General features: G+C 34.8%; 2 protein-coding genes and 2 pseudogenes across 6 annotated transcripts; 3 read left to right on the top strand and 1 right to left on the bottom strand.

Annotated features, from left to right (window-relative positions):
• Positions 1-22,048: 22,048 nt before the first annotated feature.
• LOC120589278 (actin, cytoplasmic 2-like) lies at positions 22,049-23,133 on the top strand (annotated as a pseudogene).
• A 24,916-nt stretch (positions 23,134-48,049) lies between these two features.
• On the bottom strand, positions 48,050-83,207 carry NDC80 (NDC80 kinetochore complex component). 2 transcript variants are annotated; one of them, XM_039845088.1, is made up of 17 exons: positions 83,098-83,207; positions 82,204-82,313; positions 79,289-79,366; positions 76,439-76,562; positions 76,178-76,350; positions 75,424-75,526; positions 72,939-73,028; positions 70,625-70,718; positions 69,450-69,556; positions 68,556-68,700; positions 65,773-65,978; positions 61,491-61,643; positions 59,155-59,244; positions 55,405-55,497; positions 54,045-54,175; positions 52,037-52,139; positions 48,050-48,453 (listed from the first exon to the last, which is right to left on the bottom strand). In XM_039845088.1, exons 1-17 carry the CDS (start codon positions 83,179-83,181, stop codon positions 48,316-48,318), a joined length of 2,022 nt encoding a protein of 673 aa, XP_039701022.1. In that variant the 5' UTR covers positions 83,182-83,207; the 3' UTR covers positions 48,050-48,315. The 2 variants fall into 2 exon arrangements, with proteins under 2 accessions (XP_039701022.1, XP_039701033.1); XM_039845099.1 differs by having other exon boundaries at positions 83,040-83,192.
• Positions 83,208-83,226: 19 nt separating this feature from the next.
• Positions 83,227-120,304, top strand: METTL4 (methyltransferase 4, N6-adenosine). Of its 4 annotated transcripts, none has more exons than XM_039845111.1 (9): positions 83,228-83,406; positions 85,217-85,619; positions 87,536-87,598; positions 103,294-103,663; positions 105,628-105,697; positions 111,386-111,560; positions 113,334-113,440; positions 113,851-113,942; positions 119,801-120,304. In XM_039845111.1, exons 2-9 carry the CDS (start codon positions 85,224-85,226, stop codon positions 119,944-119,946), a joined length of 1,419 nt encoding a protein of 472 aa, XP_039701045.1. In that variant the 5' UTR covers positions 83,228-83,406; positions 85,217-85,223; the 3' UTR covers positions 119,947-120,304. The 4 variants fall into 4 exon arrangements, with proteins under 4 accessions (XP_039701067.1, XP_039701045.1, XP_039701052.1 ...); XM_039845118.1 differs by having other exon boundaries at positions 83,231-83,316; XM_039845125.1 differs by lacking the exon at positions 83,228-83,406 and adding an exon at positions 83,428-83,595.
• On the top strand, positions 100,721-102,699 carry LOC120588034 (target of rapamycin complex 2 subunit MAPKAP1-like; annotated as a pseudogene).
• Positions 120,305-144,179: the final 23,875 nt, after the last annotated feature.

The following is a 144,179-nucleotide window of genomic DNA, read 5'->3' as shown; positions in this document are numbered from 1 at the left end:
ATGCCTTATGTATCACATGACTGGCAAGTCGGTGCTGGTTGTTGCATGAGAGCTCTGCTGGGGCCTTCAGATCTCTTTCCCATACTTCTCCTCGTGGTTAGGTTGGGTTTCTCACTGAGAGGTGTCAGGGTAGTCAGACTTCTTATATGGTACCTGGCTTCCTTACCCTAGAGCACAAAAGTGGAAGCTTGAAGACTATCTTAAGGCTGAGGACTTGCATTGACACAGCACTGCTTCTGCCACACTCCACTGATTAAAGGTGGTCACAGGGCCAACCTAGATTGAAAAAGAGGGACTACAGAACAGGCAAGAATATGAGAAGCATGGTTCTTTGGGGGCTACCTAAGTTATAGACTGTGACAAAGAGACAAGAAAGCACACCTTACAATTTTCTTGAACTGGGTAGGGAATTGGTGGGGTTAGTTAAGAGAAAACCAAAGAAGGGGGAAAAAATGGTAAAATATGTTAATATCACAAAATATATCTCTAGCCATGTAGGATTTTGCCAACTTTCTTCTGATGCATTAGCTTTAATTTCTATGTCACTTGAGGAACTAATTTTGAATAAAACATCTTAAAATGTTTTAATTACCTGTTTAATTTTGTTTTCCCTTTAACAATATATGTAGTTGAATGTTTTCTTTATATATGAAAAATGAAACTTAGCATTTGAGTTCTTGAATTGCCACTACTTCTACAAAGTCTTTGCATTTTCTTGTTCAATCTAACATTCTTATATTTATATCATGAAATATTTAATACATTTAAAAGAGTGTATGCTATCTAAATGTCTGTTAAAAGACAAACACATGCGTAGCCACCACCCAACTTAAGAAAAAGAGCTTTCCTCACACTTTGGAGGCTTTAGTACGCCCCTCCCAAAATTCCATCTTTCTGTTACTGAGGCAATCTCTATTCTGAAATGTGTAGGTATTTTTGCCTTCTGTTTACAATAGATTATTTGGTTTTTGAAAGTTTTTGAATGTATATACTGTAAAGGAAAAACAATGCGCTCCTATTTTGTGTCTCATCTACTCAATATTCTACTGCAACGCTACTTCATTTCTGGCAGCAGGTGTATGGATTTTCACATATCAAGCAATTCTGTGACATCAACTAGGCATCCTACAGCTTAATTCAATTCTGACACTATCTACTTAGAGAGAGTGTCATGTCTCTTTTCTTCACTTTTGCCCAATTGCAAATCCAGGTTGTTACCTGTGCTTCTGACCTAATGACTATAAATTGGAGGTCGCACAACATATTCCACAGGTTCAACTAATGTGTTAGATTGCTCACAGAACTCAGGAAAACAGTTTACTTACTAGATTACAGGTTTATTACGAAAGTGTTAAAATATAACAAATTTCAACCAAGTAAATTTGAAGATCTAATAGTATTTATTAAGTGATTCATGAATCAGGCATCATCCTATCTAGTAACTAGAAGTGTGCTCCAAGGGGTTGAAAAAAATGGAAGATTTTTATAGAAAGAAGGGCAAGGTAAAGGAGCTATTAAAGAAAGAAAGAAAGAAAGAAAGAAAGGATTTGGGGGAGAACTGATTTCTTTCTTTCAGGGGGTTGGGGAAGTGGGAATGGAAAGAGCCCACATGGCAAATAACCTCATTGGTGTTGACCAGAAAATTCCAGACTGGTTGATTAAGATTATGTTTCCGGGAGAGGTTGAAACTGCAGTTAGATCAGGTATTAGGTTTGGTAACATGGGCTTTTAGCATGAGCAATGCCATTTGGAGTCCGTGGGTTTCTCTTTAACAAAAGGATATAACTCAGGAACAGTTAGATAGAACAGATGAGTAGGACAAGGTATAGGGGAAGGGGCATGGAGCTTCCATGCTCCCTCTGGCCTCTTCCTTTTTGCAGAACCTCCATGTGTTGACCAATGCAGAAGTTCTTTCAGCCCTGTCCTTTCAGGTGTTCATGGAAGCTTCATTATGTAGGCATTGGCCATTGGCGACTGATTCAACCTCCAGTTCTTCTCCCTTTCAAGGATGTGGGGGTGTGGGGAAATGAAAAGTTCCAACCCTCTAATCCTAGTTGGTTCTCCTGACGACTAGCCTCCAGCCTTAGGGGCTTTCCAAAAATCCCCTCATTGACATAAACTCAGTATATACAATATACTATATTGTTTATTGCCCAAGTTTAACAGATAATGCTAAATTATTGTCCAGCAGTATAATGAAGAGTTACTGTTGCTTCATTTCCTTGTCAACACTTAAGAGTATTTTCCTTTAAATTTTTTTTTTTTTGTCCATCTGGCGAATGTGAAATAGTAGCTTATTGTAGTTGTAATTTGCATTTCCCTTCTTATAAATGTGATTGAGCATTTTCCCATATGTTTATTTCCTAGCTGTGTTTCCTCTTATGTGAAATTCCTGTTTATGCTCTGTGCTCATTTTTGAATGTGTTTATTGGCTTTTTCTATTGATTCAAAGGAGTTCTCTATATATTATGGCCACTAAATGTTGGTTGATTATATATTTTAGCATTTTCCTCCAGTTTTTGGCTTGCATTTTTCCTTTCTTTCTGAGATTTTTAAATAAACAGTAGTACTTGATCTTGATATGATCGAATTTACCAATTATTTCCATTATGATTTGTCTCTTTTGTAAAATTCCTCTACTACCAAGGTTTTTTCAAATTTTATTTTTATTTTTATTATTTATTTCCTCAAACACATGCCACCAGTTTATTGAACAAGCTTAACCTGATAGGATTCAATTTAGCTTTTTCTTCTACCACAGTCTTCAAAGGAGTTCTGCCTGACTCCTTTCTTGCTCTTCGGTGATTTCTTCAGACAGATCTCAAGACCTTAATCATTTCTAGGTACCAGAACAGTACCATTTGGTCATAATAAAAGTTCAAATCTAAACCCAGGCTTGAATCTCACAGCCACTTTAAAATTTCTTCCTCCTATCCAGCTCAAGTCCGGTGTGGGGGTTGAGACGGTGGGGACAGGGGCATGGTTTGTTCTTTCATTCTTCTTGTTTTGCCTTCTCCACTTTCCCACCTCTCCAGCCTTCTTAAGGATACTTTTTGTTGTAAATATTGCCTCTCCTTCATATTAGCATTGTGCTGTCAGTTTTGTGTCTGCATTCACTGAGACAAAGGCATAGTTGGCCACTAGCCTTTATGACCTGTGTGTTGGGAAGGTGATTTTCCTTTTTAGTTGGCATTACTTCTTGGCTAAACTGTTGCACTCGCCTCCTCACTGGCTTCCCTGGCCCCCACTCATCCCAGGCCCTCTGCCAGGTTGATGTTCACTCTGGAGGCTCCCTGGGTCCTAGTTGTAAAAACAGGACTTCCAACAAACTATCCTCTGCCCTTAAAGGCACAGGACAAAGAGAAGGAAGCCCAGGACTGGAGGTTGCAGACAAATTTTATTTTTAAAGTTTATTTTTTTCAATTTTTTAAGTTTAAGTCTTTAATTTGTATGGTGTTGATTTTTATGTATGATACTGAAAAGGAATCCAATTTCATTTTTTTAAATGAATTAATTGTCTGAGCATTATTTATTGAATAATCAGTCTATTTTTTCCCTGCTAGGTCCTGTGTAACTTTTTTTCACATACCAAATTTCCATAAATGCATGCTTCTGTTCTTGGGTTTTCTAGTCTGTTCTTCTGGTTAATTTTTCCTCCTCTCTGCTAATATTGCACTACCTTAATTGTCTAAATTTATTATGTTTTGTTAACCTATAGAGCAAACCATCTCAACATGATCTTCAGGAGTGTCATGTAGTGGTTTTTAAGTGTCGCTGCAAGAATGATGACTTCCTCCTCTTTTTGCTCAGTGTTTTCTCACTTAAGAGACACTTGAGATTGTGGTTAACTGCATTTCCATGATAGCAAAACTAATAGTTTAATTGGCAACTTAGTATATTACAAGATTTTTAAACTGATTTGTATTGATTAGTATTGTGCTTGAAAAACTGCTATTGCCTCCACATCAAGCTCATTATGAAATCCCACAAACCCTTTTCCATATTGCCCAAACTTACCCTGTGCATTCCAGCTCAATTATAGCACTAATAAATTAGGTTCCCCAATAGCATTTAAGGACCAAATTTTCTAATCACTTGCTGCTTGTTCAAAAAATTTCTCCTTCCCATACAGATTTAATGCAATTCCATTCAAAATCTCATCTGCATTTTTTAAAAGAAATAGAACAAAAAATCATCAGATTTGTATGGAAGCACAAAAGGCCCTAAATTGCCAAAGACATCCTGAGACAAAAGAACAAAGCTGGAGGCATCGCTCTGCCTGACTTCAAATTATACTACAAAGTGACAATCATCAAAACAGCATGGTTTTGGCAGAAAAACAGACACACAGATGAGTGGAACAGAATTGAGAGTCCAGAAATAAACCCATGTTTACATGGACAAATAATTTTTGACAAAAAAGCCAAAAACATACAGTGGAGAAAGGAAAGCCTCTTCAGTAAATGGTGCTGCAAAAACTGGAAAGCCACCTGCAAAGGAATGAAACTAGACTGTTGTCTATCACTACACACTAAAATTAACTCAAAATGAATTAGGGACCTGAATAGAAGACCTGAAACAAGAAATTGCATAGAAGAGAACGTAGGAAGTAAACTCAAGGACCTTGAACTTAAAGAGGATTTTCTGAATTTGACCTCAAAGGCAAGGGAAGTAAAAGCTAAAATAAATGAATGGGACTACATCAAACTAAAAAGCTTCTGCTCAGCAAAAGAAATCATCGACAAGGTAATGAGACAAGCATCGAATGGGAGAAGATATTTGCAAGCAATACCTCCGATAAGGGCCTAATATCCAAAATATACAAAGAACTCACACAACTCAATAACAACAACAGCAACAACAAACGATCCAATTAAAGAATGGGTGGAGGAACTTAACAAGACAGTTCTCCAAAGAAGACATATAAATGGCTAACAAACATATGAAAAGATGTTCAACATCGCTAACTCTTAAGGAAATGCAAATCAAAACCACAATGAGATACCATCTCACACCTATTAGAATAGCTGTAATCAACAGGACAAGTAATAACAAATGTTGGAGAGGATGTGGAGAAAAAGGAACCCTCATACACTGCTGGTGAGAATGCAAATTGGTACAACCACTATGGAAAACAGTACAGAGTTTCCTCAAAAAACTAAGAATTGATCTACCATATGATCCAGCAATCCTTCTACTGAGTATTTACCTCAGAGACTTGAAAACCCATATCCAAAAAGATATTTGCACACCGATGTTCATCGCAGTATTATTCACTGTGGCCAGGATGTGGAAGCAACCAAAGTGTCCTATGATAGATGATTAGTTAAGGAAGCTGTGGTACATATATACAATGGAATATTATTCAGCCATAAGAAGAGATGAAATACTGCCATTTGTGTCAACATGGGTGGACCTCGAGATAATCATGCTAAGTGAAATAAGCCAGACACAAAAAGTTGAAAATCACATGATATCACTTATATGGGTGATATAAACATAAAAGCAACAAATAAATAGGACAAACAGAGACTCATGGACATGGACAATGGACTAGTGGTTACCAGAGGGGAGAGGAGTAGGGGAAGAGAGAGATAAATGGGGTAAAAGGGGTCAAATATGTGGTGACGGAAAGAAATCTAACTATGGGAGGTGAACACGCAATGCAATATATATATGCCTTACTGTTGAATTGTACACCTGAAACTTACTGGAATTCGTTAAGCAATGTCACCATGAAAATAATAATAATAATAATAAATTAAAGAAGAAAAAAAAAGGAGCTTGGAAAGAGATGCTCTTTGAAGAATACCACAAGAAAACACCTAAAGATGAGACTGGAGCTGACATTTAACAAACCAGCACCTCCCCGCACCCATCAAACACAAATTATTAAAAGAGAAATTTGAACTTGGTGATGGATTATGTGTAAACATAAGGGCAACCCACTCCAAACTAGCTCAACTCCTAACTAGATTTACTTAGACTAGTGGTTACCAGAGGGTAGGGAAGAGGGGGGAGGGGAGAAGTAGATGGGGTAAAAGGGGTTAAATACGTGGTGACATAAATCTAACTATGAGTGGTGAACACACAATGCAATATATATATGCCTTACTGTTAATTTGTACACCTGAAACTTACTGGAATTCGTTAACCAATGTCATCATAATAAAAATAAATAAATAAATAAATAATAAAATAAAAATTTTAAATCTCATTTTTAAATTTTTAGAGGAAAAATTTTAAAAAGAGTATATTTCAAACTTTGTGAAAGTTACATGAATTTTAAAGTTTACTATCTTAAATAAAAAATTTTTAGAGAAAAAAAAACAAAAAAATTTCTCCTTCCTAAGTTTTCATGATTTTCACCCTGAACAAATTGAAAACATGATTCTGCTGATTTTGCATACACACATTTACACACACATTCATGCATATGGCAAAACTTTTTAAGAGGAATAAAATTGGAAACTTCCCCCTCTGAACTAGAAGTATGTGCTACTTTATCTTGTGATTTCTCTATCCCCTCTTAGCCAATTTGAGAAGCATGGCTATTAGCAGTCAGAAGCAACAGAAAAATTTTATATGTGTAAATGGCATAATTAATGTGTCCTAAAAATATTACTGTGGAAACAGTGTTTAAAAAGGACACATTTTGTGCAGACACCATTATGTACAGATTATACCTTATTTAGATGATAAATAAAGTGACAATTATTAAAAATCTATTATTATTCATTTATTCATCAAATATTTATTGTATGCCAACTAGATGGTGAGGATGCAAATCGGTCTCTATCTTCTTGGTGCTCATATTCTATAAAGGGAGAAAGAAACAATTTAGCAATTAAATATACAAAATGTCAGATGGTGATTGCTGTGCAATGGAGAAAATTTTTAAAATAAGGGAGTCCGAGGGCCAGAGGGTCACAATTTTGTAGAGTGGCCAGAGAACGTTTTCTGATAGCATGACATTCAAGCAGAAAGCTGAAGAAGGTATAGGAGCAAGTCGTAAAGGTCTATGAAACACATGTTCCTGGCTGGAGGTAAAAAAAATGCAAATATCTTGAATTTTGAATATGGTTGGCATTGTGTTAGAGAGAAATAGAGGATGAGACTAGAGATATAAATGGGGGAGAGAAGGAATAGTGGAAAGGATCTCATAGGTCACTGTGATAACTTTGGCATTCACCCTGAATGAAATGGGAAATATTAGAGGACTTTGAGCAGAGGTGTGATATGGTCTGGCTTTTTTTTTTTTTAGAGAGAAGTACTCTGACTTCTATGTTCAAGATAGACTGTAAGGAGCCAAATGTAGAAATCATCAGACCAGTCAGGAGGCTGATTGAATAATCCAGGCAAGAGATATAATAAGAGCTTGATATAGGCTTGTAGTGGTGGAGTTGAGTTGAAGTGGTCAGATTCTGGATATGTTTTGAAGGTGAAGCTGGCACATTTGCTAATGGATTGGATGTGGGGTGTGTGAAAAAGAGAGGAGTCAAGTTGATCTCCAAACTTATTGCTCCCTGGGAAGTGTAAGTGCATATTGGCATACACTTGACTACCCAGCTTCTCGATCTCTTCCTAAGTTTGGAAGATTCCCCATCATACAAATCTAGGTGCCAGACAGAGCACATCTCTGACTGAAAGTGTGGTTGCAAATGCCAGAAACTCCTCCCTCCAGTCTCCCAGGCTGCTGAGATGCACACATATGACCAATCAGATATTAATGGAGCAGCATTTGTAGCATCCAGCTGGTGGAGGCAGCAAAGGCACCCTTATCCCAGGGTTGAGTTGTGTCCACTGTGCAAGCGGCAACTGGCAATGGTGTTCTCATGAACCATTTCATGATTTTAAGTAGGCTGCTGGCTACATAGCTTTCAAGTGGGATTTGCCAATCACCCAGCAAATCCAAAAGTTACACAGTTTCCTAGTCAAATGTACTGTTTATACTTTTTAAAAAGTTCGAGATGGTTTCTTTTCCTTGTAACAAAAACCTGGAATGATACATTTAAAAATTGATATCCTTACTGTGAATGTTGTCATAATAACAATTGCCATTCATTGAGTGATTGAGGCACTTATTTCAATTACTTCTGCTAGGTAGATATTATTCCTATATTAAAAGTAAGGAAACTGAAGCATAAAGGATAAATCACTTGTCCAAAGTCATGTGGCTAGTAACTGACAGAGCTAGGACTAAAATCCAAATACATTTGGCTTCAAAGCCTGGACACTTACACACTATAGATAAGTACATTTGGGGTTCATATAGTATAGTGTATTGAGCCACTTTTCCATTAATTTAGTTCTTTATGTAACATCTGTATAGAAAGTATCATAAGTATCAAATTTCCTCGAAATCCCCTAAAACTGTAGAATTTAGTGCTGAAATATTAAGGTGTATCATTGTTTCGAAAACTTATAGTCTGGTAGGAACCATAAATATAATTCAAAAAAAATTCTAGTATTTCTTAGTATTGTTTGAAATTTGGGCAAGACTGGTTGTTTTTTGTTTGTTTTGAGCTCAATGTTTTATTTATTTTTTAAAATTTTTAATTATTATCATTATTTTGTTTTTTTAGCCCAATGTTTTATTTATTTATTTTTCAAAAAAATTTATTATTATTTTTTAACATTTTACTTTTTTATTTTTCTCCCTCAACACTCCCTTGTTTTTCTGAAAGTTTCAGTTTTAATAGATCTCTTTGATCAATTGGAAGTTGGAAGCAAAGTGCTGTATTAGCAAATACGCCAGGCTCTTCATCAGATGGAATCTCTGATCATTGAGACATTAGGTATCATGGCAGATTAGAAAGTCCACACTTTGGGTGCTCTTTTAAATAAATTAGACAAAGCATCTATAGTTACCTAAAATAAAAGGGTGATGGGTTTAAGTATGTGACACTTGCTACTTGAAAAAAATGTTACTTATCAATAAGAGGTATGGCTGAAAAGAAATAAAAGTGACTATCAGAAAAGAAACTGCAGTTTGTGAACCACTGTTATGCACTTAGAGCACTGCTTTAAAAAAATGTTGCTTACCAGTAAGAGGTGTGGCTAAAATGAAACTCATTATCAGAAAAGAAACTTATGGTTTGTGAGCTTCTGAGAAACACTCAGAGCCCTCAGGAGCATATTACTTACGCAGCACTAAAGAGGCAACATGATGTTAGGAACAAGAAAACTGAGCTAGGAGTAAGAACAGGTGCTTCCAAGTGCCAAACCTAACCCTTATCTAGCTATGCAACTAAGAGCAATTCAACAAGACTGAGCACAAGATTAATGAAGTAGAGATAAAAAAAAAAAAACGAAAAACAGACATAGAAACATAAATAACTGTGATGACTTATTGGAAGTATTAATTTGTCTATTCATTAATCCATTCTGCATTTGTTGCCAGTCATATGTCTGTCATGTCCCAGGTGCTGGGGCTTCAAAGATGAGCAAGAAAAAGCACCAACACCCTCCCATCTTCCCAAGGAGGAAGTGGCCCAGGGAATAAAGACCAGATTTCTGTGGCATTGACATTTCACTCTTCCTTCCAATGACTTCTCTCTCTCCTTTCCATGACCCTTCCTAGCTCTTTCCTTCTCTACCAACCACCTCCCTACACCATTGGTTTAACTAACTGAGCTCAATTTAGACCTTATTCCCCCAACTAAGACTTTTCTGCCCTGGGCTGCCTCTCCCTACACCACAGTCCCTGGACCAGAATGATCTTTAGAAACCTCAAACTCTGAAAATATGATTGTGTTTCCCAATCCATAGATAAAATGAAAATACAAACTATGTAAAACTATAAAATGGGTAAAATTGTAAAATGGGTAAAACTATATATAATTAAACTGCTTTTCCAAATAGTTGGCCTTGGAAAATTGAATGCAATTTAGCATCTTCTCTTCATGTGGGGACATGTGAAACTACATTTCAACTATTGCCTACACATTCATGGGGTTCATCAGTTTTCTGAAGTCTGTCCATCATCATCCCCAAATGATTCTAAAATATTGTTTATTCATGAGTTAAGAAAAGTGGTAAGATCCCTACAGGCTGTTGAGATTTTGTACTCTATCTGGACAACAATTGGAGTAAGAAGCGACTGAAGGTTTTTAACCTAGGATGGGGCACACTTAGATTTGCACTTTAGAAAGTTCTTGCTGACTGTAACATGGAGAATGGATCGCAAGGGCTTAAACTAATAATGAATTGGAAGCTGTTAAAGAAACTCAGGGAAGAGATTGTGATTCACTGCTAATGGGTGCTGTCTTTGTGGAGTGACAGAAATATCTAAAATTAGATCGTGGTGATTGTTGCACAACTCTGTGAATATACACAAAACCATTATATTGTACACATTAAATGGGTGAAATTTATGGTATGTGAATTATATGTCAATAAAGATGTTTTCAAAAAAGCAACAGGTCGAAACAAAAAACTCTCACACTTGAATGAATGAATGAATGAAGTCATAGTTGTGTTATAGACTGATATGAAAAACTTTTAGGAGATAAAAAAAGAGAGTGAGGAGAAGCAGGAGTCTAGGGTGACTCCCAGATTTAGGTGACCACTGGGTAGATGATAATGCTTTTTTTTTTTATTAAGAAGTGATCTTACTGCAATGAAGGGGTTCTGGAAGGCACAATAAAAAGGGCTGAAAGCACCCCCAAAATGTTCAAGAGACTGTGGCATTTAGGAAAGGGTGGACAAACTTTATGTGTCATCAATGCAACGGTGTCAGACTTCTTTCTGAAGAAGCCAGAAAGACTGGCTCACCATATTCAAAACATAAGTATTTAAAGGAAAAGAAAGGCAAAATTATCATGTACCAAGTTTATATTAGTCCGTTCATGGTGAAAAAAAAATCTTACACAACTATCATATTTACAAAAATCATTCATGTGTTCAGATATTGGCATAGCAAAAATCAGGAATAACACTGTTTAGAGAGTCCAGGTTTATAGGAAATTTCCCAGAGTTTATTATTCTAGAAGCAAAACTAGTTGGGATGAGCCTACTATTTTCAGTTTATCTAAAAGTAAAAAATAGATTTTTGTTCCAAACTACAGTATGTGACCTGCTTAATCATACTGGAAGAAGAACAAAATATCAGTTTTGCTTTAATAGGAGATTAGTAACAGAATAAAGCATGCACAAGATGTAAAGGTGGCAGAAAAGATGAGATTGACAGTATGTAAGTATTTAGTGGGTTGGGCATGGCAGGCATGTAAGGTAAGGAGGAAGTATTCACTGTTTTGGGTGCTCTTGTGAGCCCTGTATGATTACCAAGTGCATTGGAGGTCCTGTGATGCCACATAGCAGGCAGGTCAGTAGTTCCCAACCTTTGACTCAGGCTCCAAATAAAACATCGGTAAGGAGTCATTGCAATATTTGGAGAAAATGGAACTGAGCACCCAAAGGGGATCCTACTCAGATGGTTGCAGAAAGATATTGCCTGGCTCAAAGATCACCATCTTAAGGATTTAACAGCAGCCCAGCTTGGAAGCCTCAGTTGGTGGCAAATAATAAATAAGGTATTTTGAAGTTTCTCTATAGAGAGTCAGAGTTTACAGGAAATCACAATTTCCTGCAATAACAGTCTAAAGGCTCCACAGTTGGCAGTAGAAGGAAAATTTATACATAGGCTCTATAGAATAGCTAGATTTTGAAGCTCCAATATTCCACTTGGGATTCCTGTTGTTGCCACCGCCACCTACATCTTTAAGACTCTGTCACTTTCATGAACACAGACCCCCTCCTTAATTCCTGGCAGCTTAGGTGAGATCCTGCTGGGGCCTTCAGACTGGAGTATGCATAAGAATAACCTGTGAGGGATGTTCCAAGACCAGATATTTTGAATCAGTTGAGTTCAGGACTAAGAATTTTTAACAACTTCCAGGTGATTCTAATGAAGGCAGTTCAAATACCACATTTTAAGAAACACTGAACCGAGTGGGACAAAAAGTGTGATGAATGCAGAAAAGAATATATAGGCTGATTTACAAAAATACAGCTGAGTCATTTGCAGCTTATAGTCCTTGCCTTCAAATGGGCAGAGATCATCTTCCACTAATAATCAGTGGTCCCTCAAACATGTCTGCCTTATATCAAAGATAGTCTCCAAAACCCAGAGAGAGACACAAGTTCCCTCATAGATTAAGTTTCTATTTGCTATCTAGGTTTCACTTTCTTAATGGAGAACTAAGCTCTTCCCTGAGAACTAGATACTGCTCATTCTCCCCTTCAAGGGAAATTGGCCTGTTACAAAATTTAGAGTGCAGCATCTCCACAGGAGATACACAGATATTATAGCAAGTAGCTCATTTGCTTTTACATAATCATTTAAATTATGAAAAACAAGGACAGTATGCATTTTTCACATTCCTCAAAGTTCATATTTTTTAGTTCTAAGTACTCCTATAAATAGTTTGATTTAAGTTGAACCTAGTCAAGCCCAGGCCAGTCCCTCTTCATACACCTTCCTCCAACTTGAGGTGAATATCATTCTTGTAATTGCTCCCCTTTGCTGTACTGTGGGACTTAGCTCCTAATACTTGTGGAATGTGATCTAGAAAAGAAATATTCTCCAAAGGAAATAATAAGTTTGCAGAGATAGAACTGCCTAAATCATGCTGGATATATTGCACAAAGAGAGCCAAGCATCTCCATTCCCAATCGTACATATATCAAATGTGGATTTTTTCATGGAAGATAGTTGGAACAAAATATGCACAAATACTCTCAATTTGCATGTTTTTGTTCTTCAGTTTTCGAGTAGATATTTCCTGCTTCTACAGCTGTTGGGTGTGTCCCTCCTACTGTTCCTCTGACCTAAACCTAAAAACAGGCTTCTCAAAAAAGAAGAAAGAAGTTGAGCAGAGTCACAAAGTGACGTGCGTGCACGCGTGCGCTCACACACACACACATACACACTTTACGGAGTCCCATGAACATTTTAGATTTTTTAGATTCACAGTATCTCAACCCTTTCTATTTTAGAGAATGTTTTTGCTTTACATTGTAAAACTAAATTTATCCAAACCCGCTACTTTTTCAAAACAAAGAGAAGTTTATACTAAATAATATAGTCTCCTACTTTGCTAGCCTAAGAGAAAAACTGCTTGCATCTCAAAGCCAAATTCCTCAAGGTGTTCTAGCTCAAAGCCAACCGCAGCAGGAAGAGGAAGTACACAGTATCTTATATTCATTATAACTTTGTTTTTCTCTCCCCATGTGCCTCAGTCTTCTCAGTGTAGGAAATAACTTCTAGTTATGTGAGATAAGTTTCACTTTAGATATTTCACCAGCTGCTGAGCAGCCTCCTACCTCCACTTAAGCCATATTCCCCGTTTTCCTCTGCTTTAGCTGAATTTTTCCTGGAGTACTCCACTAGAGTCACAAACCCACTGAGGCTTTTCTATGACCTTCTAGTCAGCCAAATTATTTTCCCCAACCAGGATCTTCAATTAAACTCTAATTACGGCCTAAGGAAGTGTAAAGCAACTCTGCTAGCAGCCAGACTGTGATAAACAATGTTTTCAACAGGATGCAGACAAGCCGACAGAACAATGTTTCTAACCAAACAACACTAGACTGCAGTTGCAAAAATGACTAACAAGTCATCTGTTTTTAGAACCAAATGAGCCCAAACCCTGCTCTGTTTTCCTGAGACATCCCACTACCAGTTCTTTCTCACTAGAAGTTCATAAACTTTTTTTTCTAGAGGTATGGCCTGGAGGCCTTTTTTGGTTGGGGTTTTCACTGGCTTTTTTTTAGTTCTGGGTGACTTCTTCAAGTCTTAGAGTGACTGTCCCATAGAATTAGAGTCTCCTTAATTTTTCTTCCCCTAAAAGCCACATTTCTCACTTAGGAAACTCCTCAAGTTTCCTTTCTTTTCCCCAGGATAGAGGTTTCTTTAAGGCAAGACACCAAGATATGCCATTCTTAGTTCTCAATCACCCAATCACTCACCTTCTCCTTACGGATTGAACACATACACCACAGGGGATTTGGAGTTTGCAGTCTTCAGTATCGCTCCTTGCTTGCCAACTTTCATCAGAGGTTTCCTGCTCGATGTGTCAGAGCCACTTCAACCTTGTGCCTTCTCTGTGACCAACTTTATTCCTGGCCTGATTCAATTCCACACCTTTCTTTGCTCACCTGAGAGTGGACAGCTTCAAATAACCAGTTGTTTCACTTCTCCATATCCTAGAATGTGAGGCATTAAGGTGTAGTTATAAAAGCAGATCTGGAATTTCTTTCCGAGGGTCCAAATAACTTGGATCTTAACCCTTCTGGTACCTAGAAAACAAAGTCTCTTAAATAGACATAATCTCATCTTCCTTATTCCAAAGCTATCAGATACCTAGGGAACTGGTTTAACAACCATTCCATTTATCTCCCAGCATATTGGTAAAGTTTTGCATTCTTTATCCTTGTGAGCGAAGTACCTAAGGGTCTTCTCCTGAGGGCCTAGGCAACTAACTTATTCTCTAATTTGTGGAGAACAGACACTCTTTCTTACATCTGAAGCCAAACGATATGCAGGGAGTAATTTTTGCATGCAGGACAATGCTCGGTTTGTATCCTCTTTTAGACATAATATCCAAAGACCTCCTTAAGGTGGACTCATTTCTGCTAATGACCAGAACTAGCTGCTTCAGCACAATCACCTTTCTCCTTTCTTAGGGATTGAAGGACTTGCCAGTAAGAGCTACTCATTGTCCCACCTTCCACCACAACAGAGCTGTCACCTCCCATCATGGGCAAAACAACTCAGGGGCATTACCCATTGTAGCTTAACTCTGCAGTTGTCTAACTGGTGGATTCTCCTGCTCCAGAAATGATATTTTCCTCCCCAGTCACAGGTTGGAAGGTCTGCAAGGGATAAACCGTTACATTATCATAACCCTCTTACAGATTGGTGGTGGAGCTTGTCCCTTGCTTACTTAGTTGCTTGATATTACCCATTTATCATCCCAAATATAACTATACCCTCCCTGCCCCAACACACCACACCCTTGCTAAGTAGACCACACTCTTGGCAACCTCATTGACCAATATTCCATGCAGTTTGCATTTCCTTTTTCTCTAGTTTTGTTACATTTTACAACATTACTTAGCTCTTGAGAGAATTACCTAATTTCCTGTATATCTTTCGAAATTGCTTCATAAACTCCTAAGTCCTCATGATACTTTTTTTCTTTTTTATGTATGTACGTATGTATGTATGTATGTATGTATGTATGTATGTATGTATGTATATATGTATGTATGTATGCATTTATTTATTTTTAATTGAAGAAATGATTTAAAAAATTTTCCCCCTTTATCTCTTCCCTTCTCCCTACTCTCTGGTAACCACTAGTCCATTGTCCATGTCCATGAGTCTCTGTTTGTCCTATTTATTTGTTGCTTTTATGTTTATATCACCCATATAAGTGATATCATGTGATTTTCAACTTTTTGTGTCTGGCTTATTTCACTTAGCATGATTATCTCGAGGTCCACCCATGTTGACACAAATGGCAGTATTTCATCTCTTCTTATGGCTGAATAATATTCCATTGTATATATGTACCACAGCTTCCTTAACTAATCATCTATCATAGGACACTTTGGTTGCTTCCACATCCTGGCCACAGTGAATAATACTGCGATGAACATCGGTGTGCAAATATCTTTTTGGATATGGGTTTTCAAGTCTCTGAGGTAAATACCCAGTAGAAGGATTGCTGGTTCATATGGTAGATCAATTCTTAGTTTTTTGAGGAAACTCTGTACTGTTTTCCATAGTGGTTGTACCAATTTGCACTCTCACCAGCAGTGTATGAGGGTTCCTTTTTCTCCACATCCTCTCCAACATTTGTTATTACTTGTCCTGTTGATTATAGCTATTCTAATAGGTGTGAGATGGTATCTCATTGTGGTTTTGATTTGCATTTCCTTAAGAGTTAGCGATGTTGAACATCTTTTCATATGTTTGTTAGCCATTTATATATCTTCTTTGGAGAACTGTCTTGTTAAGTTCCTCCACCCATTCTTTAATTGGATCGTTTGTTGTTGCTGTTGTTGTTATTGAGTTGTATGAGTTCTTTGTATATTTTGGATATTAGGCCCTTATCGGAGGTATTGCTTGCAAATATCTTCTCCCATTCGATGCTTGTCTCATTACCTTGTCGATGATTTCTTTTGCTGAGCAGAAGCTTTTTAGTTTGATGTAGTCCCATTCATTTATTTTAGCTTTTACTTCCCTTGCCTTTGAGGTCAAATTCAGAAAATCCTCTTTAAGTTCAAGGTCCTTGAGTTTACTTTCTACATTCTCTTCTATGCAATTTGTTGTTTCAGGTCTTCTATTCAGGTCCCTAACTCATTTTGAGTTAATTTTAGTGTGTAGTGATAGACAACAGTCTAGTTTCATTCCTTTGCAGGTGGCTTTCCAGTTTTTGCAGCACCATTTATTGAAGAGGCTTTCCTTTCTCCACTGTATGTTTTTGGCTTTTTTGTCAAAAATTATTTGTCCATGTAAATATGGGTTTATTTCTGGACTCTCAATTCCGTTCCACTCATCTGTGTGTCTGTTTTTCTGCCAATACCATGCCGTTTTGATTATTGTCACTTTGTAGTATAATTTGAAGTCAGGCAGAGTGATGCCTCCAGCTTTGTTCTTTTGTCTCAGGATGTCTTTGGCAATTCAGAGCCTTTTGTGCTTCCATACAAAACTGATGTTTTTATTGTTCTAATTCTTTAATAATACAATGGGATTTTGATGGGGATTGTATTAAATCTGCATAATGCTTTAGGTTATATGGCCATTTGAGCTATGTTGATTCTTCCAATCCAAAAACACGGAATATCTTTCCATTTCTTTGCATTTTTTTAATAGGGTCTTATAGTTTTCATTATATAGGTCATTCACATGTTTCGTTAGATTTATTCCTAGGTATTTTATTCTTTTTGTTGCAATTGCAAAAGGAATTAGTTTTTCCACTTCTTTTTCTGACACTTCATTTTTAGAGTAAAGGAACTCTATGGACTTTTGAACACTGATTATGTATCCAGAAACTTTACTGTATTTGCTTGTTGTTTCTAGTAGTGTTCTTATGGAGTCTTCAGGGTTTTCTATATAGAGAATCATGTCATCTGCAAATAGTGATAGTTTGATTTCTTCATTTCCTATTTGGATGCCTTTTATATATTTCCCTTGCCTAATTGCACTTGCTAGGCCCTCCAACGTTATATTGAATAACATTGGTGATAGTGGACAGCTGTGCCTTTTTCCTGTTCTTAGAGAGAAGGTTTTTAGTTTTTCACCATCAAGTATAATGTAGGCTTTGTCATAGATGGCTTTTATTATGTTAAAGTACTTTGCTTCTATACTGATTTTGAGTGTTTTGCTCATAAATGGATGCTGTATCTTGTCAAAGGCTTTTTCTGCATCTATTGATATGATCATATGGTTCTTATTTAAAAATTTGTTTATGTGGTGTATCACATTAATTGATTTGCATATGCTGAACCATCCCTGTGCCCCTGGGATGAAGCACACTTGATCATGATGTACAACCTTTTTAATACGTTGCTGCATTCGGTTCACTAGTATCTTATTTAGGATTTTTGCGTCTGTGTTCACGAGAGATATTGATCTGTAGTTTTCATTTTTTGTGTGTGTTATTTTTACCAGGTTTTGGTATCAGAGTAATATTGGCCTCATAAAATGAGTTGGGAAGTTTTGTGTCTTCTTCGACTTTCTGGAAGAGTTTGAGTATAGGTATTAAGTCTTCTTTGAATGTTTGATAGAATTCACTGGTGAAGCCATCTGGTCCTGGACTTTTACTTCTTGGTAGGTTTTTGATGATTGTTTCAATTTCCATACTGCCAATAGGTCTATTTAGATTTTCCAGTTCTTTTTGAGTCAGTCTAAGAAGGTTGTGTTTTTCTAAGTACTGGTCCATTTCTTCTAGGTTATTAAATTTGATGTTACATACTTTTTCATAATATTCTTGTATGATCCTTTGTATTTCTGTGATGTCAGTCGTAATTTCCCCTCCTTTGTCTCTGATTTTGTTTCTCTCTTTTCTTTAGTGAGTCTAGCCAGGGGTTTGTCTATTTTACTAACCTTCTCAAAGAACCAGCTCTTTGTTGCATTTACTTTTTCTATTGTTTTTTTTTTTTGTTATCAATTTCATTTATTTCTGCTCTAATTTTGATGATTTCTTTCCTTCTGCTGACTTTAGGCTTCATTTGTTCTTCCTTTTCTAGTTTTTAAAGATGAAGCGTTAGGTGGTTTATTTGGGCTCGTTCTTGTTTTTGGAAATAGGCCTGTAATGATATGAACTTTCCTCTTATGACTGCTTTTGCCGTGTCCCCACATTTTGATATGTTGTACTATCATTATCACTTTTTTCTATGTATCTCTTCATCTCTCTTTTTATTTCTTTTCTGACCCAGTTATTCTTTAGTAGTATGTTGTTTAATCTCCATGTATTTGTGGTTCTTTCTACTTTCTTTATACAGTTGATCTCTAGTTTCAAAGCATTATGATCAGAGAATATGGTTGCTATGATTTGAACCCTCTTCTATTTGTTGTGGCTATCTCTGTGTCCCAGTATGTGGTCGATTCTTGAGAATGTTCCATGTGCATGGGAGAAGAATGTATAAGCAGCTGTTCTGGGATGGAAGGCTCTGTAAATGTCAATTATGACCAGTTGTTCTAAGGTGTCATTTAAGGACGTTATTTCCTTATTGATTTTCTGTTTGGATGATCTGCCCATATCCGACATTGGGGTATTTAGGTCTCCTACTACAATAGTGTTTTGGTCCGTTTCTCCCTTTAGTTCTGTTAGTAATTGCTTTACATATTTTGGGCTCCCTGATTGGGAGCATAGATGTTAATAAGTGTTATGTCTTCTTGGTGCATACTTCTCTTTATCATTATGAAGTGTCCCTCAGTGTCTTTACCTTTTTTATTTTGAAGTCTATTTTGTCTGATATTAGTACTGTTACTCCCGCTTTTCTCTGAATGCCATTTGCTTGAAATATCATTTTCTACCCTTTCCCTTAGAGTCTGTATTTGTCTTTGGAGCTGAGACGTGTCTCCTGGAGGCAGCATATGGTTGGGTTTTGTTTTTTGATCCATTCTGCAACTCTGTGCCTTTTTATTGGTGAGTTCAGTGCATTTACATTTAGGGTAATTATTGAAATATGAGGTTTTCTTATAGCCATTTTATCTTTTGCTTTCTGGTAGCTCAGTGCTTCCATTGCTTCCTTGTCCTTTTGTTTCTGTTTTCTTTATTTTGGTTGTTTTTTGTGGATTTCCCCTCTGGTCCTTCTTGTTTTATGTTATATACTTCGATTCTGAATCTTTGGCATGTGGTTACCTTTACAAATATGTAAAGAATACGCACATATATATAAACACACACACACACACAGTCGTCCCTTTTCTTCTGCATGTGCTTTATCTCCATTCCCCTTTTGAATTTGGACCTTTGAATCCTCCCTTTTTCAGTCATTGTTATCTTAATTTGTTTCTATGTATGCTGAACGTTTATTACTATCTTACTATAGCAAATCTCTTCCAATTTTTAAGTTTAATGCCCTGTTCCTAATTAGGGTTGGACTCCTCTGCTTTTATCAGCCTATTAGTTACCTTACTCCTAATTATGTTTCTTTTTTGTTTATTTCTTTTAGGTGAGCTGACTCCTTACAGTATTTCCTGTAGTGCAGGCCTCGTAGTAGAGAATTCTTTCCATTTTTGTATGTCTGGAAAGGTCTTTATTTCTCCTTCACATCTAAAGGAGATATTAGCTGGATACATTATTCTTGGCTGGTAGTTCCTTTCATTTACTAGTTTGAATATGTGATTCCACTTCTTTCTGGCTTGTAAGGTTTGTGCTGAGAAGTCCGACCATAATCTAATGGCTTTTCCTTTATAGGTTACTGTTTTCTTCTTCCTGGCTGCCCTGAGAATTCTGTCTTTGTCATTGATTTTTGATAATTCTAATACAATATGTCTTGGTAAAGGCCTTTTTTGGGTTCAGGTAATTGGGCGTTCTGTTGACTTCTTGAGTTCCAAGCTCCAGCTCATTCCTTAGATTTGGGGAATTCTCCTCAACTATTTTTCTGAAATGCTTTCCAATCCCTGTTCCTTTTCCTCCCCTTCAAGAATGACCATTATTCTTATGTTTCTCTCATGATGGTATCAGCTAGTTCTTGTATTTCTCTTACATTAATTTTCATTTTTCGATTTCTCTTTTTCCTACTGATTTATTTTTAGATTTCTATCTTTGATATCACTGATCTTTCCCTCCATATGGTCGACTCTATTTCCCTAGCTCGTTATTTCATTTTTCAACTCTTTCAGTGTGCTCTTTATCTCCAGAAGCTCTATTTGTTTCTATTTGAGGGTTTCAATCTCAAACTCATTCTGCTCATCTAGTTGTTTTTTCAATTCCTGAAATTGTTGGTATGATTCATTTTGGAATTCATTGAGTTTTTTCAGAAGTACCATCCTGATTTCTCTGTCATTTAAGTCGCGTATTTCTATGTCTTTAAGCTTATTTTCTGGAGATTTTTCTCTTTCTTTCTGAGATGTCTTGTCCCCTTGGTTGTTCATGGTGTTTAATGTACTATTTCTCTGCCTGGGCATTAATGTAAGGGTATTTTGATTTTTTTCCCAAAAGATTTATTATATAATGGTCCCTAGCTTATTGCAAAAAAGGTATTTTTCTTTTGGTGTCCAGTATGTGGCATCTAAACTACTTGGATCTCTGCTTTATATAAAGTTTTAATAATATCTTTTTCTTTCTTATGGATGTTCAGTCATACTTGCTAACCTCAGTCTCAGTTCCTGTCAGTGTTAGTGACAGTTTTGGTAGTGTTTGCTCTGATTCCCCTGGTGTTCTGTGGTGTTTGGTCTCGGAGGGTATATCAGGAGTGGCCCTCTGCATTGGGGATGCGTGATGCTGCTCAGCCTCAGTTTTGTTACCAGGGCCGGTAAAAATCAACTGTTGTTTCTCTGCTATCCCCACCTTTCTGTCATCTTCGTTTCTCTCCCTCTGCCCTGATGATGGGCACTGCCACTGGCCATGGGGAACTCACAGCTCTTCCAGGCAGGGCTGTTCAGGGAACTTCCCACTCCTTCTCCCCTTTCCCTCCTTCTACAGGGAGCTCTGGCTGCAAAAGGCAGCTTTTTTGTTTCTCCCAGTCCACCATCTGACACCCAGGGTTCTGACTAATAGTAGCTCTTATGTGCAGATCCCATGCTCAGATGTTCTGGTGTGTAGTTTGGGTGTTTTTTGTTGAGTTTTAGATCTTCAGCTTATTGTTGTTTCAAGGGGAGAGATCTGGGGATGTCTGTCACTCTGCCATGCTTCTAATGTCACTCCATAGTCCTTTTATTGATTCAAGTTGTTTTCCTGGGATATCTCTTTTTCTCCTACTGAATGTTTTGACACCCAAGTGATACCACATGGAGAAAAGTCTTATAAACACCCATGAAAGTCAGCAAATTATAATAGTTAAGAGTGAAGTTCTGAAGTCAAACTGCCCGATTCTAGCTCTGCCATTTTCTAAAGAACTTTACCATTTATTATTGAGAACTTAGTAAAATTACTTAACTTTTCTGGTTCTCAGTCTATCAGAGATAAAGTAAATAAAAAATAAGTAAATTATGGAAACCTTAGTAATATAATTTGTATGGTAGATCTGATTAATATATCAAATTATATGTCCTAAAAAGAGAATCACTTTTCTTTCAGTTGTCTGTGAACATTCACAGAAACTATTAAACCACAAAGAAAAACCTCAGCAATGTCTAAATAGTAAAGAGTTAAGATAGCATTCTTTGGTCACAATGCAATATAATAGAAATTAATAAAAAATTAGAGGGACAAAATTCTATCTATATAGAAATTTAAAACTATTTGAAACAGTGTTACAACAAAGAGGAACCACCAACTGAAATTGTAGACAATGAAAACACATTGCATATAAACTTGTGGAGTCTCTTGCAAGCATTCTCCTGTGCTTCTGTGCCTCTGCCCCCATGCTCCTCTGCTCCCAGTCTCTTCGGATCACAATGCAAGAAGAAATCACCGTGCTCATCATTGACAATGGCTTTGACATACGTAAAGCTGGCTTTCCTGGGGATGATGACAGCAAGTCATGTTCTCGTCTATTGTTGGGGTGCCCAGGGTGTCATGGTGGGCATGGGGCAGAAGGTCCAGAGCAAGCATGGCATCCTTACCCTGAACTACCTTATAGAACATGGCATAATCATCAACTGGGACACCCATGGTGAAGATGTGATACCATACCTTCTACAACCAGTTGTGTATACCTCTTGAGGAGCATCCGATGCTGTTGACTGAGGACCCACTGAACCCCAAAGCCAGTGGAGATCATATTCGAGACCTTCAACACCCAGGCCATGTTTGTGGCCATCCAGGCCTTTGCTGTCTCTGTATGCCTCTAGCCACACCACTGGTTTTATCTTGAATCCTAGGAGATGGGGTTATCCACACAGACTATCGCTGCCCCATACCATCTGTGTCTGCACCTGGCTGGCTGGCCAGGACCTTATAGACTACCTAATGAAGATCCTCATGGAGTGTGGCTACTGCTTCACCACCACAATTGAGTGGAAAATCATGCATGACATCAAAGAGAAGCTCTGCTATGCTGCCTTGGACTTGGAGCAGGAGACAGCTACCACTGAGTCCCAATGGTTCTGTTCCCTGGTGTCCAGAGGTTCTCCTCCAGCCCTCCTTTCTGGTATGGAGTCCTGTGACATTCAAGAGACCACTTTTAACTCCATTATGAAATGTGATGTTGACATCTGGAAGGAGCTGTACACCAACACAGTGCTGTCTGGTGTGAACAGCGTATACTCTGGCATCTTTGATAAAAGGCAGAAGGCGATCACAGCCCTGGCCCTCAGCACAATGTAGGTCAAGATCATCACTGCTCCTAGATGCAAGTGTGAATCAGGGACTTTACTCTGGCCTCGCTGTCCACCTTCCAGCAGATTGGATCAGTATGCAGGAATATAAGTCAGGCCCCTCCACTGTCCATTGCAAATGCTTCCAAATGGACTGTAAGCAGATGTGTAGCATTTGCTGCATGAGATAATTCAGAAGTATACATTTGCCTCACCTCATGCTAGCCTCATGAAAATGGAATAAATCTTTAAAAAGAAATTTGTCCTCGAAGCTTGTATCTGATACAAGCTGGATTATAGAGCTTGTTGTGGGTTTTGCTGTTGTATTCAAGTTAACTGTTCCCTTGGTATATGTTTAGCACCTTGCGTATACCTTTGATTTAAACCCTCAATACATGCAGCTGGGTCAATTCCTGACTGAAGTGAGAGAACCTGTAAATGGAAGAGAAATCCATTGTCTTGGTGAGTGAGAATAAGTGAAACTATTAAATTCTTGATCTGTGCAAGGTATTAATATGTAAGAGCTGGCTATTCCAGGATATCTCTAGAGTCTGGCAAGAGATCTTGAATCAGCTGTCATTTCTGTCTTGCAAGTCTAACAGTGTTGGGAAAGTCCAAGGCTTTGAATCCAGTTTCCTTTTTTACCTGGTGGTTTCCACCAGAACTGTGGGGTATTACTTGCCATGGATTGGAGAATTGTTTACATTTACACCTGTAAATTTACCCATCCTTTTAACTTATGTAAAGTTTTATATGTAGATCTTAACCCATTTCTCGTTTATCCCAAGACTACTCACAGGTGGCACTTGCAGCTGCTGTGTTTACCCCGAGGTAACTTGCGGATTACAGTCCTAACTTTTATTCCCAAAGTTTGCACTGAAATATCTCACTTTTACGATTATTTTCCCATTGCTCTAGTATGTCAATAGTTTTGGAAACAAATTACATCATTCTATTTATAGCATTTTGTTTTTAGTAGTGGTATTTCCACTTACAAAATGCAGTAATTCTTGATTGCTGAAAATGTCAAATCCTAGATGTTCTACTTTGTGCTGTTTTGTGCTTTGAAATTTACCACACGAAAAAAATTATTAAATACTGATCATCATATACATTTCTATTACATTAGGATTAGAGACAAGTTCTGTTTAGAAATAACTCCAAGAACCATTGTTATATTTTTTTTCCACACCGAAAAATAGTCAGATTTGCTTCAGCCTCAAAGAACGTGTTTATGTAAAATTAAATTAATGCTGGCAATGAGCTGCATTTTTTTCTAAAGGAGAAATGGTTTACTTCTTTAAGTGATAACAACAAATTTTTATTTTCTATTATCAGGTTAGAACATTAGGCTCCATTAGAACATGTCATTGTGTGACGAAAATCAAAAGCTTAAACAAACAGAAAAAAACACTTGTGGAATATTACTAAGGTAGAACCCATAGGAAAATTCATAGTCTTACATACTTACAATAAAAAAAGAATTAAGACAAATTAATTAAGAATCTAATTCAAGAGGGAGTTCCAGTCAAGATGATAGAGTAGGTAAACGCTGTGCACGCCTCCTCCCATGACAGCATTAAAACGGCAACTAAATTATGAAACAGTCAATGTAGACAAAGAGCTGAAGACTAGCTGAACAGAACTCCTATAACTGGGGATATAAAGAGGAGAATGTAGCGAGACTGGTAGGAGGGGCAGAGGTGCGAAGTGTGCTGGTCCCACACCCATGTATAGTGGTTAAGCATCGGGAGAGATATCTTGGCTGTGGAGGCACCCCTGGAAGAGTGAAGATCTCCAGCCCCACATCGGGTCTCCCCAGCCCAGGGTTCCAGTGCCAGGAAGAGGAGTCCCTACAAAATCTGGCTGTAAAAATCAGTGGGGATTCCAACTGTCCAGATAGAAGGCAGCTGAAAAGACAAGCATCCCTTAAAGGGCCTGCACATAGACTCACTCTCTCGCAGGCACTCACCCTGGGCTCCGGTGGAGGGACAGCAGCTTGGAAAGGTGCCAGAGACATGTAGGGAAAGACTGAGTTGTGTGGCATCAGGGTGAGGGCTGGAGGATGGCTGCCATCGTCCCTTTGTTGAGCCTCCTCCTGTGCAACCTGTATGCAGGTGCCATCTTGTCTCTGTTGAGCCCTCCACCCACACAGCCAAATCTAAATCTGTATTGGCTTGGTGAAGTCTGCTCACTTCACCCTGGTGACACCCTGGGACCTTGCCCCATCCAACTCATAAATTACGGGAAGCATATTTGTGGCTATGCAACACACTCCACACTGCCCTCTTGGCAAGAGGCTCTTTCAGCGGCAATCAACTGTCCTCGGCTCCTGCACCTCTAGAGACAACTCTGGTGGCAGGCAACCAACCCTGACCTGAGCTGCAATATTTCTTAAACAAATCTCAGGGGGTTTATAGGCCTGATGTAGGCAGTGGCTTGTCCCAGTGTGATCTGAGACTTTTGCAAGTGGCCACAGGCTCATCACTGGCATCAAATCTGAATCTACACTAACTGGTGAACAGCATTCACCCCACCCTAGTGACTTCCTAGGACCGTGTGTCACCTAAGTTGTATACCACTTGAGGCTCTTTTAGCTGCTGAGCTTTACAGGCAGCTGGAAGGCAGCCTCAGGCCTTGGGATGCCCTGGACCATTTGCTAAGCTGCTCCAGGCCTGGTACTAGTGGTAGCCAGATTTGGTTCACATAATGGCCTCCCCCCTGTGCCTCCAGGTCCAGCACAAATAGCAACTAACCACTATTGCTTTGTAGCTCCTATCAGGTAGCCCTGGAAAGGTCACAGGCAGAGGCCGACTTTGGCCTGCATGGGAGCCCCTCCCAAAAGACCCCAGAATAAATACATCTAGAGACAGGCATTGGACCATAACAGAGCACTACCTGGTTAGCCTCACAAGCAGCACATCTAAAAGGTAGTCTCAACAGGCACATGAGCCCACTGGGTCAAATCCCACTCTGGGAGGTCAACTCTCACACAGTAGTTCATACCATCTGCACAAGGCCAGTTCTCATAGCCAGTCAGCCTGTGTGTCAGTCTCACTGACTGACTTGCCAACAGCAATCAAGGCTTAACTACAATAAGAGAGTAAACAAAAACCACATAGGAGACATTCCTGGAGGACCTGGCACAGGTGATCAGGGAGACTGAGCCACTGTGCCACACAGGGCACCTACTATACAAGGCAGCCCTCCTAAGATTGGGAGACATTGCCAATCTACCTAATACATAGAAAAAAACACAGAGAGGCGGCCAAAAGGAGAAAACAAACATGTCAAAAATGAAACAAAAGGAGAAAACTCCAGGAAAAGTACTAGATTGAATAGAGGCAAGCTACATACTAGATACAGAGTTCAAAACACCAGTTATAAAGATACTCAGTGAACTTAGGGGAAGAAAGATGAGCTCAGCAAGAACTTCAACAAAAAGAGAAGCATAAAACAAGGACATAAAAACCATAAAAGCTCTTTTTGCTTAGGCCCATGGTGCTGGCAGGATGGGCAGGTGTCGCAGTCTTCGTACTGCCAGGAAGCTCCAGAGCCTTTGACAAGATCAGAAACGTCATGATAAACAGTACAAGAAAGCCCATTTGTGCAGAATACTGAAGGCCAACTCTTTTGGAGGCATCTCCCATGCTAAGGGAATTGTATTGGAAAATGTAGGGGTTGAAGCCAAACAGCCAAATTCTGCCAGCAGAAAGTGTGTCAGAGTCCAGCTGATCAACAATGGCAAAAAAAAAAAAAAAAAATTCACAGCCTTTGTACCAATGATGGTTGTTTGAATTTTACTGAGGAAAATGATCAAGTTCTGGTTGCTGGATTTGGTCACAAAGGTCATGCTGTTGGTGACATTCCTGAAGTTCGCTCTTATGTTGTCAAAGTAGCCAATGTCTCTCTTTTGTCTTTACAGAAAGGCAAAAAAGAAAGGCCAAGATCATAGTTTTGACAGTAAAAACACAGTAATAATAAATTTTCATATGCTGGAAAAAAACCATAAAAAAGAACCAGTTAGAAATAAAGAATATGATAACTGAAATGAAGAATACACCAGAAAGAATCAAAGGTAGAATAGATGAAATAGAGCAACGGTTTCCAACCCCTGGACTGGCACTGGTCCATGGCCTATTAGGAACCGTGCCGCACAGCAGAAGGTGAGCAACGGGTGAGCTAGCAAAGCTTCATCTGTATTTGCAGCTGCTCCCTAGTGCTAGCATCACTGCCTCAGTTCCACCTCAGATCATTAAGCATTAGATTCTCATAGGAGCACTGGTTTCTGGTGCCAAAAAAGTTGGGGACCACTGAGTAGAAGATCAAAAAACAGCGATTTCAAAAACAAGACAGCAAAAAACACCCAATCAGAGTAGCAAAAAGAAAAAAAAGAATCCTGCCAAAATGAGGAAAGTTTGAGAAACCTTTAAAACAACATCAAGCATAACATTTGTTTTATAGGGGTACCAGAAGGAGAAGAGAGAGGGAGCTATGAATTTAGAACCTGTTTGAAGAAATAATGATTGAAAACTTCTCTAACTTAGAGGAAGAAAAAGACATAAAAGTCCAGAAAAAGCAGAGCGGCCTAAAGAAGATGAACCCAAACAGGCTCACACCAAGACACATCATAATTCAAGCACCAAAGTTTCCAGACAGAGAATCTTAAAAGAAGCAAGAGAAAGGCAGCCAGTTACCACTAGGGAGCTCCCATAAGACAGTCAGCTGAGTTCTCAACAGAAACTTTGCAGGCCAGAAGGAATTGGCATGAACTATTAAAAATGATGAAAAACAAGAGCCTTTGACTAAGAGGACTCCACCCAGCAAAGCTACCATTTAGAATCAAAGGACAGATAAAGAACTTCCCAGACAATAAGAAGCTAAAAGAATTCATCACCACCAAACCAGTATTACAAGAAATGTTAAAGGGACTTCTTTATGAAGGAAGATAATTAAAAAATGATAATAAAATGGCAATAACTACATAACTATTAAGAATAATGTAAATGTAAATGGACTAAAGGTTGCAATCAAATGTCATAGGGTGGCTATATAGATAAGAAAACAAGACCCTTACATATGCTGTCTACAGGAGACTCACTTCAGATTGAAAGACACATAGAATGAAAGTAAAGGGAAAGAAAAAGATACTTTATGCAAATGGAAATGAATGAAAAAGCTTTGTAGCGATACTTATGTCAGACAAAATAGACTTTAAAAAAAAGGCTATAATACAAGAAAGAGGACATTACATAATGTTAAAGGGCTCAATCCAACAGGAGGACATAAACATTTACACACCCAACATAGGAGCACCTAAATATATAAAACAAATATTGACTGTCATAAAAGGAGAGGTCAACAGTAATATAGTCACAGCATTGGACTTGAACAAACCACTGAAACCAAAGGAGAGATCTTCCAGACAAAAAATCAACAAGAAAACAGTGGCCTTAAATGACACATTAAATGAAATGAATTTAATTGATGTTTTTAGAGCATTTCACCCCAAGCAGCAAAATATGTGTTCTTTTCAAGTGCACCTGGAACATTCTCCAAGTAGACCATATGTTAAACCACAAAACAAGTCTCAATAAATTTTAAAAAATTGAAATTATATCAAGCATCTTATCTGACCACAATGGTATGAAACTGGAAATCAATTACAAAAAAAAAAACCCAACAGTGAAAAACGCACAAACATATGGAAGCTAAAAATCCTGCTGCCTAACAATGAGTGGGTTAACAATGAGATGAAAGAAGAAATCAAAAGATAACTTGAGATTAATGAAAATGATAACACAATGATTTAAAATCTATGGAACGCAGTGAAAGCGTCCTAAGAGGGACAGTACAGGCCCACCTCAAGAAATAAGAAATATCTCAAACGAATAATCTAAACTACGCTTAAAGAAATCAGAAGGAGAACATCAAAGAAAGCCTAAAGTGAGTAGAAGAAAGGAAATCACAAAGATCAGAGTGGAAATAAACCAAAAAGTGTCTAAAAAAAACCCCCCAAAAGATCAAAAAAACCAAGAGCTGTTTCTTTGAAAAGATGAACAAAATTGATAAACTTTCAATAAGATTTATCAGGAAAAAAAAGACCCAAATAAATAAAATCAGAAATGAAAGAGAAGTGACAACTGAATCCATAGAACTACAAAAGGTTATAAGAAAATACTACAAGAAATTATATGCCAAAGAATTGGGCAATCTGGAAGAAATGGATATATTTCTAGAAATACACAATCTTTCAAGACTGAGTCAAGAAGAAACAGAAAATCTGAACTGAACAATTACTACTAATGAAATAAAAATGGTAATAAAAACTCCCAACAAACAAAAGTCCTGGACTAAATGGCTTCACAGGTGAATTTTACCAAAAATTCAAAAAAGAATTAATACTTATTCTCAAACTATTCCAAAAAATTCAAGAGGCAAGATGGCTCTCATTTTTTGAGCCACCATTACTCTGATTCCCAAATCAGACAAAGATATTACAAAAAGAAAATTATAAGCCGATATCTCTGTTGAACATAGATGAAAAAACCCTTAACAACATATTAGCAAACCAAATTCAGCAAGGCATTAAAGAGATTGTATACCATAATTTAGCGGGATTTAGTCCTGGGATGCAAGGGTGGTTCAATATCTATAAACCAATGAATGTGAGATAGCACATGAACAAATTGAAAGATAAAAATCATATAATCATATCAATAGATGCATAAAAATGTTTGAAAAAAATCCATCATTTATTTATGATAAAAACTCTCAGCAAAACGGGAATAGAAGGAAGACATCTCAACATAATAAAGGCCATATATGACAAATCCACAGCTAACATCATTCTCAATGGAAAAAAACTGTTTTCTTTAAGATCAGGAAAAGACAAGGATGCCCACTTCCACCACTTTTATTCAACACAGTATTGGCAGTATTAGCCACAGTAATCGGACAAGGAAGGGAAATTATAAGCATCTAAATTGGAAAGAAAGAAGTAAAACTTTCATTATTTGCAGATGCCATGAAACTATAAAGAGAGAACTCTAAAGATTCCACCAAAAAACTGTTAGAACTGATAAATGAATTTAGTAAAGCAGCAGGATACAAAACTAATATTCAGAAATTGGTTGCATTTTTATACACTAATAATGAACTATCAGAACAAGAATTTAAGAAACTAATCCCATATTCAATTGCATTAAAAAATTTAAATACCTAGGAATCAATTTAAGTACAGGAGATAAAAGACCTGTACTTAGAAAATTATAAGTCATTGAAGAAGATACAAATAAATGGAAGCATATACCATGCTCATAGACTTATCATCATTAAAATGTTCATATTATCCAAAGCAATTTATAGATTGAATGCAATCTCTATCAAAATATCAATGGCATTTTTCACAGAACTAGAACAAATAATCCAAAAATTTATATGAAGCCATAAAAGACCCTGAATAGCCAAAACAATCTTGAGAAAGAATAACAAAGTTGGTGGTATCAGCTACCTGATATCAAACTAAGTTGTATTAATCAAAACAGCATGGTACTGGCACATAAACAGACACATAGATCAATGAAACAGAATAGAAAGCCCAGAAATAAATTCATGCCTATGTGGTCATTTAATCTATGACCATGGAGGCAAGAATACACAATGGAGTTAAGACAGTCTATTCAGCAAATGATGTTGGGAAAACTGAACAGATACATGGAAAAAAATGAAACTGGACCACCTTTTTACACCATATGCAAGAATAGACTCAAAATGGATTAAAGACTTAAGCAGAAGACCCCAAACTTTAAAACTCCTAGAAGAAAACATAGGTAGTAAAATCTTTGACATTGTCCTTAGTAATATTTTTTTCTGATATATCCCCTCAAGCAAAGGAAACAAAAGAAAAAATAAACAAGTGTGACTACATCAAACTAAAAAGGTTTTGCACAATGAAAGAAACCATCAACAAAACAAAAAGACAACCCACTGAATGGGAAAAGATTTTTGCCTGTGATATATCTGATAAGGGCTTAATAACCAAAATTTGTAAATAACTTATACAACTCAACATCAAAAATCCAAACAATCTAATTAAAAAATAGGCAGAGAATCTGAATAGACATTTATCTAAAGAAAACATACAGACAGCCAACAGACATATAAACAGATGCTCAACGTCACTAATCATTAGAGAAATGCAAATTAAACCAAAATGAGATACACTGCACACCTGTTAGAATGGCTATCATCAATAAATCAAAAAACAAGTGTTGGCAAGGATTTGGAAAAAAAGGAACCCTCATGCATTGTCGTGGGATTGTAAATTGGTGCAGTCACTATGGAAAACAGTTTGGAGATTCCTCAAAAATTAAGAATAGAACTACTTTATGACCCAGCAATTCTACTTATGGGTATTTATCTCAAGAAAACCAAAATGCTATTTCGAAAAGATATGCACCCCTATATTCACTGAAGTGCTATTTACAATAGCCAAAATATAGAAGCAGCTTAAGTGCCCATCAATAAATGACTGGATAAAGAACAGGTGGTACATATATACAATGGAATATTACTTAGCCATAAGAAAATGAAATTTTATCATTTGCAACAACTTGGGTGGACCTAGAGGGTATTATGTTAAGAGAAATAAGTCAGACAGAGAAAGACAAATACCATATAATCTCACTTACATATGGATTCTGAAGAACAGAATAAATGAACAAACAAAACAGAAACAAACTCATAGATACAGAGAACAAACTGGTGATTGCCAGGGGGCTGGGCGAAAAAAGCAAAGGCATTAAGAAGTACAAACTGGTAGTTACAAAATAGTCATGGGCATGTGAAGTTCAGTTTAGGGCGTATAGTCAATAATGTTATAATAACTGTGTATAGTGCCAGGTGGGCAGTAAGCTAATCAGAGGATCACTTCATAAATTATGTAAATGTCTAACCACTATGTTGCACACCTTAAACTAATATAAAATAATATCGAATGACAACTCTAACTGGAAAAAAAAATCTAATTCAAAAAATTAGGAGAAAGAAACAACAAAATAAGTAAAAGGAAAGCAGAAGGAGTTATTTAGTAAAAATAAAAGTAAAAATTAATATTAGAAAACAGACAGAAGTATTAAGTTAAAATCTAATTTAATAGAGAAACTATTAGCTATTTGATTTTAGGAAAAAAGGGAAAGAAAAAATATACAATAATATAATGCAGGAGAAATAACCATAAAACAGAAAATAAAAAAAATGTAATAAACTACTTTGTTCGATTCTGTACAAATTCATTTGAAAAATGATTAAATAGAACACTATCTAAGATAATATAATTTACCAAACTATAGAAGTTTTTCACAAGGAAATATGACGGAGTGAGAGACGTCCCCGGATATCTCCCCTTGAAACAACAATAAGCTGAACATATAAACTCAACAACAACAAAAAAAACCCAAACTGCGCACCAGCATATCTGAGCGATCTGCCCATAAGAACTACCACAGGTCAGAACCCCGGTGTCAGGTGGTAGACTAGGAGAAATAAAGAAGCTGCCTCTGGGAGCCACCAGAGCTCTCTGTAGTAGGAGGGGGAGGGGAGAAGGTACAGTGAATTCTCTGAATAGCCCTGCCTGGGAGAGTTTGTGAGTTCCACGCAGCCAGTGGCAGGGCCCAGTAATCAGGGCAGAAACAGAGAAGTGGAAGGCAGAGAAACAACAGTTGATTTTTACTGGCCAAGGCTGCAAAACCGATGCTGAGCTGCAGCCCCCAACTTCCAACAAGAGGGTCCCTCCCCCCATACCCTCTGAGACTGAACACCGCGGAGCCCTAGGGGGAATCTGAGCAAACGCTACCGAAACTGTCGCTAACACTGACAGAGTCTAAAACTGAGGGTAAAGAGTGTGATTAAATATCTACAAGAAAATAAAGGCATTATATAAAGGTATTATTAAGGCTTTATATAAAGCAGGGATCCAAGAGGCTTAGACACCATCTACTGGAAACCAAAAGAGAAGCGCCTTCTTTGCAGCAGGCTAAAGAGACTATTATATTTTAAATCTTCTTTCTGGAAAAACAGCAGAATACACGTCCATTAATGCCCAGGCCGATAAATAGTTCATTAAACACCATGAACAACCAAAGGGACAAGGCATCTCAGAAAGAAAAAAAAAAAATCTCCAGAAAATAAGCTTAAGACATAGAAATATGCATCTTAAATGACAGAGAATTCAGGATGGTACTTCTGAAAAAAACTCAGTAAATTTTGAAATGAGTCATATCAACAATTTGAAAAAACAAGTAGATGAGCAGAGCAAGAAGATCGAAACTCTCAAAAATAACCAAATAGAACTTCTGGAGATAAAAAACACTGCAAGAGTTAAAAAATGAAATAACAAGCTAAGGAAATAGAGTCGACCAAATGGGGGAAAGGATCAGTGATATTGAAGACAGAAATCTAGAAATAAATCAGAAGGAAGAAGAGAGAAACCAAAAATGAAAAATAATGAAGGAGAAATACAAGAACTAGCTGATACCATCAGGAGAGGAAACATAAGAATAATGGTCATTCTCAAAGGGGAAGAAAAGGAACAGGGATTGGAAAGTATTTTCAGACAAATAGATGAGGAGAATTTCCCAAATCTAAGGAATGAGCTGGAGCTTGGAACTCAAGAAGTCAACAGACCCAATTACCTCAATCCAAAAAGGCCTTCATTGTAAGACACATCGTAATTATTAGAATTATCAAAAATCAATGACAAAGACAGAATTCTCAGGGCAGCCAGGAAGAAGAAAACAGTAACCTATAAAGGAAAAGCCATTAGATTATGGTCGAACTTCTCGGCGCAAACCTTACAAGCCAGAAAGAAGTGGAATCACATATTCAAACTATTAAGTGAAGGGAACTACCAGCCAAGAATAATGTATCCAGCTAATATCTCCTTTAGATGTGAAGAAGAAATAAAGACCTTTCCAGACATACAAAAATTGAAGGAATAGGGCATTATAAGCTTGAACAATAAGAAGAGAATTGCTATAGAAAGATAGTAATGAACATTCAGCATACATAGAAACAAATGGAGACAACAATGACTGAAGAGGGGAGGATTCAAAGGTCCACATTCGAAAAGGGAAATGGAGATAAGGCACACGCAGAAGAAAAGGGACAACTGTATATATATATAACTATCCTGTATGTATATAACTATTTGTAATGATAACCACATGCCAAAGATTAAGAACTGAAGTACATAACATAAAACATGAAAACCAGAGGGAAAATCCACAAAAAACAACCAAAATAAAGAAAACAGAAACACAAGGACAAGGAAGCAATAGAAACACCGAGCTACCAGAAAGCAAAAGATAAAATGGCTGTAAGAAGACCTCATATTTCAATAATTACCCTAAATGTAAATGCACTGAACTCACAGAGTTGCAGAATGGATCGAAAAACAAAACCCAACCATATGCTGCCTCCAGGAGACACGTCTCAGCTCCAAAGACAAATACAGACTCTAAGGGAAAGGGTAGAAAATGATATTTCAAGCAAATGGCATTCAGAGAAAAGCGGGAGTAACAGTACTAATATCAGACAAAATAGACTTCAAAATAAAAAAGGTAAAGACACTGAGGGACACTTCATAATGATAAAGAGAAGTATGCACCAAGAAGACATAACACTTATTAACATCTATGCTCCCAATCAGGGAGCCCAAAATATGTAAAGCAATTACTAACAGAACTAAAGGGAGAAACGGACCAAAACACTATTGTAGTAGGAGACCTAAATACCCCAATGTCGGATATGGGCAGATCATCCAAACAGAAAATCAATAAGGAAATAACGTCCTTAAATGACACCTTAGAACAACTGGTCATAATTGACATTTACAGAGCCTTCCATCCCAGAACAGCTGCTTATACATTTTCTCTCATGCACATGGAACATTCTCAAGAATCGACCACATACTGGGACACAGAGATAGCCACAACAAATAGAAGAGGGTTCAAATCATAGCAACCATATTCTCTGATCATAATGCTTTGAAACTAGAGATCGACTATATAAAGAAAGCAGAAAGAACCACAAATACATGGAGATTAAACAACATACTACTGAAGAATAACTGGGTCAGAAAAGAAATAAAAAGAGAGATGAAGAGATACATAGAAAAAAGTGATAATGATAGTACAACATATCAAAATTTGGGGACACGGCAAAAGCAGTCATAAGAGGAAAGTTCATATCATTACAGGCCTATCTCCAAAAACAGGAACGAGCCCAAATAAACCACCTAACGCTTCATCTTAAAAAACTAGAAAAGGAAGAACAAATGAAGCCTAAAGTCAGCAGAAAGAAAGAAATCATCAAAATTAGAGCAGAAATAAATGAAATTGATAACAAAAAAAACAATAGAAAAAGTAAATGCAACAAAGAGTTGGTTCTTTGAGAAGGTTAGTAAAATAGACAAACCCCTGGCTAGACTCACTAAAGAAAAGAGAGAAACAAAATCAGGGACGAAGGAGGGGAAATTACGACTGACATCACAGAAATACAAAGGATCATACAAGAATATTATGAAAAAGTATGTAACACCAAATTTAATAACCTAGAAGAAATGGACCAGTACAACCTTCTTAGACTGACTCAAAAAGAACTGGAAAATCTAAATAGACCTATTGGCAGTATGGAAATTGAAACAATCATCAAAAACCTACCAAGAAGTAAAAGTCCAGGACCAGATGGCTTCACCAGTGAATTCTATCAAACATTCAAAGAAGACTTAATACCTATACTCAAACTCTTCCAGAAAATCGAAGAAGACACAAAACTTCCCAACTCATTTTATGAGGCCAATATTACTCTGATACCAAAACCTGGTAAAAATAACACACACAAAAAATGAAAACTACAGATCAATATCTCTCGTGAACACAGATGCAAAAATCCTAAATAAGATACTAGTGAACCGAATGCAGCAACGTATTAAAAAGGTTGTACATCATGATCAAGTGTGCTTCATCCCAGGGGCACAGGGATGGTTCAGCATATGCAAATCAATTAATGTGATACACCACATAAACAAATTTAAAAATAAGAACCATACGATTATATCAATAGATGCAGAAAAAGCCTTTGACAAGATACAGCATCCATTTATGATCAAAACACTTAACAAAATCGGTATAGAAGGAAAAGTACCTTGACATAATAAAGGCCATCTATGACAAACCCTCAGCCTACATTATACTTGATGGTGAAAAACTAAAAACCTTCCCTCTAAGATCAGGAAGAAGGCAAGGCTGTCCAGTATCGCCAATGTTATTCAATATAACATTGGAGGTCCTAGCAAGTGCAATCAGGCAAGAGAGAGGTATAAAAGGCATCCAAATAGGAAATGAAGAAATCAAACTATCACTATTTGCAGATGACACAATTCTCTATATAGAAAACTCCAAAGACTCCACAAGAACACTACCAGAAACAATAGGCAAATACAGTAAAGTTTCTGGATACAAAATCAACATTCAAAAATCTATAGCTTTCCTATACTCTAATAATGAAGTGTCAAAAAAAGAAGTGGAAAAACTAATTCCTTTTGCAACTGCAACAAAAAGAATAAAATACCTAGGAAGAAATTTAACAAAACATGTGAAGGACCTATATAATGAAAACTGCAAGACCCTATTAAAAGAAATCAAAGAAGATATAAAGAAATGGAAAGATATTCTGTGTTCCTGGATGGGAAGAATCAACGTAATTCCAATGGCCATATTACCTAAAGCATTATACAGATTTAATGCAATCCCTATCAAAATCCCATCAGCATTTTTTAAAGAAATAGATCAAAAAATCATCAGATTTGTATGGAAGTACGAAAGACCCTGAATTGCCAAAGCCATCCAGAGAATAAAGAACAAGGCTGGAGGCATCACCCTGCTCGACTTCAAATTATACTATAAAGCAACAGTAATCAAAACGGCATTGTATTGGCAGCAATACGGACACACGGATCAGTGGAACAGAATCGAGAGTCCAGAAGTAAACCCACATTTACATGGGCAAATAATTTTCTATAAAAAAGCCAAAAACATTCAGTGGAGAAAGGAAAGCCTCTTCAATAAACAGTGCTGGGAGAACTGAAAAGTATCTGCAAAAGAATGAAACTAGACTGTTGTCTATCACCACACACCAAAATTAACTCAAAATGGATTAAGGACCTGAATATAAGACCTGAAACAATAAAATGAATAGAAGAAAACAGGAACTAAACTGAAGGACCTTGGTCTTAAAGAGGATTTTAGGGATTTGACCTCAAAAGCAAGGGAAGTAAAAGTAAAAATAAATGAATGGGATTCCATTCAACTAAAAAGCTTCTGCTCAGCGAAAGAAATAGTCAGCAAGGTAAAGAGACAACCATCCGAAGGGGAAATTATATTTGCAAGCAACACCTCCGATAACGGCCTAATATCCAAAATGTACAAAGAACTCATACAATGCAATTACAACAAAAAAGACAAATGATCCAATCAAAAAATGGGCAGAGGACCTGAACAGATACTTCTCCACAGAGGACATACAAATGTCCAACAAATATTTGTAAAGATGCTCAGCATCACTAGTTATTAGGGAAATGCAAATCAAAACAATAAGATACCATCTTACACAGGATAAATAATAACAAATGTTGGAGAGGATGCGGAGAAAAAGGAACCCTCACACACTGCTGGTAGAAATGCAAATTGGTACAACCACTATGGAAAACAGTACAGAGGTTCCTCAAAAAACTAAGAATTGATCTACCATATGATCTAGCAATCCCTCTACTGGGTATTTACCCCAGAGACTTGAAAACCCATATCCAAAAAGATATTTACACACTGATGTCCATAGCAGCGTTATTCACAGTGGCCGGGACATGGAAGCAACCGAAGTGTCCTATGATAGATGATTGGCTAAAGAAGCTGTGGTACATATATACAATGGAATATTACTCAGCCATAAGAAGAGATGAAATACTGCTATTTGCAACAACATGGATGGACCTCGAGATAACCATGCTAAGCGAAATAAGCTAGACTGAAAACGTTGAAAATCACATGATATCACTTATATGTGGGATATAAATGTAAAAGCAACAAATGAACAGTACAAACAAAGAGAGATTCATGGACATGGACTAGTGGTTATGAGAGGGTGAGGGTGGGGAGCGGGGTGAAAGTAGGCGGGGTAAAGAGGATCAAATATATGGTAGCTGAAGAAAACTGGACTTTGGGTGGTAAAGACACAATAGAATATTTCAAATAGATTTCAAATTATAATGTACACCTGAAAATTATATAATTGTATTAACCATGTTACCCCAATAAATTTAGTAAAAAAAAAAAACTATAGAAGAGAGTAAAAACGAATACTTAACCTGATTTCTGTAGAAGAAATAGGCAATGTTCTTAAAGAGATATGTCCACAGAAAGTTGCACACGTAGGTGGTAATTCAATTAAACTTTAAAAGCATGCAACTCTAATTTTAATACTAATATTATTTCCAGAGAAATTTTTAAAAGAAGGAAATGTCTAGCTTTTTTTCTCTGAATTGATATAATATTGATACCAAAACCTGACAAAATATACTTCAGACCACCAATCTCACTTATGAACATAAATGCAAAAATATAATCTTAAATAAAATATTAACACAGAGAATACAGTAGCATATAAAAACTAAGAAAATAAAAAAAAGAAATACATCATGACCAAATGGGATGTATTCTAGGAATGCAAGGATGTTTATGTGCTTGGAAACCAATCACATGAAAATATTAGGAGAAAAATAATAGATTAAATTTCATAGATGCCTAAAAATACATTTGAAAAATTTGACAACCATTACTAAGAAAACAGCTTAATAAAATAAGAAAAAATTGGTACTTTCTTAGATGATATATCTAATTCAGCACAAAAGCTGGTATAATTAGTGGGAAAACACATTAAACATTCTCCTTTAAAATTAGAAACAAGACAAGGATAACCACTCTCACAAATATTTAATATTACATTTGATTTGCTGGCCAATATAATTAGACTAAAGAAGAAAATTGGGAAGTTGTAAGTAAAACTATTATTATTTGCGGGCATTATGACTATATAACTAGAAAACTCAAGTGACTCAACAACAACAAAACTGAATAATATACGACGCAGAAAATAGTGACAAGCTATATAAATATGTATAAATCAATATCTTTCTTACACAGAAACCACAACCAGAGAGAAAGCATACTGGAATAAAAGACTCATTTACAACAGCAATGACAACAACAACAAAAAATACCTAGGAAAAAAAAGATGCAAGACTTTTATAAAGAAAAATTTAAAAACACAACAGAAGATTTCAACAAATAAAAAAGCGTACCATGCTTTTTCATCAGGGAGACTCGACATGATAAAGAATCTCCATAATGTAATTTGTAAATTGTGTTAATCCTAGTCCTTCTAGAAGCAGAAGCCATGATGGGATTAAACGTGCAAGATTTTTATTAAGGGAAAAGGCTGTATGAAAGGAAATAGAGAGGGAGTCAAGGAAGGCTGAGATAGCTGTCAGACCCCAAAGCTATGAAGGAGAAGGGAGAGAAGGTTAAATGGATAGTCTGAGCTTTGGAAAGGCTGTCAGGGGTTCTTGAGCCAAAGTCAATACTCTCCCTGTAGCAGGAGTTCTATAAGGCACACCCTTACAGCTTCTACCATTTACCGCTTGTGTGACACATGTCTACTTTTCACACAGGTTCAGGGATTAATTCCTCTGTGGTTCTCATGAACATTTCTTCCTGAGGGAATGAAAGAGTAAGGTTAGTGGGAAGAACAGCAGTCTCTGATGTAGTGGTTGTCTATTTGAAGTTCTCCTTGTCCTCATCTATTATCTGGACTTACCTGGTGCTGTGATTCAAACTTTCACATCCAAAGGACTTGAACACATGATAGTCATTCCCTTCTCAGTTTGGGGTTGCTGCACCCCAAAACTGAATCATCCGTTCATGGGGCAAGGGCATACCAAGTGGTGCCCAAGTGGATCACCTGGCTCTGCTACCACTTAGTAGAAGCATCTCCAGCTCCTCCTGCCGAGCCGGGTCATTTGTCCCTCACATGATGATGGCTCCTTTACTCTCCTGCTGCTTCTTGAGCTAAGGTGTCCAAAGTGTCCTGGTGGCAGTTATAATCGATAGTGCAACGAGACTATATCTGTGTCCCTTGGCAAGAATGTGTCCACTATGGGAACAGGACGTCTAACATTGCAGAGTCTGGGGGATGGAAAGCATAAAAATCTTCAGTGGGTCACAGGGAGTGATGATAAGTGTAGGAACGCTTGCTTCTAACCCGTGAATCTCACTCCCACATAGCCTTCCTATCGGAGACACACCTCCACACAGAGATCTCTGATTTAATAAATATGTTATGTCTTAAAGGAAGGGCTCTATCTCTTCAGAGTGTTTCCTCTAAGTTGGTATTTCAGTTGCATGCTTAGAAGGCACTCTAGAAGGCCTCTGGATAGTCCAATACATGATATGACCAGTAGATCCCATGGTCATGCGTTCATGTCAACATTTCTTTCACTGATTAGTAGTTATCTGTTTGGAATTCCATGCCTCTGAATTAAGCATTTCATAAGCCCCAGATAGTGGTGCTGGTTGAGGCTCTATGGGCAGGAAAGACAAACCCTTACCCAGAATAGGTGTCTATCCTTGTGAGAGTAGAGCACTGGACCTTCTAAGATAGACAGGGCCTCATATAGTCAATCCTGGGAAGTGGAAGTCCCTACTATTGGGCCTACATAGAACTTCCATCTCTGACAGCATGGCTATTCTCCTCAGGTGCCCACCACATCAGTTCTGTCTAACTTCAACTGGCCAAGTGATTTTTGTCAATGCTTCTTCTGTACTAGATGTTTTCCAGTGGGTGTTAACATGTGATACAAAGATCTTCACACTTGGTGCCCACTCACATATGTTCATTCAATGGCTCCACCCCAGATAACTTGGTCTCCTGCCTTCTAGGCCTTGGCCAGACAGCCAAGCCATTGTCACTGTGTTTGAATCTGTATATATTCTCATCTCAGCCCACGCCTCCTTCTACATGAGGTGGATGACCAGGTGCATCACTCCCAGTTCTGCCCATTAGGAAGAGCTTCCATTGGCAGTCTTCCAGGGCTACCTCTGAATGTGGCTGCAATGCACCTAATGAGTATTTTCCTTTAGGACCCCACATATAAACCGCCTCATCTATAAGCAAACCTTGGGATTTTTCCTCCTTTTTCAGCTGGTTATGTGGGACCCTCTATGTCTACAGGTGAAAACGGGCAGGAGCACTGGTGCAACTGTGGTGGGTGACATGAGGGCCTTAACTGCCTGGTTGGTCAGCTTCTTTGTGCCCTCTTGTCCTACCCAAATTGACCTTCATGTACCATTTCCATCTTATGATGGATTGTCATAGGGCCTGTCTGACTTTATGACCTGGTGGGTCACAATGGGAAGCTCCATATGCAGTCACTTAATGTCCCATGGTCAAGTATTTTATCTCTACCAAGGCCCTATAACAGGTAGAGATGTTTCTCAAGGGGTATGTGCTACTCTGCATTGATGGCATGAGTTTACCCTTGAACCACAGAGAACTGCCACTTGTATATCTTTTCCAGCACCATAGGATCTGCAGTATTGTATGTCTCTTGAAGCAGGGCCGATTGCACCATAGCCTGGACCTGCTCTTCCTGGCCTCACTTAAGCCTCTCAGGTCACTTAATATATGAGATGGAAAAAAACTCCCAGGTGTGGAATGTGTTATCTCCATAACTCAAAGAAATCTACCAGGCTTTTGGTATTTCTTTCATATGATGGGGAATGCCAGATGAAGCAGATTGTCTTTGCTTTGGAAGTGATATGCTGGCATGTTCCAAACAATAAGACTCCTAACAACTTTACTGGAGTGGTAGGTCTTGAATCATTTTAGGGATCACCAATACCACCAGCATCCTAGGTAGCTCTTAGTCATCTTGTCCAATCAAGGTGTCATTGATGTAATGGATCAGTATGCTCTCCAGGTGGCCCAGATATATTATGATAGAAGGCAAGGGAGTTAATGTAGCCTGTGACAACACTGTAAATGACTATTAATGAATACTGTTGTCTATCTCACAATAATGCAGATTGCTCTGATCTTCTTTTCTAATTAGCATGGTAAAGAATATAGTCACCAAACCAATGGCTGCATACCACATACTTGAGGCCTTATTAATGTGCTCTAGCAATGATACCGCATCTGGAATAGTAGTTGGGATAGGGGCTACAACTGGGTTAAGTCTGTGGTAGTCGCCAGTCATTCTCTAGCATCCATCCTGTTTCTAAAAGAGCCAGACTGGTGAGTTAAACGAAGATATCATGAGGCTTACCACCTCTGAATGCTTTAGGTCTTTAATGGTAGCAGTAATCTCTGCCATCCTCCCTGGTATGTCATTTTTATTTACTATATTGGTCAAGCAGGCAGTTTCAGCAGTTTTCATATGGCTTTCCTCACTGTAATAGCTCTTATTCTGCATATCAGGGACCCAATGCAGAGTATACGTCAAATCCCAAGTATATCAGTTTCAACTATGTATCTGAAGATTGAGGAAATAATCTTTGGGTTGGTCCACAGATCTAATGGATATGCTGTTAGCCAGATCTTCACCAGGATTCTATCAGTTACTTAGTCCTCATAGGCCCCACTCTAATCAAGGGGCCGTGGTGGTGCTTTTGGCCATTGTCAACTCAGATCCTGTGTCAAATAATCCTAAGATTGTCTAGTTAGTCTCCTTTCCACAGTGTACAATTGCTCAAGTGACTGCAGGTCTCTTTGAAGAGCTGGGGGATTCATCACAGTGTGTACTGCCCATGGTCCTTGCTAGGTCCTTCCTTCTAGAGATTCAATACTTCATCAGTCACCTGGGAACTGAGCAAAGGATTTTGTAGGGATGACCACCGTTAGGTTCATGATTGAACATTCTTGCTGTTTGTTGATTATAGAGTTAAAAGCACCCTTGTTCAGTTTCTCTGTTAACATAAAACTGCTCTACAAATAGTCCATTATAAAACAAAAAAAAAAAGATAAAAAAAATCCCTCATCCTTGTTGGATGAGTGTAATGTCCGATTTCTTTGGACTATACTATGATAGAGGGTGGGAGAGTTAACATAGTTGTCTTTCTTTTTTGCCTCTAAGGACAGCATCTCTATTAACTACTCCCACGACTTCTTCAGATTGACCCCTTTGACTATTCTTCTGACCTTGCCCGTCACTGTGAGCAGCCTTCTGGCTTTTGTTACTTTGGAGCTCCATCATCCCCATGGATGTTCACAAGCTCAGCTCTGTGCCTGTCTCTAACCACAGTCATCTCGGCCTGTGGAGGAGCCACCACTGAACTTTCTAGTGATACTGCTGCCCTCTCCTAAGGGCAGTCTTCTTGGCCTTAATGCATGCAGTGTCCTCAGGGTCCTCCTGTGGAACACTGGGGGCTCTTCTGGCTTTTTATTATGTATCCCAGTATGCTCTCTTCCCTCAGCCTTTTTATTCCTTCCTCTTACTCTCTGTCTAGGTAACTCAGACATTTCCACTTTGCTGAGAGTTAGCCATCATTTTATCCAGCTTCCTAAGGGCCATGCAATAGTGAGTTTATCCCATCCTCTGGGGGTCCTTTCCATGGTGTTATATCTTTTATTCTAAAAATGTGTTCCTAAACCAATGAATTCTTGCTTATCGAGCCTATGTTCTGGTCCCCATGATCAAGCACCTGTATGGTGTTGGATTGGAACTGGAGTTATCATTATGTACACATGGTTTTAAATATATCCACACAGAATTATAAATATAGATGTAGGTATGTTTACGAATACTTATATTTTCTAGCTCTGTCCATGGAGAGAGCATGAAAGCATTGGCACTTTAGAAGCAATGAACCCACATAGTATTCAGATTTTGGTTTCTAAATATTATTGTCCACTGAAAGGGACCAGTCATTCTTGAAGAACTGGATGATTCCAGAAATGGAGCAAGAAAAGTACAGAATGGGCCTAGAACATCTTGTTCTGCCAGAAAGCAAGACAATGCTCTAAGAAGGATGGATAAATGTCAAAAAAGGATAGAAGCCAGCCTGAAGGAGCTTCTACTCATCAAATCTGGGGCAATTTAAATATCAAAATAAATAATAATAGTTACAGATTACAACCCACTGATTAAAAAGAACCCACGGGTTCATGCTGCCATAAATAGTGGAGAAGGTAAAGTTCTTCCTTACAATGGAATGTCAACTGATTAATCTAGAGGAAATGAATGACAGAATTAGAAATTAAAAAATTTTTTTGGCACATAAAATTACCATAACTAGAAATTTAAAATATCATTTAATGTACAGCATGGTGGTTATAGTTAATAATACTGTATTGTATATTTGAAAGTTGCTGAGTAGATCTTAAGATTTCTCATCACAAGAAAATAAATGTTTGTAATTATGTGTGGTGATGGATGTTATTTAGACTTATTGTGGTGATTTATTTTTTAATATATACATTTGAAATTAATATAATGGTATATGTAAATTATATCAATAAAAATCACTTTATGCAACCATCATAGTAATAATTTATTTGAGACAGATTAAAATTAGTACAAGAAAGCTTGATGATAAATATACTTACAAAGTATCCTCCCTACTTCTTAATCACAAAGGTAAAAATAGTAACTTAGAATATTTATATTTTCTAACCCTTGTCTAAATACTTTGAATGATAGAACTACTTCCAAATACTTCCAACCACCAAGTATTTGGTGGTTGAACAACCCTGCTTGCCAGAAAATTTTATCTTATATTAGGCTAAAATCTGCCTCCATGTAACTTCCAAAACCAGGTGCTACCTCCAAAACTAAGTGATTAAAGTTAACATTAATGGGACCAATAAATATCATGCACCTTTTGCTGCAATGTGCTAAAAAATAATGTAACATCATTTCTTTGGTGTCCAGCAAATAATGCATACTCTATCTAGTCAAAATACATTAAGCCAAAATTAAGGGACAGTCTAAAAATTACTAAATTATTCAAAAATACCAAGGCTATGAAAGTTAAAGACAGAATGAGGAATTGTTCTGACATAAAGGAAATCAGAGACAAATTATTTCAAAATTAAAAATTAAAGAAAAAGTCTATATAGAAAAAGCTTAAAGCAGTAACACTGAAAACAAAATAACAAAGATTAAAACAACTGAGAAAAGATTGATTTAATCGAACATAGGATTGAACATAAGATAAACAATAGATAATTGATAGCCCTAAATAGAACTGCAAACTATGATAACCCAACTATTCTACGACAAAAATGGAACTCGAAGAAGTTACATGGAAGCAGATTTTAGCCCAAAATAAGATAAAACATTCTGGCAAGCAAGATTGTTCAACCATCAAACACTTTGAAGTAATGATAATTTAAAAGTTCTATCATTCAAAGTATTTAGACAAGGATTCGGTACCACATACAAAAATGCAAAGGGAGGTATTCCTCACTGGGAGGTTGAACTGTATGATATCTAAAGTCTTTTCTAACTCTAGGATTCTTGGAATTTGTAAATAAAATAATATCTACCTCAATAGTGGTAGCTCTGAAGACAAAAGCATGTCCTTAGGAATTCAGAAGAAAACTTGTAGAGTGAGGTAAAAAATGTTAAGTGAAAAATGCCCTGTTAAGTACACTGATCATTTTTGTCTTTTAAACATGTCACAAGTTGTGCTTGGGTTATCACTTTGAACTTAGTATAATTTTTCTGTCATTCCTAAATTATTAAATAGTATTATGTTATGGATAATACTTGACTAATGGTGACTTCTTTTAAAGTAGTGCATCTCAAATTTTAAAGGACATACGAACAACTTGGGTACCTTTCAAAATGCAGATTTGAATTCTGATTCAGTAGTCAAAACTACAAAACTTCTAGAATAAAACATAGGTGGAAATCACAGTGATGCTGGCAAAGATTTCTTGAGCTTGGTAAAGTTTCCTTAAATACTACACAAAATGCGGAAAGTAAAAAAACAATAAATTTGGCTTCATCAAAATTTAAAACTTTCGCACTTCGAAAGACACTATGAAGAAAATGAAAAGTCGAGTCAATGGGAGAAAATATTTACAAAATATGTATCTAAGTACTTATATCTAGAATATATAAAAACTCTTGCCAATCAGGAATAAGAAAACAATCTGAGAAAAATATAGGCAAATATTTGAAGAGATATTTCAGCATGAAGATATATGGCTGACAAGCACATGAAAAGATGTTTAACACCACTGATCATTAGGGAAATGCAAATTAGTAGCACAATGAGCTATAACCACATACCCTTAGGATGGCTAAAAGTAAAAAGACTGACCATACCAAGAGTGGGTAAAAATGTGGAACAATTGGAACTCTCACATACTGCAGATAGGAACATGTGGTACAACCACTTTAGAAAACATTTTCTAAGTTTCATAAAAGTTAAATATACACCTATTCTATATGAATTCCTGGGTGTTTATGCAAAAGAAAGCATGTCCATACAACACTTGTACATGAATGTTCATAATGACTTTATTTGTAATACCCAAAACTGTAAACAACTTAAATGTCCATCAACAGGTAAATTGGTAAACTCAATATATTCATATAATAGGACACTACTCAACAATAACAAGGAACAAATTACTGATATACAGTGCAATGTGGATCTCAAAATAATCATGGATCTCAAAATATTTTGATATAAGCCATGAAGGTATACATATTGTATGATTCTATTTAAATGCAAACTAATCTATAGTAACAGAAAAATCAGTGCTTGCCTGGAGGTGCGTGTGGGGCTTTAGGTAAGGGCAAGATAAAGAATTGCAGAGCCTTGAAAAAATTTACTGGTGATGAATGTATTCACTAGCTTGTGATGATTTTATGAATGTATATATACATATATATGTACACATATATATAAACTTACAAAAAACTTAAATATATACAATTAAAGTCAATAAACTATAAAAAGTACAGATTCTGATTTAGTATATTTGGGGTGGGGCCAAGAGTATATTAATGAGTTTCCAGGTGATGCCACTGCTGTTTCCATGATGTTTTCAGTGGCAAAGCCACTTAATTTTTTTTGTCACTTATGTCATTCGAGTATGCAGTCGACACATATGGCTGTACAACATTGGATAGTGCAGATAGAATATTTCCATCACTGAAGAAAGTTCTATTAGATGTCAGCAGTCAAGATTCTTGAATACATTGGTAACTATTAATCTTGTTCTGTTATTTATCTCCCACCTATAATCCACCTTTGTTCATTCCACTTTTTCAGGCTGAATGCCCTCCCTTCATAAAGCTTTGCTAGAATTCCATTTTGGGTTTTTATAGTATATTGCTTAGATTTCATTTTATCATGTTATTCATTATGAGTTGCATTAGATTTGGAATAAAGTTTGAAGAATAGAAAGTTCAACTGAAGGCAGATGTTAATTCGCTTTTAAGGAGGAGTTTCCTAACAATATCCAGCGCATTTCATATTTCATGGTTCTTGTGACTGTATTCAACTGAGTGTACCGGCTGAATTAAGTTCCTGTGTGGCTTCCACTGCTAAGAGGTGTGATCTGAGGCAAACCAGAACTTCTCTAGAAATGAATTCATTTCTAGCTCTCACATTCTATATTCTTTTGCTTATTTCAGACTACAGATGGCAAGAAGCCAGAAAGAACTTTAGCTTCTTGGTCCAGATTCATTAAGAAAGTTTTTTAGTTGAACAGTACCAACCTTTGTATAGTATATACCAGGGATTGGCAAATTGTTTCTGTAAAGGATCGGATAGTAGACATTTTTGTCTTTGTGGGTCATATAGTCTGTCACATATACTAAATTCTACCATTGTAGTGTGAAAGCAGTCATAGTTGATACGTCAATGAGTGAGTATGACTGGACTTGGACCACAGTTAGTTTGTTGACTTGGTTTAGATCAAAATACCTTTCTAACCATCTGATGTTAGGCAGAGAAATCAGGGAAAAGACACTTTACTGATAACATTTTATTGGTATATAATTGGTCCTTCACGTCTAAGGTTAGCAAACCAACAAATTATAATTTCAGGTTATACATACTTTAAGTTAATGAACTAGATTTATAAAAGCTATAAAAATATTTCACAGACATGAGAAAATGTGGTCATGATACTTCATTGTAAGGAGGGTATAGGATATGTTAGAGATTTTTCTAACCTACAAAGTACATTTCAAAATTTACAGTTAATAAAGTTCTTGCTTAGATAATATTTTATCTTCATTCATCAGCAGACTTAATTAGAGCAGCTTTCTTCTTATACTTATCTCCAATCTCTCTAATATTTTCTAAGAGATCTTCAGACATGTGTTCTTCATACTCTCTATCAACTTTAGCAATCTGCTCCTCAAGATGTTTCTAGTGGAAGAAATTAGCAATTGTTAATGTAAACACATTAATACCTTTAAAGTGTTTAATTGTGAAATTTACAGACAAGACATTTTTAAGAAAAGAAATAAAAGGAACATTCTTGTGTCACTGTGTAGGCCCCTTTTGTGCCCTTTCCTAATCGTATCCCCTTTTCAATCCCCAGAGACAACCACTGTCTCGAATGGTGCTTTTCTTTATACTTTTACTACACACACACACACACACACACACACACACACACACACACTCTCACTCCACCTCTAAATAATATAGTAGTTTAGTGGTACCTGGTTTTAACCTTCATATTTATTGAATGACTTTAAATGTAATGTTCCATGACTTATTTTTTTCACTTGGTAAGATTCATTCATGTTAATGCATATAGCTACAGTTTATTCATATACTGCTACAGAGTATTTTATTGAATGATTTCATTTACTTATACATTTTACTGTTAATGAATTTTTGTTTGTTCCAAGGCATAGTAGAGGCTGAATAGCAGCCTCTCTAAAGATGTCCATGTCCTAATCCCCAGAACCTATGAATATATGTTATCTTTCCCAGTAAAAGAAACTTTGCAAGTATGATTAGGTTAAGGATTTTGAGAAAAGATTATTCTGCATTATCCTGGTAGGTCCAGCATAATTACAAGGGTCCTTGTAAGAGGGAATGTGTGACAGCTGGAGAAAGAAGATCTAAGGACAGAAGAGAGATCAGAGAGGATAAAAGATGCTGTGCTATTGGCTTTGAAGATGGAGGAAGAGGCCATAAGCTAAGTGCTCTAGGTGGCCTCTAGAAGGATTGCAGCCCAAAGGCCCCATTTTAGACTTTGGATCACCAGAAATGTAAGAAAAAATAAATTTGTGTTGCTTTAAGACATTAAATTGGTGATAATTTGTTATGGTACCAATAGGAAACTAATACAGCGAGTTATTTGATTTTTACCATTTCGAATATCATATCATAACAAATTACAACAAACTAGGTGGCTTAAAACAACATAAATTTATTCTCTCAGTTTTGGAGACTAGAAGTCTGAAATCTAGATGTTGCCAGGGCTATGCTCTCTTTGAAGTCTCTAGGGAAGAATCCTTCCTTGCTTCTTCCCAGCTTCTAGCAATTCTTGACAATCCTTGGCCTCTTCCCAGCTGCTACCAGTTCCCAGCTATCCTTGGCACTCCTTTTTTGTAGCCGAGTCACTCTATTTCTGCCTCCATCTTCACATGGCCTTTTTATAAGGATACTAGTTACTGGATTTAGGGTCTACCTGAATCTAGTATGACCTCATCTTAACTAATTACATCCACAAAGTCCTGTTTCCAAATTAGCTTACTTTATGAGATTTCAGAAAGACATGTATTTTGGGGGGAATACTATTTAACCAAGTACAGTACTTTAGCAGACAGTGTAAAAATTTAATTAAATACCTAGAGTAGAACTGCATAGTTTTATTAGAGATTGCCAAATTGTTTTCTAAAATTGTCACATTGATTTATAACCCCAGCAGTATCAATAAGAACTCTCATTTCTCCACATACTTGCTGGCATTTAGTATTATCAAGCTTTAATTTTTTGCCAATTTCTTGAGGATGGGAAATGGTATATCTTTTCATATGTTTATTGGCCACATTAGCTCTTTGTGAAATTCCCATTCAAGTCTTTTGCCCACCTTCTGTACTTTTCAGAGGTTATTATATATCTGAATCCTTTACCAGTTGTTTTTAACAGTTTCTTCTACCATTTTGCAGCTTGTCTTTCTAGTCTCTATGTCTTTAGATGTAGAGATCTAAGTTTTAATAAAACTGAATTTTTACATAATATCTTTTGTGGTTTGTACTTTTTGTATCTAATTTAAGAATTCCTTTACAACTCCTGAAGTGTAAAAATAGTCTTGTAATTCTTCTAAAAGATAAAAATTTATCCTCACATTATTTTCCTAATTCATCTGGAACTGATTCCTGTCTAGTAGGAATCCAACTCCATAATTGAACAATTAATTTTCCCCACTATTCTGCAATACTACCTCTCTCATATATTGGTTTCCTATAGATGCCCATGCATCTATTAACTAGACTCTTAATCAGAAAGATTAGTTTGAATGCATCAATACTACAATGTGTTGGTTATTATAGCTTTATGATAATTTTTGGAGCATCTGAACAGCCAAAAAAAAAAAAAAAAAAAGTATTTTTGTGCCCGTCATTGAGGTAGGAGTCTAGAATTGGAGTTGGCAAGCTTTTTCGTAAAGGACCATGTAATAGTATTTTAGGCTCTGCATGACAGATGACTGTTGTTGCACCTGCTGAACCCTGATGTTGTAGTGGGAAAGCAGCCATACAGTATGGAAGTGAATGAAGTGGCTTTATTCAGAAAATCAGGCTGTGGGCACATTTTGTCCTGCAGGCTGTAATTTGCTCTCCTCTGGTCTAGAATATTGAGCTACATATTAGAGCTGTACAGAGCTCTACCGGGAAATGCTCAAAGAAACACTTTGCCCCATAGAAAAAGTCAGACTAATAGTTATCTATAATAGATAGAGGTATAAAGGATATTGACAATTATTTAGTATAACCTCATTTTACAGATGAAGAAAGTAAAGACCAAAAGAAGCAAAATGATACATATACACAGACTTTCTCAATCTAAGCCAACAATTGCATATTATGAATGAATTTTTTCTTTTATGCACCTAGAACAGAATTATTACACATCATCTTTGGGAGAGTGAGAAAGTTATCACTCAAATCATTTTCTGGTCTGTGGCTGAAAAAGGATCCATTAAAGAAAGTTTATGGAGCTATCAAGTGGCTGAATTAGTAGTGGGTGGGACCCAGGTTTTCTGATGTATGTAGTATGCAGTGTGCTTCTCTTTGCTTTTAGCAATAAGCAGTGAGGAGCAATGGCAAGTATGAAAGTAGCGGTCCACTGTCCTTCAGGAGAGATGAGGGGAAGTAGGATATCATATGCTCTGCTTTCAATACATGGAAGCCTGTTAATGTGATATATGAGTTTTCTTTCCTTTAACCATTCACAACTGGAAATATATTATCAGCTAATAAATTATCCAGGAATTTTGGAGTTTAGTAATTTATCTTAGCTTTTGGGTTCTGTACAGCAGGTTGAAGGAATAGTTTTATTGCTGAATTTTCAATATATGCAAAAGGTGAGGATAAGGTAAACTTCATGTTTCAGAAATACTTTATTCTGTATTTATATGAAATTAACAGAAAGGAAAAATATTTGTTATAACACATGCCCTTTCATCTTAATCTTAATGAAATTTTAAAAGTACTAAAATGTTTTCGGTGTGTAGAACGTGGTATGGCACAATATATGTTGTTGACGTAATCAATATTGTTTGTTGTTTTTGTGAACAAAATAGACCACTTTATAAGAGGCATTGGTGTCCCCTTACCACACTGCTAGCCAGGATTCTTCTGACAAATTTATACTAGATCATATTTTTGAAAGAAATAAAATTTATCATTTAATTTTGATAGAAATGAAACAGAAATATATCAAAGTTTTAAAAAGCTTTCTTGGAATTTAGGAAAGACCTTCGCATACTTACCTCCACAGACCCTACATGTGTAGCAACCATCTCTAAAAGACACTGCAAGTTATTCCCTACTTTTCGTCTTTCTTCAGTTGTGGTCTGCACAACCAGTTGGTAACTGTAGAATAAAAACTTGTTTGAGTTGCTTAGGGAAAAACATCTAACATACCAGTTCTAGTTAGTTCACTTCTCCTTTTCATATTCAATAAAACCAGGTTGTGATTAGTATATGTGCTGCTTGCTCTATGTGTAATTCGGAGGTCCAGCTCTCAATTATTAAAACAGAAATAAAAACATTTTCAAAGATTCTTTGCAAGCAACAAAACAAAACAGCAACAAAACCTCACACTTTAACATATAAAGCTTGGGAGGAAATGGTCTTACCTAAGTCTTTGATAAGACTGTAAACTTGATTCTTGATCTAATATTTTCCTATGACTAGCATGCATGATAGCATTTATAGTAGGAATACCTCTTTACAAACGTTTTCAGGGGCAAAACATTAAATATACTTGAATGAGAGAGTAGGAGTCTTAGTTTTAGGCATTCAAATTCAAAATAAACTGCAAGTTGATAAAACCTTCAACCGACTTTTCTATCCTTAGGTTTCAAATGAGAAAATGAAGAATTGTGATTTTCTTAAGGGTTGTACCTCCAATGCTAAAGTAAGATTTTTTTTAGTTATTTAAAGGCCACTTAAGACTTTAAAAAAAAGTAATTTTAATATAAATGTACACAGAACCTATAGATTAACGATTCAGTATATTGATTTTATATAGGTTGCACAAGAGAATACGCAAAGGGAGAATTTTCTATAAGTAAGAGATGTCACTGATCTTAGTTCTGATTATCACATATCGTGTCTAACATTTTTCCTTTGTAAGTTTTAAAATTATAACGGAAAACTTGACAATGTATAATTTGACAATGAAGAACTTCTAAGAAATGTAACATAAGTATACAGTTCTACTATAATGCTTATAATGTTTAGAAACATGTATTTATTTCAATTGGATTGATATACTAGGTAGCAATTTGAGCATAATGCAAATTTTGCATTTGCTTATACCAATATGCTACTTGAGAAACATGAGGTGAATGTAGAAAACTACTCATCTGAATCCAGATGCAAAGAAATAACAAAATACAAAATACATAAACATAAGTACACACCTCAAATGGGCACCACCTCCTTCAGTTTGTTACATGTGATAAGCCACAAGCATCCACATCTGGTGTTACAACTTTGTATATGATTTCAGATAACCTTTTTTCTATCTCTTCTCAATAATTCACAAGTTGCAACCCTTTGAATGCCCATTTCCCCATCCAAACTTCAGGCTTTTTAAGGGAAGGTGCCATTATTTATCATAGTATTTATGTATTTCTTAAACATGTTTACCATTGTGCTAACATTTTCATTAGGTTCTTGTCTTTTGTTGACGTGTCGCTGACAGAGTTTTTAAGTGTTGTGTCCCATCACAACACTTCCACATAAGTCCTCTGATTTTCACTGCAGATTTTGTATAGTGTAGTGATTATTATGAAGGCACATGTTATGTTATAGCACACTGACTATAATTTATAGTACATGGTTTAGTTTATAGTATAATTTATAGTATAATTATATGATATACTTAATTTCTAGGAAATATATCTTAAAAATATGAGCTTAGTAGAGTTTATTAAAGCTTAGTGGAATTTTATGAAAATTTACTGACAAATAGCCAAAATTATTTGAATTGATTTAAAATTTTATATTGTTTTCAGGGATTAAAATCCATTTATTAATTGGATCTAAAAATGAAGGGGGCAATTGCTACACTCACAGCAGAATGTATTTGTTTAGGAAAAGTATCTTCAAGTTTTAAGCTATTCTGCTTAAGTTCTAGTCACTACATTCTCATCCCCCAACTAGCTCTCCAATATAGATTAAAGCAAATAAACATAGATCTAGTTTTATAGAAATGTTAAACAATTAAACTGAAAATAAACATTATAAATCTTGGTGAGATGAACTTACTCTCGCTGAATAGAATCTAACTCATTCATAGCTTCGCTGAGGCCCTCATTAACAGCACTCTCCAGCACGTGCTTGTGTTTCTCCAAGGACTCTAGCTCACTGGCACATTTTTTGTCCTCTTCCTCAGCTTCCTATCAGGATAAAGTCATGGTTATAATTTTTTGATATTCACATTCAATATACTACGGGTGGATTTTAAAAAATGTAAAGCATTTTTAAAAATCAGGTTGCCTCATCATTTGTATTCTCAGGATGCTTACTGCTTTATATTTAAGAGATATTAAAATGCTCCTTTGGGAATCTTATACTGTAAACATGTGACCTTTCAACAGGCCTGTATAAAATTTATTCAGCAGTATTTTCAAGTCTGTACTACAGGAAATTTTATGATACTCTGATTTAAATATTTTTTAAATGAGCATCAAAGAGGCCTTTTATATAAGTAAAAATGTGGATAACTTTTATACTACCATTATTTCACATATGTATTAATTATGTACAGGCAAAGTAGCCCAAAATTCATCAATTCCTAGGTTTCTCAAGATGAAATATGAGAGTCTTTCACTTAAGTGCTTTAAAGAAAAAACTAAGTATTGCCACAGAAAACATGAAAAAACAAAAATGATTATCAAATGCCTCATATTTTACATGTAGATCATATTATTGTGGTGTATTTTCTGAAAATTTCACACTGCTTAAAAATGTATAAGCTATCAATATAATATAGGGCAAGAGAAAAGTTTTCAAATCCTAATACTCTGTTGGTATAACTAAGTAAAAAATATTGGTGTGGTTAAAATTTTCACATAAATTGCATAAGTGGTAATGAACAGAGTCATCTGAGTACTTCCCTAAGTAAAACGCTGGCCAGAAGGTGGGTTAAGGGTGGTGGGAAATGAATCTTATTATTTCCCACATTTTAAATTTCATGTAAATGATCTCTGGAATTTGATCAGGATATTGTTTGCGATGACTCTTAATAGGCATATGCAAAGGCCTCATTGGGGTTTAAGGTTTAGGAGTACTTAACACTAAATCTCCATAAAAAGGTAGAAGAGATTATGCTTTGGACTGGTCTTTAAAACATGTTTTGTTCTGACAAGGATACTGAATCACATATGCAGGTACAAAACACTGATGGAACAATTAACATGTTCTATGGTAAAATAGCCAAAGTCCAGGAAAAGTCATTTAAAAGAACAAATAACATAACTCCTTACAATAAACTTTGGAAGAGAAGATGAAACTAAAACACAGGTTATTGAATATAGCTTAAAGATTTCAGGTTGATGTCAGAACAGGTGCCTAGTCAATCATGATAGCTTTGGCTAACCTACACAAACTATGGCAAAGTTCTTACCTTAACTTTTTGTTGGTAAAGATCATCCAGCTTTTGAATTTCTTCTTTCAGAGTTCTTACACTTCTCCTGCTTTCTGTTATCATTGTATTTAACTTGGGGAATAAAAGTTTGGGTGAGAAATCATAACAATTACATTAAAAAATTTTTAATAAGTTATAGAACTTTTATATTAACAATGAACTAATTGAACCATGTTATTTCTTCTAGTTCTTTTGGACACTCACGTATCATTTGTCCTAAAAATTTATTATTCTCCAAAGAGAAGTTAATTTCAAGGAAACTTGTAATGTGTAATGTTTAAATGCAGAGGGGTATAGTAGGGTAATTCTCGGTAAAATATGTCTGTTTTTCTACTCTTAGCTGTGGAAATTTTTTTTTAACTCTCATATATTATATAAATATTATACTATTAATGTTTTTATATTACTTTATTAAGAAATATAATTTGTGCTCTTTAGTTTTTAGATTTTATCTACTTCAGTTATCTAGTTTGTTTCATTTGTGTGTTTACTTTCTGGGATATTAGAGAGAACTATTTATATGAATTTTATTGGCTAACATTTGTTAATTGGTTACAGTTAACGCATTCCTACAAAGAGAAAAAATAAACAAATTTAATCTTGTTAAAGCTTGAGCTTTAAGATATGTTGAAACCAAAACCAAGAAAAAATGTTTCTAAAGCTCATTTCCTGTTGACAAGTGCTGATACCAGTTGATATTAGTAATGAGCACAAAATGTTTTTCAGCTAGACCAAGAGGAAAATATTTCCCCCTGGACACAGAAAATAGTAAAATGTATAAATAAGCTATCATTCTTTAAAGGAATGATTCTACGTATACGTGAAATTTTAAAAAAATTATACGTATATATGTTTTGGGAAAAATTTAGTGATGCTATTGTTATTTGACAAAAGACAGGATGGTAAAATGACTACACTTATTAAAGAAACTTGCATATACTTCTCATTCAGTCATCAAAAGTCCCTTGTAAGGGACATTTCTTTCCTATTTTGTAAGTGAGAAGAGTAGGCTGGAGAGAATGCTATTTACTTAGGATCATGCAACTAGCATGTTCCCTGAAGTCAAAACTAGATGTTCTAACTCCAAGGACTTTTTCTATACCACCTGCCTTTCCAATTATTTTAAATACTAGGGTTACTGAAGCTATAAGCTTTGCTTCCAGTCTAAAGATATTTTACTTCTTAAGTAATTACTAAGTCTTTTTTCTTTAAGTTTTGGGAGGTCCTACAAATTCTCCCTTGTAAATTTCTTTCTGTGTTCATTTTATCTTGGATGTGGATGTTTTTCCAGGATTCTGATCTTGGCTGTATTCTTATTTGCTCACTTGGGAGAGCTTTCTCTCATTCTCATTCTTGGGAGATCTCCTGGCTTTAATTACCTGCATACTAGGAAATATCTATCTAGCTATATATTTCCAAACTCCAACTGCCTATTGGATATTCAAAGCAAGAATCCAGCTAAGTCATTTCAACCAGAATCCCTCATCTTCGATATGTGATCAGGTTCCTCATCCTCCACCTGCGCCCCTTTCACCCCTTACTCAAATCCCCAGGTAATGTTCTTGCCTTCAGTAAGAACTCTGCTAGGTTGGTTTCGCTAGAATCTCCCCTTAACCCTGCTGTTTCCTCTCAGTAATTTTCTATCCACTGAACCCCACCCTGCTCCTTGGCTATCAATTCCATTTCTTTGTTGTATTTGGAGTTGAGTCCAATCTCTGTTGCCTACTACAAAAACCCATTCTTATATCCCCCATTGAATAAAGTCTGCCTTATCATCTTTAACAAGTATCATGAATAACTTTTCTTTAACACTGTTATACTAAAACTGGACACTTGAACATTCTTGATTTCTCTTTCTTAAACGTTACATCCAAATAGACCATGATATTATGCTGTTTTGATCTTTAAATCTCTTTTCTCCATCCTCACTACAATAGCCTTAGTTTGAGTCCTTACCAGTTATCACTCAGAATATTATTAGGTCTCTTAAATTGTGTCTCTCTTCTCCAAAACGGCAACATTATGGGCTTACTAAAACACACAGGTGTTATTTCCTGACTTAAAAATCTTCGATGGTCCCTACTGCCTATAGAATAAAAATTCAACCAGTAAGCAAGAACTGATAAACCCCTTCAAAATTCGATTCTTGTTACTTCAGGCTTCTCCCTTATCCTACTGATACTCAAGGTAATTCATTAACTTGCTATGCTCTTCGGTCTTTGGGCCCTCAGTGGTGGGTGTGTGTGGGTATGGGTGTGTGTGTATCCTGTGTAATCCACTGGCCAACGCCTACTTGTTATTTACAACTCAGCTCAGCTACCACTTCCTTCAAAAGAAACTTGTGCTTATCTTAGGTGTATTATGAGAATCCACAGCATGCTGTATTTACACTACGAAAAATTTTACAGTAAAAGTAATTGTTTTCATGCCCTTCTTCCCACTTGACATAGAGTTCACAACATCTATTACAATAACACCAGACACATATCAGGTTCTCAAAATACCTGCTGAATAAATTTCAGTTAATATTTAAACTTTACATTTATTTTCAGAGCTGTGACTGGTTTAATTTTCTACTTTTGTGATGTCTTTATCAGGTTGTAATATGAGGGTTACATATACTAGCCTTATAAATGAAGTTGTTAAGTAAAGATTTTTGTTTACACTGTATTACTTCATAATTCAAATAAATTCCCTCCATCTTTATAGTATATCTATTTCTCATTTGTATTTTCCTTGAATGTTTTTGGTGATTATTTTAAGTTGTTTTCAGATTGATTAGTTGTTATTCTAATTTATTAATTTCTGTTTAAACTTTACTATTTCAAATTGCTATTTTACCTTAATGCCATCTTAACTTGATTAAACAGATTGTCAAATTGAAAAAATAGTTTGTTTTTAGTCTCTGAAGCATATAACATTATTGATCACTCCTTTTTGTCTCCGGTTTTACTGAGATATAATTAACATATAACATTGTATTGGTTTAGGGTGTATAACAATTATTTGATACATAATATATTGTGAGATGATTAGCACAGTAAGTTTAGTTGAGCTCACTCTTTTCTTGAAAGTCCTCCCTATTTAGGCTTTTATAGCATATTTTTAAATTCTGATCGTTCTCCAATTATTTTGTCCATTTCGTTTTGAAAATGACTTTTGGAAACAAACTTTTACAGGCATTTAAATTTGAGTTCCCCTGAATTCCACGGCCCACAATGAAAAATTAGGTAAAAAAAATTTTCTTAACCTATCATAGCTAGTTAGCCTCTAACTATAAATAATACATACCTACTTTAAGGTAGCCACTTCATATCTTAGTATAAAAAGGGATATTATTAAATTATCTCAAGTTTAAGGAGGCAATTCTCCATTAAAAGCAAAGGGAAATTTACTCAGTTACATATCCTTTTACTATCAATGATATGTTTAAGTTACTTAAAAAATTACTTTAAATATTAATATGAAAATATTAATATGATTTAATATGAAAATATTTCTAAATCAAGGGTATTAATATTAATATAATTTAATATGAAAATATTTCTAAATCAAGAGTATACCCCTGATTTAGAAATATTTTCATATTAAATCATATTAATATTTTCATATTAATCTCTTTTCATATTAAAATTTCATTCCTTAACAATCAGAAACCACAAATCATATTTAATTTTAAGTTTATAAATATCTTATTTTTGCTTTTAATGACTATGTTTTGTTACTTACTTGTTCTAAAGTATCATCTAATCCCATTTTCTTATTTAGAGCTTTATTACTTTCTTCTTCAGTTTGGTTTAAGAGTTCCTTGAGTGGTACCTATAAAATACATAGGAATGTGGGTTATATATGACATACGTTAATTATAAAATTTCTCTCATGAGGCATCTACACATTGTGATAGAAGAAAATACTTTTGGAGAAAAACAGTGAATCCATGAATTTTTAAATAAACACATCAATAATAATATAAAACTAATTTTAATGTAATTTCTATAACTATAGAATATAACTTACTTTTGGTTTTGAATACATGTGAAATTCTCGATTTGCTTACCTATTCTTGAAATTCGCTGTTATTATTTACCATTTTATAAGTACACTTAATTTAATGGAATCTTGGAAACAATTTATAAGTAGGATTTGTTTTTATGCTATATTCTCTAGATGAATCATTTCTCTTAATCCTTTCAATGGATTAGTCTTCAAATTATCTGCTTGTCTTTTGTTTTCTTTTTTGCTATTTATTCTAACTCTATTATAATAACAAAAGACTTGAACATGCCAAATGTCCATCAACAAGAACTGGTTGAATAAGCCATACAATGGAGGACTTTGAGGTTGCAATTGAAATGAAGAAGAGCTCAATTTACTACTGCGGAGAGTAGACAGGAATAGACAGATGGAGGAGATATACAGGGCAAGGTAATTGGGAAGGGGTGCGAAGCTTTCATGCTCTCTTCGCTTTGCAACTCTCCCTGCATCTCCACATGTTCACCTACTTGGAAGTTTTTACCTGCTTGAAATTCTTATGTTTATAGTCTATTCTATTAATTTTATTTTAACACAGTTCTTCATTGTTTCCATTATTATTATTATTTTTTATAGAGGTAAAGCTTATGCATTAAAATAAAGAAATAATGAAGTTAAAATAAATGTAACATAAAATTAAAGTATACAATCCAGTGGCGTTTAGTAATTCACAATGTTGTATAACCATCACATTTCATCACTCCAAAAGAAAACCTGTACATTACCATGTTTTCAGTAGGTCTTTTAAAGTTATTGGTTTTAATTCTGGCTGCTTTATTTCTAAAGATGCAATGGCCTCTTTAATCTAAGAACTTTTCTTCAAATACTACATATAGCAGTTGGAGTGGCACCTTCTTGATGCTATTTCTATTTTTATTGTTTTATTATTATGTAAAACTATTTCCAGAGATCAATAAAATTTTTTCGTTCTTGTCTGAGCATATGTATTCTTTTTGCAATGGGTAATCTTTCCTACAGTTATTTAAGTAATTACTTTCTTGCACTAGTCATGTCAAACTACTCAAAATAGCAGTAAGTAAACTCTGCCTGTCTACCTACCTTTCCTAGCTATTGTTTGAGAAACAATTCAGTTAAAGACTAAATGTTTACTTGATGCATGTTTTTTCTATTGAAAATGAGTCTAGCTTGTTTTAATCAAAGTCTATCTACCAATAAACTGTAATATCTAGGAATGTAGGGACTGTATCTTTCTGGGTATTTTATTTCTAGCACCTAGCTGATATGGAATATGTTATATACTAAATAATTTATTGAAGGAAAAATAATTCTCTAGGGAAAAATACATAGGTTTTGAATTTAAATAACACTTTCATATTCAAAAATTAAGTATTTTAGAAACGAACATTTTTGGAGGCCATTAAAATACTAAAATTTGTGAATAACCGAGAAGTTGCAGTAGAGCAGTTAAAAAATTTTCTTCCCCAAATTCTTGGACATACTTAAAAATCAGGTGCAGATTTTTCATCATTGATTTTTGGAGTCATGTAACACTCTATTATATTTCATGTTTTCATGTGTGTCCTTTTGCCTGAAAACTCTTTTCCATAGACCATCCCCATAAGTTTTTTAAGATTTTGTTCCAGGTTCGCCATTTCCATGGAGAGTTTTCTTTTCATTCTGGGATGAATTGATCTTGTTACCATACTTTATAAAGACTTCTAATAAAGTACAAATATTTATTTATATCTTTTTCCCTTGAGTGGATTAGTAGCAACTTGAGAGCAAGGGTCAGGTCATTTTTACTTTTATAATCTTGGTGTCTATTTTATATCAAATCATTTTTTTTAATTGGATAGTTGAATAGATAAAGTAAGTAGAGAGGAGAAAAGGTATTATAATTCCAAGAGTAAGATATGATAGAGAGAAGGATTTCTACTACCAAGAAGGAAGATAAAAGGTTTCGTTTTTATTTTTATTTAGTCCTGAGTTATAGACATGCTAAATTTTTAAACTTTGAATCGGCCATCATTCATATCATTTAAAAACTTTTTGAAGTACTCATAATTACTTACATAAACTTGAGCTCTGTATTTGACAAGGCAGTTGGCACCAGCTTCAGGATTAAACTTAATTTCAAAGTCATAACCTTTGGAATTCTCAGCACCCTTAGGAATAAGTTTTAATTTTCTAGCCAACTTGTGATACTCTGTTAATTGTGTTTCAATCTGTAAGAATAAAACACAAAAAGCAGTGTTAAAAACAATCTGCACCATTCCATATGGTTTTCAACAGGCATTTCTGCAATTTTACACAAAAATTAAAATACAAAGATTTTATTCATACTAAATTTGTAGGATAATTCTAAGACTATAATTATTAAACAGTATACTACTGTTCTTCTCTTTATCTGATAAATAGTTTGGAAGAAGAGTCCATATTTAGGTATTAATGAAAATTCACTCCCCTCCTTGAAAAAAAAACAAAACAAAACTTATAGAACCAAGAAGTGCAGCGAACATCAAGAAAAAACACGAAGCAAAGCAAACCAAACCTAGGTACATCGTAGTCAAACTACTGAAAACCAAAGATAATATATTGGCAAATTTTGTTAAGGATTTTCATTTCTGTGACATATATTATTTATTTTTTCATCATCACTACTTGAATGTAAGCTTCATTAAAGCAGCTGTATCCCCAGTCCCTAGAACAGTACTTGGCATATAGCGGATACTTAATATTTGATTAATAAATAAATTTGCAGAGTCTTGGCAATTTATTTTCATACTGCTTCCTCCATTTAATGCATAGTTTCTAACTGCTGTTACCAATCCATAAAAATAAATACTTTGAGTGCAAAAATGCAATGGCAAAAGCACCCATTGGAACTTGCTTAAATAATTTGCTATTTCTAAAAATTTATCAGCTCTCAAAAAATTCAATTTATTAAATATAAGATTTCTCATTAATGAATCAGAAAGTCATTTCAATTACTATAATTGGTTACATAGCTTTCTAGGGACTACCAAGGTATGTAGGTCTGTTTTGTCCTAATACTAAAATGGTACTAGGAGTAGTTTCTTCTGTTCTTTACTACCATTTTATTTATCTAATGAAAACAGCCTTCACAAACCATGTACTTTATCATGCCTAACTGTAGAAAGAACAAATATGTGGCACATGTGTCTCTACTTTCTCCTTCCCACAACCAACTGATCATACTCTTTCTTGATGAGTCTAGATGCACACTCAATGTCTATCTCAAAAGAGCTCCAGAAGGCTACCATCAGTTAGAGGTGGCATGTGGAATAAAAATTAGTCCAGCAGATGATGGATGAAATTCATGTTATGTTGAACGTTTGCATTCTGCCATCATTCTTTAATATCTCTCTTACCTTCTATGCAAGGGCTTACTTCTCACTGTCCGTGGCCCTACTCTGATTTCTCATTAGGACATTGCTTACCTAATTCCTAGATAATCTTATTTTCTAGCCTAGTCCTCCAAATCAAAAACAGCATTCTTTTTAGTACAGCTAGTTTTAGCTAGTTAAGCTCAGAGTTCATTTAGTCCAGAGATTTCTAACTTCCCCTTTTCCACATAGTGCTTAAAAGATAAAATATACTTATTAATAACTGTTGAAGGAACTCATTTCAGATTCGCCAATCTAGTCTAACCATACTTCATCTTATAAATAAGGAAACTGAGGCTATGAAGTTGGATAACACACTGAGGTGACAGGCATGTGGTGGTAAATTCAGGGCTAAAACAAAGGTTTACCAAATTCTAGGTTCAAAAACTTTATGGATCAGCACCCCAAGCTATTTCTTATAAATGTATACTTTTCTCCTTTAACACACGAGAACAGAGATTATTTAGAGAGTAAGGAAGATGAGGGGGTATAGATGGTTAAAGCAAAGCAAAAGTATAGTGAAATACGGACAAAAAAGGAGGTAATGCTTATTTCTCATACTGTCTAGTCCATATTAAGAATTACATATGTAGGTTTGTAAAATACAGATTTTTAATAACACAAAAGTAAATCTGATTAAGAAACTATTTGCATTATGTTTACAATGTACTTTATAATGTGACCAGGATGAAAAAGCAGTATTGCCCCCTGGGCAAAAACAACTGCTTTGTTTGAACTACTTTTTTCATTTTAACAATGGTGATAAATATAAGAAATACTGTATTAAGGAAGGTGCTGCAAGTAATAGGATTAAAAAAACAAAACAAAGAAACAAAAAATTACTTTAGACTAAAATACTAAATTTTCCTCAGTGATGTTAAAATTTCAGACCTAACCTACATCTACCAATAAATAGTATAACTGAAAATATTAGTGTGAAAAACTTCAAATAAAAATTCAATTCTGAAACTCTCTAGTCTGTTTTTCTCTACTAAAAAAACTCCTTTTTAAAGACATGCTTTCTTTTCCTTTTCTTAAAAAAGGTCTTGACCTATATAACTTTTATTAGGAATGAAAATAGTTTATGTAGCAGAAAAAGATGGCTATGATAGGAAAAATGTCCCTAGACAACCTGTTAACTTATATTGTTTTAGAATACACTGGTGTCATGTCCATGATTATGCTAAATTGTTAAGAAAAAGTTCATGTACACTGAAAACTACATTTAAAGGCGTAAATAGTGTATAGCTAAGTAAGGCAGAAGTATAGAACATTTATAAAAGATTGCCAATAATAAGGACAGATTTTATCTAGAAATTCACATAGTAAGCCTACTTTCTCAACAATGTTGGCTGAAACAATAATGTACTACCTATACAATTAAAATGAAGTCAAATAATTTGGTTTTGATGGAGGTCATGAGTGCCTGCTATTACTAAATTTGATAGAAACTTTTGAATCCTTTTATTGCATGTGGCAATGCTGATTGCTTCATGAATCTTTTCTCTCTCAGCTTCTATTCTCTTGACCTTTCTGGTGAGTCCTTAGTTTCCTTTTAGGCCTGTCTTAAAAGACCTTTATCCCCTCAAAGATGGTGTTCCCAGAGTTTTATTTTCCTGTGTATTCTTCCTTGGTGAATTCTTCTACCCTTTGGCTTCAATCACAATATACTGCATACTGATTTTCACCAAATCTATATTGCAAAGCCAGATAGTTTATGCTGAGACCTATATAATAATAGCCTATTAGATACTTTCAGTTGGATGCCCAGTGGGCACAACAGGTCCAGTAGACCATCCCCATTCTTGATTGGCAACTTCTCCTCTTTTATTGCTGAGTGAGTGGCACTACTGCTACTCAATCACCCAAGCCTTATATCAGAACTGTTCCCGCTTCTATCATTAGGTCTTTTCCACTTTGTCTCCTAAGTAGCCAGAATCCACCTATTTCTCTGAATCTCCAGTAGCATTAGCCAAATTCAGCTTGCCTCTTCTTAGCACATGACTGCCACAATCCTTATCTGAGTGTTTTGCTCCCTTCCAATCCATTTTTCACATTACCAAAACTGTGATCTTTCTGAAATGTGATCATTTCATATATGTTTAAAAATTTTAAGGGCTTCTTAGAGCTTTTTGGATAAAGTCCACACTTCTAAACATGAAAAAGATCTTCACTGTCTGGTCTATACTTATCTCTTTGAGTCTCACCTGTGCCCTCATCCTTTGCTATTAAGCACCAATCATATGAAATGCTTATGATCCCAGAGTGCATTATGCTGTTTTCTCTCTGAGCATTCCCATATACTCTTTTGTTGGTTGACTCCTCTATCCTTGCTATGCTAATTTTTCTGTATATTTCCCAATTCAGTTCAGGTGTTATCTCTTCAAAGAAGCTTTTCTAAAAATCACCTTATCCATCTCCCCACACTTTAAACACTAAATCTGGGTTAGGTATATTATATGCTTCCTTAGTACCCTGTTTGAGGTCCGAACTCATGATAGAAAACTATCGACTAGATTGGGTATCTTGAGGGGAGAATGTATTTCTTTTTTATCTTTATTTCCTCTATGCCCAGCATGGTATGTGGTACATAGCTGATGTTAAGTAAATGTTTGAGTAGAAAATAGGTAAATGAAGAAGAGGTAATTCACATCCTCTTCTAGAATCAAAGGCATGAGATATATGAAAATTATTTTCATAGCCTAAAAGACTTTTTTGTTTCTTGGTTCATTGTTTGAAAAAAAGAGCTACCTTAAATTTGACTGAGAGAAATTGGGGTGTTACTGAATTGACATAAAACAATGAATGTGTTTTAGTAAAATGTTCATGCTAAAATTTTTTTTTACCTCTTTAGCCAATTTATTCTACACACTCAATTCTTAATTGGGGTAGACCTTTACAAAGGTCAGCTCTGGTGAACTGCCACTCTGGAAGTGGTATGACATACCGTCTCTTTGCCTCTGGCATATTTTAGCTCCTCATTCCATAATTGCTGTTGTTCATCCTCCAAGTCCTTGGTTAATTTATTAATGGTCTGCTGCAATTCATTTCTTTCATGATTTATTCTCTCAATGTCTGCAACTGAGTACTTCTGGTTATCAACAATATTCTGTAGTCGAGTATTCTCCTGTTTCATTGTTTCACATTCTAGTTCTGTATTGAAAAAAACAAATTTGTTAAGTTCCTTCAATTCTCACAAAGAAATTAAGTAGAGTTGATTAAGGTGTTTAAATTTCCAAGTTATACACATGTATGTTTTTCTCTTTTGGATTAATGCTATATGATCCCACTTTGTTAATAACATTCTTGAAAGATGATACAATTGTTTTATGTGAACCTTATTTCCCTACTGGCTATGGTTTTCAGAAAGTGCTACATGAAAAAAAAAAAAAAAGATCTCACACATAATAATTACAATTAAGAATTGTTACACTTAAAAATGGTAACTCAAATGCTTTTTGAGTTACCATTTTTAAGTGTAACAATTCTTTTAAGTGAACAACTCAATGTTCAACTCAAATGCTTTTTATACTCCTACATGATTCTCTGCAATAAGCCAAAAAGTCCAAAAATATTTATATTAAAATACATGTTTATTTTTATTTCATTGACATTTCAGTGGTTTCATCAGAAATTAAGTAACTATAGTAACTATAGTAGTTAGGCTCTTGCTTTGTCTATTTACCAAAATTTGTAATAAAGAATAACTACATTGTATCAAGAGAATATGGAACGTGCAAACAGCAAATGTTCATGCAAAGGAGAAGTTATCATATTTAAAATATTTGGGGTTATATAGAATAGTGTTTTTTAACCTCTGTGACTTATAGCTTATAAAGAATATGACAGCATTTTTAAGCAAGGTAGGATAAATGGATGAGGATGCTCATGACCAAAGAAGCCAAGAAAAATCATCCTGAGGGCTGAGAGCGTCATGATCTCAGCTTTACTGTCAGCTCTCTGTAGCACTTTTGTTGGAAAGCTCTGCACCTGAGCTCAAAATAAATTAATGATTGGGCTAAGTAAAACTTTATACAGGAATCTGCGTAAAAAATCTGCAACGCATAGTTTCTGTACAGTTTAGATATGTGTCATACACTTTTAGCTATGAAGGCTTTAAATAATCAATAGAGTTAAAATACTCAGAATAAAAATATTTTAAGTTAACAGTTGTCAAATTTTTATCTCAAACTAAATCATTCTGGAGTGGCAAGTTATTGCTGAAGTATTTCTTACTGAGTTTGTAATTGACGGAAAAAAATTCTCACATAAAAATAGAAGTATAAAAATTCTCTTGATTAAATACCAATAAAAACACGGATTTATTATTATTATAAAGTGCCAATTTATTTGCATGACAAACATTGCTATAAGAAATTAGTCTATGGTTCCTTGTCATTATGGTGAACAAACATTAGGGGCCAAATGTAAACTATCTAAAGAGTTGGTTTAGAGCAAATCTAATATATATAGTCGGAGTTATCTGGACAAAAACCAATTCAGCCAACAACCTAGATAATTATCATCCTTGACAGATAATCAATATCCCATAAACTAAAAGTTAAATCAAATATCTTAAGGACAATCTACACAACTCCTATGTGGGACAGATACAGCCTGTAAAATCCAAAAAGAATAAATCGAAGTAGGCAAAGACTTGGGAAAATAGTATACAGTAGGTCCACATAGCTATTTATTTTGTAACTGCTGTCCCATGCCCTGTGATTTGTAGGTAACTTCCTTTGCTCTCCTGGCATCAGAGAGTATTGATCAATTTATGTACCACAGTATTTTCAGAGTTTTATGATTAAGATCTATGAGTTTATGAAAACAAGATTAGGAACACATAGGCTATAAACAAACTTTCTTTAGTTTGCCTTTTGCTTCATAAAAATTGTAGTACTTGCATCTTTTCATTGTAATTTTAGTCAGCTTAAGCTGCTGAGTATTTTAGTAGGTAGTGATGGAGGATAACTATAGCAGCCTGAGGCCAGCAGTGATTTAAGAATTTGGCTTATCAATTACAAGGTAGAAAAGAAAATGTATATTTTATTTAGGCAGCATATGTTCTTAAATTAGGTCCTTCTTGGCTTCAAAAACATCAGTTGCCTGAAAACATGTTAGAAGGTATAGTAGGTTGAATAATGGCCACACAAAGATAGGAAGTCCTAATTCCTGGAATTTGCAAACATCATCTTTTTTTTTGGAAAAGGGGATTTGCAGATGTGATTACGTTTAGTATTTTGAGAAGAGACTACCCCAGATTATCTCGGTGGGCTTGAAATGCCATCATAAATGTCCTTAAAAGACAGAGGCAAAGAGAAATTAACAGATAGGAGAGACAGATATACAGAGAACACAAAGTGAAAGTGGAGGCAGAGATTGAAGTGACACGGCCACAAGGACAAGAATGCCATCTGACACCAAAAGCTGGAAGGGGCAAAGAATGAACTCCCCCACTAACAGTCTTTGAAGCAAGTTGGCCTAGCTGGATTTATAACTTCTAGCCTTTAGAAAACTGTAAGTGAATAAATTTCTGTTGTTTACAGTGATTTGTTATAGCAGCCTCAGAGAACTAATACAGAAGGCACTGAAAACTAGGTAGTTTGCAACAGCTATTTACATGAAAGGAAAAAAGACATTGATGAAAAGCTGTCTCTATATGTGATAAATCCCACATAGGTCCCCATTCCAATCTGAATGACCTCTGTTAGCATTAGTTGTGCTTACCTATTCTAGATACTTCTTCATCAAGACCATTCACTTTCTGGTCAAGAATGGCTGAATGAGACTCCAAATTGCTCATGTATGCTTGATATTTTTGAACATCTGCTTGTAAGGAGGCTTTCAGTTTTCTCAATGACTCTAGACGATTCTTTAAAAGAAAAGAACATTAAATTATTCTCATCAATAATAATTCCGTACTTTACTTGAAAGTAAAGTGATATTATTTAAATTCATCTTAGAGAAAGGTAAATTAGAATTTTCCTTTCACTTTTAGAAGGAGTTAAAAGAACTAAAAGGGGACTTTACAGTTATTACCTAATAAGAAAAAGTACTTTTCAAGAATTAAGTTTGGAATAGGAAAAGTCAAGGGCCAGAATAAAAAAGCACAGAAATTTAAAATCATATATTTTACATAACAGTCTAGGTGCTTCAGTAATATAACACACAAAATAAAATTAGATATCTGGATATTAGAAAGCCCTTAGGATACAATATATTATACAAACCCATTTATTATCATACCCTTTCCACTAACTAAAAAACTCAGAGCCTCTTGTAAATAGGGCTCCCTAGAGGTGTATAACATGGGGACCTCATTCAAAATATCTTTTTGGTTTTATGTAAATAGGTAAGCCTCTTTCATCATATTCTGAACATCATTAGTCTAAAACTGATTGATCACAAGGGAATGTAAAGCTTCAGAGACACCAAACATGCTTTCCTTGGGAATTCTATCATATGTACAAAAATTTTAACTTTTAAGAAGTTTATTTTGTTAATCTATTTAAAATTAATCTTTTAATTATGATAAAGAAGCAGCTGGTATTTGATTAGGAGATCCAGGAGTCCCAAAGAGATAAGTGTATAAGCCTATTAAAGATAAGCATGCTTACTAACCGGTTCTTTTTCTCGTTCTTGTTCCAATCTTGCAATCTGTTCATTCAGTGCTTTGTTTTTTGCTGCTAATGATTCCAGCTTGAAAGCATCTACATTAAATAAATCCTCTGGAGACAAGAGACGAAATCCAAAACTTTATAAGATCTCAAAACTGCCTGGAACATTCTTCCCCAGGCTTTCACCACTGCTTTCTCCTTCATTTCCTTCTGATCTCTGGCAAAACACTGTCAGTGAAGGACAACCTATTTTCTGTCAAACAGCAAACTGTTCCCTTTTCTCCGTTATACTCTGTACCTCCTTACTTTGTTTTGTTTTTCTCTGTAGATGCTTTCTGTATTAGATCACTATGAACTGTCCTCTTTTAAAACAAAATATTATTCATCTTGTTCCCTTTCTCATGTGGGGAAGCTAGAATTATCTTGCTTACTCTTCAGGAAGGTACAGCCCATGGGACCATAAAGGATTGCTTTCACCTTTTGTGCTAATAGTGGCAAGGCGATTTTCTCTTGTTTTGATTGATTTTATTATCTTTGAAAGAATAAATAGCTTTACACATCTTAAATTTATCTATTTTACCTACCACTCTGGCATTTTATATACAAGTCTATTTCAGTAAAAGGAATGAAAATGTAAAATACCCCCCTCTAGTTAGCCAGTAAATACTGAATGTCACTAGATTGATTATAGCCGAGCAGAAAAATAAAAAATTTCTTTCTTTGGAAATGTAAGGGCCCATTAACTGTCACAAATTTTGAAAGGGGCTTTAGGTCTTCCGACTAATTGGTGCTTTAATTTCTCAAATAGTAAAGCAAGAATATCAAAGAAATATTATTCTTCAAGAGGAATAACATTTGCTGATTATCTTCTGTGCTCCTGGTACTGTTTGATACTTTATATACATGGCCATCTAATTTTGCAAAACTTTGTTAACAAGTAGTTTGTTAAGGTCATATAGACAGGGATATGGCTCAGGTCTGACTCCAATGCCAGTATTCTTTTTGCTTAACTATTACTTCTCTTCACTAAGGAAACGATGAAGATAAAACTCAGGAGGCATCCAAATAATTTAAAGTGAGTAGCTCATGTAAACATTGGGTAATGGTAAGCTAAGTTACAACTCCACAGGCAGAGTTAAATAAATGACCAAAAGCAAGCACACAAGGAATAACACTTACTCAGCTTTGACTGCAACTCTGCATTCATCTCCTCAAAGCTGTCAGCACCAGTCATGAAACTCTCATAGCATTTTATGGTGTAGTCCAAGAACAACTGGTTGGGTTAAGCAGATTTAAAACAAAGACATGATTCTCTATTTAGTTTATTTCACTTTTCTAAGTGGAAATTTAAATGACTTAAAAAAAATAAAAGTCAGGAATACTAAGTAGCTATTGGAACTATAAATGAGAAATGAACCTAGACTATATCATTAATTATGCAGCACAGACTTATTCAGTTTGCTATTTCTAATGTGAATACTAAGGATGAAAACAACACTTAAATTTGGATAAAGGTGCCATTTAGTAAACAGTAAAGAAACCATATCTTCAGAATTTTGAGAAGGCCAAACAAGAAAGATTAATAATAAATATAATTAAACATAAAATGCACAAACTTAATTGTCTTTAAGGATAATCTATTTTATGAAAATGTAAATAAATCATTAATCATATAAATTGAAATAAACCGACAAAGTCTAGTTATAAAAACAAGAATGTAATTAATAAAGGCTATAATTACACTGTAACTTCAGGCTAAAAAATGGCATGATTAGTAGAGATCTAAACAGTAGAAAACTATCATTCTTAATATTTATTCAGGAGAAAGTAATACTATATTTTGCAGTTATGAGTTGTTTTGGTCACTGAAGATGCATATTTTGTTAGGAGGCAAGGACGGCTGATCAGAATTTTCCATAGCCTAAATGAAGTAAATATCCCTCAAGACAAACCAATTCCCTTTGCACTGATTCTCTCCTTACTAAGCAACCTTCTTATTACTTGGTTGACATGGAAGGGGTATTGTGAATAGGCAGTATGTATATGCCTGTAATGGGAAAGGTGTACCACTGATGTTAATACGTTTTCATTCCACTTCAGATCTGTCTCTTGTGAATTTATAAAAGTGAATTTTTAAGTTTGGTCAATTTTGATTTTGCAGATTAAAAGAAATGAGTTCTTGGACCCATAAGCTCAGAATCTGGTGAAGTTGGATACTTTTATAACTTTTTAAAAACAGCACTTTTGGTTACTAAAAGCGCTTCTCTATATATCGTCATTTGAAATAATTGTTAAAATACCAAGAATAACTTTTACTGCTTTAGCCTTTAAAATGAATGTTGAAAAATTTACTATTTAGTAGGTGTTGTTATAAATATATTTGGGTGAAAACTGAGGTACAAATAAATCTAGTCCAGTACACATACGAGAGGAGAAGTTTCTTTCTAGCTACTGCTCCATCAGGGATCATCGCTAAATAGTAAAGGGGCATGGTTATTCTTCGTTTAAGGAAAAAAAAAGGCAATGATATCATGTCAGTCAGTGGATACATCTTTGAACTATTTCCCAGGTAGTAATAAAAGATGAGACTGGTTATTTCCGCTTCCTTTTTATAAAAAAAATGCTCCAAAGAGTGAAGATTAGAATTAGATCAGTTAATGCTTTTTCTTCTTAGGAATCTACATGATAATAGGTCTTTTACATAAGCTATGGGACATTAATGTTTAACCTTAACATTATAATTTTATTCCTTGAAGTTTGTTCCATTAGGATATATATAAATTTACATTAATTTTAGGAAATAGGGGAAGGTGAGTTTTTTGTTTGGGGTTGAATAAAGTGTGGGTTGGGAACCAATTTAGACTGTCTGTTTAGTTTTGTAAGTAGTAACTCTGATCTGAGTGGCAGTATGTCAAACTAAAAAGGGCAAAACAGAAGAAACAAATAACCCCCATGCACTATTTTAAGACACAATCTATTATATTTTGTATTAACAATTAAATTAAAATAATGTTGCTGTATTGGTATCTTCATTCTAAAAAGAGGGGAAAAGAAATGTTATGTGTATATGTTAACAATAACATGTCATGACTTAATTCCAATTGACTTGAATTTTTTCCTTACTTAACATTTCCAAATTTCTGTGCCTAGTTAATTTCAGGAAACTACAAAGTGATACCAAGAGTAAATCCATAGACTAATATTTTCAAAAATCAATTTTAGAAGTTTTTCAGAAAGCAAAAGATCAGTTCTATAAAAAAATATTAATTTCAATCGTGACACATTTAATTAATAATATCAATATGGAAAGTGAAGGAAACTGGACTCTGGGTGGTAATCACACAATATAAATGTCAAATTATAATGTACATCTGGAAATTATATAATTGTATTAACCAATGTTACCCCAATAAACTTAAAATAATTACCCCAATAAACTTAAAAAAATTAATAATATCAAGATAACTTTAATGTTTACAACAATGTAAGGTACCTTATTATACATAATTCCATCTTCAGTTTCTTCTCCCCAAGGCTGTCCATCATCAAATAAAGGTGAGCTTTCCTTCATGGCAGTATGTAACTAATTAATACACAAGCAAGATATTAAGTTTATGAAAAAAATACATTGCTTTCATGTTTTGTCAACTGATTTTTAGTGTCATTTTTTAGAATCATTTACATTACTGAATGACTGAAAGTCTCTTCAGGAGTTATTATTCTATGGAGACTTAAAATATATCTCCTTTTGATATTTTAGTAACTAAATCCTTAGGATTAAAAAAGAATGGGTTCCACATTTAGTTTTATTCTATACAGAAAAATATGCTGAACTTTACGCTTATTAACCCTATGAGAGCATATGTACACATTTTAATGCAACTCTGAGAATCCAAAACAGATGTGCCACATAAAAGGTGAAGCAATAATAATTATTTTTCTTTTATATGAACTTAATTTTGGTGCTCAAATGTATTGACTAAAATCTTCAGAAATACAACTGTTTAAGCTTGAAAGTGATTACAGATAATAAATTATAGCAAAACATTCAGATATTTATAATTTACAAGCTAAAAGAAAAATGGCTAAAGGTTTTTAATGCATAGAAATTTCATTTTGGAATATTGTTTTTATACCTTGTTTAAAAAATATAACCTTTCAAAATGAAAAAAATTAGAAAATTTAAATGAAATTGCTATAAAATGTAACGATATCAATGTATATCTAGTATAATGAACATAAAGTTTCTAAGATAAAAAACAATGCATTAGAAGTGTAAAAGAATTCAGTTTCTACTGAAAATATTTCATTAAATTTTCTTATTCTAGCACTCATATATAAGATTCCTGAATGGGGAGTCTCTCATTGATTCTTAAATTGCTAGTGTGTTCAGCTCCACCATCTCAAACTAAGACAGGAAGGAAGAGATTTCAACACATATAACAGACTTGGAGGCATCTCGGAGCTCCCTTGCCAACAGAAGCCACAACAGGTAATCCACAAGCTCCTGTATCACTGTGGAAATGCTATCTCTCAACCACATGACAATGACATAAGCTACTTAGGCAAAGGTAACTATTCTAGAGACAATAGGGATATTTGGTGGTGGGAGCAGAGAGGTGGCTACCCAATGTTCATGGGTATCACCGAGGAGAGACAAATTGAATACATAAATGCTATATATTAAAGTTCAGTAAAACTTGAGTTGTATTAATGGACTATGGTATTGGATTTCTACTCCTAACTTAACAATTGGTGGATTGAATGTACCAGGATGTCTTCTGGTTCAAAATCCATCTACCCAGTGCCTGTGTACATTTAGTTAAGGGCTAGCTGATGGCCAAGAGAATGTCAGGAGGACAACGTTAGTTTTAAGGATTTAAGCAATAAATAGGACAGGAAACTGAGAAGATGCAAAAGGAAGAGACTGCATTAGACTAGATAAAAATTTATGCTTCTGAACAGTCAAAATACAGCATATAAATCAAAAAGAAAAAGGAAAAAAATACTTGCACAATATGCATGAGGTAATTTCAATTTGACTATTTTTGATGTACAAAATGGTGCTCTTGCAAATCAATAAGGAAAAAAATGCAAAAGACATGAATAGATAGTAATAATAAATGTGAAAAATGTCCAAGTTTAAAAACAAAAAAATGCAAAATGAAAAAATTATGTTTGCTTATCATGTTGTTAATTATTAAAAACACCAATAAGCTTAATTAATATATGAAGAATTCAAAAGGTAAAAGTTCAAATAGCAGAAGCAAATGAAATATAAAATAGGTCAAAAAAGTATGCACAAACAAGTTAAAAAATATCAATGACAAACCATATAAAGCAAAACATAATTGCTTTAATAATAGATATTAAAATAAGCAATATTTCACCTTACAAATAGGTAAAAATTTTAAAACAATAATGCTTATAGTAGTAGAAAATGGGTATGCTCACATATTGTTGAGAAACGTTTAACTAATGCACATTTTCTGGAGGGAAATTTGTCATCATGCATCAAAAGTTTAAAAAATATACATAATTTTCAAAGCAAAAATGTACCTGTAAACTTTATTTCAAAGAAATGTTTTAAGTTGTCTCTGAATTGTGGGATATGGGTACATCACCTTTTGTGTATGCTTTTCTGTATTTTCCAATCTTTTTGCAATATATATGAATTTTAAATAAAAAAGGAAAAGAAATAAATGTTGTGGGGGAAATAACTTCCTACTAACTTTTTTTTGAGCTGTAAAACCTTATGAAAACATATAATCTCCTTGTCAATGTGGTACTTCCTTCCCCTCACCCCTGGAATCACGTATTAATAGTTTGAAGAATTTAAAATCAAATATGCTCTGAAAAATGTACACTGATGCAGATTTTGAGATAAATGACAAAAGCAAGATTTGGAGAAACAAAGTAATATCTCGAGGAAAAATAATCTTTTCTATGTACACGTTTTAAAATGAGAAATTAAATACCTTGATGCAGTCTATTAGCCAAACCAAGGCTGCCACAATGTGAGGCCATGTATGAGGGGCCCCCACTGTATACATGGAGCTTTTGGATAATGCAAAAGGATACCTATGAAAAATTAGAAAAAATAAGCTAACATAATATGCTAATTTTATAAAAATGTCTGTTAAGCAAGAAATTATATTAAAAAACTTCCATGTATATAGTAACAGTCTTGACTTGTTTAGAAGTATTTGTTGAGATTCTGTCCTTAGTCATCTTACTCGCAAATGATTTTGTGTATTTTTTTTGTTTCTTCTCTGTGATTATATATCCCTAAGCTACAGAACTTGATTTACAACCAATATGCTAGACTTCTCTCCTAAAAGATCGTTGGTTTCTTCGAATTAAATATACAACAATCCACATGTACACAACTCCTCATCCTCAAATCCACTCCTCCCAATGCCTACTCTTCACAGACCTTTTGACTTCATCTCACCCCATTTTCATCATGCATTCAATCCTGTCTTTTTTGCATTTATAAAATCTGTGGTATCCAGCTCATTCTATCTGTTACTTCAGTAGTTCAGGGCCTTATGATCTGTAGTTTCGTAACAACTTCCAAATGGTTGTTCAATTTATCCCACATATGCTGCCCACAGTGAACACATTAAAACACATTATTTCTCTAACTCAAAATCTTTATAAATTTATTGAGTTTGATTCTTCTGTGTTCCAACATTCTGTCTAGGCTAGTAAGAAATATAATATACAAACCCAAGCCCTTTAAAGATCCTTGGAACCTCTTCTTCAAATTTTGTGTCAGGAAATTCATATGAAGGGCACAGGAAGCCATAAAGAAAAGTGAAGATCTTTAAGAAGTCTTTAACAGAAGGAGCTTGTAGAGATTTCATGGACACACTATATGCATAACCGTTTTCTGTAAGAAACTAATATCAAACATTTTATAATAGAAAAATTATTAAAAAATACCTAAGAAAATAGTCACAATTTAGACTAATTAAAATTATAAAATACCTCACAGAGTAGTCGAATACACTGCTGAATGAATGCTTTGTCATTAAGTGGTCTTGGGTCCTTGATTTTTTCAGAGCAGGAAAATATACCAAATTGGCTATTCCGGGATCCAGGCCCACTGGTTCTGGAAACATTTTTAAAAATCAGTCAAAATTATTTCCTTCTGTGGTCAAATCTAAATTATTTCAAGGCAATTTTATTTTAACATCAGCATCAAATACTAAAGTTCAATAATACTTTAATTTTTATTTAACTAAACAGAATTCTCTTATTCAAGGCAGAGCAAATAATGAAGAGCAAAGCATAAAATGAGGTGGGAAGAAAAATACACTTCTGGTGCTTTGTATTACTAACACAAACACATACACCATCCTCCAAGAATGTGTATTTTGAGTCACTAGATCTTCTGCACCAACAATTCTCCAACTCTATTCAATATCCTAAGTCCTTTTGTTTTTCTCATTAACAATTGTGTCATGCAATATTATGTGTCTAATTGCTAATTTACCATAAACATATATGTTGCTACCTTTTAGTCATTAATGGCTACAACATATGTGCTCCATTCTAAGGCTCTCTCCCAAAACAAAATCTTATTTGTTTAAATCTTTATAGTGGTTCCTTTTTGCCTACCAATGGGGCCCAATTTAGCTCACCATTGTAGTTTACTGTTCCTTTGAACAATAGTTTTCCTTATTGGACAGATGCCAGAAAACTGAATTACAGGTGGCCTTCCATATCTGTGGGTTCCACATCCACAGATTCAACCATATACGAATAGAAAATATTAACAACAAAAAATTATATTGTTGCTGACATGCACTATGTAGTTAGGTTTTGTCTGTACTGAATATATACAGACTTTTTTTCTTGTCACTGTTCCCAAAACAATATAACTACTATTTAACAGTATTTACATTGTATTAGGCATTAGAAGTAATCTAGAGATGATTTCAAGTATACAGGGGGATACGCATAGGTTACATGCAAATACTATGTCATTTTATATGAGGGACTTGAACATATTTAGATTTTGTTATCCGCAGGGGATCCTGAAACTAATCCCTAGAAGATACCTAGGGATGACTGTACAATGAATATTGCTGTAGTATCTGAACTCTGTTCATCAACACTTCACGTCTCTCTGCAAGTTGGCTTGCTGCTTTCAAGTTCCCTTTTGACCAGGATCTAAAAAGTTCTTTAGTTTGGGCCCTCTCACTCCATTGTCCTGATTTATTAGCTTGAGAATTTGCTAATTTGAGAACCACTTTTCCTCATACTGCTATTGTTTAACCTTTATTTTTTTCACTATAAAAGAAATATGTATAGACTCAACTCTTAGTCTATACAAAACTACACTAATACATATCTTTTTAAATTATAAGAGAATTTCCCAACCGATCAAAATACTCTATCATTCAGCTTATAGTTTAAGAGCATAGGATCTAGAACCAGTCTGTGGTTTCAAATTCTATCTCTGTTATTCGTTGTATGACCTTGGGTAAATTACTCAACCTCTCTGTGTTTCAATTTCCTTATCTATAAAGTGGAAACAATAACAGGATCTACCTATAGAGCAGTTCTGAGGATTAAGAGTTAATATAGATAAAGCACTTAAAATAATGTCTGGTTTATAAAAATGTCTGCAAATGTTAGATTTTATAATTATCATTATCTTTGAAGTTTACTTCTGAGATGAAAGTTATATTACAAAAATGCCTTGAGATTTTTCATCAAATGAAATGACTACCCAAAACAGTCTAACTTGGTGTCATGGCAAAGACTTTTCATAAGGTAACAAATATCTCATCTCTAAATATTTTCAAAACAAGTGAACAAACATATTTGTCTTAAAGTTATATTTTGTTTTGGTGAGATAAAAGAAGTTTATTTGATCAATTTTGAGATTGAATAATTCATTTAAAAGTCACATTTACTGAGGTGCAATTTGCTTAGAATAAAATGTACCTGTTTAAAGTGTACAGTTTGATAAAGTTTGACAATGTATATACCTGTGTAATCCCTACCACAATAAGATATTGAACATTTCTATCCCATATCTACCCCAAATGTCTCATACCCCTTAACAGTCAATCCTGCCCCAGCTCGAGCATAGGCTACCAATGATCTAGTCTAGACAGTGGTTCTCAAAGTGTGATCTAGGAGATCTGAGAAGTCAAAATTATTTTTGAAAAAAGGAACAAACAAAAAACTAAGATGTTATTTGCTCCTTTCATTCTCATTCTCTCATGAGTGTACAGTGTTTTCCAGAAGTTGGCTATATGATGTAAATGATATTGTAAAAGATTAAATACAGAAGCAGATATAAGGATCTATCTTCTATTAAGCTATACATTAATGAGATTTGCAAAAATGTAAAACAATGACACTCTTATTATTGAAATAGTTTTGTTTTTGAAAAATTTTTAAAAAAATTGAAAACATATTTTTTAGGTTAGTATCAATAGATACAGTCCACAAAATAAAAGCTTTTTGGAGTCCTTAATATTTATTTAAGTGCATAAAAAGGTCTGAGACTAAAATGTTGAACAAATGACAGTTCCTCCTAATTTTAAATGCTATGAATCCATAGTATCAGAAAGCCAGGGATAGAATTTTCAATTAACTATTCACTCGTAACAATGAAATAGTGGTCGAATGTACTGCTACATCTCTTAGCATCATCTAAAGCAGATATAACCATTTCAATCATCTAAAATAGAAGAAAACTAGATTATAACTTTCTCTTGAAAGGGACCATGCCCTTTAACTTTTTGTACTCTGAGAGCATTTAGCCCAATGCATGGCTTTAAGAATCCCTTCATTAGAACTGATAAAAAAGATCATTACCTTTTGCCAAATACAGAAACTTTTCTTTCAGATGTGGGTTTGTTTACATTCAACTTTCCAAATGCTGGCTTCTCTTTGCTTTAAGAAAAGAAGAAAAACAAACTCTTCAAAATAAATATTAGTTCAAGAAGCTTTTGGAAATATGTTGGAACCAACATCTTTTCTCTATTACCTATAAAAATAATTCAAAATTATGAAAACTTTTAGCAACAATTGCAACTGTTATAAATGGATTATGCTAACATAGTATAAGTTGTAATGCTAAAATGGTAAAAAAGAAAGCTAGAATAAAAAAACCCCATATCTACATTTCAATTATCTTAAAATATGGACATTTATGGATAACAACTTTAAAAGAAAAAAACGTAAAAATAAATATTTTCAATCATAGAATGATAGCTACATTAAAATTTTTTTTCTCTTAAGGCTTATGCTTTAGCAGAACATTTAAGAACATACATTACCTAAGTTACAGACCAAAAACGTTGACAATGGTAGCCTTTTATTTTTAATAGAATTCAAGATAAATCTTTTGGTGTACATAATGTGTAACAGTACAAAAATTTTTTCTGATTTCAGAAGAAAAAATATAAATATTTCAAATTTCTAAAAGTATCAGAGGCTCATACTATGTAAACCTAAGTAATTTAAGAACAGTTACCACAGCAAAAGAAATCGTCAACAAGGTAAAGAGAGAATCATCTGAATGAGAAAATATATTTGCAAGCAATACCTACGATAAGGGCCCAATATCCAAAATATACAAAGAACTCATACAACTCAATAACAAAAAAATGATCCAATCCAATCAAAAATGGGCAGAGGACCTGGACACTTATCCCAATCCAATTCAATCAAAAAATGGGCAGAGGACATACAAATGGCCAACAAATATATGAAAAGATGATTGACATCGCTATTAGGGAAATGAAAATCAAAACTACAATGAGATACCATTTCACACCTGTTAAAATAGCTATAATCAACAGGACAAGTAATAATAAATGTTGGAGAGGACGCGGAGAAAAAGGAACCCTCATACACTGCTGATGGGACTGCAAGTTGGTATAGCTACTATGGAAAACAGTATGGAGGTTCCTCAAAAAACTAAGAATTGATCTACTATATGATCTAGCAATCCCTCTACTGGGTATTTACCCCAGAGACTTGAGACCCCATAACCAAAAAGATATTTGCACACCAATGTTCATAGCAGCATTATTCACAGTGGCCAGGACATGGAAGCAACCGAAGTGTTCTACAATAGATGATTGGCTAAAGAAGCTGTGGTACATATATACAATGGAATATTACTCAGCCATAAGAGATGAAATACTGCCATTTGTGGTAACATGAATGGGCCTCAAGATAATCATGCTGAGCAAAATAAGCCAGATAGAAAAAGTTGAAAATCACATGATATCACTTATATTTGGGATATAAACCTAAAAGCAACAAATGAGCAGGACAAACAGAGACACATGGACTATCGGCTAGTGGTTACCAGAGGACTAAAGACTAGTGGTTACTAGTGGGCTGGGGGAGAAGGAGGAAGGTAGACGGGGTAAAAGGGGGTCAAATGTAGGGTTTAGGGGGAGGGTGAAGTGGGTAAAGGGGATCAAATATATGGTAGCTGAAGGAAACTGGACTTTGGGTGGTAAACACACAATAGATGTCAAATGATAATGCACACCTGAAAATGATATAATTGTATTAACCAATGTTACCCCAATAAACTTAATTAAAAATTTAAAGAAAAACAGCAAATAATATGTAATTTGTGTTAAATAAAAATCTTAACTTCCGTGGCTTAAAGACCTTAAAAAAAATAAAAAAAGAAAGAAAAGATTTATTAGGCTATTGTTAGCAAGAAAGACCAGGTCCTGGGCATAAAGTATGAACTACCAGCAGCATGGCTAGGTGAAAAGACAACATATCCGAAGTCCTGGAGTTGTTAAGCATTTTTATACATCAAGTAGGGGGTTGTGGATGGAAGATGTGAGCTGCTCTGAAAGAATTTACATTAGCTATAGGAAAAGGGGGTGGTAGAAGCTGATGTGGGGCCAGCTCTGGCATAGGAACAGTTAGCAAGGAAGAAGTATCTACTTCTGTGGATTAGCTGTGGGTAGCAGATTGGCAAGCTAATGTGAAAATAACAAGTGGAGGCTCCTGGGGTTTGATAGCATCTGGCTATTATCTCTTTTAGATATTTGCAGAAATAGGCACTTGGAAATTAATCCTAAACTTTAACAGATATATAGGAATGTGAGCAATCTTTTGTCAGAGCTGGCCCACAGCTAACTGTTCTGCCTTTCTCTCACTTTCAGGCCCATGTAATTTTCATTTAGAACATTTCAGAATTTTTTTTGGCACTTGGTATCGGAGATGGATTGATACAGCTCTATAGTGGCTTACTAAAAGCCTTTTATTAATTAATTGGAAGGAAATCACTTATAGAGAAAACTAGTTTACAATAGCAAGTTCTTTTGGACACCTTTTTCCAGGGAATCTTGAGGAAATAGTTTGGAGAAGTGCTATTCTGTAGGCTGCTACTAAACAGCAGCTTACTGTCAGAGCAAATAATACCTTTGATTGAGAACTTTGCTAGTTGGATACACCTCAGTAAATTGAAAGTTATTCCATGTAGCCTGCTCAAACAAGCTCTAGAATAAAGGAGGAAAAAAAATCACTGAAAGGCATTAACAGTCCTTGGCAAAGACATAGCTTTGAAAATTTAAGGAACAAATTAGATAAAATACAACACCTAGTAATATAACCACTCTTAGCTTCATTGACCGCAAATTGGGTACCGCTGGAAACAGAGAAGATTCATCCTGACATCACTTATATTACAGCTTTCTATTAACCACCTTTAGCAATTTTTTGACCAAGTTGATAAGGCATGAGGTACTTACGTTTGAGGGGTATAGAGGCCTTGTTTATTGAAGTCTTGAGATCTTAGATCTTGCATAGAGAGGCGGCCAGCACCACCGGTAGAAACTGAACTGCGCTTCATGCTTCTGACCTGCATTCATGAATTCAGTATTAAAATCTTTCCAGACATAGATGGTGTATTAAGCATCAACTATTATCTTTATTCTCAAACAGAAAGGCAGCCAAGTTTCACTGTTCCTTCAAGATAATCTTTCCCTGGGAAGTTAATCCGAAATTCCAACAGACATTCATCAATTTGAGCAGTCTTCTGTCAGTTGGTCCATAGCTACTAAGAGGCTCTGTTTTGTCTCCTCTCTTTGGCTGCTCTAATTTAACTTAGAACATCTCGGATATTTTATTTTATTATTTTTGTCATCTTGGTTTGACCACCTATTTTTTTCTTCAATACGCTGTTACACCTAATCGACTTTTCCACTTTCACTTATGTGTCTACCCAATCTCCACCTGAAATGTAGTCTTAAGATTTACGACTTTCAGATGTACTCCTTACACGGTCACCAAGGTGTTACACTAGTATCTCAAATACAACAAACATTTCCTCTCCCTGCACCCTTTCTTGTCTCCGGCCTCTCTTTTCCCCATCAGCGGCCCCCTAGGTCCTCTCCTTCTCCCTTGGGAAATCATTGCCAGTAGAAATTTACCGGGAACCCAGAGCCTAGCAGATTTGGCCCAGAGGCTTCTCACAACAGCAGACACTAAAACGTTGCCGCTCAGGGCCTCTACGTTGTGGGCGCTATTGCTTTCTCCCTCCAGACCAGTACTGCCAGAACAAAATTAATCCAAAGCCATTAGTTACCGTTCTTCCAGTTTCCTGACAGGACCCCAAAACTGAATTCCGTAAACCGTGCAATTACCGGATAGATAAGACTGCTGCGGCTAAAACACCAACACCTCGGTTCAACCGCCAGCGCCGTTAGAATTTTAAAATCTCCGCCCATGACGTCATCACGTGTAATGCACGAGTGCGCGCGCATGCGCATGCGCATCCTCTTACGCGGGAGCTCCTTGTCGCCGGAATTCTGCGTTTGTTTTACGGGCCTTCTCGCCAGGCTTACTGGCATATCCCAGGCACTGTAAGCGTCCCTTACGAAATCTGGTCCGACCCTTAAATTTAGCAATGAAGATCCTAGCTCTCTAAATCCGCTGAATAGCGGCAGAGTGCTGTAAGTGCCCCTGGAAAAGCTTTATCCGTACAGCAACATGGTCGCGCCCTTTGGCTCTTAGAAAAGATTTTTTTTTTTTCCTTGTGCGCTGAAAATGTGTCTTTCGTGACCACTATGTAGATGGGTACTGTTTTCGTGATGCAAGTCTGGGAAGGTGGCGTGCACTTTTCTGACAAGGGAAGCGGTGAGGTAGGAGATAGTGACTGCTGAGTGTAGGCGCAGTCGCTCCGAGGTCGCGCTGGGTTCCTAATTTGCTTGTTTGAAGTAGAGAATAGGAGAGTATTATAGAGAAGTGCACTAAACATAGTAAATTATTTTGCTAAAGTATAGCATTCCTGCTTCTCTAAGTTTGAACTCAGAGACAAAACATTGCTTAATCCCTTGAGAGTGGTGGGAGTGGGAGAAAAGCTCAGAGCCAAAGTCTGGATAAATGGGTCTTGTAGCAATTGTGTCATTAAGTAGAGTTGTAATTTTAGATGCGTCCTTTCTGAATTTGGGTCTTCCCATCTAAATTTCTAGTTCTCCCTAGCGCCTACCAACACCATCAGGCAAGCAAGAGAAACTTCATCTGTATTGTAGCCACTCCCCAGCATTAGCCCATGATTGCCTCAGCTCCACTTCAGATTATCAGGCATTATATTCTCATAGGGGAACCTGGTACCTAGTGCCAAAAAGATGGAGGACCACTGCATTACGGGACCTCCTCACCATAAGTGGTGACTCTGAATCAGGAAGGACCAATACCAAAATTTCCATCACCATCAGCATTTATTGAGCAATTGCTTTGTGTCAGTCACTATGCACTTCATGTAGATTATCTCATTAAATTCTCTAGACTGCACTCTAGATGTCATAAAAATGATGAAATTGTGGCTGAGATAACTTCTCCATGGTCATAAAGCTAATACTTGGAGTTAGAAGTTTGAATCTAAATGTTACTAGTATTAACTGTGCTATTAGTCACATGTAAATCTTGTTCTGTCCACTCCTTAAATTATCCACTACATTAGATTTAGTAAGCATTATCTAGAACTGAAAACTATCTTTTGAAAAATTAGGAAGTTCTGAAAAACCTAGTTGCTGGAGGAAGAGTGTTCAGAACCAATACAGATCTGGACTCTGTAAGCTTGCAATTTTGCTATGGTTTGGTGCCTCTGATGTGCTGTTAAAAATTGCATTTTGCTCTACTTTTACCCTTTTTGCAATCCACTGGTACCTGTGGTTAAGTAACGAAATGATTCTGGAAAGTGGGCTGACATATTATGGCTAATGTAGATTGAAAAGGCAAGAGTTGACATGCTAACAACAACTCTGGAAATTGTGATCTTCTCTAGGGTTATCTCATTAAAAATGGTGAATTCACATAGGTAATACAGTATTTTTTGCTTTGACAGGACACTTAGACCTTTAAAGGAATCAGTGACTTCCTGATTTAGACTATGTAGACTTAGTGGCTATATCCAAGTACTATGCAGGGCTCAGGAGGATAGGAGGATCAAATTGAGATTCCAGAATAAGATCAGGTTTTCCCTCTTTGGCCAAATTGGCTGAACATTTTGAAAATTATCAACCCTGAAATGAAAAGTTTAGAGTAAAACATTACAATTTTCCTTAGAACTGCTATATACCATGGATGTTAATTCTCTTTGTACATGTCAAGTTTAGCTACTTGCACATCAACTCTACCTTTGTGTGTGAAGTATATGTTTATTGAAATACAGAATATTTAAGAACTTAATCTGGAAAGTTGAGTTTTACTTGTAGTCTCTAATTCTCAGAGTTTTTTCCTTTCTTTCTTTTTTTTTTAAAGGAAGATAATGTCTGTAGTGCACCAGCTGTCATCAGGATGGTTATTGGATCACCTTTCTTTCATTAACAAGATAAACTATCAAGTTCACCAGCATCATGAGTCTTGTTGCAGTAAAAATAAGCCCACTTCATCTGTCCACCTTGATTCTCTTCATGTGGATTCTGTGTCCTCTTTTGGATCCTCTGCGATACTTATTGCTTCTGATTCTACCATTAAGCCAGAGAATAGTGATGGAAGAAATTATGAAATATTCATACAGAAATATACTTTTCGATCTGAACTGTTCAATGTCACTATACCTTATATAACTTCAGCTAGTCACAAGGAATGTCAACAAAATAATGAAAGGGCAGATCTTATGAATGATGTTAAAAAAGAAATCTCCATTTCTACTATTGGGAAGGTAGAAAGCTTTGAGAAATTTTTCTATTTCTACAGAAAATACAAAAGAAACATCATTCCAGTATCTCAAAGTTATCTCGTGATTTACTAAGAATAAAGAAAAATCAGTAACGCGTAAGAAGACTTTAGCATATGCAGAGAAATTTTTAACTCTTTGTTAACGTTTTACCATTTTTAGAAGATAATATTTGTGTATTTTAAAAGTAAGCAAAATTGGTTCAGAGGTGAATGCTCTAAATTAAGGAAACAAAAAAAAACAAATCCTTTCTGCTTAGGCATTTTTATTAATTACATATTTTTATACCTGTTTTTGCTCAAAAACATGTTTCTATCTATGAAAAAAATCCATTTATCTGCAATATATGGATTTGAGAATTTTAGAGACATGTCCTCTAACTAGATAGATAGAGAAAGATATATCTCTATATCTATTTATATATATAAAAGTTTGGAAGAAAGGTGATATTTTTGAAAGTTTTCTAGTGATAGAAAGCCACAATGGAAAATGTATATGCTCTTATACGTGTTTGCATACACACTGCTGCAATCTTGTAGTAAAGTTTTGAGAACACCATATAGGATCAAATTAATTATGCTTTAATACTTTTTATGTCTTTGAAGTGTTCAGAGGTGATTACATAAAGTCCGTTTCAGGGAGATTATATTAACATTTTCTTTGTTAGTGATAGCAATAACATTCATTACTCATCCAGTAAATGTCTGAGATCTTTTTATGTGCTGTTGTACGTAGCGTGAAGAGAAGAGATAAATACAATCTACCCTCATGGGTCTTAGAGCGGAGAAGAAAGATATTAAATAAGAAGCATGTTAAGAATTAGAATAAGGAAGGCAATAGAGATAATTTATTACGTTATTATAGGTACTTGAAATGGTAATTAAAATATTCTTCTGATTTTTTTATTGTACATATTTTTCTCTTTTAACAAATATTTATTGATTACTTGCTATATGTCAGGTACAAAAGAAAATGTATAGTGTTTGAGTAAAATACTATATAGGTAGTTTACCATTACTATTACTAATTCAGAAAAATAATAAGCTCTTGTAAAGGAGTTTACAGTTTACTAAATATGGGCATTATCTTTTAATGTTTAGACTTTTATATTGGGTAAATTTCTCACTTTATGGAAAAATATTGAGCATTTGTAAACAATTTTATCTTAAAAAAACCTACCTTATTTCTGATATGCTAAAGCAAATTGTACAATTAATTTAAGCTTAAGTCCATTTATTCAGCCAACAAACATTTATTTTTAGCCTACTAGGAGTTTGCCACCTTGTAAGCACCGAGGTTTCAGCAATAAGTACGGTGCTCTGTATTGCACTGTCTTGCATGTTCTTTGCTGTGGCGTTAGATATAGAACAGTGTTAGTACACCTGATTTATACCTAACCCTCAGATCAATCATAAACAGCTTTTAATAAAATACATCGGAATTTTTTAAAAATAATAATACATGGATGATTCCTTTCTTCAGAGATGAAGAATGTTCAGAATAATTATACCATGTACTTCAACTGATAGATGGCACTGGTGATTGTTTATACAATGTCACAGTTTCCTTGTGTTCGATGGATGTCAGTGCTACATTTTATCATTTGGTGCAGTTTCTTACTAATAAGGCCAAGGTGATCTTTTATCACCCATAAGTATAGTAGTAGTAGTAGTAGTAGTAGTAGTAGTAATAATAATGATAATAATAATAATAATATTAGTTGGGAAAGCTTACCTCTGTAGGCCATACCCTTTGCATTGAGCTTGACCTCAATAGTCAATTATACCTTTTAAAGACTGAGATACACAATATGTGCTAAAGAAAAATAATACTAATGTATTTCAAATATTAATATTGTGATAGATGGTAATGTAATCGTCTCCCTGTAATTTACCTTTTAGAAGCGTAAAAGATGTGTTGTTTTCAATCAAGGTGAATTGGATGCTATGGAATATCATACAAAGGTAAAGTATAAATGTTCATCGCAACTTTGGAAGATTAATGTGAAGTAGTATAAATCAATGGACAGTATAAATAAGGACGTTCTTAAAAATCAAGCAGTCATTTTGATCAAGGTTAGAATTTAATAGTAGAGTAATTTATTGTTACTTTTATAGTAATGAACAGTTTAAACAGTTTTTATTAAAACTTCATGTACTCATAAATTTAACATAAGTTAACTTATGCTGTATTGGTTAAGTTTAGAAATTTTATATTATAAAAGCCTTTTCATAGGTAAAATGACCTATTAAGATAGTGGCAGAAGAAAGCATGAATAATGTGAAGGATATATTTCTAGAATTTAAAACTAAGTATCACCCAGAAGTTAAAGAAATGAGAGGAAACAGAGGGTACACAACTTTTAAGTTTAATTCTCTAAAGAACATCTTTCATTAAAATGGGAAACGTGGAGTTATAATTTGGCTTAGAAGGGATGATAGTACAGTTTTAGAAATGCTGAATTAACGTGATGGTAGGATGTACTTTTTTCCTTCTTTTTGTGGTAAAATAAACATAACAAAATCACCATTTTAACCATTTTTGGTGTATAATTCAGTGGCATTAAGTACGTTCACACTATCGTGCCATCATCACTATTATTGGTCTCCAGAACTTTTTCATCATCCTAAATAGAATCTTTATACATTAAGCAATAACTCCCCATTCCCCTTATCCCCTAGCCTCTGGTAATCTCTATTCTACTTTCTGTCTTTATGAATTTGCCTGTTCTAGGTATTTCACATAAGTGGAACCATGCAATATTTATCTTTTTGTATCTGATTTATTTCACCTGCATAATGTTGACAAGGTTCATCTATGTTGCAGCAGGTATCAGAATTTCATTCCTTGTTTAAGGTTGAATAGTATTTTATTGTATGTATGTTACATATTTTGTTTATCCATTCATTTGTTCATTTAGGTGGTTTCTACCTTTTAGCAATTGTGAATAGTGCTGCTATTTATTCGTGTACAAGTATGTATTTGAGATGTTGCTTTCAATTCTTTCGGCTATATACCCAGAAGTGGAATTGCTGAATCATATAGTAACTTTACATTTAACTTTTTGAGGAATTGAAAAACTGTTTTCCAAGCAGCTGTACCATTTTATATGCCCACCAACAGTGCACAGAGTTTCCAATTTCTGCACATTCTCACCAATATTGCTGTTATTTTTTTTTTGTATTTAAGTGACTTTATAGTTTGTTTTTTTATGATTTTTTTAGGTAAATTTTTATTTTTCAATTACAGTTGATATACAATACTATATTAGTTTTAGGTGTACGAAATAGTGATTAGACATTCATATAACTTATGAAGTGATCACCCCATAAATCTAGTACCCATCTGACACCATACATAGTTATTACAAATATTATTAACTATATATTCTTTATGCTATACTTCATATCCCCATGACTATTTTGTAACTAACAATTTTTATTTCTTAATTTCTTTCCCTTTTACCCATTCCCTCAATCCCCTCCCATCTGGCAACCATCAAAATGTTCTGTGTATCTATGAGTTTGTTTCTATTTTGTATGTTTATTTTGTTCTTTAGATTCCAAATGTAAGCGAGATCATGTGGCATTTGTCTTTCTCTGCCAGACTTATTCCATTCAGCACAGTACCCTCTAGGTCCATTCATGTTGCAGATGGCAAGATTTCATTCTTTTTTATGGTGGACTAATAGTCCGTTGTGTATATGTACAACCTCTTTTTTATCCATTCATCCATTGATGTACACCCTGGTTGCCTTCATATCTTGGCTATTGTAAATAATGCTGCAGTGAACATATGGATGCGTATGTCCCTTTGAAATAGCATTTTGGGTTTCTTCAGATAAATACCCGGAAGTGAATTACTGACTGGGTCCTTCTATGTCTCTTGTTATAGCCTTTGTTTTATTTTATTTATTTATTTTTTTATGTTAATTTTTGTATGTTTTTTGGGTAACATTGGTTAATACAATCATATAATTTTTGGGTGTACATTATAATTTCACATCTATATATTCTGTTGTGCGATTACCACTGAGTCTAGTTTTCTTCAACTACCATATATTTGATCACCTTTACCCTATCTACCTCTTCTATTTCCCCCACCCCCTACCCTCTGGGAACCACTAGTCCATTGTCCGTGTCTCTGAGCCTCTTTGTCCTGTTCCTTGGTTGATTTTCAACTTTTTCAGTCTTTTGTCCTGTTCCTTGGTTGCTTTTTCAGCCTCTTTGTCCTGTTCCTTGGTTGCTTTCATGTGATTTTCAACTTTTTAGCACGGTTATCTCGAGGTCCATCCAGGTTGTCGCAAATGGCAGTATTTCATCTCTTCTTATGGCTGAGTAATATTCCATTGTATATATGTACCACAGCTTCTTTAGCCAATCATCTATCATAGGACACTTCAGTTGCTTCCATGTCCTGGCCACTGTGAATAATGCTGCTATGAACGTCGATGTGCAAATATCTTTTTGGATATGTGGTTTCAAGTCTTTGGGATAAATACCCAGTAGAGGGATTGCTGAATCATATGGTAGATCGATTCTTAGTTTTTTGAGGACCCTCCATACTGTTTTCCATAGTGGCTATAACAGTTTGCAGTCCCACTAGCAATGTATGAGGGTTCTTTTTTCTCTGCATCCTCTCCGACGTTTGTTATTACTTGTCCTGTTGATTATAGCTATTTTAACAGGTGTGAGATGGTATCTCATTGTGGTTTTGATTTGCATTTCCCTAATAGCTAGCGATGTTGAGCTTCTTTTCATATTATAGCCTTTGTTTTAAAGTCTATTTTTTCTAAGTATCGCTACCCTAGTTTTTTTGTTTCCATTTTTATGAAATATCTTTTTCCATCATTTACTTTCTCTGTTAGGCTTTTAATCTGAAATGTCTCTTATAGGCAGCATATGTATGGGTCTTGTTTTCTTGTTCATTCAGCCACCCTATGTCTTTTGAGTGGAGCATTTAATCCATTTACATTTGAGGTAATTGTTGATAGATATGTAGTTTTTGCCATTTTATTATTTAAATTATTTATTTATTTTTTCTTCTTCTTAAAAAAGTCCCTCTAATGTTTCTGTAATACTGGTTTGGTGTTGATGAACTTAAGCTTTTTCTTATCTAAATGATAGCTTTGCTGGATAGAATAATCTTGGTTGCAGGTCCTTGCTTTTCATCACTTTGTCAGTCTCTTCTGGCCTGCAAAGTTTCTATTTAGAAATCAGCTGACAGTCTTATGGGAGCACCCTTGTAGGTAACTAACTGCTCTTCTCTTGCTGCTTTTAAGATTCTTTGTCTTTAACCTTTGGCATTTTAATTATGATGTGTCTTGGTGTGGACCTCTTTGGGTTCATCTTGTTTGGGACTCTCTCCATTTCCTGGGCTTGTATGTCTATTTCCTTCATCAGGTTAGGGAAGTTTTCAGTCATTATTTCTTCAATAAGTTTCTCTTTCTCTCTCTCTCTTCTCTCTCTCTCTTCCTTCTGGTACCTATAATGTAGTGTTGGTACACTCTGATGTTATCTCAGAGGCCACTTAAATTATCCTCATATTTTTGTTTTTTTTTTTTCTTTTTGCTGTTCTGATTGGGAGTTTTCTGCTACCTTATCTTCCAAATCGCTGATTTGATCCTCTGCTTCATCTAATCTATAGTTAATTCCGTCTAATGTATTCTTTATTTTAATTATTGTAGTCTTCATTTTGGACTGGTTCTTTTTTAATGTTTTCTATCTCCATTTTTATGTGTCCTATCTCTTTGTCGAAGTTCTCACTGAGATCATTGAGCATTATATAACCAGTGTTTTGAACTCTGTATCTGGTAGATTGCTTGTCTTCATTTTGTTTAGTTCTTTTTCTGGAGCTTTGTTCTGTTCTTTTGTTTGGGACTTTCTTTGTCTTCCCATTTTGGCTGCCTCCCTTATTTGTTTCTACGTGTTAGGTAGAGCTGCTATGTCTCCCAGTCTTAGTAGAGTGGCATTATATAGTAGGTGTCTTGTGGGGCCCAGTGGCATAGTGTCCATGGTCCCCTGAGCTGGGAGCCCCAGGTGTGTGTTCCTTGTGTGGGTTGTGTGTGTCTTCTTGTTGTAGTTGAGCCTTGGTTGCTGTTTGCATGTCAACGAAAGGGTGTCACCTGTAGGCTGATTGGTTATGAGGACTGACTATTGTGTAGGGGCTGACCCTATGGAGCAGAATTTACTTTAGCAGGTCTCTGGTACCTGCCCCATCTGCCCTTTTGGTGTGTTGTCTGTGGAGGTGGCTGGATGGTGCTCCAGCAGGGTTTGAAGCCACCCACTGAGCCAAGTTCAGCTATTGCCTGTGTCTTGCCTGAGGCCACCTGGCACAAGCCACAGAGCGATCTACAGATGACCACCACCTCTGCTGGGCTTGGAGGTGCTTGGAAGAGGCCAAGCCTTGAACCGAGGCTGGCTGCTGCCATTGCCGGGCTTGAGGCTGCTCAGCAAGAGGTACGGGCCATGCTGAGGCCAGATGCTGCTTGTTTAGGGTTTGCGAACCTTTGAGAGATTTTAGGAAAGTCTGCAGCCTGAGTTAGGACAGGCTGTTTGTATGGAAAAGCCACTGGAGATAGCTTGGGTGAGCCTGCCAGTTGGGTGAGGCATGGTCTTAGGAAATCACCAAGGCGGGGTGAACAGTGTTAACCAGGTTGATGGAGACACAGATATGGTGCCTGCCTGCATCTGCTGGGAGAGGGGAGGGCTCAACAAAGGAACAATATCTTCTGCCAGTGCTTCTGTCTGGGAAAAAACTTCCCCTACAACCCTCGCCTTGAAGCCAGATAATTCATTTTCTCCTGAATGTCCCTGGTGCTATTGAGCTGTTGCCCCAGTGCTGGAGCACAGATTCAGTGAGTCTCTCAGAGAGTAAATCCATGTATGGGCCCTTTAAGAGGAGTGCCTGGTACTCCAGTAACCCTTCGTCTCACTCAGCCACAATCTCTGCTGGTTTTCACAGCCAGAAGTTATGGGGACTTATCTTCCCAGCACTGGAACCCTGGTCTCGAGAGCCTGGTGTGGTGCTGGGGCCCCTCAGTCCTCCTCAGGGGCAAGAACTATCCCTCCCAATTTTTAACTGCCAAACGTGGGTATGGGACCAGCCCTTTCCACATCTCCACCAAAGTGGCTTTTATATATCCATAGTTGTAGGACTTTTGTTCAGCTAGACTACAGGTGATTCTTGATCGTGGTTTTTCTGTATTTTAGTTGTAATTTTGATGTGGTTGTGAGAGGATACAAGCACATCATTTACTTACTTCACCGTCTTGATCGGAAAATCCTAATGTTACTATTTTTTTTTAATAATAGCCATCCTAATGAGTATGGAGCAGTATCTCATTATGGTTTTCATTAATACATTGGATTTTACATGTATTGAGGATAAATGAAAACACAGATGCTAAATCCTTTAATACCAAAAGTCTATTGTATTTTGTTAATTTTGGAAATATACCTATTGTCTGGAAATGCCATTTACAAGACTAACTGTAGAAATATGCAAAAATCCAGTATCTGATATTGTACAAGAAAATTATTAATTCTACTGTAAAATGTTAAATGAAATTAGGTAGAATTTCTTAAATTCATGTGTATTCAGATTGTAAGATACTTGCGACCGTTGATGAAAACTATATATTATGAAACATTTGTATGCTACAGAATGTAAGCAAACTCTAAAAAGTCAAGATATTTGCAAAATATAATTCAGAGGTCTTTTTACTAGCAAATTTGAATAAAGGTAATTTATGGCCATTTTATTATAAGTAAACATTTCATAGAAATTGGAATCTTTTTGCTATAATGTAATGTTCAGGAATGAACTATTAAAAAGTTTGATAGAAAGACTGTTAAAAGCTAAGATATGTAGGTGACTTTAAGGAACATATATTAAGGAAAATCCTGGAGTAGAATTTGCTGTATAATTTTTTTTTTACTAAATCTATGTATGCATCTCTTTTCCTTCCTGTCTCCTTCCTTTATTTATTTATCCATTTATCATTCATTTCACTCATTAATTAAATTAATATAATTGAATACCAGCTGTATAACCGACACTGTGTCAGCTCTAGGACTTCAACTGAGGTTGAGATATAGTCCTTCTATCACAGAACTTATCTTCTTGAGGGACACAAACTAAACTACTGTGTAGTGTAAAAAGCACTTTTTTTAGGAGAGTTCTAGGATATTATGAGGGTATATGGGGTGGATGTCTAATGCAGACTTGAGGACCATGTCAAGTAAAACTTTATGGAGGCAGCAATGTTGTTTAAACTGAGTCCTTACAGTGAGCATTAATCATATGGAGTGGTAATGAAGAATATTATAGATTTAGAGAATAATAGCATTAGGTTAAGTTCAGAAGCAAGATGGAATAAAGCTTGCTTACGGAACTGAAAAAGGTTCAGAATGGATGGACTGTGGAATGTTAAGGTGAGACTGATTAGAGATGAAACTGGAGAGATAAGTAGCAGATCATGTAAGGTGTTATAAGCCCAACTTACGACATTCAGATTTAATTCTAAAGGTAGTGGGAAGCTATTGAAAACAGGTGACATGATCAGACTTACTTTTTATTTAATTTATTTAATGTTAATCATATTTATTTTTGAATAGATAATACATTCATATGGTGAAGTTTAAAATGTCCAAAAAATATGCATTGAAAAGTCTTTGTCTAATCCCTGTCCCTCCATCACCTGTTTCCTCATATATGACTATATGTATATACATAGTCATATATGTATCCTTTTTTATTTTACCTAATTATTTTCTATCTCAGTGTCTTTCACACTTTTTCCACATGTATGTGTGTATCTGTAGGAAAAATTCTAGGAAGTCAAGTTGCTGGTCAGAGGGTTTGAACAGTTCGATAGATAATGCCAAATTGTTTCAACAGAGATTGTATCATCTCATTAGCACACTAGAAATGTATGATTTTGCTTGTTTTCCCACATCCTTACCATCATAGTTATTATTATCTTGACCTTTGCCAATCTGATAGGTAAAAATAATATTTTAGTATAGTTTTATTTTACATCTCACTTATGGGTGTGGTTAAACATTTGAAATATGTTTAAAATCCAATTGTGATTTTTTTTATGTGAACAGTTTGTTTCCTTTGCACACTTAAAAATTGCATTGTTGGTTTTCTTATTTATAGAAACTTTTTATATATTAGGGAAATTAGCTCTGATATAAATTGCAATATATTTTTCCCAGTTTGTCATTTGAATTTTAATTGTGTTTTGTTTTTGTCACACAGACAATATTATTTTTAGTTGAATTTATTTTTTTTTCCTTTATGACTTCCAGATTTTTGAATCATAATTAGAAAGGTATTCTTTCTTCAAGGCTTTAAAATAATTTTCTCATGTTTTCCTCTAGAATGTTTATGGGTTTATTTCACATTTATATTTTTGATCCATTTAGATTTTGTCCCAGTATAAAGTGTGATGTATGGATTCAACTTTGTTTTTTTCCAGATGACTATGCATTTGTCTCACCATCATTTATTGAGTTTTTACTTGCTGATTTGAGATGATAGATGTCCTAAATTCACATACGTATTTGAGTTTATTGGTGGACGTTAAGTAATTTAATTTTTTGTCTTTTTATTTATTTGCCTCTTTTGAGATTTTATAATATGAATACGTTTTAATATTTGTAGCGCTTATCCCCCCACCTCATTTTCTCCTCATTTGCTCTTGTTTACAGAATTTTCCTGGCTTGTTTGTTTTTTATTTTCACATATAAATTTTAGGGTCAGTTTTAATGTCTGGTTAGAAAAAAATCCTATTGAAATTTTTATGACATTAAGTTAATTTATAAATTAAATTTGGGGAATATTGACATCTTTAAGATGTTGGTGATTCTACCCTAAAACGTGAATGTGACTTTCTATTTGTTCACATTTCTGTTGTTGTTCTGTAAAATTTTATTAAGTTTTTGCAAATTTCTTGTTAAGTTGCAGTATTTTTTTGAATTGAATCTCTTGAGTTTTCCAGGTAATAATTATGACTGCTGCAAATAGTAATAGCTTTACTTACATCTTTCCAATTTTTATATCTCTAATTTATTTCTCTTTTCTAATTGTATAGGCTGGAAAATACAATATGCTTTTAGTGAGAGTATCTATCCTGTCTTGTTCCTTCCTTAGAGGAAATGATTTCCTCATAGAGCATAATTCTGGAATTTGGGCTAAGTTGTTTTAATTCATTTCTTTTTTCTTCTTTTTTTTTTTGTATCGATGGAGGTATTCAATGTTATATATTTTTCTCTGGGCACTACAGAATTTCATTGGTTCTGGTACCTTGTGTTTTAATTGTCATGATATGAAATTTCATTATGATATCATTTCTTGAGATTTGCTTAAGTGTGTTTGTAATAGAGTTTTAAATTTCTATGTTGGAGTGGTATTGCTGGTAACTGTTTGTCTAACTCTATAAAAAAATGCCAAATTGCTTTTCAGAGTGGCTGTACTGTTTTGCATTTCCCACCAGCAATGTATGAGTTCCATTTGCTTCATATCCTTGCTGGTATTGATGTCATCAGGTTTTTGATTTTAGGAATACTAGTAGGTGTAAGGTAGTATCTTATCGAGGTTTTAATTTGCATTTCCCTAATGACTAATAATGTTGAGAATCTCCATATGCCATTTGACATCCATATGTATTCTTTGTTGAAGTGTGTATAGAATAAGTGTTTTTTCTGTCTTGAATATTTGATGTTAATTCACCAGTAATTCATCTAGGCCTGGAGTTTCCATTTGGGGAAGGTTTTTAGTAACAAAATTAGGTTCATTGTAATAGATAACAAGGATTTTCAAGATTTCTGTTTCTGCTTATGTCAATTTTGGCAAGTTATGTTTTCCAAGAAATTTGTCTTTTCATCCAAGTTGTCAGATTTATTGGTATGAAGTTATACTTGATATCAAATCATGTATCTGATAAGAAATTGATATCCAGAATATATTAAAAAACTCAAGAACAAAAAAAAATACCCAATTTTAAAATGAGCAAAGAACATGAATAGACATTTCTCCAAGGAAGATATACAAATGGCCAAAAAGCACATAAAAAGATCCTCAACATTACACAACATTACACATAATTAGGGAAATGCAAATCAAAACCACAATAAGATTATCACTCATACCTATTAGGATGGCTATTTAAAAAAAAAAAGAAAAACAAGTGATGACAAGGATGTGGAGAAATTGGAACCCTTGTGCATTGCTGGTGGGAATGGTACATGTGAGATAACAGAAAATATATATATTGGTCTCTGCCCCTGGTTCCTGGCACAGAGTTCCTAAAACCCTTCTATTTTCCTAAGAGATAAGAACACTAAGAGCATCTCTTGTTCTAATCGTTGTCTTCAACCCTGTCCCTGACACAGGGCTTCTAAAACTCTTGTACATTTCTAAGTGTTAAGAGCAGTAGGAACCTGGATGGCTCCTAGAAGAGTATGATCACCAGGAAGACCAAGCCATGATTTGAAGCTTGGAATTTTCACCAAGCGTATTCAAAGAACCAGCTTTTAGTTAATTTTCTTTACTGTGTATTTGCTCTATATTTTGTTAATATCTGCTCTTCATTATTTTCTTCCTTTTGGTTTACTTTGCTCTACTTTTTCTAACTCAAAAAAGTTGAACCTTAGGTTAGTGAACTTAGATTTTTTTCCTTTTCTAATATAAGCACTTAAAGCTTTAGTTGTGTTCCACATATTTTGATACATATTTTATATTTTTACTTTCATTCACTTTCAGATATTTCATTTTAACATATATATTATTTAGAAATATGCTATTTCGTTCTAAGATATTTGAGGTTTATCTTGATACTGTCTTGTAATTTATTTCTAACTTAAATCTGTTGGGGTATAAGAAGAATATACTCTGATTATTTCAGTCCTTTTAAATTTATTGAGCCTTGTTTTATGTTCCAGCATATGAGTTATTATTGTGACTGTATGTGTGTGCTCTTGTTATATCATTTTGTATATTCTTTTTGAATATGTATTATGTAATCGTTGGATACAGTGTTCTGTGAATGTCAGATCAAGTTGGTTGGTAGTATTGTTCAAAACTTCTGTGTCTTTAGATTTTTTATTTAATTGGTTTATCAATTGGTGGGTAGATTTTTTTTTTTTCGTTGAGTTTAGACTAGTGTTTAGTCTAAAGCTAATGTTCTCGTTTACTCACACAAGATCTACCCAATACCCTGTCAAGAACTGTGACTAGTCTGAGCTTTTACCCTATTTGGAAGCTAGCAAGTTAGCAAGTTTAGATCTAAGATTTTATTAAAATAAGGATTTTATTGCTCCCTGCATAGCAGGAAGCATGTGCTTTCTGTTTACAGACTTTTCTTGTACTCCAAGTCCCATGGGGACAAGGCCAAGCAGCCTCATTGGATGCTGTGCGTGCAGATTTGATTCATAACTAAAGAACCCCAAACTTAGGAAACCCCAGTCTTTTAAGTGAGTTGCAAGCAGATTTGTTCAACCTCAACAGCAAACAAATCTGCCCTCTGCCTTGGAGGGAGATACAGTCTCTATCTTCCATGTTATACAGATATCTTAGAAAATTTATTCTGGATCAAAAGTTGTCATTGTCTCTGCTCAAAGAGACTTGTGGTGAATTGTCTCCCAATTGCCCTGTAAATCATGAGGTTTTCTAGTCTGAATGTTGGAAACAGGCACTGTTCCTGGTCCTGCAGGAGCTCCAGGCACTGTTTCTTCTAGTCCTTTTCAGTTGTCCTTTTCCCGGCCGCGGGTAGTTCCTTCACACACTTTAGCTGATCATTACTTAAGGGAATTTCTCTAGTGTGACTACCTGCAGGTCTATAGTTCTCCCTCTGTGTAGCTCTTTTATCTCTGGTAGTCTGTCCTGTGAACTCTAATGGTTTTAGCCATCCCATATTCTCAGCTCTGTCTCCTCTCCTCTGGATTTCTTCTAGGCTCTGCCTAGATTCCTCCTTCCTGTGGTCTGGAAATTTTCCAGGCAGTTAGTGGGGGACAGTCATAGGGCTTACCTATAACTTTTTCATTGTCTTTTGTAGTCTTAATGTCCACTGTCTTGAAAGCTGTTGTCCCTCTTACTCCATCTTGGTTGGAAGTGGAGTTGGAATCTATCACTGCTTTGAACATTTTCTCTTTATCATTGTTTTTCAGCAGTTTGATTATGGATATTCTTTAATGTAGTCTCCTCATCCTCCTTTATCTCCTCCTTCTCCTCCTTTTATTACATTGTTTTCAAGTTCATTAATCAATATCTAATCTGTTAACCCAATCTAATGTAGTTTTCATTTCTACATTGTAGTTTTTATCTCTAGATACTCAATCTGGTCTTTTTTATAGTTTCCATGGCTTTTCTTAACATGCTCATTTTTTCTTTACATTTTTGAACATATGAATATGGTTATGATAAGTGCTTTAATACCCTTTTCTAATCTTTCTAAATGGGCTGCAAGTAAATCTACTCCTTTTCCTACTAATTGTGTCATTTGTGTCATTCATTCCCCTGTGTTTCCATTGAGTGATTTTTCCTTTATAATGTACTGAATTTTTCTGCTTTCTATTCCTGTTAATTTTTTTTTTTTGTAAGGTATTTCAATTTTAGCTTGTTAAGTACTGGATATTTTCACATTCCTGTACGTATTCTTGAACTTTGTTTTTGGACATAGTTAACTTTGAAACTGGTTGACCTTTTTGAGATTTCCTTTAAGCTTTTTTAGTTAAGACCAGAGCAGACTTTAGTCTAGAGCTGGTTTTTTTTTCCCAATTACTGAGGCAAATACTCTTCTGAGTCGTCTGTTTGATGCCCTGTGAATTACCTTTCCATTATGGCCAGATGGAGCACTAAATGTTCCTAGTTCTGTGTGAGCTCTGGGGATTGTTCTCTCTGACCATTTCATCTGGTTATTTCCCTGACATTAGGTAGTTTCATCACATGTATGTGCTGTTCACTGCTCAGCTGGAGACTTAACCCTGTGCAACTTTCAAGATCTCTTTGTCTATTCAGTTCTCTTCTCTCTGGTATCCTGCCCTGCAAACTGTAGCTACTTGGCTTTTGCAGACACCCAGCTCTATTCTTCAACTCAGAGAGGCTGTTGGATTCTGAATGAGTTTTATTCCATGTGTTACTGCCTGGAAACTTTCTCAAAGCAGTAATCTAGAGAAATCATTTGTTTCTCCTTTTTTAGGGACCACTGTTCTGCATTGCTTGACATCCATCCAAGGTCTGAAAGCCTTGTAAGAAATTTTCTTCTTTAGACATCTGGGTTGTGGCGTGACTTAGGGGGCAACAGGGGTGCTGCTCAGCCAATGGGTAGCAGTGAGCAACAGGCGCATGAAGGTGATCCTGGAAAATGGCAGCTGAGCTGGCTGAGACGAGTGCCAGTCCCTGAGGATTCTGAGAGTATGGACCTCGGGATAGGGGCTGAGAGGAGTGGGGAAGCTGGGTTCTCCCTAAAGAATTTGTCCCAGGGCCAACCTGGCCCGTAGTGAGGCAACAGCTTCAGATTAGGAAGATTCTGGATAAATTACACAGCCGGTACCATACAGAGCCAGGATTCAAACCCAGTTGTTAGAACAAGGATATTATGTTCTGTTCCCATCTTGCCAATGCTGAAACTGAAGCTTAGAAAAGTAAAGTGATTCAAGGTAGAGAATCACTGATAATGGCAAAAGTAGGTGAGCTTGTGAATCAATATGAAGAGGATAAAATAGTCTTTTAACCCATTTCTCATTTAGAAAAAAATGCAGCTCACTGCCAGCATTAATTTTATTTTACATAAACACGCTCTTTGAGGCTGAAGCAAATCTGACTGGTTTTCAATGTGAAAATAAAATATAAAAACTGTTTTGGAGTTATTTCTAAATAGAACTTAGTCTCTAATCCTAATGTAACAAATGTATACGTATATCGGATTCATCAAATGAATTTCGGCTAATAACTCTTTGAGAATGATGTTAACATCATGCGTAGGAATGCTATGCGTTTTCTAGGATTTGACATTTTCAGCGATAGAGAATTAACTATATTTTGTAAGTGGACATACCACTACTAAAAACAGAATGCTATAAATAGAATGATGTCGTTTGTTCCCAAAGACTATCGATATACTGCAGCGATGCGAAAATAATAATTAAAGCAAGATATTTTGTGACAAACTTTGGGGGTAAGACGAGGACTGTATCCACAAATTATTTCAAACACTGTAGCCGCAAGTGCTGCCAGCGAATATTCTCCGGGCAAATGGGAAATGAGTTAAGGAAACTGGCCCACAGAAAGGATGGCCTTCTTGGACAAATCTAACTATCATTTTAGCTCATATTCTATAGTCACATGTGACCGGTGATGACATAGGAATGTGTGAGATTGTTCTCATTCATCATGATGTTGACTTAGAGAAGGTTCATCTTCATTTGATGACTGGAGACAGTGGGTCAGAAATTCAGGGAAGCAGTGGTGAGACTCAGGGCTATGTATATGCCCATTCAGTTGATATTACCTCTGGGGTGTTGGTATTAGAAGATGCTCAAATATAGCTGAAAATTTGGAGTTACTCTGAAAGGAGACAAAACTAGATCAAATGCAAAAATATTCAGTGGAAAGAAAGAAATTCTAAGCAATCAGCGGAGGAATTAAAAGCACTGTTTGAAAAAAAAGTGCCTCAGAGAACCCTCCAAGTTCTGGAATGCGGTCAATATTACCTGTATGCCTGGAGCAGTGCACTCTGCAGCTCAGTAACCCTTTTAACAAGTGTTCCAAATTTGATAGCAAGAGTCATGTAGGCACAACAGCAACCAAGAAGATTGACATCTACCACCCCTTACACTTGAGCCAAGACAGATTGCTGCCAATGACTGTGGTGACAATGGCCAGTGCCAGGCTGCAGGACCCAATTGGGCTCATCTGTTGGCACTACACAGTTGAAGGACAAGAGCTGAAGATCAAATAATCCTTCCCTTTTTTGGCTGCCCTAGTTTCTGGCTGTTTCTTGGCCACTCATGCTGCATTCTGGGCCTAGACAGGCTTTTTAGGCATTGGCCTGGGAACCAGATGTCCACAGTGATCCAAGTCAGGTTTCTCACCAGATCTTAGGCCTTTGTATCTAAGGCTTATCTCAGAAAATCTGCTTGTAAATAGACTGATAAATTTGAGAATCTAGACACGAGGAAATGCATTTTAGCAGTTTCCAAACCCTTTCATGATGCTTACTGATAAAAATGGCATGGGAGTTAGTGGGAGGGAACTAATGTTTATTGAGCACCTACCATCATTTGGGCACCATGCTGGGCATTTTGTACCTGATTTCTCATTGAATTCTCCCAGCTCCCTGTGAGGTGAGCCTTATGATCCTCATTCTGTATAGGAAGAAACTCTGAGTCAGAGTTGTTACTTGCTAAAGATTACACCAGTGGGAGATGGCAGAGTCAGGATTTGATTCCTGGTCTGTTTGATGCCAAGGTTTTTGCATTATTTCCTTTGGTCTGAATTAGTTTTCCTTGTTATCAGTCAGTGGCTCAATTTTTCTCTCAATCACTAGGCTCTCTTCCTCATTAAACAGTTATTTTAAAAATGTAGTGCTTGAAAGTAGAGTCTCTGTACTTATATATCATAACTTGAACTTAAAAGTGCTTTGCTGCATTGGTTCGCCTGTACTTAAATTTCTTTTTTTTTTTTTTTAATTATTTATTATTTTTTATGGCGACATTGAAATCCAATAAGTTTCAGCTGTACACTTTAACAGTAAGGCATACATATGTTTATGCTGTGTGTTCATCTCCCACAGTTAGATTTCTTTCCGTCACCACATATTTGATCCCCTTTACCCTGTCAACCTCCTCCCTTCCTTACACTCTGATAACCACCTTAAATTTTTTATCTGAAAGGCATCTTCTAGTTTTCTGTGCTCTTCCCAGCAACAGTGTTTGAGAATCAGCAAAATGTAGTAGATGCCTTCATTTTGGAAATTCATGTTCACGCAGACTTTCTTTTTTGACATTTTCAAGGTTATAATGATCCAGTCTACTGTCAGATGTTTTGTTTTGTTTTTCTTTAGGTACATTAAATATGCACTTTAAATTAAAAAAAATATTTTCTTTAAATTTCAGATTAAAGGCACTCCATCCAAAAGCAGAACTTGGCTATTGTTTTTATGATTATTATAGTTGTATTATAGCAAAACTTTGTTTATTTTATAGTTACTTTTTTCTTTCTTAATAATTCAGGCTATATTTTATAAAATCAAAGGTATGTTTATTTTAAAATTAAATCACTAGAAAATTTGAGATTAAATCTTTTTAAAACTTGATTCTCTTTACAAATTAGAAATTATCCTTTCTTCTAGAAACATATAATCAGATTCATTTTATAACTTTTTAAGGATGCGTTGTCTTATATATTGTTTGGTGATTTAATTTTCAGTGTATTTATGAAGTTTGTTTGACTCCCCAATTAGGAAACAGCAGTTTTAAAGTATACTCACACATTCTTTCATTGTAGTATAAAATTATTTTCTTGTAAGCCTTAGGAATGTTGATTTCAATCCTTAAGCTCAACTATTCAAAACATAGTAGGAATTTCATTATTTAGAAAGTTGTTTTAATGTCAGTGACCTTTTAATGTACTTTTAAAAATTCTCTTACAGATCAGGGGGCTGATTTTGGATGGATCTTCACAGTTAATCCAAGAAGGTTTTAAAAGTGGCTTTCTTCATCCACTTTCTGAAAAATGGGACACAAGTAGCGATCCCATTCCTTTACCACTTGATACCTGCAATTTGTCAAAATTATGTGAAATGGCAAAGCATTTGCCTTCTCTGAATGAAATGGAACTTCCAGCATTACAATTGATAGAAGATAATGTGTCTATTACAGAGCAGAATTTATTTTCACAAGTTGTTGAAAACAGCTCTAGCTTTACAAAAATGATTACTTTAATGGGACAGAAATATCTGCTGCCACCAAAAAGCAGTTTTCTTTTGTCTGACATTTCTTGTATGTACCCACTTCTGAATTGTAAGTAATTATTATGTTTATTATTAGAAAAATAATTTTTCTGCAGCTTCAAAAGTCAAGATTTAGTCTGAATATTGAATGAGGGCAAACATTTTATGAGGATAGGGTAAACACTTAATTTTCTCAGTGTAATTTTGCTTTTAAATTCAATTTTAAAGTGCAAACTTTTGCTTTTTAAAAAATTTTAAATTCTTATTATGAACAAAGGGTCAAAAACTAACTGGTCCTCAAGAGAGCAAATATAGTTACTGTTTTGTGCTTAGGAATTCAAGATACAATTGGATTTGACCAAATAACTTTTTTTCATAGCAAATTAGAAAAAAACCATCCCTAGCCTTTTACATTACATTTTAAGCTAATGTTCAAGATTATTGTCTAAAATTTCTTGAAATATTTTCCTGTAATAAAGTTAAGAAACCTAAATATTGAAGTCCAGGGTAACACAGACCTGAATTTGAATTTAGATTCTGAAGCTTACTGACTGTGAGCCTTTGGGCACTTCACAAAACTGAACTTCAGGTTTTTAACCTATAAAATGAATATAATACCTACTTCTGAGGGCCATTTTGAGGATTAAATGAGATAATCTGCATCAGGAGTTTAGTTCAGCGATTTATATGTTTACAATTTATAATATTCTAAGGGATGAGGTAGATAAAGGGCATTGATCAAGTTGAATTTAATCTGCTGTTTATTATTATTTGGACATTTTATTCAAAATTTGAAGTTATTAAAAAAATAGCTCATTAATTAAAAGCTCCTTTTAATTGCTGTCAACCATCTTACACATGAGTGGTTATTCATGTTACAGTATCAAAAATTCTTCAGGATAAATGACAGGATAACAAATTAATGAGAAAATCATGCTATGTTTGAATATTTTTTTCCTCATTCTTTTTGACCTTTGTTACTCTGATAGTTTTAAAACTGTTACTTCCTCATTAATTTGCTTTCTTTTAATTACTGATGAGATTATACACTTAGAAAAATATACCTTTGTTTATAAAAGAGGGAGAAGGGACAGCTCTTCCTTACAGTAAAATTCCAATTAATAAATGTGGATGGAATGATGGACCTAGAAAATTTTCATTTGGCAAACACCATAGTATTTGTACGTCAAAATGGTGGGCGAAAAGATGAGACACAAGATATTTGCACAGTCAGTACCTAACCCAACAAGATACCTATTAATTACAAAGGGAAAACTAGAGCAACTGAATAGACACTTTATCCAAGTGGTCAAAGGTATTATCACAAATAATGAGATATCCTATATTTTCTGATATGTCGTTCTGATAAGGACATGGCATAAATTCAGTGGTACTCTTGCCAAAACTAATAACCTAAATTTAATCATGAGGAAACACCAAATCCAACCTGAGGGACATATTAAATAACTGGCCAGTGTCCTTCAAAAGTGTCAAGGTCATAAAAGACAAAAACTGAGGAACTTTCCTAGATGAGATTTAGGAGACATGGTGATTAAATGTAATGTGTGATCCTGATTTGGATCTTGGATCAGAAAAAAGGACACTAGTAGACAATTGGGGAAATTTTATTATGGCAAATATGTCAGTTATAAGACTTAAAGTTTATTTCACATGTAAAGTTAAAAAAAGCAAAAAACTGAAGTTCAAAAGGACCGTATTAATATTGCTGTAAAGACTTATAGGGCATTTTACAAATCACTGGTGTCCAGCTAAGTGAGCCGAAGTTATTTTCAGGGAGTCTCTGTAAAAATAGTAGTAGGTAAAGTCATGTTGAAATCCAAATGTTACTAAATTATAGGAGAAATATCTTAATTTTTTAAGATAAACTATTCAGTTTGAATAAATGCCACAAACCTTCTGTCCATTCCATTATATTTGTGTATGTATCGAATGCACTTCAGTTTTGAAGAACATGCTTAGTTTTAAAGTGATCGTATACAGAGTTAGATTCTGAAGTTATGTCTTTGTTTTCAGATAAGAAAACATATGATGTAATTGTGATAGATCCACCATGGCAGAACAAATCAGTTAAAAGAAGCAATAGGTAAGTATAAGTAAATTATCTATTAGATATGCTTTCCAAAAGCTATTGTCCTTTGTACATTCTAGTTACATATGCTAAAAGCATTACTTTATGATAGGTTGTCAAACTACTAAAACACTTTAGTTTTAAAATTTTATTTAACTAAATAATTCTCTTGAACTAGAACTATATATAGGTGTAAGAATGTTACAAGTAATATACTTATTAATAGCTAAGATTACTGACTGAACCAGTTCAGGGATGTTTCTGTAACAGCAAAGGCAACATTTTGACTTCTTTGATATCAAATTCTAAAGTGTAGAAATATATGCCAAAATGTAATTTTCCTTAATAATCTGACCTTTGCCCTTAGCTTCTGGGAGGTAATCTATGTCATACCTGATAGGATTGTCCTTGTGTATGTGTATGTGTGTGTGTGGGCGGGGAGGATAGGAGAATGGGCATCATTTGTTTAAAAGACTATTTGTTCTCCACTGCTTATTATTATTTTAGTTTTGTTAAATTCAAAAGAATCAGTGAGGCCAGTTCTGTAATATTCTTTCATAATGTGCTCCAGTTTTCTCCAAGAATTTTTTAAAAAAAATCTAGCTTAAATTTCACTTGCTTTTCCTTTTAATGAAAATTAATAGTTTTTCACATCTTATTTTGGAATACTCTATAGAAATTTTAAAAAAGTAAACAAGTGCTTGATCTTGTTAGCAACATTTTGGGGACAAATTTTTATAATCTTGAATAATAGACTCCTTCATTTAAAGTATTTTATGATAGTTTTACACAGCACATTTTGAAAGTTTTGGTTTTCTTTCCCATTTATTTTGTAGGTGTATATTTATGAGCTCCTCATTGTAATGATTTACTATATTGCTTCTTTCCCTCAACTTTTGATTAAAAAAATTGTGAACTTTGAGAAAAATTGGAAGAATAGTATTTGAATATCAAAATATCTTTCCCCTAGAATTGCCAGTTATTAATATTTTACCACATTTGTATGTATTTTCTCTCCATTTTTCTGCTTTTTTAATCTGATGTTGCAGACATGATAATTTCACCCACAAATTCTTTAGCAGACATCTCCTGAAAACAAAGACATTCTCCTATATAACTACGATAATGTTATCACCCCCAATAAAGTTAATATTGGCAACAATATTATCAAATATATATTACATGTTCAGATTTCTCCAATTATCCTCAAACTATCCTATATGGCTATATTTTTTGTTTTTGCTGTTTAGACTCAAGGTCTAATCAAGGATCACTCATTACTTTTGGTCTTTATTTTTCTTTAGTTCCTTTAATGTAGTCATTTCTATTTTCAGAATATTGACTCTTTTTTTAAGAGTCCAAGCCCCTTGTTTGTAGATATTCCATAATTTGGATTTGTCTGATTATTTATTCACGATTGGATTCAGGTTAAACATATTCGGGAAGAATGCTACATAGGTGATATTGCATATTTTCTATTGCAACACTTAAAGATGTGTATTTTGGGATTTGCTTTGTGGTCTCCAGATTAGAACTAGAAAACGAAGTATAACTATTTCATCCTTCTCCTCTACAATCAACCTAATTAAATAAAATTAAAATAAAATTAAGGCAGTCAAGAAATCTGCAATTATTGGGACCATCAAACTTCAAATTTTTGAGCTGATATTCTTCATACTGTGGCAAACTTAATTTTTAAAATTCATCACTTCAATTACAAAATATGCTAGTCTACTAGAAGAACACTGGTCTAGATGGCAGGACACTCGGGTACATGAGATCAGAATTGTTTTACTCATTTGTTTATTTAAGAAATATTTATTGATCACTTCCTGACATCATACAATTGCCCTGTGTTAGAGCTGGATTCCAGTGTTTATTGCATTTGGCCATTTCGATGTTATTTACTTTTCCCAGAGCAGTTATAATAGTATTAGCCTCATTGTAGTCCATTGAGGAATAAAGTAGAGAAAGTAGAAAGGCTAAATGCATACCAGTTCTTAACTATAGACAGAAGGAGACCAAATTGAAGGAATTTCTCTCCTTTTCTTTTCCCTTCTCTTTTTTCTGTTTATTCTCTCCTCTTTCTTTAAAATTGGATACTATAAGCATATTTATAGGTTGATGGGAAGGAACTACTAGAGAGGTTGAAAGTACAGAAAGAGGACAGTAATAGTATTACAAAATACTAGAAGATGGGAATTTTTAATTTATTTTTTATAATTTTTTTAAATTCATTTTTTATGGTGATATTGGTTAATGAAATCAGATAAGTTTCAGCTGTACACTGCAACAGTAAGGCATATATATGTTAACACTGTGTGTTCATCTCCCATAGTTAGATTTCTTTCAGTCACACGTATTTGACCCCTTTCACCCCATCTACTTCCCCCTCCCCTCTCCCTGCTACCCTCTGGTAACCACTAGTCTATTGTCCATGACGATGAGTCTCTGTTTGTTTGTTCTGTTCATTTGTTGTTTTTAGGTTTGTCTCCCACATATAAGTGATATCATGTGATTTTCAACTTTTTCTATTTGGCTTATTTCACTTAGCATGATTATCTTGAATCCCTCCATTTGTCTCAAATGGCAGTATTTCATCTCTTCTTATAGCTGCGTAATATTCCATAATATATATGTACCATAGCTTTATCCAATTATCAACACTTCGGTTGCTTCCATGTCTTGGTCACTGTGAATAATGCTGCTATAAACATTGGTGTGAAAATATCTTTTCGGATATGGGTTTTCAGGTTTTGGGGGGTAAATACCCAGTAGAGAGATTGCTGGGTCATATGCTTGATCAATTCTTAGTTTTTTGAGGAACCTCCATACTGCTTCCCATAGTGGCTGTACCAATTTGCAGCCCCACCAGCAGTGTATGAGGGTTTCCTTTTCTCCGCATCCTCTCCAACATTTGTTATTACTTGTCCTGTTGATTATAGCTATTCTAACAGGTGTGAGAGGTATCTCATTGTGGTTTTGATTTGCATTTCTGTAATAGCTAGGAATGTTGAGCATCTTTTCATATATTTGTTGGCCATTTGTATGTCCTCTAGGGAGAAGTGTCTGTTCAAGTGCCCATTTTTGATTGGATTGTTTGTTTTTTTTTGTTGTTATTGAGTTGCAGTGTGTTGTTAATCTCCAGAAGTTCTGTTCTTTTTAAGGGTTTCGATCTCCTTACTAAAGAACTCATTCTGCTCATCTAGTTGTTTTTTTCAATTCCTGAAATTGTTGATATGAATCATTTTGGATCTCACTGAGTTTTTTCAGAAGTATCATCCTGAATTCTCTGTCATTTAAGTCACATATTTCTATGTCTGTAAGCTTATTTTCTGGAGATTTTTAACTTTCTTTCTGAGATGCTTAGTTTGCTTGGTTGTTCATCGTGTTTAATGGACTATTTCTCTGCCTTCTTTCCAGAAAGAAGATTTATTATATAAAAGTCTTTCTTTAGCCTGTTGCAAAGAAGGCATTTTTCTTTTGGTTTCCAGTAGGTGGCGTCTAAGCCTCTTAGATCCCTGCTTTGTATAGAGCCTTAATAATGCCTTTTTTTTCTTATAGATGTTTAATCATGCTCGCTACCCTCAGTCTCAGTCCCTGTCAGTGTTAGCAACAGTTTCAGTAGCATTTGCTTATATTCCCCTGAGCTCCATGGTGTTAGGTCTCGGAGGATACGGGGGGAGGGGCCCTCTGGGTTGGGGATTGAGGCTTGTGGCTCAGCCTTGGTTTTGCAACTGCGGCTGGTAAAAATCAACTGTTGTTTCTCTGCCGTCCCCGCTTTTCTGCTGTCCTGCTTTTCTGCCTTCTGCCCTGATGACTGGGCACTGTTGCCGGCCACGTGGAGCTCACAGCTTTCCCAGACAAGGCTCTTCAGGGAACTTGCTGTACCTTCTCCCCTCCCAGCTTCTACAAGGAGCTCTGGCTGTGAGAGGCAGCTTCTTTGTTTCTCCCAGTCCAACGCCTGACACCTGGGGTTCTGACCTGTGGTAGCTCTTATGTGCAGATCCCATGATCAGACGTGCTGGTGTGTAGTTTGGGTGTTTTTTGTTGAGTTTTAGATGTTCAGCTTATTGTTATTTCACGGGGAGAGATTTGGGGACATGTCTCACTCTGCCATGTTTCTCCAAACTTCATGTATACGATTTAAATAGGTGAAGCCATGCCATTTCCTTTAAAAAGAAATACTTAGAAATATATAAGGGAAGGTGTTATAAGGAGGGAGGAGAAGTTAGGTAGTTGAAAGAGTCTGGTGGTCTTTCTGCCAAAAGTGGGAGTCTGGGCAAGGGACTTGAAAAGAGATGGCAGTTTGTAGTAGTTGACCAAGGATAAGTAAAAGAATTAAGTAGTTTTGAGAGTCTGAGATGGATTTCATTGATCTAGTTATTCAGTTCTGCATTTTTCTACGCTTGATTTTCCCCTTATGAAGGAGTTGAATTGCACTGAATTTAAGATTGGAGGTTTGTAATTGCTGTGGAGTGAAGGGTAAAAGTGGGGTGGGAATTGAGGGTGCTAGTGAGAGGGCAATGAAGTGATTGGTAGTCTGTTAGGAAGAGGAGCAAGTGCAGGCAGGAAGAAGCTGATAGAAACTCAGTAAAGTGGTGGAATGGGGCACTGACTGGTGCTCCAATAAGGTCAAAAAATAGGTGAGGGACAGGAGCTTATGATCAGAAATCAATGTTCATGGTTTCAGAGATGGAGCAAATGTAAGTGATGACAAGGTCTAAGTTATGGTCAATGCAATGGATTATTGAATTGGGGTCAGTGCAATTGTACTTATTTAAGGGAAGAATAGTTGAAGTACGCACGTGATATAGACTATGCTTTGAGATTGCCCAGGATAATGGCAAAATTTGTGTTGGTAATAGAAGGATCTCGGAGTTTAAGTATTCATTGAATATGGAGAGTGAAGATTAAATGGTTTCAGTAAGAAACATTAGAGGCTAGCATCGCTGGATAGCATACCTCTCAAAGAGAGGGGATTTTATGTAAAGGTAAATGAGTTATATTCTGGAAGCAGTAATAGGGGAGCTGGGAGAATGTTGACCTCTCCTTTCCCTGTTGTGGATTGGGTGTTAGAGAAAGGGCCACATTCATTTTATTGGATATTGTAGAGCAAGTAATGCTCTACAATAGCAGGAGAAACTAGACTTCATACTCTTAATGGCCAGGAAGTACAAGGCTAGAATTTTTATTTTATTTTATCTTATTTTTTTTTTTTTTTTTGTAATGAAAGCATGAAGTTTTCAGAGAGCCCAGTGGAATATATTGGAAATGAAGAAAGAAACAGGATGATAGATTGAGGGTTGAAAATATAGTGGAATATTTAGATAGTAGTGTCAAGACTCACTGTGACAGGGTCCCTGTGTAATGTACAGATTATGGAAACTGAACAATAATGTTTGCTTAATTTCTAATGGGAAAAAGAATATTATAAATATTAGTAAAATTATTGAAAGGTAATGAATTTAGAAGTGGTAAAGATATAACCTGATAATTTTAAACTAGTAAAAATGAAAAATGGGCTATTTCTGATTTGCATGTAATAATGTGTCCACTGGGTGTCGCTGTGGCTTCATATTTAGTTATATAAATAAATATAGGAGCTTTGTGTTTGTAGAGTCAGTGTTATACAGATCTTCTCCCTGCTTATTTTTCTTCTTTGCAGCAAATTTTACTAATATCTTTCCTGTTTGTTTTTAGGTACAGTTATTTATCACCACTGCAAATAAAGCAGATACCTGTCCCTAAACTGGCTGCTCCAAACTGTCTCGTTATTACTTGGGTGACCAATAGACAGAAGCACCTACGTTTTGTAAAGGAAGAACTTTATCCTTCGTGGTCTGTGGAGATAGTTGCTGAATGGCACTGGGTAAAAGTAAGTTCAGAAGTTAACTTATTTGTTAATAGTTTTACATATAATCACACAAAGTTAGCATCTACTTTTTAATGCTTAACATGTCATTGTTCTATTACTTCAACATGGTCTAATTAAAACTTTTACTTTGCTGCTAAATACTTTCGTCTTCTTATTTTCAAGGCTTTATACCTGTTTGTTTTGTGTCTTTTTTGTAGTAGAGTCCAAAACTGTTGGCCTTAATAAATCACTCAGGGAGATATGAGGATGATATTTTCAAAAGCTCTGATGTCTGTAGTTTAAAAAACAACAAACAAAATCTTTGGGAAATCTGTCCACCAGTAAACATAGCATCAGTCTTACCCTTCATCGTCTTCTTTACACATCCACAATTTCAGTCACCCTTTGTGACTTCTTTCTTTTTTTTCTTATGGTGCTGGGGGTGGGAGGGAGAATAGCAAAGTGACCCAATGTGAAAGAGGTGGGAAGATGCTAGAACCAAGAACCTTTCATACTTTAAATCTTAACTTAGGTCCTTCAGTGCTTTATGCGCTGCTCTGCCAACTTTTGAAAGAAATGATTCCAATTTTCCAGTTGGTTGAATGATCTTTAATATCTCTACTTGCTATAAGAATACCAAAAAATACAGAAAAATAAAGCATCAGGCAGAGTTCACTGGACATCTTTTTAAAGATACATTGTCTACTTAGAGGAATTCCACAAAAGCCCTCCTAAATTTTAAAAAGATAAGCCAGATTATTATCAATTGAATGTTTAATATTTATATAGCTGGTATATTCATTATAAACAAAGGAGATTTCTGTTTTTATGTGCTTTGTATTTTGTAGTCTGCTGGAATATCTTGTAAAAGCTGTGTATATTATTTATTTACACCTATTTTATGGGACTTAGAAAGAAGATATGAATATTCTGATAATGAAAATATGTATCTCCCTGGTTAATTAATGAATCGATAGTGTTATAAATTGTGTTTTGAATTTGATTAGGTTAAGTGAATCTTTGAGAGTCTGATTACTCCAGGGTGAAATGATAAAATTGAATTTCTGGATATATAATGCCAAGGGATTCGCCTATTTTCTATCTCATCAATCCCTGAGCTTCTTTCATTATTAATTTTAGCTCTGACAGTATTTAATGACACCGTTTTATATAAATAAAGGAAAATGTTATAACCTACTTAGTCACATTGCCAGTAATCATTAAGTATTATTTGAATGAATGAATAAATGGGTTAATGATGGCATAGTTTCCAGGAATAAATGTTAATGAAAAGAAGAGATTTTTGTATACAAGATGATAAAATGATACTTAAAATATTTTTTAGTCCCTTAGAGCTGCGCTGTCAAATATTATGGTAGTTACTATATGGTTAGTCCAAATTGTGATGTGGTGTTAAATGTAAAATATATAGAGGATTTCAGAGACTTAGTATGAAAGAAAGAATATAACATATCTCAATAACTTTTTTGAATTGATTACATATTGAAATGATAATTTGGTTTATCATTTAATTTAATTGAAGATATAATTAAAATTAATTTCACCACATTCTTTTTACTTCTGTTAAATGTTGCTACTAGAAAATTGAAATTACATATGTGACTTACATTTGTAGCTCACATTATATTTTTATTGGACAGCAGTAGCCTAGAGGTTTAATAATTTCATTTTCTTTTGTGGTAACTGTATAGTGATAGGGGGAAAAAATCCTTTTCTGGATATTTACAGAGATGTATGGTTTCTCTCTCTTTTTTTTTGACTCCTTTCTATCAGATCACCAAATCAGGAGAGTTTGTGTTCCCACTAGATTCTCCACACAAAAAGCCTTATGAAGTTCTTATACTGGGGAGAATTCGAGAAGAAACTGCTTTACCATTAAGGTAGGAAAGATGATTTTTAAAAAATTGTATAAATGTATTAATTTTTAGACTTTTAAAAATTATTAACACAACAATCATTGATTTTCCCTAATTTTTACATTTTTGAAAATCTGAAAGTGTCCCACACCAGAAAAGTATGAATGATGTGGCATATGAAAATTTATATTCTTTCGTTTTATCTAGTGTGCACTTGTCATTGTAGAAAAGGAAATTATTGGAAATGTCTCAGTACTTAAATTGTTGATTTCCATTATTGTTTCTATGAAATTTATTTTTAATTCAGATACTATTTAAAAGGTGAAAATAAGTTAAGGCAACTGTGGTATACACACACACACACACACACACACACACACACAAATATAAAGTTCTTTAAAATATAATTTACTTTGTTGTTCTGTTTTAATTAGGAATGCTGATGTAAAAGTGCCCTCCATTCCAGATCACAAATTAATTGTCAGTGTGCCCTGTACTCTTCACTCACATAAGCCACCTCTTGCTGGTATGTTTTTATAAATAGAATTGTTACGACTTCTGTCAAATTGAAAAAAGAATTGAATTTAGTATTTGAATGGTTGAGAAGGTTAGAAATTAAATCAGATGTATGTTATTTTAATTAACATTCTAAAATTTTATGGCAGAATTAATGACTTAGGTTTTTTTTTTTTCCCCTGCAAAAAGATTTATTTTTCTATTTGGTCCATGGCTTGGAAGAAGGCTCTAGGTGGTTAAAAAGCTGCCCAATGACTGCAGGGAGAGGCTCAGGCAGAGGCCCTGACACCAGGGGCATGCAGAGGGGCCCCTTAAAGGATGTTGTGCTAGAGGATGAGCCTTTTGAAGAGATACTTCTCTAGATGAGGCCAGCCAGCCTGCAGAGGTTAGTCAGGTCCCATCTTCTTGATGAGTTTTACTTCTTCATCTAGTTTTACTTCTCCAAGAAGTCACAGAGAAGAAGGTCTGGACAGGCAGATACAAAAGGGCCTGATTCACGCATTTCTCCAAGGCAATAGAGGCTTCCATGGCATCTACTTATCTTGAGGCACTTTCTGCATATACCAGAAGAGGGTGCTGCTGCTTTGCTGGTTTACATCTTTAAGAAAGCTCAGCTAACTTCTGAAAGAAGTGACCCACACCTTCCAGAGCCATTTTGATGTGGTGGAAATAGAAGTCCAGAGAGGGAGGTAGGTGTGGGAGCCCTGGAGATACAGATTGACCAGGTGGCTGATGATGGCCTCTACCTCATTGGAATAATTTTGATGAATCTGGAAGCTTATGGTTGGTTGGCAATAAGGAGCTAACCATAAAAAATGGTGTTTATTGGTCCCAGAGGTTGTGACCGGAAAGGAAGTTGGAGGATGGTTGGGGGCTGATAGAAGGGAAATCTTTGGATCTGTTCCATCCAAACACTGTTGAAGCAAGAGAGATTTGCAGACCGCTGGATGCACTGCATAGATAGTTTTATATTACCTCAATCTTTCCTCTTAACACCATATTTTAGGTTCCCCTTGCTACTGGTTGTTACCCCATCTCTTCACCAACAGCATGAAGACTGATGGGGTCTCTGAGGGGGCTTTGTTTTGCTACCAGGACTCTATCCCTTGCTTGTTCTAAAATCAAGAGCTCAGAATAGCAGAGAGATAATTAGAATTACCTTGATATTTGGAAGAGACTCAGTTTTACACTGAGGTCATTTTGCTTTTCTGAACTGCTAAAAAGATAATTGCTAAAGCCTGCAATTCTTACTAGTTTTAATGCTTTAGTATAATGTTCATCACTCAGTGAGACTAAGCAGCAAGGAATAGTAGAAAGTTTTGGCTTTGGAGATTTACTGATATGAGTTTGAATCCTTACCCTGCTACTTGAGTGAGTAACTAATCATTTTCCACCTCAAAGTCCTCATTTAAAGAGGGAATAATGATATTTAATCTTTCATAGTTGTGAGGATTGGTTATAATATATTTCAAATTCTGTAGCATATAGTAGAAGCTCAATAAATACTAAATTTTTCAAGTGATTTTAAAAAATAGAAATGTTAGTCCTTCAGAGATATTTAATTTGATATTCAAATTTTAGTATTCAAATAATTTCTTCAGGAATATATATTTTATTAATTTGGACTGATCCCTGCTTTAAAAACACCCAAACTTTCAAACTGTCACTCAGGAAAACTATAGTTCACTAGCCTACCATATTATTTTGTGGAATATGGGATAGTTTATGACCTAGGATATATGGGAAAGTGAATACAAATTCCCAAAAGAATTTTTATTGATAGCACTTAGGATTTCTGTTATTGTAAACTGCTTATGCAGAAGGGACATTACAGTGTTACTTAATTTGAGAAATAGTCAGATGTTTACCTGATGATTCATTCTTTGATTTAGAAGAATTCTCAGTGAATAATTCTTTAAACTTTGGACTATCATAGATTCTTTAATGCATTAAATATGTGACTTAAATGAAAGGTGAGATTGTACTGTTCTTTGAAAAAAATTGTTTGTTGCCAGTTATACTTGATGGAAGAAATATAATTTGCGTTCTTTTCATTCGTATTTTCTTTATCGGTCAGTGAGTACCAAAGCTTAATTTAGTGTTTGCCTTAGGGCTTATTTTTGTACTTTTAAAAATCCAAAAGGTAAGACTTGAAACCTTTCATTCTCAAATGGTTGTTAAACTATTTATCAATGACTTTTATTTAATTTAAATTTAACTTTAATTTTTTATTTATTTACTTGTTTAGGCAAGGCAACCCTTAGTTGACCTCACAGATTGCACGGACCTTGTCAGTTTTCAATCCCTTATTTATTTTATTTTATTTTTTATGCCTACAGCACCTGGTCTTCCTAAGTGGTCTCCCATCAAAATACTAACCAGGCCTGACCCTGTTTAGCTTCTGAGATCAGATGGCTTGTTCAGGGAAGCATGACCATAGACTATCAATTACTTTTAAATAGAATAAAATTATGTTTACAGATTAGTTTTAAGAGTTTTAAAATAGTTAAAACAATTAGTATTTTATTAATACTAATAGATATTAGTATTGCAGCCTATATCTATGAAATACAGTTCTGCCATGTTCCCAGTAGAGTGCAGTACAAACACATTTTTAGGCTTGAGAATGGTTAAAAACAAGTTAGATTTTGGGGGAAAAAATCTGCATTACACGATATATGTAATCCTTATATTTTGGTTAAGTAGTGGTAGACAAGAAATATTTGTAATCCTTTATTTTCGTGTTCATGTCATTCTATACCAAGTGCTTGTATTTTCGGTATAGAGCCATATAGATTAAAGCCACCAGAAAGCAACTTTCAGATTTCTGTAGTATTTTATTCTGAAACCATAACTCTAAGATTTGAGATAAAAATGTTGTATATGTAACACTTAGAACTTTTACATGTAAATATTCTTAAACTGCTTTATGCAAATTCATAAATGAAATATCCTCACTTTTGCTTTTAGAAACACCAAGATATTTAAAAAAGTTATAATTTATTTCTGCTGCAAAATGTAAAAGACCAAATTAGCAGCATATTCCATTTCAAATTAGCAGCATATTCCATTTCAAAATGATATATTTTTAAGTTTTGAAGTTTCCTTGTTAGATTTAAAGATAAGCTATCAATAGCTGTGACTTAAAACCTAACATTATAAATGTATATTCTTAAGTTTAAAGATTTAATAGGAAAATAATAAAATAAAAGTATTTGAATTAAACTTTGTTTTTCATATTTTACCACAGAGGAATTTCTATTCCTTTTTACTACTTTATGTACTAATAGTTCCTGTCTGAATAGTAAAACATAATTTGATGAGATTCTACATATAGTTTGAGCCACTTCTCCCCCAGCCCTGCTCCTTGCCCCCAGAACAAAAAGAGAATGACTGGCTATGCATGGTTTACTTCTTCTCTGTTGGTTAGAAGTATGTTTTACTAATGCCAGATGTTATGTAATTATCTAAGTATGTACATATCATATGCATATTTAAATGTATATATTTGCATTTTTTTATTGAGGTATGATTGACATAACATGTTAGTTTCAGATATGCAATGCAATGATTCAGTATATGGATATACAGATGGTACCTGACTTATGATAGTTCTCCTTATGATTTCTTGACTTCACAATGGTGTGAAAGTGATATGCATTAAGTAGAAATCATACTTTGAATTTGAATTTTGATCTTATCCTGGGCTAGCCATATGCAGTGCAATACTCTCTTGTGATGCTGGGCAGTGGCAGTGAGCCGTACCTCCCAGCCAACAACTCAATAACAGAGATAAACAACTGATAATCTAGAGTGTATTTAATATGAGATGATTTTACCCAACTGTAGGCTAATGTAAGTGTTCTGAACATGTTTAAGGTAGGGTAGGCTCAGCTGTGATGTTTAGTAGGTTAACTATATTAAATGCATTTTCAACTTATGATATTTTCAGTTTATGATGAGTTTATCAGGACATAACCCCATCATAAGTTGAGGAACATCTGTGTTATGAAACAATCACCAACCAGTCTAGTTAACAACCATCACCATACATAGTTACAAAATTTTTTTTCTTGTAATAAGAACTTTTAAGATCTTGCATTTTTTAAAGCTGATATTTAAAATTAGTAGAATAAAACATTTCTATTAATTTGCTTTTATATCTTTTACCTCGTTTTTTGAAATTAAACATTTTGCATTACAAAGACATTACTCCTCGATTTTCTGTTTTCGTAAACTAGAAAGAAAAATAAAATCATGCCAGAATGTGTTAGGCTGAGAAAGTAGGTAGTGGTAAATGGGTTTAGGTTGTATGTATTTTTCCACTTCAAGTACCTGGTCGTCTTTTTCTGTTAGACTGTGAACTTTTAGAAACATGAGTATCTGTTTCCTTTGTTAAATTCTATAGCATTGATTATTGAGGATGCTTAGAACAGTAAACATTTTTGACTGGCTGACTCCAGTTTAGACTCCAGTTTAAAGTTCTAAAATATAGTTGCTAACATCTTTCTACTAAAAAACTGAATAAATAATCAAAAACAAAACCTTGGTTCAGTATAACCTTAGACTACATTAAAAGTGAATTGAGGCCGGTAAAGCATTGAATTCATGGGAAAAAATGGAAAAGTGATGTAGGTTTATTGTCCTCTAAGATTCTGGGGAAATCTTTCTCTTTCAAGTTAGTAACATTTAATTATATACTTATGAAAGGACTAGAAGTCTTCATGTCAGCATCTCCTAGAACCTAGCAAAGCCCAAGTTTGAGTTCATTCGAGTTGTATATATTACTTTTAATCCTTTGATTTTTGATAAGCAGGACCAGTGCATTCAGACAAATAAACAATTATTTCGCTGTGAGAGCAATTGAAGAACATTATGAAAGATAAAATTTTTGATAGGTTGTCTCTTAAACCTTACCTAAATCAAGTATTCCTAAGGAACCCTTCTCATTCCTAAAAGGAATTTGATAGATTTCTCCTGAGCTCAATCTTATATAGCAATTAAGAATTATGTTTTACTTGTTCTAGTGACTTTTTATTCCTGAATTATTTTCATACCCAGTTTCTGTAATTAGTTAGTATAGCTAACTAGCAATGTGATCAAGGTTAAAGTGATTTAAATATTTGTCATCAAAATGAGCATGTGCTTAAATAAAAGCTTCAATGGTATTTTTTTTCTTTCTGTTAGTGTAGATCACAGCTATTTAGCCATTACCTTTTCCTCAACAAAATATGACTTTCAATAGTTATTAATACATTGAATAAGGAATACTTAACTGTGGAAATAATATGGTGAAATTTTAGGTAAATAAGGATCTATAATTTGGAAGTGAAGGAATGTCTTTAGTACTGTCAAGTTAAAGCTAAGCAGGTATAGTTATTTGTAGTTATATGTTCTTAATATTTCTGTGTCCAGCTTTTCATTTTACTGTTCTTTCACTGAAGTATATGTTTGTAGAGTCTTATGTTCTATCTTAGTTTTTAAAGTGGGTTTGTGTTTTTATTGTTCCTATAGAACATGCATGGATTACAATTATTAAAAAATAAGTTAGTATGCAGGAGATGTGTCAGCAGTATTGGAAAACTGAAAAGTCACCTATGTGGGTATTAAAATCCTCGTTTCTTATCTACAAGTGAAAACTGATAAATCAAGACTGCCTAAAGTTCTGATGGTATTGTTCTCAATCTCAAGAGTGCTTATTTCAAATGACTTTGTAACTATAAATAGGAAAGCCTGTGATAAAATCCTTGAAATTAATTTACTGTTTTTTTAAGGAAATATTTTCGCTTTTCTTCTTACTCTTAACTGATAAAAAGATATTGATTCCTTTCTTAATAATTTTTGTGTTTTTTTCTCTTTTTTGAACAGAGATTTTAAAGGACTTTATCAAACCAGATGGGGAGTGTTTGGAATTATTTGCTCGAAATTTACTGCCAGGTTGGACTAGTTGGGGCAATGAAGTTCTAAAATTTCAGCACGTGGATTACTTTATTGCTCTGGCATCTAGAAGCTGACTCTGATCCTAAAGTTGTGATTTTCTTCAGTTTTCCTCATTCCTTCTTGCTTCATTCTAACTGAATTTTTCTTTTATTACCAACCAGTATGCTTAGAAATGTAAATAGGACTTGTATTTTCAATGAAATGGCCAGAAATAACTAACCTTCATGTAATTGTGAGATGAATTTTACTTCAGTTGCACTAGTATTCCACATTATTCTAGACTCACTCAAAAATGTAAGCCATTGGAAAGATAACAAGACTTTGTTATTGAAAATGTTACAAACCATACACTATGGACCAGAGGTCATAATTCTGCCTACGGATGTGTTTTGTTTGGCCTACACAATGTTATAAAAAAAATTTGAACCATCATTCTAAAAAAATCAGGAAATTTCACATAAAAGTCCAAATTTCTGCTTCTTTTTGAACTTTGGATGCTCTGGCTACACTGAGGCATGTGTTTTTCCCTGGTGCACTCTGCAGGACTCAGCGGTGGCAGCTTTTTTGAAAAAGGCCTTGTACTCTCCACTTTATGACAGTAATACTCACATTGTCTACTTGGCCCCTGTACAACCGGAATATACATCCTCTGTTACACTGTTACATTGTGGGAAAAGCAGTCATAGACGAGCCAAGGTCATACTGAGTTTAGGAAATATTTTTGGAGTTTTAAATTGCATTCAAGGTCATTTTTCAAGTACTTCTTAGTTTACTTGTTTTTCTAGAAAAAATTTAAAAATATTTCTTATAAAAATGTCAGAAAGTAGACAGTACTCATGATTATGAAAAAAGTATATTTACAGATTTTCTACAAATAAATATTTGTTTACTAAGTACAATATTTTAATGAAGTGATTATTTTAAAAGCATGCTGATTATATATAATCTTTTAAAAATTTTGAGGTATAATTTTCACATAATAAATTTCCTCAATTTTCAGTATAGAAGTTCAGTGAATTTTGAAAACATAGTCATTTGTCTACTGCTATAATCATGACACAGAACATTTCCTTTACTCTCCAAACTCATGTATCCCTTTCCAGTTAACCCCTTCCTCCCATCTCTGGTCCTTGACAGATAATGGTTTTTTTCTATCGTTACTTTTGCTTTTTTAGTATTTCATATAAATGGAATTATGGAATATGTAATCTTTTGTGTCTGATTTCTTTCACTTAATATTTTGGAAAAAGTATTTATACTATTTACAGATTTACTACAAATATTTATCTACTAGGTAAAGTGTTAGATTGAAATGATTGTCTGACAAGCTTGCCAGTTTATTTACTTATTTTGCCAAAGGAAAATATTGGTAATTTTTTAAAATGTGTGAGTATAATATCAGAGGCTTAATTTTGTATTTGTAAAAGAATTATAGCTTGTTATTTAAAAGGGAAATGTACTAAACTTGAAGCATACTTCTCACAACTTCATTTGAAACTCTTTTCCGCTTCTTGTAGTATTTATAGATTTTATATAGTTTGTGGAAACATCCTCACCAAGTTGTTGGACTTTTTAACTTTATATCATAGATACTGATACTTAAAAGAATAAAAGAAAATTTTATTCACAGAGTCTGGTATTCAATAGGGAGACATTCTCAGTCTTAACTCTGCTCCTAAGTTGTACATCCTCTGGGCCTTGTTTATAACATCTATTATAATTATTATAATAATTAATAACATTTAATTATTGGGCTCTTTTTTTGAATAAAGGATGAATCTGTAAAATAAAACAGTAACATACTTTGTGAGAACAAAAAGCCCAGGCTAAGAGCATTGAACTTTGACTTCATTGCCACTGAGTTTTAGCCAACCGACCTAATTTTATTATTCCATTTATTTAATATTATATTTTCCATCACAACTTTTTATATTAATTTTGAAATTTGAGAAGGTTTTTTTTTTTTTCTATCATATTGTTTTTACAGGCATAAGGTCTTTTAGGACTCCTGGAAATGCCCAGGAAAAGGGATAAAACTAACTTTTGTTGAGTAGTGTGTATTACTCTTTGCTATACTTTTAACATATTTTATTGCATTAAATCCTTGCACAGCCCTGAGAGATATTGCTTCTATTTAGTAGTTAAGAAAACTGAGGCTAAGGAGACAATTTTGTCTAAAACTATGTAAGTGGTATTGAAACTAGAATTAGAATGTTTAACTTCCTGACTCCAAAGTCCATGCTGTATTCCATATAAGAATATAGAAAACCAAGCAAATGACTATGGATTTCCAAAGTGATATTGCATTCTAGCCTCTTACCTCCAGCCCTAGAGTTTGGTTTAATTTGTACTTACCCAGAGGCCATGCAGTCGCAGTGGACATCCTGGGCAACCCACACAAAAAGCCTCCCAGCCATTTCATCTCCACATGGTTAATGGCTGACACCAGTCAAGAAACTTTAGAGAACTTTGCTTCCCAAGATCGCATCCTTGGAATTCATGGCCTTTCTCTTAACAACGAGAGTCTATTAGAGTCAAATCGCAGAACATTTAACTACTCTTGGAAGCAAATCCTCTTCGACTTGATTTTGACATTCATCTTCCTATCTTGTTCAGCTTTTATTTGTCCTCTCTAGTCAAAGTTTGATTTAGTTTCTTTTAGTTCTCTTGGCCACTGTAGGCACACAGTTTCTCAATGCCTGGTATAGGCCTTTCTCAAATTTTCATTAGTCTCATTGCCTTCAGTGAAGCAGACCCTTTAACAACTTCCATTACTTTGTTCTTATTTGTCAAGATTGTAGCTTTGGTGGAATGGGACATGACTGACTGATGAGCAATAACTATCACTGATTTTCCATCTTTTTAGCCCTTAATCACTTTTGATTTTGTTTCCAGGTCAATCAGTCATTGTGGCCTCTTACTGGCAACATTAGCAGTGGATTTTATATGCTTAGGGGCCATGATGAACAAAACAACACAATATTAAATCAAGCACAACAGAAAATGATGAATCAAAAGATGCAGTAAACAGGAGATGCATGAGATTGCTGCTGGTGTAGCACAGCATACTGATTTACAGCAAACTTTTTTTTTTTTTTTAAAAAAATAACAACTACATTCCAAAATAGCAATAAAAAGAATAGTACAGTAAATCAACCAGTAACAGTCATTTATGATCATTTTCATGTGTTATGTACTGCACATAATTGTACATTCTGTACTTTTATATGACTGGCAGTACAGTAGTTTTTTATACCAGTATGGCCACAAACATGTGAGTACTGTGTTGTGCTATGTTACGATGGCTACGATGTCACCAGAGGATGAGAATTTCTCAGCTCCATTACAATCTTAGGGGACCACCATTGTATATGCATGCAGTCCATCACTGACTGAAATGTTATGCGGTGCATGACTATGTTCAATTTTTAGGCTCATGCCACATTAATTTTGGTCCAAAATAAATTTGTACACTGCTGGAGATGTCAGGAACTTGATCTTTATGTGTAACAGCTATGGACTGAATGTATCCCTCTAAAATTCATATGCTGAAACCCTAACCCTCAGTGTGATGGTATTTGGAGGTGGGGGCCTTTGGGAGGTAATTAGGGTTAGATTAGTTCATCACGGTGCGGCCCTCATGATGAGACTAATGCCTTTATAAAAAGAGGAGAAATGAGATCTCATTCTCTCTGCATACAAGCACCAAGAAAAGGCCATGTGAAGACATAACCAGGAAGAGGTTCTCTCGCCAAGTACCCAACCATCCTGGCACCCTGATCTTGGACTTCCAACATCCAGAACTGTGAGAAATAAATGCTTGTTTAAGCCACCTGGAACTGACTGAGATAGCCATCCAAGGGATTTTCCAGTTGATAAGGTACAGATCAAATAAATAAGGCCTGTTTCTTCATATGGTCTGAAAAGGCATCAGTGGGGAATAGGTTTCTCCTCTTGGATGTCAACATTTGAGGCAAGCCAACATTGCCGTGGGCTGCTGGTCTTGGAGGAGGACAGAGAGTCTAATCCATGACTCAGGTCCAGGCCTGGCTTTAGTTGCTGCCTTCGCTCTGTCTTTGTTGTAGGCTCTATCTAACCTTGTCCTGTTCTAATCCTCCAAATTCTATCTCAGACTCATTCTTACCAGAAAATTCTATGACCCCAAATCTTACCTTTTCAGGCTTGGTACTCTAGAGTCATATCTTTAGTGAATTGTTACACATTCAGCTTCAGTGAAATACTGGGTTTTCTATTGATTGTGATTCAGAGGAGGACTATAATCACCTTAAAGGGCCTTCCCTTCCCTGAAGATGCTGTGCGTTTCACCTCTTTGACTCCTATTATTATATACCACTGTCCTGCATACCTAGGAAATGCCATAGCATTGTTGGCATAGTTCTGTGGTTACCAGAGTTCTTTATGTCACTTTATCCTCAAGCAATCCTATGAAGTTGTAGTTATAATGGGGGAACAGTTTCATAGAGACTAGCTGAAATGGTTAATAAATGATAACCAAGACTCAGATTCTATTCTGATTCCTAAAATTAGGCACTTTATGTTGTACCATGTTTACTAATGAACCTGATATCTTAATAATAGGCTCATTAGCTACTAATCAGAGGATTCATTGTGTGGCTTAATGAAAATTAAGAATGGTTCATGTATAATTATCCAAACACATATTTTTCAATATACAATATCACCAGTCGGGTTATTAACACAATATTTTTCGTTAGAGATTTTAGTGACATTATTTGGAACTGATAGCCTGAGTACAACTCAGGATCACTCAGAATTAGATGGACTGCTATACCCTTTGAGATAAGCCATGAGATTATATTTTCCTCAATCAGATTAGCCACTTTAAGTTCACATTTTAAGGAAGTTTTTCTTTAAAATATAGACTTAGACTTGAAAGAGGCTGTTAAATGGTTAGAAAGGAGAGATTAAGGTAAGTACAGGTGCAAATTATTTTATGCACCATGGTAATCTGTTGTCAATATTTGGATGTGTGGACCAATGAGGGTCTTAAATTCATGGCTCTGTCAACCAGTCTACTCCAGCTTGAAAGTAAGTCAGAATACCATAATAACTCCATAACCAGACTTTTCTTCCAAATATTCCTAGGAGTTAACCTAGATTTTCTGTGGCTTCTGTGAACTTGAGTGGAAACTCTTGGACTTTTTCGGTATCAGTCCAAATCCTTGGGACCATAGAAAGACAAAATTGGTCTCTAGGACTAGAGAACATGAAAACTTTTTTCATCCACTTTTTCCAGTTAGGCTTTGGCCTAATTATCAAATAACTGTGATACTACAATGGGATAACTTTGGATGACAGCTAAGGCAAATGAATGGTTGTTTGCAGTATTAAAATCATTTCGTTTAATATCTTTAAGGAAAAACATATGGTACCCAGCTTGATTTTTAGCTTCTTCCAACATTACCTGTATATACTATGAATCTTAGTCAAACTGGAATGTTTGCTGTTAGCTGAATTTAGGAATCTCTGATTTTGCTAATGGACCTTTGTCAGGAAAGAAAAAAGGTTTTGGGAGTAGCTGGGTCTATATTGAGTCTTGATATTTAGCTTTTGAGTGACTATATTATTACTTAAAGCATGTTTTCCTGTTTTCTGAGGAAAAAGAAGACTAATCTTTGGACCTTATAGGATTATTACGAGAATGAAGTGAAATAATATATGCAAAAGTGCCTAACATCAGGCCTTATACCTAGAAAGTATTTAATGTACATGTTCATTTCTCTTTATTTGAAGTTTTCCTGGCAGCACTTCTTATTTCATGACTCTTTTTTTTTGGAAAGCTTTTTTATTGCTTTTAGAGCCACTTTTCACATATATGGATTATTCAGATAGGGTTTTCTTTACATTTATCATGTAAACAGACAGTGGTTTATAAGTGGCTCTTTTTAATTCCCTTAATAATAGAATTCATATCTTCTCTCTCCATAGATTATGGGAGGTAGGACAAATTTTTATTTATGTTTCTGCTACTAGTGTACCTGGAACTACCAATACTTAGTGAATGAATGAACTAACTCTTGGATTTCAAATATCTTTGAATTCAATTGAGTAGACAAGACTGGAAGAAACCATTAGAGTATAAAAAACCATGGTATACAGTCAAACACTAAACAGTGGAACAGACAGAAAGTGATGCAGAAGTTTAGAGAAGCAGATTACTTAAAGATCACTAAACAATATGAGAAATGAGCATGAAACACATCCTGATTAAATTTTGGTTTATTTCCTAACTCTAGGTACTGGCTTGTAATGATGTTACTAGACGGTAGTAAGCTAGAATGTATGAGGTCAGAAGTTATAAAGGAAATATTTTATTCTTTCTAGACTGTAAGCTTTAAAAAATTATTTCTAGAAATAGAAAAGATATTAATGCACATAATTTATCAATTTAACAGAACTAGAGTCTAAATTAACAAAATTTCTTACCTGCTTCTCTGCATTCTTCGCCTTTTGAATGAAAACGTTATTTGGGCACCTTTAGTTGTCTAGAAGGCCTATTTTTATTATTTTTATAGTGGTATTGAGGTATAAATGATGTAAATAAATTGCAACTATTTATAATGTACAGTTTGATGAGTTTGACTTATATGTAGACCTGTGAAGCCACCATCACGAGCAAGATATTAAACACAATCATCATCTCCTAAGATTTTCTCATAATGTCTTGTAAATATATCTTCCCTAACCACTCCTCCCCATCCTATTATGAGGCAATCACTGATCTGCTTTCTGTACTATAGGGTTGTGTTCATTTCTTAGAATTGTACGTAGATGAAATCATATAGCATATACTCTTTTATTTTTTGTCTAGCTTCCTTTAGTCAGCATAGTTATTTTGAGATTCTTCCATTGTTTTGGTGCATATCAATTATCCTTTTTATTTCTGAGTAGTATTCAACTGTGTAGACACACCACATCTTATCTATTTATGTATTGGTTTTCTACTGCTGCCATAACAAATTACCACAATCATTATGGCTTTAAAAGAATAGCCATTATTAGCTTAGAGTTTTGGAGGTCAGGTGTCTGGGCAGTCTTAGCTGGGTTCACTGCTTAAGATTTTACAGAGCTAAAAACAAAATGGTGGCTGGGCTGAGCTCTTATCTGGAGGCTCTATGGAAGAATCTATTTTCAAGGTCATTTAGGTCGATAGCAGAATTCAGTTTTGTTTCTTTGCTGGGTGTTAGCTAAGAGTCAACTCTCAACTTCTAGAAGCTGCTCTCCAGTCCTTGGCCCTAGCTCTCTTCATCTTCAAAGTCAGAATAGCACACTGAGTCATATTTACCCTTCAGCTCTCACTGACTTCCTCTTGTACTGCCATCTAGAGAAACTTCTCTGCTTTTAATATGACAAATAGTGACAATTTTACTTTTTCCTTTTTAATTTGAATACCTTTCACTTCTATTTCTTGTCTGATTGCTGTGGCTAAGACTTCCAACACTATATTGAGTAAGAGTGGTAAGAGTGGGCATCCTTGGCTTGTTCCTCATCTTAGAGAAAAAGCTTTCAGCTCTTCACCATTGAGTGTGATATTAGCTGTGGGTTTGCCATATCTGACCTTTATTATGTTGAGATATGTTCCTTCTATACCCACTTGGTTGAGAGTTTTTATCATAAATTGTTGTTAAATTTTGTCAAATGCTTTTCCTGCATCTATTGAGATAATCATGTATTTATCCTTCATTTTGTTTATGTGGTGTATCACATTGGTTGATTTGCATATATTGAACCATCCTTGTATCCCTGAAATAAATCCCACTTGGTCAGGGTGTATGATATTTTAATATATTGTTAAATTTGGTTTGTTAATATTTTGTTGAGGATTTTTGCATCCTTGTTCATCAGGGATATTACCTGTAATTTTTTTGGTGTGTGTCTGCCTGGTTTTGGCATCAAGGTAATGCTGATCTCATAGAGTGAGTTTAGAAGCTTTCCCTCTTTAAATTTTTGGAATAGTTTGAGAAGGATAGGTATTTATTCTTTTTTGAATACCTGTGAAGCTGTTTAGTCCTGGACTTTTGTTTGTTGAGAATTTTCGATTACTGATTCAATTTCAATCTCTATCTTTTGATCTGAAGTGAGTCTCTTATAGGCAGCATATGCATGGGTCTTGGTCTTCTTTTTCCAATCAGCCTCCATATGTCTTTTCATTGGAACATTTAGTCCATTTACTTTTAAAGTAATTATGAATAGGTAGGTACTTATTGCCATTTTATTAATTGTTTTCTGGTTATTCTTCTTGTTTTTCTCTGTTCCTTTCTTCTTCTCTTACTCTCTTGTACATTGATTTTTTTTTAAGTGATTTGTTTTGGATTTCTTTTTATTTTTTGTGTATTTACTATAGGTTTTTGGTTTGTGGTTACCATAAGATTCATATATAGCAAGCTATGTTATACAGTCTATAGCAGTCTATTTTAAGTTGATGGTCACTTAAGTTTGAATGCATCCTAAAAGCACTACATTTTTTTACTCACCTTCCCCCACCACCCCCGCCCCAGTTTTATGTTTTTTGGCATCATATTTTCATCTTTTTTTTTTGGTGTGTGTATTTCTTAATTTATTATGGTAGTTACACATGCCCTTACCACTTTTGTCTTTTAACTTTCATATTAGCTTTGTAATTGGTTGATCCACTACATTTACTAAATGTTTGCCTTTATCAGTGAGATTTTATCTTTTCCATATTTCTTATTTTTAGTTTTGGCCTTTTCTTTTTTACTTAAAGAAATGCCTTTAGCATTTCTTAAAATATGGTTTTGTGATGATGAATGCCTGTCTGGGAATTTCTTCTTCAATTCTGAATGATAACCTTGCTGGGTAGTTTTCTTTTTCTTTTATCACTTTGAATATATCATGCCATTTCCCCTGTCCTGCAAAATTTCTGTTGAAAAATCAGCCCATGATCTTATGGGGGACCCCTGTACATAACTAGTTGTTTTATCATGCTGCTTTTAAGATTTTCTCTTTAACTTTTGGTATTTTAATTATGATATCTTGGTGTGGACCTCTTTTCATTCATTTTATTTGTGACTCTCTGTGCTTCTGGACTTGCATATCTGTTTCTTTCTCCAGGTTGGGAAAGTTTTCAGTCATTATTTCTTCAGATAGGTTTTCTGTCCCTTTTTCTCTCTCTTCTTCTGGGGCCCTTGTGATTTGAATGTTGCTATGCTTGATGTTTCAGTAGCCTCTTAAACTATTTTTTTTTTGATTCTTTTTTTCTTTTTTGCTGTTTCAATTGGATGATTTCCAATACCTTGTCTTTTAGCTCACTGACTTGTTCTTTGGCATTATCTAATCTGCTGTTGATTCTCTAGTATATTTTTAATTTTAGGTATTGTATTCTTCGATTCTGATTGGTTCTCTTTTTATATTTTCTGTCTTTTTGTTGAAGTTCTCACTGAGTTTATCTATTCTTCTGAGTTTGTTGAGCATCCTTATAACAATTGTTTTGAATTCTTTATCTGGTAGATTGCTTGTTTCTGTTTCATTTATATATTTTTCTGGGGTTTTGCATTGTTCTCTCATTTGGAACACATTTCTCTGTCTCCTCATTTTGGCTGTATCTCTGTGTTTATTTCTCTGAATTAGGCAGAAAAGTAACCTCCCCCAGTCTTGAAGGAGTAACATTGTGTAGGAGCTTCAACTCTGTAGACTGAATGTCCTGGGTGTCTTTGGCAGGCCAGCTGGAGCTGGAGCTGGAGCTGGCATGGGCCACAGAGAGATCCTGGGGCAAACTGCATAGGGCCTCTGTGGAGGGCTTTCTGGGGCTATAATTGGAGCCTGCTTGGACTGTGGGGAGTCTTTGGATCAAGCTGCACCAAGGCCATTTTTATGGGCAGGCTGAAACTGTAGCTGTAGGAACACAGGCTGACAGAAGACCTGGGGGCAAGTTCTGAGTGCTCAACAGTTCTTTCCTCAATTTATCTCCTCTTGCATTTTACTATAAGAAGCAAGAAGAAACCAGGGAGCACCTTTAACATTTTGTTTAGAAATCTCAGCTAAAAATTTAAGTTCATCTCTTTTGAATTTTGCTTTCCACATAACTGCAGGATATAATTTTGCTATATATTCTGTCTCTATTTAACAAGGGTTTCTCTTCCTCTAGTTTCTAGTGACATGTTCCTTCTTTCTGAGCCCTGACCAGCAGCATCTTTATGTCATAACTCTAATAACTGTGTATTCAAGACTTCTATCATGCTCCTCAAAATTCTTGTAGTCTCTGCCTACTGCCCAATTTCAAAGTCACATTTTAGGTGTTTGTTATCAAAGAACCCCACTTCCAGGTACAAACATATGTATCAGGTTTCTATTGTGTAACAGATTACTACAAACCTAGATATTTAAAACAACACCATTTTTTTTTCTTTAGTCTTACAAAATAGAGACAATTAAATAATGAACTTCTATATGCCCATTATCCAACTTTAACAATTATCAACTTATGGCCTTTTTTTGAACAATTCATATCTCTGCTCACTCCCACCTACACTGTTAAAAAGAAAATTCTAGACAACATATTATTTCATCTGTGGTGTCCTCATTTTACAAATGAACAAAGTGAGGCTCAGAGAGTTTAAACAATTTGGTCAAAGTCACACAGCTAATAGGTGGCAAAACTGGCATACAAACCCCAGTTTGTTTCACTTGAAAGCTCACACTTTTACTTATTTATTTGTTTATATGTTTATCTTTAAACTACTTTATTGTGGTGTGATTGATATGTAAAAAGCTGCGTATATTTAAAGTATAAAACTTAATGAGTTTGTGGATAACTATGCACCTGTAAAACCATCACTGCCATCAAGGCCATAAAAAATCTATCACCTCCCAAAGTTTCTTCCTACCCTATTATTATTTTTTCTTTTTCTGTTTTTTCTTTTTCTTTTCTTTTTATTTTAATTATTATTTATTAATTTTTTGTGTTAAGAACATTCAACATAAGGTTTGTCTTCAGCAAATTTTAAGTGTATAATCCAGTATTGTTAGCTATAGGCACCATGCTGTGCAGTAGATCTGCAGAACTTGAATAACTGAACTTTGTGTCCTTTGACTATCGCCTCCCCATTTCCCCCTTTCCTCAGCCCCTGGTAACCACCATTCTACTTTCTGTTTCTATGAGTTTCACTATTTTAGATTTCACATATAAGTGAGATCATACTGTATTTCTCTTTCTGTGCTAGTTTATTTTACTTAACATAATGTCATTTTGGCTATTCTAGGTACTTTGAAATTCTATATACATTTTAGAACAAGGTTGCCCAATTACATAAATATACCTACTGAGTATTGATTGAGATAAATTGAATCCATTCATATGGGGATACTTGCCAGTGTATCTTTGTGTTGGCAGCCACTGGGCAGGCCCCTCCCCCACCTTCTGCAGTACCCTGCATTCTTGGGCACTGTTGGGTATGCTAAAATTATGCCTTCATGTAGCTTCTCTCACTCACTCCTTCATATCCCACATCCTTAGACACCAGTAGGCTTGCTGTCAAGATGCTTTACATGCCCCTTCCCTACTCTGTACCTATGCCTGCCATTAATTCTCCTACCCTAGGAAAGGAAGTTGGAAAAAGGAAAATGGGAAAAGATGAGAAGATGGAAAATGGAATGGATCTTGGAAGGGATGGGAACAAGACTGAGATTTCTGAAGCCAAGTAAAGAAAATGCTTAAACAAGGAGTAAGTAACCAAACAACAGCATCAATGCTGTGTATGTTTGGAATAGGTGAATATACATCAGATTTGGCAAGGGAGTGGTTACTTTAGTGGAGTGGTGGGATAAAAGTTTAGCTGGAGTGAATTAAAGAGAGAACAGAGGAGGAATATAAAGACTGTAAATATAAATCACCCATAGAAGAAATTCTGTTACAAAGAAAGCAGAAAAATGGGACAGTAACTGGAAGCAGTATTTTAAATGTCTTGCTATTTCATTACAAATAAAACTTTGTAGTTCTTGAAGAGCTAATGGGAATAAATATAGATTTTGGTGATCTGGGGATAGTATAATCTAGTTGAGTAGAGTGCTGTTCTTTGAAGAATCAGGATTTACCCTTTCACAGAGAATATTGTGTATTGAGAGAACTGTGTTAAGTGTTAGAACTGGATTGAAGTTGTCACAACTTGTTATTGATCCTGGTAAAGTATATTGACATTTCTGAACCTCACCTGCTCACCTCATTTGGTGGTTTTGAATATCAAAATGAGAATATGTATGTGTGAATACACTGTTTAAAATAAAAAATAATTTGTTTTTGTTCTAGCCTTAGTGCCTAGAACAGTGATGGCACATAGTAAGTGTTTAATAAATATTTGTTGGACAAATAAATAAATGAATAATGTTTCTTATACATTATTTGTACATTAAAACGAATGAGACACTATTGTGTATTAATTAATGGAATTAATCTAAATTTCTTAATTTCGAGTCAAATATTCTTGCCATTACTAAAACACTGTATTGATAAATTTACATTGCTAAAAAGGGCAAGGTAATATTGTTTACTGTCTTCATAAGAGTGAACTGGGCAATGTGTTTTACTAAATAATCTGAATATTTTCTCAGTGCATTCGCTATTTCCCAAGTATGGAAAAATTGATGACTTTATTGATTTATAATTCCATATGTCATTTATTTTCCTTATATTTCTTGAGATAGACTGAATTTGGGGTTATTATATGGACTTATTAGTTGAGAAAATTAGAATCTTGGGAAGTTAAATCATTGACCATTGCTTATAGTGCTAATAAGTAATGAAATCTGAACTCCAGGGTTTCAATGCCTAGATTACTTTACTTTCAGCTACATTGTGAAGCTTCTTTTGAAAGGAAGGGGTACCTAATGATAAAAGTGAAAGGAGATATACTTTGTTTAAACATTTTAGGGATGAATTTGCTTTGAAACATAACTAAACTGTGATTATATTAGCCTAAAACAGAAGTAACCTATTTCAGCATAGAATATAAATGCCATTTTGTTCTAAGTTCTGTTTAACTGTTTTCCAATGATGAGAACATTTTGTGTTTTTAAAGAAAACGAGTTTGAAAATGAGGTCCACGTCCCACATAATCATTTCTAAGTCTCACAACAACCTTGAAAAGTAGCTATTATATTTGCTGCTTTACAGATGATAAGAGAATCAAGGATGTTAAGTCCTTACCCAAGGTCACACAGCTAGTAAGTGAAGAACTAGAATTCAAAGCCAAGCAGGCAAAAGTCTAAACTCTTTAATATCCACTAACCAGATCCATCTGTACTGGTCATTGTGCCAGTTGCTGTAAGTCATGCCAGAATATGCTTCTTTTAGCATAAAGTTTAGCACTTTCTGGTTACAAATATGAGAATGAATCAGCATGTATCTGTTTTTTTCTGGTCTTTATGGTGAGGTGATATGTGCTGTTGTTGCTCTAACTAGTCATCTATGAAATGCCAACCTCCAGATATCATTACTTTAATTTAGAATCTTGAGAAATATGGTGTATTTCTTGAGACCAGCTGAGAGCTGGGAAGTATCATCTGTCCTGATAAAGCAGACAAGTGGATAAAATAATCCAGTTAGTTTTCTTTCAAGCCGCAGTAAGAGACATTATTAAAGGATCAGTAAAATGGCAACTCTGAATAGTCAGGACATTTATGGAATATAACTCTTACTGCATTACATGAAATTCCACCGTGTAGCTTTAATTACAAAGGATTACTTATAGATGTGATATCTGTAAGTAATTTTCCAACATTTATTCATTTTTGTATTTACTGTATTTTAGCTATTGCATTTTGTAGTTGCTTATTATTCCTTTTCATTTGCAATATAATCTAAATAGCCTTTTATTTTTTTGAATGCCTTAGATTGATAGAAACATTAAAGACAATGTATTCTAAATTGAGGAAAAAGTTTTTAGCTGAAAAATTGGAGCTGACATATGAGCATAGAGACCTTCAGTGCTGGGAATGAGAATCCCTGATTCACCTTGAGTGGATTAGCTTTTCTTTTGCATTATCTGCAGTGACTTGTAAACAAATATTTTATATTATTTTATGTTGTTTAAAGTGTTTGTATTATTTATATTGCTGTGAAAATTGGAATTAATTGGCTAAAACATTGATGATAGATGCATGAAGATTCTGGTGTTTTAGTCTTTTCTTGGTTGAGATTAGGTAACAATGAAGATGATATATACATATATATATTTGAAGGTGTTTTTAAAAAAATTTAATTAATTAATTATTTTTATGGTGGCATTGGTTAATGAAATCCAATAAATTTCAGCTTTATATTTTAACAGTAAGGCATATATATATTTACATTGTGTGTTCGCCTCCCATAGTTAGATTTCTTTCTGAAACCACGTATCTGACCTCCTTTACCCTGTCTATTTCCTCCCTCCCCCTCTCTCCCCTACCCTCTGATGAAGGCGTTTTTTTTTTTAATCATCTGATAAGCAGTTTTGACCTACTTTGGGAGGTCTTTAGGCTACTCCAGGTTAAGAATAATGACAATGACATGATCAACAATATCAGCTATCATGTGTTAAGCTCTCATTAAGAGCTTTCATTTAAGAATTAACTTGATCCTTACAAAATTTGTGAGATAATATTGTTATTCTGTTTTACAGAGGTAATAATAAATGAAACGACTTGCCAAGGCTGCAGATGAGGTTTGGGCTCAAGTTTAATTATAAATTTAAATCACCTTTGAAATTCATTGTGACTTGTTTTATCACCCAGGATATGAGTTATTTTGGCAAATACGCCATATGTGTTTAAAAAAAATATGTTTTCATCTGTTGTTGGTTGGAGTGTTCTATAAAAGTCAAATAGTTCAAATCAGTTTATGGTGTTATATACGTCTTTTATATCCTTACTGATTTCCTGTCTACTTGTTCTATCAATTACTGACATTTCAGTATACTTTTTGATTTGTCTATTTCTTCTTTCATTTTTGTCAGTTTCTGCTTCATGAATTTTGAAACTCTAATATTGGATGTATAAACATTTCATTTATCATTATTAAACATACTTGCTAATATTGCTTGTCTTTATGTTTACTCTATCTGATGGATATTTATTAGCCATTCCAAATTTCTTATTATTGTTTTCATGAATATCCTTTCAATCATTTATTTTTAACTTACATATATCTTTATATTTAAAGTGGATTTCTTATAGTTTCAGGTGCACAACATAGTGATTAGACATTTATATAACTTATGAAATGATCACCCCCATAAATCTAATACCCACCTGACACCATACAGTTATTAAAATTTTATTGACTATATTCCCTATGCTATACTTTATATCCTCATGATTATTTTGTAATTACCAATTTGTACCTCTTAATCCCTTCCCCCACTTCACCCATCTTCCCAACCCCACTTCCCTCTGGCAACCATCAAAATGTTCTCTGTATCTATGAGTTTGTTTCTATTTGTTTGTTCATTAATTTTGTTCTTTAGATTTCAGATACATGTGAAATCATGTGGTATTTGTCTTTGTCTGACTTGTTTTATTCAGTATAATACCCTCTAGGTCCATCCATGTTATTGCAGATGGCAAGATTTCATTATTTTTTATGGCTGAATAATGTTTCATTGTATGTGTATACTACTTCTTTATCCATTCATCTATTGATGGAACTTAGGCTGCTTCCATAGCTTGGCTATTGTAAATAATGCTGTAATGAACACATAGATGCATATGTCTTTTGGAATTAGTGTTTTGGGTTTCTTCAGAAGTGGAATTACTGTGTCCTTCATTCTCTCTCGTTAAAGCCTTTGAAGTCTATTTTGTCTAGTATAAGTATTGTTACCCCAGTTTTTTTTTTAATGAAAAATCATTTTCCACTTAAAAAATGTTTAGTCTGTGTGTGTCTTTCGATCTGAACTGAGTCTTTGTAGGCGGCATATGTGTCTTGTTTTCTTATCCACTCAATCACCTTATGTCTTTTGATTGGAGCATTTAATCCATTTACATTAATCATTGATAGATAGTAGTTATTACCATTTTATTATTCATTTTTTTTTCTTCTTCTTAAAGAAGTCCCTTTAACATTTCCTGTAGTACTGGTTTGGTGGTGATGACCTCCTTTAGCTTTTTCTTGTCTGGGGAGCTCTTTATCTGTCCTTTGATTCCAAGTGATAGCTTTGCTGTTAGAGTCATCTTTGTCGTAGGTCTTTACTTTTTATCGCTGAATAGTTCGTGCCAATCCCTTCTGGCCTGCAAAGATTCTGTTGAGAAATCAGCTGACCCTTGTAGGTAATTAACTGCTTTTCTCTTGCTGCTTTTAAGATTCTCTCTTTGTCTTTAACCTTTAGCATTTGAATTATGATGTGTCTTGGTGTGGGCCTCTTTGGGTTTACTTGTTTGGGACTCTCTGAGGTTCCTGAGCTTCTATGTCTATCTCCTTCACCAGGTTAGAGACGTTTTCAGTCATTATTTTTTCAAATAGATTTTCAACTCTTGGTGTTCTCTCCTCTCTCTGGTACCCCTATAATGCAGATGTTGGCATGCTTGATTTTATTCCAGAGGATTTTCTGCTGTAATGTTTAGAAACCCTATGAAACTTCTAATTCTACAATTTAGGAGTCTTAACAGTTCTGGAGACTCTAGCATACTATATCCTCTATTTTGCTGCAGAGAGTGCTTGTCAACTATAGCTGTTGCAAGCAACAGAAACCAACGTTGGTGATTTAAGCAGAAAAGAAATTTATTGTAAAGATATTCAATAATGGGAAGGCTTGAGAACCAAGCTCAGAAAATTGGCAAGAACCAAGGGAAGTTGGGCAGCTACAGCTGGAATCACAGCCCAAGTCTGGCACTGAGTTATTTTGTTTAGAGACTGCCACTGGGTCACAACTTCCATCACTGCTGCCACTGGGCTCTCAGCCATCCATGTTCTCTAGTTTAATAATAAAATATATGTGGAAGTTAATATTTTAGAGTTGAAAAGTACTGAATTTTATGTTTACAATTATATCAGCTGCTGTTTTTCAAGTTGTCATACTTCTCTATTCCCTGCCATGCTCCCTTGCCCAATTGTCAAATTAGAACAGACAAGAGAATACATTCACATGACTGAAAATGGTGACTTTAGTGAGTATTGTGAGTCCTTTCCTGTCTTGTTGTTGCTCAGGTGTTATTGTATGTTGGAACACTTAATGTTTACAATATGCCTCATGTCCTACCTGTCATTTAAAGAGCTACTTGTGCCTTGAAGAATTTTACAAGTCAGCTGCACCTTTATGTGACTGCCTCAGGGTGGAGCATGGGACATGGACTTGGCTGAATCTAGGAGGCATGTGAATGCTCCCTTTACATGGGCTGAGGAAGAAGAGTCTTCTTCTTTGGCACCTTCTTTCCTCCCAAGGCCAAACCCTGTCCCCCACCTATGATTTGAACACTGAAGAGCTAAAAAGAAAGAAATCTTCACTAGAGCACCTGGCTTTCGTCCAAAGTCCTTATCCTTTAGAATCCTGGCCAAGTAAGTGACTGTACTCTTCTTCAATGTTAGGAATCACAGATCTGGGAAGGAGTGAGGTCAGCATCCTTTTTGTTCTTACTACCACTTTAAAACCTTTTTTCCTCCTCTCATGTTGGACCTCCTTTGGGGATCTTGCCATATGACTGGAATACCCTCTCTATACCATTCTAGTTGGGGTAATTTACTAACTTGCCCCTCCTACACATTTATTAAAAATGTCATATGGTTTATCATCCTGCTCACTGCTCCTAGTTCCACCTTTGTCCTAAGTAGCGACTTTAATATATTTATGCACGAATCATCTAATAACATGACTTTATGATTAAAACTGATCTTACATCTGAGTTCACAGTATGAATCGAACTCTATGTTTATCCTATAGATAATTCTAGTTTAACATATGAAACTGAATTTGTGATCTATTTCTTCCAGATTTGCCTCTCTTCCTGAATGCTATTAGTTAATAGCATCGCTTTCCTCAAAGTTTCCCAAGCCAGAAACCAGTGAGTCATCCTGAATCCTCTTCCATTCTGAGCACTTCATATACAATCTAGTTATTGTAGATACCACCACCTTAAACTCTCTTGAGTCCACTTGATGTTTCTAATTGTCTTATCATTGCCTTGGTATAAGTTTGATTTCTTTTCATGTGGATAGCTGCAATATCCTTCTAATTGGTTTCTATTTAAAAAATGCATTCTCTTCAATCTATCCCCACATGCCAAAATAATCTTACTAAAACAGTTTTGATCATCTCATTCCTCTGCTGAAATCCTTTTGTGTCCCTCTTAGTTCTCAGAATAAAAGTTAAATTAATCCTTTTAAGATAAAAGTCTGTTCTTGACATGACCTTTGACTATTTTAGTAATTCAACTGCTGTTGTCTTCTGTAAGGTATATTTTGCTTCAGACAAATGTAGATTTCTTCAGATTGGTCTTCTATTCTCTCTACTTCTTTCTCATGTCCAGTCCTATTAATGTTTTAAAACTCAATTTGATTGTCAAGTGATATATTTGTAAATAGATACTATCTTGAAAATTGTAGAATGGGCTTGTGATCCAATTTAGGGCAATCACAGTCATTGTCTAGGACTTTTCTTCTGGAGAAGTAGGAAAGACTATCTTTTGACTTGCAGGTCAGGATGCTGCAAAGATGTGATCCTGGAGTTCCTATCACTTGGAGAATACTCCTTTACAGAAAGAATGAGACCAGTATCTAGAGGGCAGCATAGCTAAGAATGAGAAGAAGGGAGAATGAAAGAGTGAGAAAGCAAGTTGTGGTGACATTGTTTGAGCCCTGGATCTAGTGTGATTAGTAATCAATTACAGTTCTTTCTAGTTATTAGTTAATAAATCCAGTCCCCCCCTTTTTTTTCATTTAAATTAGATTGATTTAGTTTTTTTTTTTTCCACTTCAAACCAGAAGATTCCATGGAGATACGGTATAATTAAAGAGTTAACGTTATTTATAAACTTAGTCTTTACTATTTTGGCTCTAGCTACAGATAGTATAATTTTGAAAGATGGCTTTCATGGGAAACCTACTAGTTTGTTTGTGTGTATTTTTGTTTACGTCTGCATAAAGCAAGCTGTACGTAAAGGGTAGTTTAAACTTTGCCTGAATTAGCACTGGAAGTATACAGAGGGAAATTGTAATGATTTTTTTTAGAAAGCTTATTTGTAATCTTGTATAATTTACCTAATGGTTTTAAACTCTGGTTGTACATTACTGTCATCTGAGGAACTTTTAAAACTACCAATGCCTGGGATCCTCCCAGACAAAATACATTAGAGTCTCTGGAGCTGGGACCCAAGCACTGATATTCTTTTTTAATATTTTATTTATTTATTTAAAAATTTTATTTTATTAGTTTCAGGTATACAATACATTGGTTAGACATTTATGTAGTTTATAAAACAATTCCCCTTCTAATTGCTTTTTCCTCTGACCCTCCACCTAGCCATTACATTAATGCTAACTACATTCCCTATGCTATGCTCCCCATTCTTAAAAGCTTCTCAGGTTTCAGCTTTCAGCAAGGGTCGAGAAACTTTGATCTAACCTCCTATTTTTCTCTGTTCCTTGAGGAATTCAGGTTACCTATACATGGCTTTTTTTTTTTTTTTAAATCTCTTTTCCTCATTGTAATTTTCCCTGTAAGGAGCATAACATTAAAAATCAAGTTGCTGGCTTTCTAGGTTGGGATTTCTGCAAAACTGGTCAGAGACACATGATAAGACACTGCTCACCTTTAATTTTGAATTTAATAATGTGGCTGTAAAAGCTTATCTCTATAATTAAGTTATTCTAAGTTGTCTTGCTTAGATTTATATTTTCTCAGACTTATCTTGATAAGAGCTTTTAAGGAAATGACTCTAGAAGAAGATAATTTTCAATAGTAAAATTGATCCAAAAGAAAACCATTAGAATGATATAGGAAATAAACACAACTTATATCATTAGGAATTAATATATAGAACAAAAAGATTCTTTATATTCACTCTGGTCTATTTTTCTTTCAGTGCTGCTTTATTAAATTCATATTAAAGTTTTACAATTTATGAATGACTGCACATAAATTTGAATTTTAAAAATTTATCTTAAGAGTTCACCAACATTCAGGTTTTGATGATGTATCTGATTAAAGGCAGAGATTTTCTTAATGCTCAGTTTATGACATCTGCCAGTGCCTTTAGGTATCACACACACTTATTTGTTTTACTTTAATTGTAATAACAGTTCAATAATCCACAGGGAATAATAGATGGCAAGAAAACAATGTTAGAGAAATGTAAGAATTAACTAATTTGCATAATTAATCATGTAAAAATTTAACAGAATGACTTATTGGTGCCTGGCATTGCCCGAAGGGCTGAGAAGGTACAATTCTGATCATCTGGAACTTGCAATATAATTGGAGAGATAAGATAAGACAGAAAAATTAAAAAACTTGTAAGGAGTATGTGATTTAATACCAGTCTGAATAGTAACTACAATAAGTCCTACATCTCAGAAGAGGGAGATATGTACAAAATAAGCTTCCTAAAAGATGTGAAATGAGAAGGACTTTTTGATATTATTTTGTATATTTCAATACTCTGTGGTGGGTTTTTAATTTCTTATTTTTTACCAGATCCAAATCAGAAGGAAGTTTTTTTTGTTCACTATCTATCTTTTATAGAGCATTGTTTAGAAAATTCTATATTGGGTGTGTGTGAGGGAGTGAGCTGATAGATTTTCAAAAAATTTTCCAAAATTTAAAATGTATTGGTTATAATTTTAAATATTTAGATTGGATTTTGTTTATTCTGAGTTCAGTAGAGATATCTTGGCTCATTGTATGGAGAAATGGTAGTGAGTGAGTCGCTGGGGAATATCGAATTCTTTTACCCTGTGTGCTCTCATGAGCTTATTGACAGGTAAACAGATATTTTGGCCTTCTCTAGGAATTTACAGTTACTCTTTCTAATTTGTCTTACCTCTGCCTGGGTATGGTAACAACCTGAGGTGTCCAAATCATTTGCGAGGTGTATTCCAAGTAATGAATAATTAACTTTTCCTACACATTAGAGTGCTTATCTCGCAAAGGTGGTACAGTTACATATTACAGTTCTAAAACTGAAGAGAGAAGGATAATATGGTAACAAATTGCACATGTAGAACATCCCAGGTTCTTTGTACTTGTGGAGGATGTGTCTTAAATGGAATCATCATTTGCCATATGTTTCTTGGTGGAAAAAAGGATACAAAACAGTTGCTTTAGAATAAGGACAGAACTATTTCTCTCTGGTCTCATCTTTCCTTATTGGGAAAGAAAGGTTTTTAATTTTTTCGTCTGGGTCTCAAGACCACTTTTTGATGGCTGGTCAAAACTGCTTTCCTTTCAGCCACTACAACGCCAATTCAATTAGACCCTTTCTCCTCAGGGCACCTAACCCTTATAAAAAATCACCTAAGATGCCTTTAATGTTTAACACCATTACCCAATTCTAATAACTTTTTACTTTTGTTTTTCTCCTAAAGTTCTCTAGCTTTCTTTACAAGTTTGCTTCTCTATTTTCAATCTCCATGGCTTTTTATTTTGGCTTCTCATCTCAGAATCAACTTCTGGTCCATCGCCTCAAATAAATATTAGTGTGTCTGCCAACTAATTACATTTCAATCCCTCTAGCCTCAGGTAGCTTGGGATTTCTTGAATCTCTTTTGATTTGGGGAAAGGATTTTTAAAAAAAATGTTTCCACTGCAATTATTTAATGATTCAACATTCGTGGAAACTTAAACTTCAGAGGAGCAAATAGCCTTAACATAAGTCTAATTAAGCTTCATGTTACCCAAGTGAAGCAGGGAGAATAAGTAAGCAGGGAGGCTGCAATCATTTTCTCTGAAGCCTGATTAAAAACAAAGTTTTAAAATGTTAAACTGGTGCTAATCTGTATGACTGCTTGGGGTTTCATTTGAGAAAGAATTGTGGCTGCTAATATTATCACTAAAATATGTGGATCTTTTTCCATAATCAGCGCCCTATGGGATGGTGCATAGAGTTAATGTGGCTTTGGTGCTTAAGTGTTTTCCAGTACATTGATTAGTATACTGTCCTCTCAAGTGGAACCTGATCAGGTGTGACTTGCCAGAGGACTATTTTCTATAAATTTCAGCTGAACAAATATCTGCAGAAGTCTTAAAGACTAAAGAAGAGTTGATAAATATACCACAATTAAATCTGCCTTGTGAATCGAAGAATGAGGCAAAGGATAATGAACATATTGAAATGATGCCACATGATTTATGCATAAAACATTTGTAATTAAAACAGATCCTGAAGGTAAGTTTGTATAGACTAATATAATGATTTCAAAAAAGCAGAAATGTGTTATTAAATGTCTACAGGGCCTATTTTCCAAGTGGAGAATGAGAGAATTTGGCTTGTTTTGCTTCCTCAACAGTTGTTTATCAAAAGCTACAGAGTGTACCAGCAAATTTCACTTGTTAGGAAATTTGTTTATAATGACCAAATATATGTATATTATACAAATCAGTTCACCCTCAACATATAATTTTCTAATCAGTGTTTTAGAAATAATTTTAATTTTAACTGCTCAGCTAAACATTAACATTTATCAAAATTCGTCTGTCTTACAAGGGAAACTTTGAGACCTTTAACAATTCAACAGTTATTGTCCATGAAGGTTGCATAGCTATTGTAGCCAGGGCCATTTTAGGATTTAATAATAATAATTTACATTTGTAAAGTATATCAACCCCATAGCAGTTTATAAAATATCATTACAATCTTTTTTTATCATTCAATCCTTAAAATAATCCTGTGAGATAGGAATAAATATTGTTACTATTTTACAAATGAGGCAAACAGAAGCAAATAACATGTTATATAGACTTCAAAAATGAGTTATGAGTAAGGGTGTTATCAATAATCTATTAGATGAGTTATTCAAGTTGGTTAAAATTAAGCTTTCATAAGGCTCTAATGTAGTATATTTGTGGCTAAAGAGTCTGGCTACTATGTAGTTCTTGGCAAGTTCACAAAACCCCTATTGCACTTGTTCCCATGTGGATAGTTGCAATTCCCATAATAGCTAGGAGAAATCCTTAGATTTCATCCCTGTTTCCGTGAATATAGTATTGTTTTTAGTTGGTGTTATTTTTGCTCTATAATTAAATTGTTGCCAGAATATTGCGAGTTGTTTGGTTAACCTTGCAGTGTTGAGTGTTGCAAATTTGAAACAACTGTTATGCAGCACTCTACACTATAAGGTTAGTCAAATGACTCACAATATTTTAATAATAATTTGTGATTACAGAGCAAAAATAGCACCAACTAAAAACAATACCACACTCCTTACCATAAATACATATAATATCTATTATATGCATATAACATACATATTATAACCACTATATATATATATATATATATATCATCGTGTATGCCAACCACTAAGTTGTATATGCACCACTAAGTTATGTATGCACAGATATAGACTAGCATATTTCCATTTTGAATGAAGCAGATGTACACTGTAGTGAGAATGGGTGAAATGGATGGTCCTTAGGGTCTTTAGCATTCCTTAAGTTGGCTGCGTTAAAAAGTGAGAACCACTTGATTTTAGGAGTCCTGAGTTGGAGAATGACAGATATGAACTTGCTTGGCACGTAGTTACAAGGGCTTTACATACATATCTCTAGTTTCCATAAAGACCATGTTGTTGTCCTGTGTTTGTAAGAAGAGAGCGGGACTATTTGAATAGAATCTGGGCTTTTGCTATATGATTATAAAGAAATGAATATGTTAGCTAGAGCTATCATTAAGCTTTATATGTGAAATGCATAAAAGTGTCATTCAATCTTTTTCCATGAAGCTATGATTTCTTACATATGCCTAAAACTCTGCAATTAGAGGGGACTTTGGAGGTTTGCCACTCTAAATTCCTACTTTTTGAAGGGAAAAGTGAGCCACTGAAAAGGAAATGATTTGGAGGCTGACATAGAACCAGTCATCAGAAGTCCTGATGCTAAGCCTAGGGTGTCTCTTTTTTTAATCTAAATTTTATTTATTTATTTTTATATAGGAAATACACCAATGTGATTAAAAAATCCAACAATTATGAAAGGGCTTATAATGAAAATCTCTCTTCCATTCAATTCCTCAGCCATCCAGTTCACCTCTGTGGGAGCAAACAATGCTATCAGTTCTATAAATATACTCCCAGAAGTATTTTGTGCATATGTGAATAAATATATATGTATATATTCTCTTCTTCTCTTTT

Source organism: Pteropus medius, unplaced genomic scaffold (assembly GCF_902729225.1).
Source record: "Pteropus medius unplaced genomic scaffold, Ma_sr-lr_union100, whole genome shotgun sequence".
Taxonomy (NCBI): domain Eukaryota; kingdom Metazoa; phylum Chordata; class Mammalia; order Chiroptera; family Pteropodidae; genus Pteropus; species Pteropus medius.
This window is presented reverse-complemented; position numbering and strand designations above follow the sequence as displayed.

Bases quoted from the DNA above. Each gene is read 5' to 3' on its own strand.
- NDC80 (XM_039845088.1), bottom strand. From the start codon at position 83,181: ATGGGCGGAGATTTTAAAATTCTAACGGCGCTGGCGGTTGAACCGAGG. The intron at 69,557-70,624 runs GTAAGTGTTATT...TCTTGTCTCCAG, and splicing joins AGAGTTGCAGTCAAAGCTGA to AGGATTTATTTAATGTAGAT. The intron at 55,498-59,154 runs GTAAGTAACAAA...TTATTCCCCAAG, and splicing joins TAGATGATACTTTAGAACAA to TTAAATACAATGATAACAGA.
- METTL4 (XM_039845111.1), top strand. From the start codon at position 85,224: ATGTCTGTAGTGCACCAGCTGTCATCAGGATGGTTATTGGATCACCTT. The intron at 103,664-105,627 runs GTAAGTAATTAT...CTTTGTTTTCAG, and splicing joins TATGTACCCACTTCTGAATT to ATAAGAAAACATATGATGTA. The intron at 113,943-119,800 runs GTATGTTTTTAT...TTTTTTGAACAG, and splicing joins ACATAAGCCACCTCTTGCTG to AGATTTTAAAGGACTTTATC.